The sequence below is a fragment of the Nansenia antarctica genome, assembly GCF_963989245.1.
Source record: "Nansenia antarctica genome assembly, chromosome: 2".
Taxonomy (NCBI): Eukaryota; Metazoa; Chordata; class Actinopteri; order Argentiniformes; family Microstomatidae; genus Nansenia; species Nansenia antarctica.
Window position 1 is genome coordinate 43,886,286 of NC_137675.1, and position 126,956 is coordinate 44,013,241.

Here is a 126,956-nt window from a genome sequence, read left to right on the forward strand (position 1 = left end):
CAGAGTTATGGAGTACAGAGTACAGAGTTAGGTAGTACAGAGTACAGAGTTAGGGAGTACAGAGTACAGAGTTAGGGAGTACAGAGTACAGAGTTAGGGAGTACAGAGTACAGAGTTATGGAGTACAGAGTACAGAGTTATGGAGTACAGAGTTATGGAGTACAGAGTACAGAGTTATGGAGTACAGAGTACAGAGTTAGGGAGTACAGAGTACAGAGTTAGGGAGTACAGAGTACAGAGTTATGGAGTACAGAGTACAGAGTTATGGAATACAGAGTACAGACTTATGGAGTACAGAGTACAGACTTATGGAGTACAGAGTACAGAGTTAGGGAGTACAGAGTTAGGGAGTACAGAGTTATGGAGTATAGAGTACAGAGTTTGAGATTGAGATTGAGATAACGTTTATTGCCACTATGCGTTACACATATAGGAATTTGCTTCGTCACCACAGCAAGTGCGTTTATACTTTTTTCACATATCAAAAAACAGGACAACACAACAACAACACAGGACAGACAACAGTGCATTGGATAGTGCGGTATAAAGTAAAGTGCAGTGCAGAGTTTTTTTTACAGAGTCCAGTTCAGTCCGGGGCAGACTTGGGGGCGGGGGGGGGGGGGAAGCCAGAGTCATTTAACAGCCTGGCGGCTGAGGGGTAGAAGCTGAGCCTGTGGCGGGCCTTAAGTGCCTTAGGCAGCCGCAACCTTCTTCCAGAGGGAAGCAGGGTGAGGAGGCCGTGGCCGGGGTGGAAGGGGTCAGCCATGATCTTCCTTGCCCTCCTCAGAGCCCTGGTGTCATGCAGGGAGTTGAGGGAGGGCAAGGGACAGCCGATCACCCTCTCTGCTGAACGTCGCACCCGCTGCAACTTGGCCTTGTCCTTGGTCGTTGCAGCAGGGAACCAGGTGATGATGGAGTGGGTGAGGATGGATTCTATGATGGCCGTGTAGAACTGGACCATCATGGACCTCGGCAGCCTGAGTTTCCTCAGCTGCCGGAGGAAGAACATCCTCTTCTGGGCCTTCTTTGTGAGGACCTCGGTGTTCTGCTCCCACTTTAGGTCCCGGGAGATGGTCATGCCTAGAAAGCGGCATGACTCCACGGAGGCCACCGGGGTACCTCCCAGCGTGATGGGAGGGGGCAGGGCTGCTTTCCTTCGGAAGTCCACCACCATCTCCACTGTTTTTAGAGCATTTAGCTCCAGATTGTTTAAGCTGCACCATCTCTGCAGCCCCTCGATCTCACCCCTGTAGGCAGATTCGTCCCCCCCGGAGATGAGGCCCACCAGGGTGGTGTCGTCTGCAAACTTCAGGAGCTTGACCGAGGGGTGGCGGGAGACACAGCTGTTGGTGTAGAGGGAGAATAGTGCTGGAGACAGGACGCAGCCCTGCGGGGAGCCCGTGCTGGTGGTCCTGGAGCTGGAAATGCTCTTCCCCAGCTTCACCCGCTGAGACCTGTCAGTCAGGAAGTCCGTGATCCACCTGCAGGTGGAGACCGGCACCTGCAGCAGGGATAGCTGGTGCTCCAGGATGTGTGGGAGGATCGTGTTGAAGGCCGAGCTGAGTTATGGAGTACAGAGTTATGGAGTACAGAGTACAGACTTATGGAATACAGAGTACAGAGTACAGACTTATGGAGTACAGAGTACAGAGTTAGGGAGTACAGAGTTAGGGAGTACAGAGTTAGGGAGTACAGAGTACAGAGTTAGGGAGTACAGAGTACAGAGTTGTGGAGTACAGAGTACAGAGTTAGGGAGTACAGAGTACAGAGTTATGGAGTACAGAGTACAGAGTTAGGGAGTACAGAGTACAGAGTTAGGGAGTACAGAGTACAGAGTTAGGGAGTACAGAGTTATGGAGTACAGAGTACAGAGTACAGAGTACAGAGTTAGGGAGTACAGAGTTAGGGAGTACAGAGTTAGGGAGTACAGAGTTAGGGAGTACAGAGTACAGAGTTAGGGAGTACTGAGTACAGAGTTATGGAGTACAGAGTTATGGAGTACAGAGTACAGAGTTATGGAGTACAGAGTTAGGGAGTACAGAGTACAGACTTATGGAGTACAGAGTACAGAGTTAGGGAGTACAGAGTACAGAGTTAGGGAGTACTGAGTACAGAGTTATGGAGTACAGAGTTATGGAGTACAGAGTACAGAGTTGTGGAGTACAGAGTTAGGGAGTACAGAGTTAGGGAGTACAGAGTTAGGGAGTACAGAGTTAGGGAGTACAGAGTACAGACTTATGGAGTACAGAGTACAGAGTTAGGGAGTACAGAGTTAGGGAGTACAGAGTTAGGGAGTACAGAGTACAGAGTTAGGGAGTACAGAGTACAGAGTTATGGAGTTCAGAGTTATGGAGTACAGAGTACAGAGTTATGGAGTACAGAGTACAGAGTTATCGAGTACAGAGTTATGGAGTACAGAGTACAGAGTTATGGAATACAGAGTACAGACTTATGGAGTACAGAGTACAGAGTTAGGGAGTACAGAGTTAGGGAGTACAGAGTACAGAGTTAGGGAGTACAGAGTTAGGGAGTACAGAGTTAGAGTTAGTACAGAGTCAGGGAGTCATACTGAGGTACAGAGTCAGGAAGTCATACTGAAGCCAATGAGATGTTTTAATTGCCAGGAGTTTGGGCATGTGGCTATGATGTATGGGGCTATGGTGTATGGGGCTATGATGTATGGGGCTATGGTGTATGGGGCTATGATGTATGGGGCTATGGTGTATGGGGCTATGGTGTATGGGGCAATGATGTATGGGGCTATGATGTATGGGGCTATGGTGTATGGGGCTATGATGTATGGGGCTATGGTGTATGGGGCTATGGTGTATGGGGCTATGGTGTATGGGGCTATGATGTATGGGGCTATGATGTATGGGGCTATGGTGTATGGGGCTATGATGTATGGGGCTATGGTGTATGGGGCTATGGTGTATGGGGCTATGGTGTATGGGGCTATGGTGTATGGGGCTATGGTGTATGGGGCTATGGTGTATGGGGCTATGATGTATGGGGCTATGATGTATGGGGCTATGGTGTATGGGGCTATGATGTATGGGGCTATGGTGTATGGGGCTATGGTGTATGGGGCTATGGTGTATGGGGCTATGGTGTGCAAAGGGAAGAGAAGATGTGCTAGATGTAGTGGGGAACATGATTATGGACAGTGTGGAGAGGGAGTGAGATCAAAGTGCTGTAACTGTGGAAGGATTCATAGTGTTGCTTATTGGGGCTGTGAAGTTTGAGAAGAGAGGTAGAGGTGCAACAGATTAGAGTGAAGGAAAAAGTCTCTTATGCAGAGGCAGTTGGCCGGACAGGAAAAACAGGGTAAAGATTATGGCTACAAAAGGCAAATGACAGTGAATATAGAATTACTCAAGACAATTGAATTGAACAAGCTTGAAGAAATAGAAGGGCAAAATAGAGCAAGCATTGTGTGGTGTGGGGACTTAATCCGCATAATACATTGTGGAGGAGTGAGAAAACCGATGTTAATGGCCAGGTAATAGAAGACTTGTTAGATGAGAGGAATTTAGTGTGCTTAAATGATAGAAAAATCTGAGTTATTGGCTAACACTTTTGTTAAGGTACACAGTTCTAATCATTTGTCTGAGGAGGGAAGAAGAGGCAGGGAGAAAATGAAATCTGAAAACATGGAGGCCTTAAGAAGTGAAGTATGGATACGCAAATTAATAAAGAAACAGTAGCGGCAGTTTTATTTGATGTAGAAAAAGTGTATGATATGCTATGGGGCTTCTGATAAAGAATTGGAGGTTTTAACTGGATAATGGACTTTTTGAATAAAATAACCAAATAAAGGTAGGATTGGAAATGTCTAATGGTGCTTTTCCATCAGCAGCCCGGGTTAGTGCAGTTCGGATCGGTTCGAGGTCAGGTCGGGTCACTTTTGATCAGTTCTGGTTTTCCATTATACACAAACCGACCCGGACTAGTAGGAGGAGTAGACGATAGTAGGCGGAGTTACGCGTCACACGCAGCCTGGCAAAAAGCTTCCGGGTGTACACAGCAACAGCCGTGATTTTTTGGGAGAGAAAGAGAAAGAGAGAGAGGAAGCTATGTACACATAATAAAGTCATGTTTTTTGAACCCTTAAAACCACTGCCTTCACTTGTCTGCTTTATGAACTGTAGTATCATCATCGGGAAACGCCGACAAGACGCGAATCTACCGGCATTTGACTCATGAGTGAACGGCGAAAATGGCTGGACAGCACAGCAGCAGCGGCCGGGTGAACTCCCGGTTCATCGAGTTTACGGTTAAAAGCATAACTTCTCGGGGTGTCAGCGCGGTGGTTAAGGGCTCAAAATTACCGTAGACAGATGGTGAAGTTAGCAAAGGAGTATTGTGTTTGTACCACCTCCACAGCCGGTGTTATTCACAGACAAACACGGTGCATAATAGCGATTTTTGTGTTGTGCTTGTTGTAAATAAAAGTTATATGATTCATTGAAATGACATTAAACTAAGATAATACGATGGTCAGCATAATTTTCCGAATCTTTATTAATAAGCTATTACAGAAACTGTAGTGACATTTTCCTAGAGTGAATGTGGTATTTCAAGATGGCGGTTAGTGAAGAAATATATGGGATGGGACATGGGATGACGATTTCCATTGACCAATCAACGGTGTGCAGCGTCACACGTCACACGCAGCCTGGCAAAAAGACCCGGATATGAAATTGTAGACCCTGGGGTCGATGTGGAGCTAAAGAAGCGAGCCGACCTGGGACCGAACCGACCTGGGACGACTAATGGAAAAGGGGAAAAGAAGCAGACCGAAGCGGGCTGACCCGGGTCAGCACCGGGTCAGCACCGTAGTGGTATTTTGATCCCTTTCTCAGCCATGTCATAGCGGAGGTGTATGTGGAACTTAAGAACTGAACAAGCTAATAGATCTTAAGCCGGGTACACACATAAGGATTTTCAAAATCTTAACCGATTTTTTATCTGAGACAGACCCCACACATGAAGATAAAAAATCTTGGATTGAACAGCCTTGATCGTATTGTGTGTGGTGTGTGCCGATTTTCCCATTTCAGACATAAAGATTATCGTTACGACAGACTCCAGACTCTCTAGAGTCTCGTTCCCCAAGCCAGAAAACTCACGTGATCAAACGTGATCTAACGTAGTACCCTGACTGACCTGTAGGCAAGGCAAGGCAAGTTTATTTGTACAGCACATTTCATACAACAGGGGCAATTCAAAGTGCTTTACATACAGCATTTAAAAATACAGCAAGAGGAGCATAAGAAAATAAAAAAAAGAACGAAAAGAAGAAGTCAGCTCGCTTCTTGATTGGCTACATTCCAACATTCCTAATTCCACCAAAAATAAACGAGGCCATCTGGCAACCCTAGTCGGGAGTTGTCGGGAGTCGGGAGTTGCCCCTACACATGGTCGTAAGTATTGAACACATTTGACATTTAGGATTGTCGGCCACGACCATTTTCCGAGCAGATTGTCGGGAGAGATTGACTCTTAACAAACCTCACACCACAGGATAATCTTATAGGATAATCTTTAGAGCCATCCGTTAATCGGGCGTTTTCTGTCTTTGGTCGGAAGGGGGAAAATCGGCCCAAAATCGGCCAGATGTGTGTACCCGGCTTTACTGTAGTATTGCACTGCCCCACCCCACTATCATGTTGACAGAATCACTAGCACGTGAGAACAGTCATCAAATTATATTCACAAACTTTTTTTTTTTTTTCAGATTCAATTATACAACAACGCTACAGCTCGGAGGACTACACGTAAGTTGTAAACTGCTTTTGTAGAATTTTGTACAGATGTGCATTATGTTACTGAGGAACTGGGAAGAAAACCCAATGTTGCATATACAAAACATTTACATTTCAGTTGGCTATACCTTCGCCAATGAATGAATATTTTTCTTAGAACATCAGCATTTTTCATCAATTGAATTTCAGGAACTCAACTCATGGTCAACTTTTGACCACGTATGAGACTCTTTCAGAGGAGCCGCATTTCTGTGTTGACAGACTTGTGATTTCCATCATTGTTCAGAGAAAACCTAAGCTGGTGTAACTTCAACAATCGGCCACCACACAGGGCTACAAGTGTTTATTAGGATCTCTTGTCCAAGAGAGAACATTTATTTTGTGAATTGATTGCGTACAAACATTTTACCAGTGTACGTTGGTGGAAGTCTGGCTTAAGTAATGAATAAGCTAATTTAGAGACTAGAGAGAGCCAATTTCAAGGTGTAAAATGCGGTTTCTCCCCCTTGAAAACATCATTAAATAACTAAGTTGAATTATTACCAATGATGCATTGAGAGTGCCAAGACCCTGCCCTTCTGCCTCAATTAGCTTTTCCACAATGTTCTGGATGTTTCTGGGACTTGCTGTGGGCATGTAACCTGCGACTTGCGTGTTAGCAATCCTGCATAGGGTGCCTTTAAAGACTAATCAAACTGTATTTAATTGGAGAAGAAAACATACAAGAAACTGCAAGCCTATACACTTATATTAGCTATTTCAAATAATCCTCATGGGAAAAATGTATGGGGATTTTCGTCTTGAACAGGAAACAAGCTCAACAAACAACATTGTCACGCCAATGCTTTGGAGCCCTATTTTTTAACAAAATAGCCCAAATAACCATTGCATGATTTTGCTATGTGACTTATCATCCAAATATCTGAGCAATTTAGCCATTGGGCAATGCGATTAAAATAAAATATGAACCAGTTTTATTCGTGGTCATGTTATAACTAGTGGAGAGAATGCCACACCAGCTAGCTGGAGTTAACCTGAGATGTCTGTCTTTCTATCTGAACACAGTCGTAACCTGAGATGTCTGTGGCATGTGCATAGACTACACTGATGAGACAAAACTTTATGACCACCTGCCTAATATGCTGTTGGTCCTCTGTGTGCCACCAAAACAGCCCGGACCTGCCGGATTCTACAAGAGCCCTGAAGGTGTCCTGTGGTGTCTGGCACCAGAACATTAATAGCAGGTCCTGTAAGTTGCGAGGTGGAGTCGCGGTGAATCGGACTTGTCGGTCCAGCACGTCCCACAGATGCTCAGTCGGATAGAGATCAGGAGAATTCGGAGGCCAGGGCAACGCTGTGAACACTTCATCATGGTCCTCAAACCATTCTCACAAGCCTTGTGGTTTCAGAGATGCTCTGGCCCAGTCATCTGGCCATTACACTTTGGCCCTTGTCAAAGTCTCTCAGGTCTTTACACCTGCCCATTTCTCCTGCATCCAACACACCAACTTCAAGAACTGACTGTTCACTTGCTGCCTAATATATCCCACTCCTTGAAGGTGCCATGATAACAAGATAATCAATGTTATCTACTTCACCTGTCTGTCAGTGGTCATAATGTTTTGGCTCATCGGTGTACTGTATTGCATGTGAAAGGAGGTTAGAATCTGCTCTTTAGTCCTCTGTTTTCTGTCTCATTCAGGACTTCTGGATTTCGATTGGTCCCGTCATGTGAGTATGACTGTCATGTAGTGTAAATGTTGATAATGTCATGTTTACTTGTTACATTACTCAAATGATGTTTACTGGCTACAAATAGAACAATGTAAGAGTGTTAGCACCTGCTGAGTTCCTAGAGCTTTGGAGTTAGCTCTGGGACGTCTCATGTGAGATTACTAAAGGAAAATCCAGGCTTGTTTTGATAAGTTGCTTTAATCACCTACAACAAGCTTTGATTGATTGATTGAAAACTTTATTAGAAGATTTGCAGAAGTAGGTACATGACAGTACATATTACATACAAGGTCAACTAACAGGATAAAAACCCAAGAAAGCCACTGGCTTATTTCAATTGGGGTCCTTGATTCTCAATTCATCGTTACATGTAAGACAGACAAAGAAAAAAAAAAACTAGTACTATCTACAAGATAATACAGACAAATAACTATTACTATCTACAAGATAAAAATACATCCATCATGGTAAGAACAATACAACAAAACATCAGGTATGTACAGCGGGTAGGACAGGTGGGGACATACACCACAGGTGGGGGCGGGGGACAAAACACAAAGTATGTACAGTGGGTAGTTCGGGTCTTTTAATCTGATTTTTGATTTAGAGGGTCCAGTTACGGATTGCAGCCTCCTGTAAATGTTTTTTGAGAGTGGTTTTGAAGGTGGGCAGTGTTTTGCACTCCTTTAAGATTATAGGAAGGGCGTTCCACATTTTTACTGCATAGTTTGCAAACGAGTTTAACCCCTTGTTTGTGGTGCAACGCGGTTGAACGTGGTTCGTGGAGCTTCCTCTGGTGTTGTATGTGTGGACGTTGTTCACTTTTTGGAAATATGTTGACAGGTACTTGGGTGTCTTTGTGGTGTAGCGTATCTAGAAGACCAGGCCCAGTGCAAGCTGTCTAAGATCTATTAGCTTGTTCAGTTCTTAAGTTCCTTGTTTACCCAAGCACACGCTCACCACATACACCTCCGCTATGACGTGGCTGAGAAAGTGATCAAAATATGAAATAGTTGATTTGGTACTGTAGCAACACAGCACTGCTCTCCACACTCTTAATGTAAAAGGACTACAAACCTGACTTGTTGTGGAGATCAGGGTTACCGTAGCTACCCTAGCACTGACATCAGCCGCCGTCTAATGATCGCAAGGTCGCCAGATTGGTGGTTCGAGCCCCGGCTGACCACATGTCGAAGTGTCCTTGGGCAAGACACTGAACCCCAAATTGCTCCCAGTGAGCGGGCCGGCACCTTGCATGGTAGCTTGCCACCATTGGTGTGTGAATGGGTGAATGAGAGGCTGTTGTAAAGCGCTTTGGATAAAGGCGCTATATAAGTGCAGTCCATTTACCATTTGCCATTTAGCTGACACAGAGGCATCTAGCTATAATTTGTCTTGTTCCAAAAGATGTTAGTGGCTCCTCCAATGCAATGCAAGCCTTTCTATGATGTCATACCCCATTCATCTGGCATCGATGGTTCTTTATTTTGGGTGCGCTTAACCAAAACACTCACTGCCTGAATACTATATGCTGCTATATACTGTATATAGTTATGCTCATTATCTACCTGGATAAACAGTTCTTAATTAATGATTAATATTCCACCATTATGAGAGTAATCAGATCACTTCAAGGGTTCGAGAAGGAGGGAGATGACAACAGCTGATCGTGGGTATGGCCACGCTAGCTAGCTCCTCTGGCACAGATGAAGACATCAGACTAAAGGCTCACTCTTGTGACCTGTCACGGCTGCAAAGCCTTGTGCCGACCGACGTTGTTCTAGAATGATTTTAGTCCGAAAAGAAAGACCCCTGTGTGTAAGCTCATAGATGCTTACTTTAAATCTGAATGTGTATCACTAATCATTTGTTACATTGACAGTTACGATCTAATGGGGCTTTTCCATCAGCAGCCCAGGTCGGCCCAGTTCGGTTCGCGTCAGGTCGGTTCAGCCCGCTTTAGATCAGTTCTGGTTTTCCATTATACACAAACCGACCCGGACTAGTAGGAGGAGTAGACGATAGTAGGCGGAGTTACGCGTCACACGCAGCCTGGCAAAAAGCTTCCGGGTGTACACAGCAACAACAGCCGTGATTTTTTTGGAGAGAAAGAGAAAGAGAGAGAGGAAGCTATGTACACATAATAAAGTCATGTTTTTTTAACCCTTAAAACCACTGCCTTCACTTGTCTGCTTTATGAACTGTAGTATCATCATCGGGAAACGCCGACAAGACGCGAATCTACCGGCATTTGACTCATGAGTGAACGGCGAAAATGGCTGGACAGCACAGCAGCAGGTTCATCGAGTTTACGGTTAAAAGCATAACTTCTCTGGGTGTCAGCGCGGTGGTTAAGGGCTCAAAATGACCGTATACCGATGGTGAAGTTAGCAAAGGAGTATTGTGTTTGTACCACCTCCACAGCCGGTGTTATTCACGGACAAAGACGGTGCATAATAGCGATTTTTGTGTTGTGCTTGTTGTAAATAAAAGTTCTATGATTCATTGAAATGACATTAAACTAAGATAATACGATGGTCAGCATAATTTTTCGAATCTTTATTAATAAGCTATTACAGAAACTCTAGTGACATTTTCCTAGAGCGAATGTGGTATTTCAAGATGGCGGTTAGTGAAGAAATCTATGGACATGGGATGACGATTTCCATTGACCAATCAACGGTGTGCAGCGTCACACGTCACACGCAGCCTGGCAAAAAGATCCGGATGTTAAAATTTAGTACCTGCTCTCGATGTGGAGCTAAAGAAGCGACCCGAACCGACCTGGGACGACAATGGAAAAGGGGAAAAGAAGCAGGCCGAAGCGGGCTGGCCTGCTTTGGCCTGCTTTGGCGCTGTAATGGAAAAGCCCCATAAGTACCCATAATGTAGGCATAGATGTTTTAGTGATGATGATGATGATGATGCGTCTTCATCCTCAGACCAATCTCCTGCTGCCACCAGCTGGGTCACTCCCTCTAACCATCTTTCACCCATGTGAGTGTCTACTAACACACACACACACACACACACACACAGTGAAAAGGGTCATAGGAAGACAATGACTAGGTGTCAGAATGATATACGGTGCTGTTTGTTTATTTTACAGGTCACAACAGAACGAACAGATCCGTCGGCAACACTCTTTCCCAACTGAAAATGGTAAAATGTCTCTCCTTTTTCTTGTCTGTTACTCCCATTTGTTTCTTTGTATTTCCCTCTTCTCTTCCTCTACACACTTCCTTAATTCACTCAAAATCTAATTGCTGTGGTTAACCACCTACCTTCCCTCCAGTCAATAAGTCCCACTAACGCCCAAGCTCCACTTACAGCGTCGCGTCACCTCGCCATCGGCGTTGCGTCAACTTCCTGTTGTACCTGCTCCACCTAGCGTTGTGTCAACGTCACGTTCTACCTGCTCCACCGTCATTTGTCGCATATAGAAATATATATTTTTCCACCTCAAGTATCAGCCGTTCGTCATCCATTTCTGCAACAAGCGTCAAGGACCTGTGGTGATTATCTCTATTAGGGGATTAACCGCAGTGGTGATTTATCAGCTGATTAAAAATACATCAAGTAGACTACAAACAGAGCAAAACAAGAAAACAACACCAGAAAACATATACTATATACAATTATAACCAACAACCAATATGTGTCCTGGTGAAATGTGCAACCAGAAGGCAAAGTCATTTTTTGTAAGCTTTCAAATGATGTGTCATACATTGAAATCGGAGAAAAATGTAACACGACAGGCGTATTTGAATGTTGGTACACCTCAAACACTGAATGGGAGAAAAGTGAGGAGAAATTGTTCGAAATGGCATACTGCATATATTATATATTATATATATTATATCTTTAGCTAGCTAAAGTAACTAGCTTACTTTATTGTTGTCTCAGCAGTTGGTAAAAGAACAGGATTCAAATAAATAACATTTATCAACAATAACATATCAACCCAACTTTAAGCTACAATACTGGGACCATTCGTGACTGGGCTACAGGCAGTCAAATACTAGGCAAACGTGTGTGTAGGACAAATAAACTTGGATTTCATGCATTTCAAGTGGCATCTTTGTAATCATGACGATGTAGTCATGTCTAAGAATGCATTTCACCATGTTAATTCCCAATATAGTGAAAATACCACCGCTCATCCGTGATCAGACTTAGCTGGGGTGCTGCAGCTGAAGAGTATCAAATAGAGTGCAAAAAAGCAGCATCTGCACACTCAAATCTGTTTTCGGTCTCCAGGCTATCGGACAATGTAAACAACATCTGTATGACGAGTTTGTATGACGCAGTTTGACGAGGCTGAAGAGACACGCAATGCATTTTGGGGATTTAGTACCCCAGTAGTGTCCACTCATATCATACCTAAATAATTGCGAAAATCTAGTATACATTTCTCGCATACTCAAATCTCGCATACTGTACAGTGTGAACGCTCTTGCATACTCAAATCTACGTCTTCTTCTTCGGCGTATGGGTTGTTGTTTCCTCTCCACTCCACCAGGCTCGGGGCCGAGGGGCTACCCTTTTACCACCCCGAGACCTGGTTGAGGGGCTCAACCGGGCTATATTTCTGGACACCCCTCCAGAAGCCACGTCATTGTCTCGTCATCTAATACCGACAGATAGGGATGTCCCAATCCCATTTTTTCACTACCGATACCTGGGCTTCAGGTATCTGCGATACCGATACCGATCCGATATTTGTATTTATTGTTTTACTCCTGAATAATAACAAATACTTCCCCAGTATAGTCCACAACAACAGTTGGCTATTAAAGACTGCCAGCCTTTATTCAAGCAACAAAAACAGTACTCTGCAGTACTCAGTGACCAACTGGTTTACAGTTAAAACTATTTAAACAGCAGCATTCAGCATTGTAGAAAAAATAGAGTTACTGTCTGATTTCCAGTTTTAGTGCCTTCAGGTTTTTATTCTATTTACTGTATCTTCTCTTACAAATGGCAAATCAATTATAGGACCCTTTTTAAAAGTGTAGCCTAGAGACGCCCGCTGGTGAGACCAGAAACCAGTCGCAGAATCGAAGGGGTGTCAACAAAATCTGGTTTTAGTTTTTTTTCATAACAGGCAACTTGAAGTTTTAAAGTACCGAGTCGATATGATAAAAAACATTTTAACGATCACTAAATACTTATAATCTGTGGATTGGATTAACTGTTCTCGTTTGCTGCCAGGCTACCGGTAAGTGATAATGACTTGTAAACATACCTTCGTTTTAGGACGTGTTCAAAAGCAAGGACTGTGTGTTCATCTAATTATGTGTAGTTATGTGTTTTTAGCATGTCCATGTTCTCTCAGCATGCTGTGATGATATAAAAACTCGGTTAGACGTTCCTAGCGATGTACCACTGTTAGCCGCTAGCTGTTAGCAGCGTTTGTTGTTGTTATTTGATCAGTCACTTTTCTCGTGTCGCATTGCCATTCGGTGCACCAACATTCAAATACTCGTGTCGTCTTTAATTTTTCCCCGATTTCAATGTATGACGCATCATTTGAAAGCTTACCATCTGTAGTTTCAGAGCTGCCAAGTCTCACGCAATCGCCGTGAGACTCACGCATTTCAACCAGTTCTCACGCTCTCACGCCGCATCTCTATTTCTCACGGGGAGAAATAACAATTTGTTTTACGGGACTTTTATTTTTGAAATTCCTTGAAAGAAAGCTACCGGACATGAGTTTCGTGGCATCTTTCTGCACGCGCGTTAACTTGAGTCTGCAATCGAAGCGGCAGGCGAGCGCTGATGGAAGAACCTGTGTTCCCGCGAGCTGCAAGAACGTAGCAAGCAGTGTTGCCAGAGTGGGCTACTTTTGGTCACCCTGGACGGGTGGATTTGGCAGCTTTTAGACTGGTTGGGCTGGACATTGTCAATTCCGTCTGGCAACCGTGGTAGCAAAATATGTGCATACATTACAACATCGTATCTGGTAGCCTACTGGACTGGGTTGCACCAATTTGTCGTAAGTCATTACTAAATGCAGGCATTTAGTAGTTACTAAACCCCTAGTTGTTACTAGCTAGTTTCAAACTAATTGTTTACTCATTTCGGTTGCACCACGCCAATCTTTTGCCAATCTTAGCTAGTAAATACTCAGTTTTGGCAAGTGTTTTTTGTTTCTCTACTGTAACATAACCAGGTACAATAATAATAATAAATAGTCATTGCAATTTACAATACAAATACAACAATTGGGGGTCCCTCCCCCCAAAATTGGCCGCGCTACGCGCACACAAGATCAACCACCAAGGCCTCATTCTGACCCAGGAAAAACCCTGGTATGTACTGTATAACATGATAGCCATCTATGAGCAATGCACTGTATATAAGATGATGACCAAGGGTCTTTCTGCTGCTGACCAAGGGGCTGAGTCCTGTTGATGGGGCCCAATTTTCTTTTAGAGTCTGTAGGCTACTGTATATGTTCATTAAGATTTCATAAATATGATATATTGTCTGAATTTTTGTCTTGTTTTATAAAATGTTAATTATTTTCATTTCTTGTGCTGGTTTATTATGAACAACATGTAATATTGCAGGAAACTAGCACAAATAATTGGGTGGGAGAGAGGGGCCGCTGCCGCCAAAACGTGCACAGTTTTGGGTAGCTCCACCGCCAAGAAATCTCACTCCAAACTTTTGGTGAAACTTGGCAGCCCTGTTTCGGACTATGTAAATAACCGAAAAATTACTTAAGCAAATGGTTTATGATTTCACCAGCTGGCATCATGACATTGTCAGACTCATTACACACAGGTAGCTACTAGCCAACTCTCATGCTCGTGACCACTGACTACTACTGTTGTCATCACGTGAGTGACACGCCAGATCGGGCACGCAGATCGCAGCCTATTTTCTTTCTGGTGCGACCTGCGATCCAGCATTCAGGACCAATATCGCAGCGATATGCGATATCAATATCGGATCGGGACATCCCTACCGACAGACCATGCATCCCGTTGGGTGGGTGGTACACCGGGCAATCCAGGATAACATGGTCTGCGGTTTGGTCCTCTGCGCCACACTCGCACGACGCATTTGGGGCCACGCCCCATCTGTGCATTGATGAGCGGAAACGCCTGACGCCGGTCCGGAGACGATTGAGCCTCACCCAGGATAGCCTTGGCAAGTCCATCCCGAGGGGCTCAGGGCTGGCGACTGGGATGTGGTCACGGAGTTTGGAGGTGTTTGCCTCCCACTCCGTGCGCCACATATAATCCGCCCATCCTGCCGCACTGATGTTAAGATCTCTGCATTGCTGCCTGAGATCCTGTGCGGCAGGCACAAATGGGTGTCTCGACTTGAGACGCCGGGAGGGCTCCGCTGTTATAGTGAGCCTATTATGGAGCAGATGGTTATTAAGCTCCACGGCCCGGCAGGCGAGACGTGCTGTGGCTCCCATGCGGTGTAGGCTTGCGGGCTGGATGCCTGCTAGAATGGGAAGGTTGTCCACGGGGGTAGGACGCAGGCATCCTGTCACAATGCGCAAGGCTTCGTTTATAGGTGAGTCGATGAGGCGGGTGTGGGCACTGCGACACCATACTGGGGCACAGTATTCACTTGAATAAACGAGGGCTAGGGCTGCCGTGCGCAAGGTCATTGCGCCGGCGCCCCAGCCCGAGCCAGCCAGTCGCCTCATCAACGCCACACAAGCTGTTAGCTTCTTGCGCAGTGACTCGAGGTGCCGGAGAAACGTGAGCGTCCTGTCCAATGTCACGCCGAGATAGACTGGCTCAGCGGAACATGACATGGGAGTTCCATCTAGGTGTACTCTAAGCTCACGTTTAGCCTCCCTGTTGTTAAGGTGGAAGGCAGCCGACACCGTCTTTGCCTCGCTAAGCTTCAATCTCCATTTCCGGAAATATGCCACTAGTGTCTGCATGTCCTGGCTCAGAATCCCCTCCACAGACTGCCAATTTCCAGCAAAGTACACCACTGCGAGGTCGTTTGCGTAGGCGTACTTCCGCGAGAGTGTGTTGGGCAGGTCATAGGTGTAGATATTATAGAGGAGGGGGGCCAGGACCGTTCCCTGAGGGACACTGTTCTTGAGGCGTCGAAGCCTGCTTAGCTGTCCTCAACCGGTGGTGAGGGTAAAGCTGCGATTACGGATGAGCTCCATGATCATTCTGACCATGTGCCTGTCCGGCAGCAGCCTGACTCTAAACGCAGCCACAGCTACGAATGCTGCTAACAGCTAGCGGCTAACAAAACACATCGCTACAAAGGTCTAAACTGTATTTTAATAACATCACAACATGCTGAGAGAACATTGACATGCTAAAAACACATAACTGCACATAACTTTGAATGCTTTTGAACATGAGCTAAAACTAAAGTATGTTTACAAGTCAAGTCTCCCTTACTGGTAGCATCCGGCAAACGAGAATAGTGAATCCAATCCATAAATTATGCGTATTTAGTGATCGTTAAACTGTTGTTTATTATATCGAGTGGGTACTTTAAAACTTCAAGTTGGTATTATGAAAAAAAACGAAAACTCTATATTGTTGACACAATAAGTTTCACTTCTTCTCCCCTTCGAGTGAGCGTGTTGTTTGCAAGTTCACCAGTCACTGCCACATATACAATTGATCTCATTATGACGCATGCGTTCGCCGTCAAAAATCAAACTTCGCCAAATTTTTACTTTGGACGCAGGCTTCGGACGCAACGCAACGCTGACGCAATGCAGGCAGTGGAGCACTTTTCATTGATTACAAAAGCTTTGTTCCCAATTCCGGAAGCAACACAACGCTGACGCAACGCTCGATGGCCATAGTGGAGCTTGGCCGTAATTCAGCAGACACATGTTCCAGTATAATAGTAAGTAAGTAAGTAATGTTTATTTATATAGCACATTTTACAACGACAAAACAGCCACCCAAAGTGCTTACAGAAAACACCAGTAAAAGTGAAACAACAGATAAAAATACACTAAAAACAAGGTGCAATACAAAATACTAAATACATGTGCAGAAATAAAAGTACAAAAAGTGCAGTGTCGGGAGGCAGGCTCACCTCAGGTTAAAGGCCACAGAGAAAAGGGGTGTTTTTGCACATTTTTAAAAAGCCTCGATGCTCTGGGCGGATCTGACGTGGAGGGGGAGGCTATTCCAGAGCCTAGGGGCTGCTTTAGAGAAGGCTCTATCCCCTCTTGTTTTGAGTCTGGTCCTAGGGACCTCCAGCAGCAGTTAGTCAGCTGACCTAAGGGCTCTGGATGGGGTATGGTGGCGCAATGGTGAATTTGAAGTCACTGTCAAAAATCACTCCAAGATTTCTGACTGAGGAGCAGATGTTTGACCCAAGAGGACCTAGAGCATCGACAGAAGGGCCTAGAGAAGTGTTGGCAAATAGAATTATCTCAGTCCTGCTCTCATTTAAATTGAGGAAGTTTGCACTCAACCCCCTTGTGCCCACAAAGTGGAGCCCATCCACTTTCATTATTGGAAAAAGTGTCTGCAGGATGTAAATCATCGGGAAGGAGGTAAAAAGTGTCTTGGTGTGTCGACTGGAGTGAACTATCCCTTTAAATAGCGCTGCTTTTCCAACTTTTCTCTCTTACTCTATTTCCTGTTACTTTGTTCTTCTATTCTCTTCGCTTCTCTTCTAAAAAAAAATCCTGTACTGTGTCCTTGAGTTTGAGAAAGGCGCTTTTAAATAAAATCTATTATTATTATTATTATTCCTTCAATAATTCCTTTCTTATTAAACATTCCCTTTCACATTTTCTTTCTCTCTCTCTTTATTGTGGACATATAAGATATTTGTTGGTTATTTTTAGGCCGTGGTTATTTGCAAGTCATTTGTTAGTTTCGCAACCACTAACCTCAATTGTACATCAATCTGTAAAACTTAGAATTCTGTAATAATAAACTTAAGAATCTGTAATAATATCAAAAGGTTGCCACCTTCACCATTACATTTAACTCCCTTAATATGTTTACTATTATGTTGTCTTCCAGAGAGTAATGCAAGTTATGACATTCCTGGAGATGGTAATGTATAGTCTACTACTTATGTTCAATAGTTCCAGTGTCTCATGTTTTGGTATTTTGGTATACAGTTTGATCTGTGTCTGAATACTTCATACAGTTAGGTCCGGAAGTATTTGGACAGTGACACAATTTCCATAATTTTGGCTCTGCATGCCACCACAATGGATTTGAAATGAGACAATCGAGATGTAATTGAAGTGCAGACTTTCAGCTTTAATTCAGGGGGTTGAACAAAAATATTGTATGAAACGTTTAGGAATTGCAACCATTTTTATACACAGTCCCCTATTTTCAGGAGCTCAAAAGTAATTGGACAAATTAACATACCGTAATCATAAATAAAATGGTCATTTTTAATACTTTGTCGAGAATCCTTTGCAGTCAATGACTGCCTGAAGTCTGGAACACATGGACATCACCAAATGCTGGGTTTCCTCCTTTGTGATGCTTTGCCAGGCCTTTATTGCAGCAGTCTTCGGTTGTTGTTTGTTCGTGGGTCTTTCTGCCTTTAGTTTTGTCTTCAGCAAGTGAAATGCATAGGGTTGAGATCAGGTGATTGACTCTGGCCATTGCAGAATATTCCACTTCTTTGCCTTAAAAAACTCCTGGGTTGCTTACACAGTATGTTTTGGGTCATTGTCCATCTGTATTGTGAAGCACAATCCAATCAACTTTGCTGAATTTGTCTGAATCTGAGCAGACAGAATATCCCTAAACACTTCAGAATTCATCCGTCTGCTTCTGTCTTCAGTCACATCATCAATAAACACTAGTGACCCAGTGCCATTGGAAGCCATGCATGCCCATGTCATCACACTGCCCCCACGTTTTTTACAGGTGATGTGGTATGCGTCGGATCATGAGCCGTTCCAAGCCTTCTCCATACTTTTTTCTTCCCATCATTCTTCACAGTTTCATCTGTCCAAAGAATGCTGTTCCAGAACAGGGCAGGCTTTTTTAGATGTTTTTTTGGCAAAGTCTAATCTGGCCTTTCTATTCATGAGGCTTATGAATGGCTTGTGCCTTGTGGTGAACCCTCTGTATTTGCTTGTGTGAAGTCTTTCCTTTATGGTACACTTGGATAATGATATGCCTACCTCCTGGAGACTGTTCTTCACTTGGCTGGATGTTGTGACAGGGTTTTTCTTTACCATATAAAGGATCCTGTGATCATCCACCACTCTTATCTTCCATGGACGTCCAGACCGGTGCCGAGCTCACCAGTGCGTTCTTTTTTTCTCAGAATGTACCAAACAGTTAATTTGGCCACTATTAATGTTCCCGCTATCTCTCTGATGGATTTTTGTTTTGTTTTTGAAGCCTAAGGATGGCCTGTTTCACTTGCATTGAGAGCTCTGTTCACTGCATGTTGTGCGTATACAGCAACAGCTTCCAAATGCAAATGCCACACTAGAATCAACTCAGACCTTTTACCTGCTTAATTGAAAAAGAAATAATGAAGGAATAGCCCACACTGGCCCATGAAACAGCTTTTGAGTCAATTGTCCAATTACTTTTGGTCCCTTGAAAAAGAGGGAGCTACATATTAATGAGCTGTAATTCCAAATCCCTTCCTTCAATTTGGATGTGAATACCCTTACCCTAAAGCTGAGAGTCTGCACTTTAAGCCCATATTCATTATATAACTGTAACTTGAAGATGTTTTGGTAAACAGTTAAAATAACACAAATTCTGTCTGTGTCCAAATATATATGGACCTAACTGTATACTGGAGTTGTGTTCAATTGAGCAAGGCTACTTTTTCTGATTGGTACCTCAGTGAAAGTGATACCTCAGTAAAGGTGATACCTCAGTGAAAGTGGTACCTCGGTGAAAGTGGTACCTCAGTGAAAGTGATACCTCAGTGAAAGTGGTACCTCAGTGAAAGTGGTACCTCAGTGAAAGTGATCGGGTGTATGTCTCTGATGTCAGACAGTCTGAATGCATGTAACAGGCTAAATGCTCTTGATGGACGTTTGACGGCTGTTCTCATGTCTCTACAGCTGAGTACATAAATAGCGAGAAGGAGGAGGAAGAAGAACCAGGCTATCTGTGAGTGTCTGTTAAGGATCACTATTGAACAAGACCAAAGCCCCACAGTAGACACAAGATTAAGACATGTTCTAGCCTTGCTGTAAATTCTAGAAATCATACAGTAACAGTCCTACTTACAATAGAAATTATTGACCAAATCATTAACAAGTCATTCTAAGTTCATCCTCAACGTTTTCACAGTCCCAACTGTTCCACAGTGTTCCTTCTGCCCAGCAGTGGCGTCAAAAAAACTCACTTTCTAAATACACTGGAGGTGCAATTTGCAAGCCACTGCACAGCCTAAATCACAATAAAAAGTCCTGGTAAAAAGCTAGTTTTATAGAAGACCTAGTAAAGCTGGTCAAATAATACTCTGACATGTTCAAAGCATCATTAGACCAGAAAATATGGTTTCCTCTAACTCTAATATGTACATTTGTAGATGCTGAAATTAACTTCAGAGAACTGATGCCATCGCACTCAAATGCTTCAAATAATATCATAATAAGATTCTCTCCTTACAGAATAGTGTTGCCATCTGAACCGGTGGCTGAAACTCTCTGTCAGTCCAACCAGAGTATTGCGTCCACACAGAGCTCAGGTACAGTAAAGTGGAGGTGACTCATGACGGACTTAACTGTTGGATCATTCCGGTACACACCCATCAGTCCGGTACATACCCATCTGATACTATTATAAACTGACAGAGGCAATAAAACACCTTCAACAATAGCATAGCAAAGACAGTCGTTCTTCTATTCTAATCTATTTCATTATTTCACAGAGCCCAAATATGTCAATGTTTCGCTGGGTAAGTAACATTAGCAACACCTTTCCTACAGAGTATATCTAAGACTTACCAGCTGACTTCTGAATATTGATATACCGTAATATTGATTGACTCAAAATACAAGGCTGTTTTATTTCCCAATGACATATGTTTACCATTGAGTACTTTAGGGCAGAATGCACACCAGCATACATAGATGTGTCACATTTCACCCCAATAAAAGCAATAGTTCTCCCAAATGACAACATTAGTTTGTTGTCAAGGTAAGTTCCGTACGTCGAAAGTACTGTCAAAGGAGATACAGTTATGCACGGTTTGTATTTCTCTGCTGTATTTCTCACAGTTGTGTTTTCCGTCTTCCATATGTTGCTTTCATTAGTGCTTGTGTTCACAGACTCGGACGCGGAGAACTATGAGAATGTGGACCCTGTACAGACTGCAGGTCAGAACAGGGCTCCTCAGGATTCACCAGGTGAATTCACCACATCTGTGGAATGTAACAGCTACATCGCTGCCTTGTGTGTGTCAGCACTATTGCAATACATGGGACTGTTGATTACCTGAGACAACATTTACCTTGGAACATTTCCAGGTGGGTCGTCTGCCAGGGCTGGTGAGAGTGGAGAGACTGACGACAGTGACGATGAGGAAGGCAGCCCCTACGTCAACGCCCCGAAACCCAAGGTAAGACCCAACTCTGCAGTTAGAAACCCAAGGTAAGACCCAACTCTGCAGTTAGAAACCCAAGGTAAGACCCAACTCTGCAGTTTGAGGGTGGAAACAGAGGGAAACAGTGTCATGTCGTTTCTGAGGGACAGAAGTTGGGAGCATCTTTCTACCTGTGTTACTCTACACCATATTCTCCATCTCCCTTTCAGATAGGTCTCCAGCCCTTGACATGACACCAGAGTGCCATCAGGGAGAGGATCACAGCAAGGGGAAGGTCATCCACATGGGTGTTCTGCCACGAAGTTAAAGTGCAACCTTATTTAAAAACTGTTTGAGCCTTTCTTTTTTGTTGTTGTTTAGTTTTTTAGCTTGTGATATGTCATAAAACACTTTAGGAAACTGATAGTGTTGGATTGCTCAAAGCGCTTAAGGCCTTTCAATAACTGTAATAGTAATGACAACAACCACACAGGGGTCCACGCACTGCAGGTGATCAGCCAAGTGTTTAACATGTCAGTAACATTGATATTGCGATCTGCTGCACTGTGCTCCATAACAGAGATGTAGACATCATTGTTTAATTTGTGATGCTCTGGAAGGTGGTCTTTGTTAAATATTTTATGCACACCAGTCCCACATATGTGACACGGTCTGGTGAAAGGGGTAACCAGTTGGCAGCCGATTTAATGTTCAGACTTTTATTTAGAAAAATGTAAATACATTTCAGCGTTGTTGAAAATCAATGACACATCGCTAGTCAACTAACACAGCTTGTTTTGTGAGCCTGCTAACAATGTAAAGTAGTAGTTAACTAGGTAGCAGTGGGGATTACTCGCCGAATCCATTGCATTGCAGTATCTTGGCTCGACTAGCAAGTTTGTGTTGTGATTTTAAACGTTGAAATGTATTTCCGTTCAAAATAAAAGTCTGGACATTTTGATTGGTTGCCGACTTGTTACCCGTTTCACCACACCGTGTCACAAATGACTCCTGCAACATTTTGAACAAAATGTTTAGGTTCTTGCAGCAGAAACGGCATTTCTGGCTATGCATACCATCAATGAAATGACCTCTAAATGTTTCTAGAGTTGAACCATGTCTGAGAAAAGCAATTTTAGTAGGTTAAAAGAGCAATTTAGTGTAGTTATAGGCTCAATCAGTGACTGGGAAACCGGCCCTGAAATTAAACATGTAAAAGAGAACCAATTAGAGCATTCTGCCTGTTAATTATCATAGTTACTGAATATAATCTGGGAGGAACTTGGGAACTGTATTTATACATTTATGTATGTGATGTTTTAACGTGATGCTTTCTTGTTGTTGCAAAGTTGCTTTGGTTAATGGTGGAATTAAAATGTGCCCAACGCTAGGTGTACCTCCTGTATCTTTTATCTTGTATCCTTTTTAATTGAACTTGCCATGAGGTATGTTTGTTTTAAGAACTGCCCCATCACCTTTCAATCCCAACAAAAGGAGCAAGGAATGAGATCCCTCACCCTAATGCAAATACAAAACATGAGAACCAACCAATTAATAGTCATTGCACTGTAGCCTACACTCTGCAACTTCTGGCAGTGAATAGCATAGCTTCATAATCTAGCTCTTTGTGTGATGGGAATATTCAAATTGTGTTTGCTGATGAATGACACTCCGTTGGGCACCTTAACTGTCCCTCCTGAAACCCCCAACCCGTTTAGTTTCTCTACTGTATAGTACTGCATGGTAGTGTATGGTACTGTATAGTACTGCATGGTACTGCATGGTAGTGTATGGTACTGTATAGTACTGCATGGTAGTGTATGGTACTGTATAGTACTGCATGGTACTGCATGGTAGTGTATGGTACTGTATAGTACTGCATGGTAGTGTATGGTACTGTATAGTACTGCATGGTAGTGTATGCTACTGTATACTGTATGGTACTGTATAGTACTGCATGGTAGTGCATGGTACTGTATGCTACTGTATACTGTATGGTACTGCATACTGTATAGTACTGCATGGTACTGTATGGTACTGCATACTGTATGGTACTGCATGGTAGTGTATGGTACTGTATGGTACTGCATACTGTATGGTACTGCATACTGTATAGTACTGCATGGTACTGTATAGTACTGCATGGTACTGTATGGTAGTGTATGGTACTGTATGGTACTGCATGGTAGTGTATGGTACTGTATAGTACTGCATGGTAGTGTATGGTACTGTATGGTACTGCATGGTAGTGTATGGTACTGTATGGTACTGCATGGTAGTGTATGGTACTGTATAGTACTGCATGGTAGTGTATGGTACTGTATAGTACTGCATGGTAGTGTATGGTACTGTATAGTACTGCATGGTAGTGTATGGTACTGTATAGTACTGCATGGTAGTGTATGCTACTGTATGCTACTGTATACTGTATGGTACTGTATAGTACTGCATGGTAGTGCATGGTACTGTATGCTACTGTATACTGTATGGTACTGCATACTGTATGGTACTGTATAGTACTGCATGGTACTGTATGGTACTGCATACTGTATGGTACTGCATACTGTATGGTACTGCATACTGTATAGTACTGCATGGTACTGTATAGTACTGCATGGTACTGTATGGTAGTGTATGGTACTGCATGGTAGTGTATGGTACTGTATAGTACTGCATGGTAGTGTATGGTACTGTATGGTACTGCATGGTAGTGTATGGTACTGTATGGTACTGCATGGTAGTGTATGGTACTGTATAGTACTGCATGGTAGTGTATGGTACTGCATGGTAGTGTATGGTACTGTATACTGTATAGTACTGTATAGTAGTGCATGGTAGTGTATGGTACTGTATAGTACTGCATGGCAGTGTATGGTACTGTATGGTACTGTATAGTACTGCATGGTACTGTATGGTAGTGCATGGTAGTGTATGGTACTGTATAGTACTGCATGGTAGTGTATGGTAGTGTATAGTACTGCATGGTAGTGTATGGTACTGCATGGTAGTGTATGGTACTGCATGGTACTGTATGGTACTGTATACTGTATGGTACTGTATAGTAGTGCATAGTACTGCATACTGTATGGTACTGTATAGTACTGCATGGTAGTGTATGGTACTGTATAGTAGTGCATGGTACTGCATGGTAGTGTATGGTACTGTATAGTACTGCATGGTAGTGTATGGTACTGTATAGTACTGCATGGTAGTGTATGCTACTGTATGCTACTGTATACTGTATGGTACTGTATAGTACTGCATGGTAGTGCATGGTACTGTATGCTACTGTATACTGTATGGTACTGCATACTGTATGGTACTGTATAGTACTGCATGGTACTGTATGGTACTGCATACTGTATGGTACTGCATGGTAGTGTATGGTACTGTATGGTACTGCATACTGTATGGTACTGCATACTGTATAGTACTGCATGGTACTGTATAGTACTGCATGGTACTGTATGGTAGTGTATGGTACTGCATGGTAGTGTATGGTACTGTATAGTACTGCATGGTAGTGTATGGTAGTGTATGGTACTGCATGGTAGTGTATGGTACTGTATGGTACTGCATGGTAGTGTATGGTACTGTATAGTACTGCATGGTAGTGTATGGTACTGCATGGTAGTGTATGGTACTGTATGGTACTGTATACTGTATAGTACTGTATAGTAGTGCATGGTAGTGTATGGTAGTGTATGGTACTGTATAGTACTGCATGGCAGTGTATGGTACTGTATGGTACTGTATAGTACTGCATGGTACTGTATGGTAGTGCATGGTAGTGTATGGTACTGTATAGTACTGCATGGTAGTGTATGGTAGTGTATAGTACTGCATGGTAGTGTATGGTACTGCATGGTACTGTATGGTACTGTATACTGTATAGTAGTGCATAGTACTGCATACTGTATGGTACTGTATAGTACTGCATGGTAGTGTATGGTACTGTATAGTAGTGTATGGTACTGTATTCATAGCTTTCAGTCACGTGGTTTCTTCCCTAGCAACCACCAACCTGACGGGCAAAAAGTATCATAGCAACATCGCTCAACATGGCTGCCTACTATTTAGACCACCTCACTCATGAAGAACTATCAAGATACACGACGGTGATAGGAGTGGAGGATTGACACCATTCAAATAGTGTTGGATTCCCTGTCTTCTACTCTATCCGGACACGTTGGAATTATTTTCCTAACCCCCGGAGAATCAAAGTTATTGACCTGCAAAGGGTGCCTCCTTGACCGGCTTTTCCCGTGAATAACACCGGTTATGGAGGTGGTACAAACATAAGACTATTATTGCTAAATTCACCATCAGTATACGGTCATTTTGAGCAATTAACCACCGCGCTGACACCCCGAGAAGATATACTTTTAATATGAAACTCGATCAACCGGGCGTTCACCGGCTGCTGGACGAAACTCCCAACTCCCGCTGTCAGCGAGGCGAGGGAATATTTATATCCGGGAATTCGCTCCTTGCTGTGTCCACGGTGATAGGAGTGGTGGATCGACTCCATTCAAATAGTGTTGGATTCCCTGTCTTCTACTCTATCCGGACACGTTGGAATTATTTTCCTAACCCACGGGAAATCAAAGTTATTAACCCGCAAAAAGTGGGTTTTGCCCGTGGGTTTTGCCCGCAAAAAGTGCCTTTTGCCCGTCAGGTGGGCGTTTCCACTATGCTGTGACGTCACATGAAAGCTATGAATAGTACTGCATGGTAGTGTATAGTACTGTATAGTACTGCATGGTAGTGTATGGTACTGCATGGTAGTGTATGGTACTGTATAGTACTGCATGGTAGTATATGGTACTGCATGGTAGTGTATGGTACTGCATGGTAGTGTATGGTACTGTATACTGTATGGTACTGTATAGTAGTGCATAGTACTGCATACTGTATGGTACTGTATAGTACTGCATGGTAGTGTATGGTACTGTATAGTAGTGCATGGTAGTGTATAGTAGTGCATGGTACTGTATGGTACTGTAGTACTGCATGGTACTGTATGGTACTGCATGGTAGTGTATGGTACTGTATAGTACTGCATGGTAGTGTATGGTACTGCATGGTACTGCATACTGTATGGTACTGCATGGTACTGCATGGTAGTGTATGGTACTGTATGGTACTGCATGGTAGTGTATGGTACTGTATAGTACTGCATGGTAGTGTATGGTACTGCATGGTACTGTATGGTACTGTATACTGTATGGTACTGTATAGTAGTGCATGGTAGTGTATGGTACTGCATGGTAGTGTATGGTTCTGTATAGTACTGCATGGTAGTGTATGGTACTGTATAGTACTGCATGGTACTGTATGGTACTGCATACTGTATGGTAGTGCATGGTAGTGTATAGTACTGCATGGTAGTGTATAGTACTGTATAGTACTGCATGGTAGTGTATGGTACTGCATGGTAGTGTATGGTACTGTATGGTACTGTATACTGTATGGTACTGTATAGTAGTGCATAGTACTGCATACTGTATGGTACTGTATAGTACTGTATGGTACTGTATGGTACTGCATGGTAGTGTATGGTACTGTATAGTAGTGCATGGTAGTGTATGGTACTGTATAGTAGTGCATGGTACTGTAGTACTGCATGGTACTGTATAGTACTGCATGGTAGTGTATGGTACTGCATGGTACTGCATACTGTATGGTACTGCATGGTAGTGTATGGTACTGCATGGTACTGCATGGTAGTGTATGGTACTGTATGGTAGTGCATGGTACTGTATAGTACTGCATGGTAGTGTATGGTACTGCATGGTAGTGTATGGTACTGTATACTGTATGGTACTGTATAGTAGTGCATGGTAGTGTATGGTACTGCATGGTAGTGTATGGTACTGTATAGTACTGCATGGTAGTGTATGGTACTGTATAGTACTGCATGGTAGTGTATAGTACTGTATAGTACTGCATGGTAGTGTATGGTACTGCATGGTAGTGTATGGTACTGTATGGTACTGTATACTGTATGGTACTGTATAGTAGTGCATACTGTATGGTACTGTATAGTACTGCATGGTAGTGTATGGTAGTGTATAGTACTGCATGGTAGTGTATAGTACTGTATAGTACTGCATGGTAGTGTATGGTACTGCATGGTAGTGTATGGTACTGTATAGTACTGCATGGTAGTGTATGGTACTGTATAGTACTGCATGGTAGTGTATAGTACTGTATAGTACTGCATGGTAGTGTATGGTACTGTATGGTACTGTATACTGTATGGTACTGTATAGTAGTGCATACTGTATGGTACTGTATAGTACTGCATGGTAGTGTATGGTAGTGTATAGTACTGCATGGTAGTGTATAGTACTGTATAGTACTGCATGGTAGTGTATGGTACTGCATGGTAGTGTATGGTACTGTATAGTACTGCATGGTAGTATATGGTACTGCATGGTAGTGTATGGTACTGCATGGTAGTGTATGGTACTGTATACTGTATGGTACTGTATAGTAGTGCATAGTACTGCATACTGTATGGTACTGTATAGTACTGCATGGTAGTGTATGGTACTGTATAGTAGTGCATGGTAGTGTATAGTAGTGCATGGTACTGTATGGTACTGTAGTACTGCATGGTACTGTATGGTACTGCATGGTAGTGTATGGTACTGTATAGTACTGCATGGTAGTGTATGGTACTGCATGGTACTGCATACTGTATGGTACTGCATGGTACTGCATGGTAGTGTATGGTACTGTATGGTACTGCATGGTAGTGCATGGTAGTGTATGGTACTGTATAGTACTGCATGGTAGTGTATGGTACTGCATGGTACTGTATGGTACTGTATACTGTATGGTACTGTATAGTAGTGCATGGTAGTGTATGGTACTGCATGGTAGTGTATGGTACTGTATAGTACTGCATGGTAGTGTATGGTACTGTATAGTACTGCATGGTACTGTATGGTACTGCATACTGTATGGTAGTGCATGGTAGTGTATAGTACTGCATGGTAGTGTATGGTACTGTATAGTACTGCATGGTAGTGTATGGTACTGCATGGTAGTGTATGGTACTGTATGGTACTGTATACTGTATGGTACTGTATAGTAGTGCATAGTACTGCATACTGTATGGTACTGTATAGTACTGTATGGTACTGTATGGTACTGCATGGTAGTGTATGGTACTGTATAGTAGTGCATGGTAGTGTATGGTACTGTATAGTAGTGCATGGTACTGTAGTAATGCATGGTACTGTATAGTACTGCATGGTAGTGTATGGTACTGCATGGTACTGCATACTGTATGGTACTGCATGGTAGTGTATGGTACTGCATGGTACTGCATGGTAGTGTATGGTACTGTATGGTAGTGCATGGTACTGTATAGTACTGCATGGTAGTGTATGGTACTGCATGGTAGTGTATGGTACTGTATACTGTATGGTACTGTATAGTAGTGCATGGTAGTGTATGGTACTGCATGGTAGTGTATGGTACTGTATAGTACTGCATGGTAGTGTATGGTACTGTATAGTACTGTATAGTACTGCATGGTAGTGTATGGTACTGCATGGTAGTGTATGGTACTGTATGGTACTGTATACTGTATGGTACTGTATAGTAGTGCATACTGTATGGTACTGTATAGTACTGCATGGTAGTGTATGGTAGTGTATAGTACTGCATGGTAGTGTATAGTACTGTATAGTACTGCATGGTAGTGTATGGTACTGCATGGTAGTGTATGGTACTGCATGGTAGTGTATGGTACTGTATAGTACTGCATGGTAGTGTATGGTACTGCATGGTAGTGTATAGTACTGTATAGTACTGCATGGTAGTGTATGGTACTGCATGGTAGTGTATGGTACTGTATGGTACTGTATACTGTATGGTACTGTATAGTAGTGCATACTGTATGGTACTGTATAGTACTGCATGGTAGTGTATGGTAGTGTATAGTACTGCATGGTAGTGTATAGTACTGTATAGTACTGCATGGTAGTGTATGGTACTGCATGGTAGTGTATGGTACTGTATACTGTATGGTACTGTATAGTAGTGCATACTGTATGGTACTGTATAGTACTGCATGGTAGTGTATGGTAGTGTATAGTACTGCATGGTAGTGTATAGTACTGTATAGTACTGCATGGTAGTGTATGGTACTGTATAGTACTGCATGGTAGTGTATGGTACTGCATGGTAGTGTATGGTACTGTATGGTACTGTATACTGTATGGTACTGTATAGTAGTGCATGGTAGTGTATGGTACTGTATAGTACTGCATGGTAGTGTATGGTACTGTATAGTACTGCATGGTAGTGTATGGTAGTGTATGGTACTGCATACTGTATGGTACTGTATAGTACTGCATGGTAGTGTATGGTACTGCATACTGTATGGTACTGCATGGTAGTGTATGGTACTGCATGGTAGTGTATGGTACTGTATAGTAGTGCATGGTACTGTATGGTACTGTATAGTAGTGCATGGTACTGCATGGTAGTGTATGGTACTGTATAGTAGTGCATGGTAGTGTATGGTACTGTATAGTAGTGCATGGTACTGTATGGTAGTGTATGGTACTGTAGTACTGCATGGTACTGTATAGTACTGCATACTGTATAATGTATGGTACTGTATGGTAGAAAGGGAAAAAAGGAAAAATAATTCCTCCTTCTTCTAGCATTGTGACTGCCAATGACCCCTGGCCCGAGCAGAGATTTACTTTTCTTACTTAGATAAATATTTGTTAAGTCGCATTGGATAAAGGAGTCCTAACCTAAACCTAAAATGTAAATGTAACAAACTTACATCGGTCTCCATACAGTGCCCTGGGACATTAACTGATGGGGCACGAAAACCTCATTGTAACCGGTTGTGTAGAAATTCGTAGAAGTCGTCTGACTCGGGAAAAAAAGTTTCATGCAAATGTTTTACGGTACCTGAGAAGCAGTGCAGACAGTCAGGCTATCTGACGTGACACAATGGGGTATAGGGTGATCCAGTACATTGATCCTGATAACCCACCAATAACAGATTCATGTTTGTCGTACACTTAATAAAATAAGAAATAAAAACAAATATTAACTCTGCACAAGAATTCCTCCGTTGCACTCATAAACGTTCTCAAGATTTTTTTTGAGGTTGAGTTTAAAACTTTATTTTTTATTCTTTTTCCATTTTTTTCATATTTTAATGGTTTTATTATTTATTTATTAATGCTTTCACCTGCAAAAGGAGAGGGAGATAGGGAGTTAAAAGGGTGGAAGTATTGTGATATAAGTTTGTCCTATCACTCTCTGTAGTGTCTCTCTGGGGGTCTCCAGTGGAGGGTCACCTCCCCCCTCTCATCCCTGTCAATCCTCTCAACTTAAACTGGAACCAGCGAATGATTCTGTCTTTTCTTGCTGATAAAAACTAAAGAAATCCTTTTCCTCCATCCACGGAGAATGGGAGCCTCAAATAAGACTAGGTCTTTCTCGCTTTCTCTACTAAAAGAACTGAGTAAAAAAAAAAAGTTAGTTAGTTGCTTGTTTTGTTGGTACAGGAAGAGGGGAGTATAGGGGGGGGGCTGGTCAGATACAGTGATGTGCAGATCTCTGGATACTGTCCTTCCATTCCATGGCCAAGACTCTAGGATGGAGGGTCAGCCCCCCCCCCTCCTCACCTCCTCCATCTCTTGTTCCATCTGTGGTCCTCTGGGGTTAGGAGTAGGGGGTCAGTTTCCAGGGGGGTGGAAAAGTTGCTGGGTGGGGTGAGCCTGCACCTGTACAGCTGGAAAACATCATATCTGTGAGTCATATCTGTTTATTCAGATACAGTCACAATTAAAAGATAAAGATAATCACAAATAACACAACTTTATATGCACTTGATCTTAGGTGTGTGTGTGTGTTGAGTGTAGGGATGGACGGTTTCCAATTATTGAAACCGAAAAACCGTCAAAGACTAAAACCGCGGTTTTCCGGTTAACCGAAAAACGACCCAAAAAAAAAAAAAAAAAAAAAGAACGACAATTTCAAATAATTGAGCCCTACTGCTACAATACACTCATGTCGAACACCATTAAAACACCGTAAGCACAGTCGCAACACATTTAGGCTACTTAGTTTCACAAATATAAGTGGAAAGGCAGACTTTTGTAAGCTACACCATACATGAAAACACATGAACACTTAACACACCAGCTCCGCTGATCCAGGGTGCACGCCTGCACGGAAGATCATCTCTTGGAACAGCGTCTTCATTGAATGAACTGCTTTCTCAATATCTTGGTTCTTAGACAAAGTTTCAGCTGCTGCTCAATGTATTTAAATATTTGAATACTGCTCAATAATCACTGAAATATTAGACTTAGAATTATGCAGTGAACATACTTAAAGCTTTTCATAAAAACCACATGCCGCGAGACTGACTCGTCCTGAACTGTCGTAAGTCAATCAACAAAGAATGCCCCATCAAAATAAAAGTGCCCATGGTAGAGCTGTCAAAATAGAGCTTTCAAAATAAATGTACTAATACAGATAGAGATAAATACAGAACTACCTTTGCGTCACTAAGTGACCGCGTATCTTCTGAGACATGCGTTCTGTCATCACTTTCAGTAGCGCCTTCACACACAGTGGTGCTGTGCACAAACACTCTTGATCCGTATAGCTCTTGTTTTATTATATTGTGGTTTAGTAAATACTGCACTTGGAGTTACATTCAATGCATGATTTGTGCTATAGAACATAAATAAAGTTTGATTGATTGATATCAAATCAAATCACATTTTATTTCTATAGCGCATTTCTCACAAAAGTGACCCAATGCGCTTTACAGAGAGCAGCGAAAATGATCTTATTAAATGTAAGCGAGTAATTGTAAAAAACCTTTCCTATCTACCAATAACTGAAGGCAACTATCTTTCCCATAGAGTGATTCGTTACCCTTAAATATAATCCCAATTAGATATTAATCCTCAGTTATTCTTCACAACTGACCAAACCTCTCACTCATTGCGCGGCAGATTCAGACTGTATCATTGTTATTTTCACACACGACAAACATGTGACATGTTCCAGTTTTATTCTTTGAACAACATAGGAAAAAAATAAAAAAAATAAAAAAATAAATAATAAAATCCGGTTTCAGACGGTTTTGATAAAAAACCGTTTCTATTTTTATAAACCCCGGTTTTCGGTTTAACCGAAAAACCGTCCATCCCTAGTTGAGTGTGAGTGTGAGTGTGAGTGTGAGTGTGAGTGTGAGTGTGAGTGTGTGTGTGTGTGTGTGTGTGTGTGTGTGTGTTTTGAGTGTACTCACTCTGGGGATGTCCGATGTAGTAGTGTTGGTGCGCCCCCTGCTGGGGGGGAGGGCCGTGCTGCTGGCCGGAGCCTGGGCCCTGCTGGGGGGGCGGGGCGGCGTAGTGCAGCATCACGGGGGGGGGGCCGTGACCCCCGGAGTGGTGGGGGCCGGACATGCCTCCAGCAACATGAGCCTGAGGACGGGTCACAGAATGGTGGGTTCATGTCATGTGACGTACAGTACAGGCCAAAAGTTTGGACACACCTTCTCATTCAATGTGTTTCCTTTATTTTCATGACTATTTACATTGTAGATTCTCACTGAAGGCATCAAAACTATGAATGAACACATGTGGAATGATGTACTTAACAAAAAAGTGTGAAATAACTCTAAATATGTCTTAGATTTTAGATTCCTCAAAGTAGCCACCCTTTGCTTTTTTGTTGTTAATAAAATATATTATAATAATATTAAATATATATATAATAACATATTATTATTAACACATATTATATTTAATATTATTATTATATATTTTATTAACAACAAAAATGCAAAGGGTGGCTACTTTGAGGAATCTAAAATATAAGACATATTTAGAGTTATTTCACACTTTATTGTTAAATACATAATTCCTATGTGTTCATTCATAGTTTTGATGCCTTCAGTGAGAATCTACAATGTACCAAATAGTCATGAAAATAAAGAAAACGCATTGAATGAGAAGGTGTGTCCAAACTTTTGGCCTGTACTGTATACCACGGCTTCTCGTTCCATAACGCTTATCGGTTGCTAAGCAATGGTAATAATGTTACTTCGATAACAGTAATGTATACAAACATGGAGTAATGTGAAAAGATATGACAACATTCCATTTAGCCGTGCGTATATCATATCATATCAGCACGGCTTGAACGCAAACTGACCAATAGAGACAATTGACCAGATCTATCCATATACTGTGTGTTTAACAGGGCTCCCACACCTTCTGAAACTTTCAAGACTCAGTTCCCTCAAATTCAAGGACCCAACATGGCATAGTTTAAGACAGATCTAGATGAGAATGTATATCATAAAAACTATCCGATCACAGACAACAATTAAATAGAGAGGCTTGAATGTGTGAACACTAGATGGTCTCTTGCCTTCTCTACCACAGCACAGCAAAACAATATATTGTGAAATATGTGTTAAGTTAAGCAATAGAGACTTATTTACTAGTTGATGAGCTAAGTAAAACATTTTTGAATATATATATATATATATATATATATATATATATATTTTTTTTTAGAGAGAGAGATGAATTCAAGCACTTTCAATGACCCAATGTTCAAAAACTTTTAAGACCTTGATTTTCCCCCCTCAAATTCACAAACTTCAAGGATTTCAAGGACCCGTGGGAACCCTGGTTTAAGGACAGTCAGGTGAACACAGCACCATCTTACCTGGGTCAGCTGCCCCAGAGAGGGGTAGCCGTGGGGCATGGGCTGGTGGGTGGGGAGACTGTAGCCCTGCATGGGGTAGGAGGCCTGGGGGGAACTGTGGCCGGGGGGCATGTTAGGGGGGGTGGGCGCAGACAGGGGTCCGGCGTGGTACATGGACTGAGGCTGGGGTCCCCCCTGGCCCGACTGGAGACAGGAAGAGATTCATGACCAGATCAGAAACAGAACATTTACATGCTGCTGGTACACATGGATGAGGAACCCTGTCAGTGACGTGTGTCTGGGACCTTCAGAGGGAAGAGCTGGGGTACTTATACACACATATATATACACACACACACACACACACACACACACACACACACACACACACACACACAGTGGGCGAAATAAGTATTGAACACATCAACATTTTGTCCAAGTAAATGTATTTCCAATGAGCTTATTCAAGTGAAATTTGCACCAGACATTGGTATTAACTCAAACAATCCAGACAAAAAATCTAAACATTAAAGTCCATATGTAAATAAAGTTGTATGTTCTGTTCTTTTACCAACTGCTAAGACAACAATATAGTAAGCTAGTTACTTTAGCTAGCTAAAGATATTAGCCCCCAAAATCATTTCACAACTTGTTTAGCAATTATGTTACGATGTTTCTGTCGAACTCTGCAGTGAAGATATCTAAGCAGCGTAGGGTGCGTTCGTAAATTCGCTCTGAGCGCGCACTGGGTTCAACGTCATAAAGGGACCAGGTAATTTGATTGGACAAGAGGCATTCCATGAGTGGTGATCAGATTTCCAGAGCGAATTTACGAACGCAGCCATAATGTAGCTAGCGAACAGAAGAGGGAAAAAATACCTAATACTGACATCAAAATAGATTGTATGCCTCTACAAATCATATTACACCAGGTAAAATCCGTCGCAACTTGGAATAAATTGACTTTAATCCCTGTATACTGGTATATACTGTGTGTATGTATATATATATATATATATATACAGGGCTTAAAGTGGGAAAAAAATCCTGTGCCTGAAACTTTTTCTTGGGGAGGGGGGGTCACAGTTTGAGATATTGGGAGAGCGGGTACAGAAGACAGCTTCTTGTCTCAATGTTTAAATGCATTAATACTATTTTATAGTCAATACAAAATATATGTCTCAATGTTAAAATGCATTAATACTGTTTTATACGCAATACAAAATAAAATAATATATTTAGATGTCTTTAAAAGAACAAACTGATTAAATCACTTAAGGCCAAACTGATTGCATCACTTATTAAGCCACTATCACTATAACAATAGATCAATAGATCTACATCAAGTAGAATACTGATGACTAGTGACCAGTCAAGACCATCTTTGAGCTCCTGCATGAGGGCTGACGAGATGGCGATGTTTACTTTCCTGCTGACTATACTAGGGCTGTGTTCGGAATGGTATACTAGCATACTGCATACTAGCATACTCAATGAGTATATACTGCATACTGCCTACTAAATTCATAATAAGTATGTGAAAACCAGCCGACCATTTACACACTATGCATACTGCCTCCCAGAATGCATTTCGCTGGGAGCGGCGATTTTAAACCTCCATTTTAAACCTCCATTAGCTAAAATATGTAATTTAAGTGTTAACATGTAATTTTATGAAGTTTTAATATGTTTTCAGGCGAGAAAGTAACCACATATATTCCAAAAATGTGTCCAGTTTACCAAAATAACCTGTTTATATATCTGATCTGACGATTTTTTGCGTCTTCTGTTTGCTAGCTGCGTTCGTAAATTCGCCCTGGAAATATGATCAGCACTCATGGAATGCCTCTTGTCCAATCAAATTACCTGGTCCCTTTATGACGTTGCACCCAGTGTGCGCTCCTGCGCTCTCTGAGCGATTTTAACTTCTCCCTTCATCTGGGACACCTTGTGCATAGTCTACCCACAAATAGAGTGCTTATATAATAAAGTTCCATGAACAAGAGTGCTCCAGGCACAGACATATGGATGCTTAGGGTCATGGACCTCTTGCTCACGGCCATACTAGCCTGAATACGCCCGATCTCGTCCGACCTCGGAAGCTAAGCAGGGTTGGGCCGTGTTAGTACCTGGATGGGAGACCGCCTGGGAATACGCGGTGCTGTAAGCTTTTCGTTCCTCCGCGTTACCGAGGAGAGGCACGTGCAGCGGCCGAGGAGAGTGCACTCTTTCCGGATAGACATTTATGCATGCTCTCGGGGTTCGAAACATAACTTCCAGTGGGTTGGTTGATGGCTCAAAATGACCGTATAGCGATGGTGGAGTTAGCAAAGTAGTATTGTGTTTTTACCACCTTCCTAGCCGGTGTTATTCACGGACAAATACGGTGCCCGGGGCACACTCTTTGCGGGTTAATATCGTCGCTTTACCGGGGCTTACGGTGAAAATTCAAATGTGTCCGGACAGGGGAGAGGGGCGGGATCTTAAATCACTTTGAATGGAGTCGATTGGAGACCCCCATCGATGTCGACACTGCTCGGAGTGAATTTAAGCATTTGACGCATGTTGAACTCCCTGTTCATTGAGTTTACTCCCGGTTCACTTCTCGTTGTGGCACCACGGTGGTTCAGTTCACTCACTCGACAGAAATATCGTAACATAATTACAACACGTTGTAAAATGATTTGGGGGGCCAACATCTTTAGCTAGCTCAAGTAACTAGCTTACTATATTGTTGTCTTAACAGTTGGTAAAATAACATGATTAAAATAAATATATATGAGCAATAACATATCGTGGGCAAGCACTACAACCAACTTGTCCGTCTGAAGCTACAATACTGGGATCATTCGTGATTGGGCTACAAACAGTCAAATACTAGGTGAACATGTGTGTAAGACACAAATAGACTTGGATTTCATGCATTTCAAGTGGCATATTTGTAATCATGACGATGTAGTCATGTCTAAGAATGCATTTCACCATGTTAATGTTAATTATTGTTAATACATGTTAATTCCCAGTATAGTGAAAATACCACCGCTCATCCGTGATCAGACTTAGCTGGGGTGCTGCAGCTGAAGAGTATCAAATAGAGTGCAAAAAAGCAGCATCTGCACACTCAAATATGTGCAAAAAACGATGTTTATTGCAAGCTTTCGGTCCCCAGGCTATCGGACAATGTAAACAAAAGCTGTATGACAAGTTTTTATGACGCAGTTTGACGAGGCTGAAAGCGCACAGGGTTGCCAGATGGGATTGACAATTTACAGCCTAAACTTTCTATAACCTCAAAATCAAGTAGCCCATTCGGCGGTAACCCGCCCCATCTGGCAACCCTGGACGCAAGTCTGCAACTCTGGACGCGAAATGCATTTAGGGAAATAGGAGCTGAGATAGTGTCCATCAAAACCGACTTCAAATTTCCCGGAAATAACTGCTCGCCTACTAAATTTCTCGCATACTCAAATCTCGCATACTGTACGTTCGGAACGTACTACACCTCGTTCCAAATTATTATGCAAATTGCATTTAAGTGTCAAAAATAGAATTTTTAGTTTTCAATTAAACTCATGGATGGTATTGTGTCTCAGGGCTCTTTGGATCATTGAAATCAATCTCAGACACCTGTGATAATTAGTTTGCCAGGTGAGCCCAATCAAAGGAAAACTACTTAAGGAGGACGTTCCACATTATTAAGCAGGCCACAGGATTCAAGCAATATGGGAAAGAAAAAGGATCTCTCTGCTGCCGAAAAGCGTCAAATAGTGCAATACCTTGGACAAGGTATGAAAACATTACATATTTCACGAAAACTTAAGCGTCAGTGTTTCCTCTATATGCATTTATTCGTGGCGGGCCGCCACGAATACATTTTCTCCGCCACTAATTGATTCAGTCCACTTTATGACCGGAGAACAGAAACAAATCAGATTGAAGCTAGTTTAGGCCGCTTTCAGACCTACATTTCGTTCCGATTTAGGATGTAGTAAGTTACAATATGTTACAATGTTGCAATTAACCTCGCGCTTGCAAAACAGCTTTGTGATTGGTCCGAATTTAGCGGGACATTTGGATTTCTGGAAATCCCTTCCCTCTCTCTTCACCTGTCACCCGTCCCTTTAATCCCGTAAGCCAGCGGTTCCCAAACTTTTTCAATCAGGCCCCCCTTGGGTAATTGGAAATATTTTCGAGCCCCCCCTAACCCGGTCCCCACCTAGATTGATATAATTAATTGTATAAAGTTGTACAAACATTACATTTTCTCTTCTAATAATAACAAGACACATATATCCAACTATAGTTTTATATTTTATTATGGGTTGAAAAGGAACATAAGTGCTTGGCAAATGATCCTGTGCCACTGAAATATTCAACATATCAACATTAACTAATTTCTACTGCATCACTATTCTTACTCTACACATTCCTATCACAATTACGATCAATGACTTGTGTGTGCTTGCTTTGCCTTGCAAATCTTCTCAAAGCGGGGTTGTTGTTTTGAGACTGCCACTCTCAGTTCATTCTCAATGTTCAACTTCGACCTGTATTTGCTTTTGATAGCAGCAACAGCAGAAAAGCCTATCTCACACAGGTACGATGTTGCAAAAGGCAGCAGTATTCCCAGTTTTTTTTTTTTTTTTTTTCTGCGCCCCCCCTGCAGTACCCCCGCGCCCCACTAGGGGGGGGGCGCGCCCCACAGTTTGGGAAACGCTGCCGTAAGCGTATCCTAATCGAAAATGCAACATCATCAGCGACGACCTTGGGTTCTTGCATTTACTGCTGTTCTCTGGTTCATGTTCTTATACCAGTGCTCACTATAGAGTATTTTAAATGAACATTCGTAATGTAGTCTAGTCTCTGATGTTCATGGTCAACTAAATCAGGCTATTTTGTGTAACAAATAATGTTCCTGAGCAGCCTCGCATCTAACGCTAGCTTCGAACTATTGATAGCATAAACGTTGGTAAATGTCACAAACGACACAGTATTGGCAGGGGGAAAGAAGGGGAGTCAAATTTTTATTGACAACGGATTAACATGCTGGAAAAACATGCAGCTAAAATTCAGGGAACATTTGGACAATAAGAGACACAACGGAGCTGTGGTCGCGTGGTCTAATTACAGGGCAATATGCGCGGGTCAAAAATAATCTATTGCCTCCCAAATCACCACGAACAGAACGGCGGAGGTACGGGTATTTTTCCTCTATTTTTCGGTGAAATTACGTCTTTGTATTGAGCGCCAGTGCGTGTTGCATACGCTACGCGCGCGAAAAAAGAACACTCCGCCACTAATGTGAAAAATCCTGGAGGAAACACTGAGCGTGATCATCGTACTGTGAAGAGATTTGTGGCTGAATCAGAGCACAGACGGGTTCGTGCAGATAAAGGCATAAAGAGGAAGGTTTCTGCCAGACAAATTCATCGGATTAGGAGAGCAGCCACTAAAATGCCATTACAAAGCAGCAAACAGGTATTTGAAGACGCTGGTGCCTCTGGAGTCCCGCGAACCTCAAGGTGTAGGATCCTCCAGAGCTTTGCAGTTGTGCGTAAACCTACTATTCGGCCACCCCTAAACAATGCTCACAAGCAGAAACGGTTGCAGTGGGCTCAGAAATACATGAAGACTAATTTCCAAACAGTCTTGTTTACTGATGAGTGCCGTGCAACCCTGGATGGTCCAGATGGATGGAGTAGTGGATGGTTGGTGGATGGCCACCATGTCCCAACAAGGCTGCGACGTCAGCAAGGAGGTGGCAGAGTCATGTTTTGGGCCGGAATCATGGGGAGAGCTGGTAGGCCCTTTTAAGGTCCCTGAAGGTGTGAAAATGACCTCGGCAAAGTATGTAGAGTTTCTGACTGACCACTTTCTTCCGTGGTACAAAAAGAAGAACCGTGCCTTCCGTAGCAAAATCATCTTCATGCATGACAATGCACCATGTCATGCTGCAAAGAATACCTCTGTGTCATTGGCTGCTATAGGCATAAAAGGAGAGAAACTCATGGTGTGGCCCCCATCTTCCCCTGACCTCAACCCTATTGAGAACCTTTGGAGCATCCTCAAGCAAAATATATATGAGGGTGGGAGGCAGTTCACATCAAAACAGCAGCTCTGGGAGGCTATTCTGGCATCCTGCAAAGAAATTCAAGCAGAAACTGTCCAAAAACTCACAAGTTCAATGGATGCAAGAATTGTGAAGGTGATATCAAAGAAGGGGTCCTATGTTAACATGTAACTTGACCTGTTAAGATGTTTTTGTTTGAAATAGCTTTTGATTTCAGTAAATATGACCTCCTAATATGACCTCCTAACCCTAAATTCATCAAATTACCATTTTTAGTTCTTTACAACCTATAAAATGTTTTGAAACTCTGTTGTGCATAATAATTTGGAACAGTGCATTTTGAGTTTTTTATTTAAAAAAAAATACTGTTATCATTGGGAGGTTTGTTCAATAAAATTTGAATTATACTCTAACGGTTGATGACTTGAAAATTATACTGATTGTCATTTGCATCGACTATTTAGGAAAATCTGAGAAAAATATAATTTGCATAATAATTTGGAACACGGTGTACATACTCAAAATCTACGTCATATCTAGTATGAGTAGTATGCTAGTACGCTATTCCGAACACAGCCCATGTGTGTTTAAATAGCTGGCGTGCTGATTGGAAACGGACAGCTTTGTCAGTGCATTTTTGTCTTCTGGTAGCTTCTTGCACAAATCGACGAGTGGCTGAGCCATTGTGAAAGACAGATCATGTTAAGCTATAAACGCACACACTCGGATCTTCTGCTCGCAAACACGGTCGGCCATTGAAGATGAAGTGGTAGGCTACCTGTAGCCGTCGCTCCCGGCAAGGTTGTTGTATGAGCAAGGTTTAAGAAACTTGGCTTCCATTTTAATAGACTCTTACTAAAGTTAGCGAGATAGCGGGCTGCTAAAAGCGGACGTCTCTACAAGCTAACATTACACTCATTCAAACTTCTTAAGGCCCGCCCCACTACTCTGCCTCCGATTGGCTAGAAGTCGTTGGTTGGCTTGAGCAATGTGATACCATTGAACTGACTCTTTGCTGAAGATGACTCTTTAAATTACGATGTAACCAAATAGCATGTGATTTTATTTTATTGCTAAAAATTCCCCCGCGCCGGAAATCCGGCACCGTGCCGGAGAACTTTAAGCCCTGTATATATATATATACCGTATTTTCCGCACTATAAGGCGCACTTAAAAGTCCAAAAAAAAAAAAAAAAACGACAGTGCGCCTTATAATCCGGTGCGCCTTATATATGGATCAAAATGTAAAAATTACATGACCAATATTTTTTTTTTTATAATAATAAAATGTTTCAGTACGACTGGTAAACTACAAAGCCGCACCGCTTGCAGCATTACGGTAATCAGTAAACGACGGCCGCCATCTTGGAATCTCCGCGAATGCTATGCTATTGTTATGCTATCATGTGCTCTGAATGGATGCCGTACTCACCCAACTGTTCAATTCGGACACTGAAGAAGAATAATTCAAGGGATTCGTGGACGAGGAATGAACTGAAAAAGTGAGCTTTACGTGTTATACATAACTGAACAATGTTGAGTTATGCACTAACGTTTGATTTAGTGGTATCAGACTGTTTCTTTTACTACGTGTTTACTGAAATAAAGTTTGAATGTTTGACTGAATTGAATTAATGAACATCTCATCCCTCTGTCTCCATGTCATTGTAGAACACCCATGCCTTTGGAATGTGAAGCTTGAGGTCTACAAAGACAAAGAAAAGTTCCCCTCCACGTTTGGGAGAAGAGTGCAGCAAACTATGCAGTAAAGATGTGGAACGCCCTTCCTATAATCTTAAAGGAGTGCAAAACACTGCCCACCTTCAAAACCACTCTCAAAAAACATTTACAGGAGGCTGCAATCCGTAACTGGACCCCCTAAAACAAAAATCAGATTAAAAGACCCGAACTACCCACTGTACATACTTTGTGTTTTGTCCCCCGCCCCCACCTGTGGTGTATGTCCCCACCTGTCCTACCCGCTGTACATACCTGATGTTTTGTTGTATTGTTCTTCCCATGATGGATGTACGTTTATCTGGTAGATAGTAATAGTTATTTGTCTGTATTATCTTGTAGATAGTACTAGTTCTTTTCTTATGTCTGTCTTACATGTAACGATGAATTGAAAATCAAGGACCCCAATTGAAATAAGCCAGTGGCTTTCTTGGGTTTTTATCCTTTTAGTTGACCTTGTATGTAATATGTACTTTCATGTACCTACTTCTGCAAATCTTCTAATAAAGTTTTCAATCAATCAATCAAGTGAACAAGGCTGGGAGATATTGTTAATATTGTTAATATGTTATTGTTAATATTGTTATGTCTCCATGTCATTGTAGAACACCCATGCCTTTGGAATGTGAAGCTTGAGGTCTACAAAGACAAAGAAACGTTCCCCTCCACGTTTGGGAGAAGAGTGAACTTGTTATATTGTTTGGGAGATATTGTTAATATTGTTAATATGTTATTGTTAATATTGTTAATATTGTTAATATGCACATTAACGTTTGAACAACGTTTGAACGTTGAACAACGTTTAAGAACGCTTAATAAAGTTTGACTTTATTTGACTTGTGTTGACATTCCCTTTAGCACAGCTCCATCTAGTGGATGCATAACGCAACCCCAGTCAAAAAAAAAAAAACGACAGTGCGCCTTATAATCCGGTGCGCCTTATAATCCGGTGCGCCTTGTATATGAAAACAATTCTAAAATAGGCCATTCATTGAAGGTGCGCCTTATAATCCGGTGCGCCTTATAGTGCGGAAAATACGGTATATATATATATATATATATATATATATATGCTTTTATCCAAAGCGACTTACATTGCTGTGAGTGCGTACACGTTTCATTATATATGGTCCCAGCAGGAATCGAACCCACAACCTAAGCGCTGCTATCACAACGCTGTACCACCTGAACCACAGAGGAGCAGCTGTACCTGGGTGTGTCCCGGGCTGGGGGCTGTGTGCTGCGGGGGGGGCTGGCTGCCCGTGGGGGTGCTGGAGGGCTGGGGGTGGTGCATGGCCCCAGAGTGGTGGGAGAACGACTGAGGGGCTGAGAAGGAAAGGAAGGGAAGAAGGGAGAAAAAGAGAGAGCAGAAATAAACAAACTGCTGACACCCATACTCTTAACCACTACCTGGGGTTATGTCATCTAAACACAGGGCAGAGCCTGCAGAGGCTAAAGGATGAGGAGAGCCTGTACTAGACCCAGCCAAAGACAACACATCACACCTGCTCAACACAAGGCTGCTGCTGTGGACTGGGCTAGGGTTGACTTCATAAAAGGGTATAGTCGTTTAAAAAAGGGCATGGTCATTTTCATTTTTTCCCCCCGGATAGAGGTTTTGGCACACATCCCAAGTTGTTCCTTGGGGTCATATTAGCCTATAACAGTTGAGTTATCCCCTCTTTTTTTTTTGGGAAATTTTCTTTTTATTGTCAATGGTCATTGGTTACAACAATCGTCATTACATTCAACATATCACAATCAACTCAGTTCCTATGACCAAAGTCTTTTTTTCTTTTTTTATATTAAGTAAAGTAAAGACAAGACAAAACGAAAACAAAAACAAACAAAGAAAAAAGAAAAACAATAGCGAGTGAACTTTGGGAGCTTTCATCTTACATATGATAGATTAGAATAGAAAATGATTCAAGAAAATAAACACAATTACATCACCCTCTCATGTTCTTTTAACAATTCAACAGAAATCTGACCTTACAGGTTTAACATATCCAGTCCATTTCGTCCAGATCCGATAGAATTTTTCTACCTGAATTCTAAGGGAGTATGACATCTTTTCCATTACATATATATCATGAATTATATCTATCCATTCATCCACTGTGGGTACGTCTGGCTTTAACCATTTTCTTGTGATAGCCTTTTTACTTGCTACCAGAAGTATCAATATCAATTTTCTGTCGTTATTGTCCCAATTTTCGAATGAGATGTTTCCCAGGTATAAGGTGTCACATTTGAAGGGGATGTTAATTTCAAAAATAGCTTCCAGATTATTGTGTATCTCCCGCCAAAATGGGACTAGATTTGGGCATTCCCAGAATACATGGTAGTGATTGGCTTCATTCAGTCCACAGGATCTCCAACACGCTACACCCGTCCCCTGATGTCGTTTTTGTAGGGGGGTGATAAAAAACCTTGTAAGGTTTTTCCAACTAAATTCTCGCCACGTATTTGAGCATGTCGTTTCCCATTGTAGTTTACATAATCTGTCCCAATCCTCCCCAGAAATAGTAAAATTACCCTCTTTCTCCCATTTCTCTTTAATATATATTGTATTGACTGTTTTGAGATTGATCTGGCGGAAGCCATTGTATAGTCTAGATACCACCTTGTTGCATATCAATGATTTGCTTGCTGATGTAAATACTTCCATAATTCCTGTTACCCCCTCTTCTGATACTCCCCCTAAATTCTGATTGAAATGGTGTCGGACCTGGAGATACCTATAGAAATCATTTTGTTCCAAACCATGTTTTCTCTGTAGCGATTCAAAGCTATGGAATGCCCCCTTGTGGACAAAAGTTAAATAGTTCGAAAGGCCTTTTCCAACCCAGACTTTAAATCTAGCATCTGTTTTGTTTGGAGGGAAGTCTGTGTCATATGCACACCATCTTAGCATTTTAAGTGAGTCCTTTATACCACACAGTTTTACTGTCTCCTGCCAAATCTTCAAAGCCACGTTAATCCAGGGATTATTTTTATCTGTCATGTTGTTTATTAATTCACTATCTGCAACTATCGCTGCTATTTGAACCCCTTCTGTCATTGCACTCTCAATTTCCTTCCATCTTGCAGAGTATGATGGAGTACACCAACACACTACAGGCCTTAATTGAGCTGCGCAATAGTATTCTCGTAAACAAGGAAGGCCAAATCCCCCGTTTTCTTTTCTTAACTGTAGAGTTTTGTATCTGATTCTGGGTTTTTTCCCTTGCCATAAATATCTAGATATTAATTTGTCCCATTCTATAAATTGCTTAGCAGGTATCTCCACTGGAAGAGTCTGGAATAAATACAGTAACCTTGGTAGGATGTTCATCTTAACAGACTCCACCCTAGAGCTCAAACTCAAGAAGGGAATGAGACTCCACCGTAGTACATCTGATTTTAGTTTTACATTCAAAGGGCCATAATTAAGATCAGATAATTTTGAGACATCTTTTGGCAGGTTAACACCTAGGTATTTGATTGAATCTGCATCCCATTTCAGGTTATATTTCCCTCTAATATCGTTGGGTGGGTCATAGTTAAGTGTTAGTACCTGGGTCTTCTGAATATTTAGTTTGTAACCTGAAAGTGTCCCATATTCCTTTAATAAACCCATCAATTTTGGGATTGTCTGTGTGGGCTGTGTTAGATATACCAGGACGTCATCCGCAAAAAGACCAAGTTTATGCTCACCAGCTGCCATGTCTATTCCCTTAATTTCAACATTTTGCCTTATCCATTGGCTCAAAGGCTCAATAAAAAGGCTGAATAGGAGTGGGGAAGCGGGACATCCGTGCCTGGTTCCACGTTCCAGAGTGAAGGATCCCGATAGGGCACCATTAATTTTGATCCTTGCGGATGGGCTATCATATAATGCTTGGAAAGTTGCAATAATAGACTCATGAAAGCCGAATCTCGATAGTACCTTGTATAAAAAGGTCCAACTAACTGAATCGAAAGCTTTCTCAGCGTCCAAACTTACAAGAGCTGCCTCTATTCCGTGTTGTGTGATATGTCTGATAATGTGCAATGACCTTCTAATGTTGTCTTGTGTTTGCCGTTGTCTAATGAATCCTGTCTGATCTAAATGAATGAGTTTAGGTAGAATCCTATCTATTCTTCTGGATAGTATTGATGTAAACAGTCGATAATCGAGCTGGAGAACACTGATAGGGCGATAGCTATTACAATCTAGTTTGTCTTTCCCTTCCTTCGGTATGACTGAAATTATTGCTTCCCTCCACGAGGGTGGAATTTCCCTTTTCTGTAGTACCCAATTAAATGCCTTCAGTAATGTTGGAGCTAATTGTTCTCTAAATGATCTGTACCATTCAGCAGTGAAACCATCTGAACCCGGGGATTTGTTTGCCTTCAATCTCGAAATTGCTGATTGTAATTCCTCTATTGTTATTTCGGCTACCAAGTCTTTATTTTGTTCATTAGTGACAGAGGGTAAATCAAGAGAGGCTAGGAATGACTCAATCTGTAGGTTGTTGTCCACTTGTGGTTGGGAATATAGTGTTTTATAGAACTTTTCGAAACTCTGTTGAATTTTGTCTAGCTTACATTCTATCGCTCCGGATTCGGGGTTCCTTATTTTATAGATTGCATTATCTGCTTGTTGTTTTCTTAGTCTATATGATAAGAGTTTCAATGATTTCCCACCTACTTCATAGTATCTTTGTTTTGTAAATAATAGTTTTTTTTTGTATGTCCTGATTGCCTATTTCATTTATCTCGTTCCTTATGTCTTTCATTTCTTGTTTTACCCTGTTATCCAAATTGTTACTGTGTTGTCTTTGTAGATGTTTTAATTTAATTTCCAGGTCATGCAGTCTTTGTCCTCTAAGTTTTTTTATAAGTGAAGTAGTGGCGATGATGTTACCCCTCATTACTGCTTTAAGTGCATCCCAGAGCATATTCGGAGCCACTTCCCCGTTATCGTTTATTTCAAGATATGTTCTAATTTCAGTCTTCATGGCCTCCCTTGTCTCTGGGTTATTCAGGATACTTGAATTCAGCCTCCATATTGTAGACCTTGGCTTTCTATTGAGACACACAGACATGTAAATAGGGCTATGATCAGAGAGGGCAATCGGTCCTATGTCACATTGACTTATTCTATGTAGGTCTCTATTGTAAATTAAAAAATAATCTATCCTTGAGTATACGGCATGGGGGGAGGAGTAGTGGGTGTAGTCCCGGCTGGATGGATACAATTCTCTCCAAACATCTATGATTCCCATTTCCTTCATTAATGCTTTTATCTTCCTACTTATAGGTTTTGACTCTGGATTACCGCTAGATGCATCCAATCTTGGGTTTAAACGAACATTAAAGTCCCCCCCACAGATTAAGATTCCCTGAGATTTTGTGGCCATTAAATCAAATATCTGTCTATAAAACGTCCAGTCACTACCAGGAGGAGCATATACATTCAGTAAACTCACTAGGGTTCCCTCTATTTTCCCTATTATCATTATAAACCTACCATCTTTATCTTTAAACTCTGATATGTGTTCATAGGTCACTGTATTTGATAACAGTATGGCTACACCCCTCCTATGACCTGGTTCGTATGAGGATGAATATACATATTTAAAACCCAGTTTATTCAATTTGGCATGCTCTGTATTGGTAAGGTGGGATTCCTGTAGGTATGCTATTTGTATTCTATCTTTCTTTAATTTTGTTAGGATCTTCCTTCTTTTTATCGGGTTAAGTAAACCATTAACGTTAAAAGAAACTATTCTTATATCTTGCATTTAGGTTATAACATGTGATATTTCCATCATGTACATGAAAAGCTTCCCAGTCGCTACAGTAAACAGTTGTAAATGAAATACACAAACATAGTACTGAAAAATGAACAATGAACAATGAAATACACAAAAATAGTACTGAACACTGAACTGGACTTCCGAAGGAAAAGGTGACATATCACCTTTGGTAATGAGGGGTGCTGGCCACTAAGTGGGGCCCCTCTGTTGCAAAAATAAAAAATAAAAAAGATGTGGCTCTTGGTCAATGACCGAATAGGCTGAAGGAAAAAAAAGAGTCTAGTGACTGTCTATGAACTGTCGGTGTCAGCCTATGTTAACATCTTGAAAAAATAATAATAAGAGTCTCTGGGCTGAAGTGAATCACTCACTCATTATCTGCTGTAGAATCCACATCGCCCCGACGAAACTGCTTCAATCTCTCCCGGACTTGCTGCTGATGTTGGTTCTGGGCTCCACCCCTCCGGGGCTCGGTTGTTTCCCACGGTAGAAGTCGAGTCAGCGTTTCCTCCGTTATGCCCTTGTCCTTGGTCCCGCGAACAGCTCCGTCCAAGATGAATCCCCGTCTCCGCAGGTCCTCTGCTGCTTGTGTCGCGCTGTTATACATGACGGTGCCTGTATCAAACAAGACACGCATTCTAGCCAGCGGGGTCTGGAAGCGTATTCCCCTCTCCTTAAGCGCCTTCTTGATGGGTATATATTCCTTCCTTTTGTTCTGCACGTCCGTCGCATAATCATGGTCGAAAAAAACACGTTTGTTTTGGTAAGTGGGTTGCTTTTTCCAGGCGGTATAGAGGACCTTTTCTTTCACTGTAAACTGGAGGAACTTGATGACCATGGATCGCGGTGGAGCTCCTCCGGGTGGTCTGGGCGCCAAGGCACGGTGGGCACGCTCTATCCCCAGGTCACAGTCAAGATCACCTCCCAATTCTGACTTTATCAGTTTTTCAACAAACGCTGCTACGGAGGTACCCTCCGAGTCCTCTGGGATGCCGTAGATCCTGATGTTGTTGCGTCTAGACCTCCCTTCCAAGTCAGACACTTTATCTTGCAACGCCCGCTGATTACCAAGTAACTGGGTGAGGGCATCCTTGACACCAATGTCCCACCGCTCCATTTCAGCCACACCGTCCTCCATCTGCCCCACGCGCTCCTCCGCCCCCTCCACTCGGCCTATCACGTCTTGGATTTGCTGGTTCACTCCTGTCGTGAGTTCATCCATTTGTTTCTTAATGTCCTCTCGGAAATCCGTGAGGAATTCGGAAAAGTCCTTTTTCAATTCAGCTTGCCAAGTTGTCATACCCGCATTCACGACTTCGCTCACCACTTTACGAATCGAGTCCAGCGTTTCATTCTCTCTCAAGCCTCCATCTTGTTCCGTCGGGGTAACGTTAGCTCTGTTGCTAGCTGCTCCGTCTTTCTCAGTTATTCTCTCAGATGGCTTTCGAACCCCAGTACCCTTTCTCTTATATTTGTCCCCCTCCATCATTACGTTGATATATATCAATTCGAGTGCATAAAATATCTTGAATTAGGGGTAATTTAAGGCTGACACCGGAGCTCTGTTATCAGGCTGCCATCTCTGTTCGCGCGCCACCGGAAGTCCGAGTTATCCCCTCTTCAATTAAGTGCATACAATATGTGGTATGTGAATTGTGAATGTGAGATTACACCCCTTACTACCAACAAAAAGCAAACCAAAACTATTTGATTGTTTTCACGAGGTTGACAGGCAGTTTGTGTGGTTCACCAGAGCGGCTCTGTGCTTACCGTACATGGCCTGCTGGGGCCCCGGGGGGCCCTCCCCCTGGCCGGGGTACTGGGGGCCGGGAGGGCCCATGGCCTGGGGGTGGCCCCCTGACGTCAGCATCCGCGCCCCGCCCTGCAGCATCGAGTACATGGGCTACCGTCACAGGAGAGGAGGAGGAGGGAGGGGGAGAGGGAGAGAGAGAGAGAGAGACGCCGTATGAGAACATTCCAAAGACGATGCCAAGTCTGGCATTGCCCAACATCATCATCATCATGGCCTGTTATCTACACCCAAACTGCTCTGAACACACTTGAGTGAAGTTTCCAGAACACCTTGCACACTCTGAATACTGGGTCCAGAGAGGGTCCAGGGAAGAGAGTGAGCGTGGTACTTGTCCAGGGTAGTCATGGTTACCTGTCCAGGGTAGTCATGGTTACCATGGTTACCTGTCCAGGGTAGTCATGGTTACCTGTCCAGGGTAGTAAGGCATGGTTACCTGTCTAGGGTAGTGAGGCATGGTTACCATGGTTACCTGTCCAGGGTAGTGAGGCATGTTTACCATGGTTACCTGTCCAGGGTAGTGGGGCATGGCCTGGATGACCTGGCTGTACTGCAGGTAGGACTGGGGGTAGGGGGCGGCCACCAGGGGAGGGCCTGCTGCAGAGGTGGCTGCCTGGAGCATAGGGGGCGCCGACGCGCTGTGGTGGTCCTGGCGCTGGCCTATCACCGCTCCTGAGAGAGAGAGAGGAGAGGGGGGGGGCTTTGTTAACAAGTCATGTAGACACATCAGAAGCAACATGTGCTTAATGCACTACCTTAACCTACATTTTCTTTTATTTATTTTGAGTTTCTTTATTACTACTCAATCTTTTCAGTTTGTAAAGCTTCTTTGAGTGTCTACAAAAGCACTATAAGTCTAATGTAGTATTATTATTATTATTATTATTATTAACATTGTAGTAATATATCCTTGATCTGAATGTTCTAGATGCTGTTTTGCGGAATTATTGGACTTCAATGGACAAAAGTGACTAAAGGCTGCATCTATAATGACCAAGGCTGAGATACATACCTAACTCTACTGACATGACTGACCACATCACACATCACACACCTAACTCTACTGACATGACTGACCACATCACACACCTACAGTAACACTACTGACATGACTGACCACATCACACACCTAACTCTACTGACATGACTGACCACATCACACACCTAACACTACTGACATGACTGACCACATCACACACCTACAGTAACACTACTGACATGACTGACCACATCACACACCTAACTCTACTGACATGACTGACCACATCACACACCTAACACTACTGACATGACTGACCACATCACACACCTAACTCTACTGACATGACTGACCACATCACACACCTAACTCTACTGACATGACTGACCACATCACACACCTAACACTACTGACATGACTGACCACATCACACACCTAACTCTACTGACATGACTGACCACATCACACACCTAACACTACTGACATGACTGACCACATCACACACCTAACACTACTGACATGACTGACCACATCACACACCTAACACTACTGACATGACTGACCACATCACACACCTAACACTACTGACATGACTGACCACATCACACACCTACAGTAACACTACTGACATGACTGACCACATCACACACCTAACTCTACTGACATGACTGACCACATCACACACCTAACACTACTGACATGACTGACCACATCACACACCTAACACTACTGACATGACTGACCACATCACACACCTACAGTAACACTACTGACATGACTGACCACATCACACACCTAACTCTACTGACATGACTGACCACATCACACACCTAACACTACTGACATGACTGACCACATCACACACCTACAGTAACACTACTGACATGACTGACCACATCACACACCTAACACTACTGACATGACTGACCACATCACACACCTAACACTACTGACATGACTGACCACATCACACACCTAACACTACTGACATGACTGACCACATCACACACCTAACACTACTGACATGACTGACCACATCACATGGTCATGGAAAAGCACCAACAAGTGTCGCAAACGAACCCTCACATTGATTTCATGGTGGCATGTGTGCATGGACATGTACCTTTAGGTCTGGGATACTTCCCCTGGCTGACAGCAGACATGGTGTACTGATACATCTGGGGCGTCTAAGAGAAAAGACAACATTTATTTCCAGTGGCGGCTGGTGATAACATTTTTGGGTGGGGCACAGGTTATGGGGGCATGCTCCACGGGGAAGAATATCAACTTTAAAATCTGGATTTTACAGTCGATTTTAGCATGAGAATATATATATAACTTAATTATTTTTATATATAACTTATTAAAGGGCAAACTGCAAACACAACAAAAATATAATGCACAACAACTGACAAATCAACTGGAATAGTCTTTGTTAGCAGAGTAGACCTAATGTTAACAGAATGGACTTATACCCTTTGTCTATCTGTGCAGCGGTAAGGTGAATAATTCTAGCAGTACTGTCCAGACAGTTGTCTTGTTTAGCCATTCAACGAGGCATTATTTATTCAATGGAGAAAGACATGGAACACAATGCAATTGTGATAATAAATGTGTTCTTTGTTACTTCTTTAATTAAATTAAAGTGTACCTTTCTATTATCATACAATATTTCCGTGAACATGTAAACTCTATAATCATACAGTTGTCTTTCTATTAGTTGTCTCTGTCATACTGAACTGTTTGTTATCATCCTGAACTATCTCTGTTGCTCACCTCACCTCAGTTCTATCTCTGTTGCTCTCCTCTCCTGTTGTCTGTCTCTCTGTTGCTGTCCTGTTGTCTGTCTCTCTGTTGCTGTCCTGTTGTCTGTCTCTCTGTTGCTCTCCTCTCCTGTTGTCTGTCTCTCTGTTGCTCTCCTCTCCTGTTGTCTGTCTCTCTGTTGCTCTCCTCTCCTGTTGTCTGTCTCTCTGTTGCTCTCCTCTCCTGTTGTCTGTCTCTCTGTTGCTCTCCTCTCCTGTTGTCTGTCTCTCTGTTGCTCTCCTCTCCTTGTTGTCTGTCTCTCTGTTGCTCTCCTCTCCTGTTGTCTGTCCGAATATCGGTTGTTAAGTCGCGACGTGTTTCCGGGTCCAAAGTTGGCTGAGGCGCTGTCTTCGAAATGCCGCAATAATAATAATAATAAATTATATTTATATAGCGCTTTTCCGAGGCTCAAATACCCTGACAATATGGGGAAAACGGGAAAGTGCTATGTCCCTTGTTGTATGAATAGATCAGAGTCTAAAAAACGATTAAACTGTCATTCTACCGCTGTAGTACACTGATATTCTGGTGCGGAGAATTTCTGGTTTGTACCCGGAAATTGCAAAACGTCACGTTTGACGTCAGACTTAACAACCGGATATTCAGGGCTCTCAAGTCTCACGCATTTTAAAATTTTTACTACCCCTAGTGGTAGTGGCCCTAGGCTGCAGCCTAGGTAAGCCTATAATCTGCGCATGCTCGGGGCGCATTTTTTGCGCCCCGACCGAGAAATAGGAGACAGCCAATTGGAGCGCTGCTACAAGTCACGTGTAAGCCAAAAGTATTTGGACTGCCATAGACTGCCATTCGGCCGGCGCCCCGACTCCTCCCCTATGTATTTTCACAGTGAATTTTACACACACACACAGATACAAATTTACACACACAGATAAAAAAAAAATAGCACCAGGGGAGCCACTCCTCCCAAATTTCGTTGTTTGGTACCTGTACTATAGCAATCATTCATTCATTCAAAATGTTTATTGTATTGGAGGATTTTTAATGAATGCTGATAGGTGCCGACAGAATATCAGCCGCATTTTATGAATAAACAATGTTTCTTTTTAAAACACTTTTACAAGTAGCAACTAGGTTTGGAAGGTGGGGGCGGCGCCCTAGCGCCCTCTATTGGCCAGCCGCCACTGTTTATTTCACTCAAGGCAAATACACGCACGCGCACATGCACACACACGCACAGTTGTACCTGTACGGAGTGTCCCTGGATCTGGATGGGGGAGACGTAGGACAGGTAGGGGGTGCTGTAGATGGCCCCCTGGCCCGGGGGGGGCTGCAGCACCACAGAGGGGCTGGGGGGGGTGGGCCGCGGGGGGGTGGGGGCGGAGGAGGGCTTCTGCTACAGGGGGGCGGGACAGACGGACGGACATAGAATTAGAATGAGTACGACAAACACATCACCAATGAGGCAAGGAAATCAAAGAAGGCCGACGTGGGAGACTTGATGTAGAATCACTGTAGTAAGAATAAAAATACTAAAACAAATTACCAACTTACCAACAAGTTACCAACAACCTATTGTTCATTGAAAATGGAACGGCTAATTTGTGTGTGTGTGTGTGTCTACAGTAGCACACTCACCAGGGTCATGGGTCCTTTGATGGGGTTAAACTCTTTGGCGTTGGGGTTTAGTGTTGACTTCTTCACTTGACTACAAAACCCCAAAAACAGCGGGAGAGAAAAAGGAAAAAAGTAAGGGATGAGTGTTCTACCTCTTCTCTGAACACACTTATTCATCCATCCATCCATCCATCCATCCATCCATGATCAATCAATTAATCAGCGCACTCTCACTGCCATAAGTACAAATACAACCACCACTTCAGCCATGGCTGGACCCCGTTCTGAAAAGATATAGGATTGGCAGGTTGTCACTCACTTTCAGCCATCGTACCTTCATACAAAATCCATTCAGATCCAGTAGGACAATTTAACATGGCCGACTTACAGCGGGGGAAATTAGTATTCAACACATCAACCATTTTTTAATTCAACATATTTCCATTGCAGCTATTCACGTGAAATTTAGACTAGACATTGGTATTACGTTTAACTCAACAAAACAACACAGCCAAAGAAATTGTAACACTCCAATCCATAAAAAAGGTTATGTGCAATAAAAGGGAATGACCCAGGAAAGAAGTATTGAACACGTTCACTGAAATGTATTTAATACTTGGTGGAGCCTTTATTTCCAATGATGGCTTCAGGACGAGGGGTCCTTGGCTCTTGGGCTACTCTCCTGACGAACTTTCTGACTGCCTACTCTCCTGACTGCCTACTCTCCTGACTAACTTTCTGACTGCCTACTCTCCTGACTGCCTACTCTCCTGCCTGCCTACTCTCCTGACTGCCTACTCTCCTGACTGCCTACTCTCCTGACTGCCTACTCTCCTGACTGCCTACTCTCCTGACTGCCTACTCTCCTGACTGCCTACTCTCCTGACTGCCTACTCTCCTGACTAACTTTCTGACTGCCTACTCTCCTGACTGCCTACTCTCCTGACTGCCTACTCTCCTGCCTGCCTACTCTCCTGCCTGCCTACTCTCCTGACTGCCTACTCTCCTGACTGCCTACTCTCCTGACTGCCTACTCTCCTGACTAACTTTCTGACTGCCTACTCTCCTGACTGCCTACTCTCCTGACTGCCTACTCTCCTGACTGCCTACTCTCCTGCCTGCCTACTCTCCTGACTGCCTACTCTCCTGACTGCCTACTCTCCTGACTGCCTACTCTCCTGACTAACTTTCTGACTGCCTACTCTCCTGACTAACTTTCTGACTGCCTACTCTCCTGACTGCCTACTCTCCTGACTGCCTACTCTCCTGACTGCCTACTCTCCTGACTGCCTACTCTCCTGACTAACTTGCTGACTAACTTTCTGACTGCCTACTCTCCTGACTAACTTGCTGACTAACTTTCTGACTGCCTACTCTCCTGACTAACTTTCTGACTAACTTTCTGACTGCCTACTCTCCTGACTAACTTGCTGACTAACTTTCTGACTGCCTACTCTCCTGACTAACTTTCTGACTAACTTTCTGACTGCCTACTCTCCTGACTAACTTTCTGACTGCCCGGTCAGACATCTTGCGAGGAGCTCCTGTGCGTGGCCTCGAGTGATGTTCCTTCCACTTGCGGATAATGGCCCCAATGGTGTTTATAGGAACATTTAGGAGTTGAGAAATCTGTCGCTAACCAGTGCCATTACCATGCTGCTCAATAATCTTGTTGCAAAGGTTTTGGGAGAGCTCTTTGCCTCTACCCATCATGAGATGTTTCTTGCAGGAAAGCTGGGTGACAAATGTTATGTTAACTTGCATTCAGAGGTGGGAAATAGGGATGCACCGAATTGAATACCGACTGCGTACCGGCAGTTTTTCATTTATTTTCGTACCATTGCATTTCAGAGAAAACATTTGTGAACTTTTATTGATCACTTTTATTCAACATTCCAGCAGACATTAGGCTATACCAACAAAGCAATACAAACAATAACTGAAAACTAGACAGGGACATTCCTGTGGAAATTCCTGTTGCCCCTCACAGCCAGTAGGGGGCAGGTCAGTGGCCAAAACCTATTGTTGACTGTCTGATCAATATAACTTTTCAGCGATTGAAAACCCTGATAGACTAGACAAACCCTAATTGCTTTGCACTTGATTAGTTGAATCAGGTGTGCTGGTGGTGGAACAGATCAAATATGTGGTGCGGCTGGGGCGCCCCGAGGAGAGGGTTGAGAACCAATCCTCTCCTCTGGGACCACCAGCCGTTCCACATATTTGATCTGTTCCACCACCAGCACAACTGATTCAACTAATCAAGTGCAAAGCAATTATGATGTGTACTTGATTAGTTGAATCAGGTGTGCTGGTAGAGAGGGTTGAGAACCACTGGACTAGAGTCTAACCGTTCAACTGGATATTGACCAATGAATTTACAACATAAATGTTGGGAGCAATGAATACTGTTACTCTCTTTTTGGGGATAGAATGTTACACAAATCAGGCAATGAATGATATTTTATGAACAAACACCTCTGTAAAAAAAGGCTTGAACCTGGAACACTGAGCACAAGTGCAAATGTACTGGATATGTTTTGCTTACAGTATGAATGAATGTCTATCTCGCTAATCAATTCATTGAAAACAATATTTACAACAGGGTTTCCGTTAACCGGTAATTACCGGTCTTTGTCCGGTAAAATCTATTGAAGTCCGACAAATTGAAACCTCTTCGGTCATAATGTCCGGTGAAAATAATTCCCTTCCCTCTAAGCACAATTTGAATACAATTCGCTTAAGTTTAATTGTCACATTCTGATTCCTTCTACCGTATTTTCCGGACTATAAGTCGCACCCGAGTATAAGTCGCAGCAGGCCAAAAATGGGGCATGAAGAGGAAAAAACCACATATAAGTCGCACTGGACTATAAGTCGCATGGTTCAAGGGAACGGGCTTGGCAGAATCAGCGGGGAAAGAAGACCCTGTTGAGCTTGACTCTAGTCTGGCACTGTGAAGAGACATGAGGATTTGTAAGCCCAGGAAGGACATAATTCACGTTAAAACTTCTTCTGAAAGGTTAGAAATACTTAAATTATCGAGTGTAAAGCCAGGGCTAGCTAGCGCGTTGCTAACGAAGGTTAGCAAAATGGCATCGCGGGAGCAAGCAAACAGGATGGAACAGCCTCTGAAAGGTAATAAATGACTTTAATATCGTGTATAACGTTCATAATAGCGTGTATAACGTTCATAATATAGTGCTTAATGTCCACATTGTCGAGTGTAACGACTATTTATCGTGTATAAGGCCATGACAAAGATAGCTTGGTGAAAAACGGAAGTAGTTAGGATGAAGGGCGGCCTACAAACAATGCAACATTGAACAGCCTCTGAAAGGTAATAAATGACTTTAATATCGTGTATAACGTTCATAATATCGTGTATAAGGTCCATAATATCATGTTTAATGTCCACATTGTCGTGTGTAATGTCCACATTGTCGAGTATAATGGCTATTCTATCGCGTATGTGGCGCTAGCGGAAGTAGCAAAATAGCCTCGCGGGGGTAACTTAGCAACATAGAACAGTCTCTGGAAGGAATAAATGACTTTAATATCGTTTATAACGTCCATAACATTGTGTATAAGGTCCATAACATCATGTTTAATGTCCACATTGTCGTGTTTAATGTCCACATTGTCAAGTATAATGGCTATTCTATCGTGTATGAGGCGCTAGCGGAAGTTACTCCTTGGTTCATGTCAGTCAGAGATTACCGTATGTCAGTTCATGTCAGCCAGAGATTATGAATTATTGATATATAAGTCGCACCTGACTATAAGTCGCAGGACCAGCCAAAGTATGAAAAAAACCGCGACTTATAGTCCGGAAAATACGGTATATTAAAAAAGACGAATATATAGGCTATATTTATTTTATTATTATATGATTTGATGCCGGCATGATGATGACTCCGCGAAACAGCGGCAGGGTTGCCAGATGGGATTTTACAGCCTAACCAGTCTATTACCGCTAAACCCAGTAGCCCATTCGGCGATAACCCGGCCCATCTGGCAACCCTGCGTAGCGGGCTAGCGCTTTTAACCTGCAAACGTTGCAGCTCAAAGTGCACCATAGCAAGCGAGAGGTAAACATGGCAAGACAAAGTAAGCTTAACAATTACTTCATGAAACCAAGCTACAATGAGTCTGAGGAGAAGTCTGACTCTAAAGAGATGGAGGCGGCTGACGCCGTAGTGGCTCCTCCAGCCAACTGGAGGGTTCCGAGTTGAATGGAAAGAAACTTTCCCCTGGCTGCGTTTAGATGGGGAAGGAAAAATGTTCTGCTCACCGTGCAAAAAATCGGGGAGGAATAACGGATTCACGAGAGGAGCAACGAATGAGAATGTCTCACTGATCACAGGCGGTGCAGTGACCACACATCGGCGGTCAGTTTGAGGCAACAGCAAACCGCTATGAAAGGCCACTGTGAGCAGGCTAATGAAACGGCTAACAATAAGCTGCACTCTCAGCTACAAGTTGCATTTCACATGGCAAAAAATGGCATCGCATGTCATCAGTATGTGGGACTGACTGAGCTACTGAAAAGCAAAGCCTATTTATTTTCAAAGAGTTTTATTCTATTTTATTTTATCTGATAAAAGGCATATGAACGGAAATTAGGCTAGCCTATGTGTCACGCCAGAAGCCTACATGTAACCTCTTGCACTTTTCAATAAAATGTTATAAATCTAGACATTGTGGTATTTCTTTATATACGTATCCCAGCCTGCCTATCAATTGTTTCTCAATAAACAGTTATGTTCTCCTCATTGTCATACTCGCGAGTCCAATTAAGTATGATTTGACAGGCAGCTTAACTAAATGCCTTCCCAACCAGCGAGACCTGGTTATAGAAATAACGTTGTTTTATTGATAAAAAAGGGTAAAACTGGAAAGAGAAAATAGAAAACTCACATTAATCCCAAACAATTTAACAGACTTCAGTTAACGTAATGTGGAGTCCGTTCATTGATCGATGCAGTCTGTTCAGTTCCCAGTGCGCGCGTTCAGCGCTGGACATATGGCATAGCGCGCATGCGAATCATGAAAACCTATTATTATATTTTTTTATATAGTTCGCATCTAATCGTATCGGATGAGAAATAGACATTAAACGGCATATATAGGCTACACAACAGTAATCACCGCGACAAACAGCTATATTATATTTTAATATGATGACCGGAATATCTCACGTTTGTCCGGTAAATTGAAATCTTCCCGGACACGTTGACCGGCACAATTTTTTTCTAACGGAAACCCTGATTTACAACATCTAAAAGCAAGTTTCATTTAATTTTTCATCAAACACCATTGAAAATATCTAGGGCCTACAGTATATCTCAAAAGTGAGTACACCCTTTAGATTTTTGCAAATATTCTGTCATATCCTTTCAGGGGATAACACAGTGTTTCCTCTACATGCATTTATTGGTGGCGGGCCGCCACGATGGAATTTCCTCCGCCACGAATTGATTCAGTCCACAAAAAAAAAAAAAAAAAAGTTCTCCAAAAAAAAAAAAGAAAAAAAAAAAGAAAACATTTTAGCTGATTAAAATATATCTGATCCTAGATCAGCGCTATAATGGATGTTGACTAAAAGTGCACCTAAATCCACGCCCATCTCTCTCTAACCGCTGATCCAAAATCAGATTAATGACATTCAGTTGACGACGTGACACAAGGGCTCCTGATTGGTCTAAATGTGAACTGTGGTATTATTGTTATTGTGTACAGGCCACCGTAGTGACATCCGGGGGGTATTCCATCAACATCGCTAAAGGGAAAATCCAGGTTTAGTCTGATAAATCTCACGAGAGTTCTTACAAATATCCAGGCATATTCTGATAGGTCTCGCGAGAGTTATAAAAAATAAGCCAGGATTTTCCTTTAGCGACGTTGATGGAATACCCCCCAGGTCAGGTGGGCAGGTTACGACGAGACAACAAGAGACCGGTATTGTAGAGCTTACAGAGCGAGTTAAAATAAAGACACTTACATTGAAATACAGAAGGACTCACGTGTATGTTTAATAGAATAACACGACATAGTGTCAGAAGTCCTGTAAGTGAGAGTTAAGAGTTAGATCGGCCGACAAGTGTCATTTGAGCTCGTGACGGTGAGAAGGGAGAAGAAAAGATGGATGCTAATGCTAACGCGGGAGCAGCTGCAGTCCAGAGAACGGCGCCAGTTTCAAGTGCTACGTTAGCAGACATTAGCAAGTCAAAAAACGATTCTTATGTGCCGTCACTTTAGCAACGACACAGTATTGTCAAGGGGAAAAGAAGGGGAGACGATTTTTTTATTGACAACGGAATTACATGCTGGAAAAACATGCAGCTAAAATTCAGGGAACATTTGGACAATAAGAGACACACGGGAGAAGTACGGGAAAACAGGGCTCATGTGGGTCTCATCAAAGGTAAGAGTTTGTTTTCTTTAACTCAGCTGATACTCAGCTGTTTACCGAATGCTCCATCTGACTGTGATTTTACTTCTGTAATGTGGTGGGTTGACATAATTCACGCACGGAACTATAGGTTGAGACTATTGTTCCGTCCGTAGTACCCAAGTTGTTTAGACTGTTCTATTTACTGCTTGAGTGTGTTGTTGACAATCGTTCATGTCCTTCATTAAACGTTTAGCTTTGTCATTTGATACGCCGCCTACGACTACCATCTCTCTGCACTACAGTAAACAGTTAATCAGTAACGTTAGCCGCTTTTGTGCTCATGTAGGCCTACTTCGTATTATATTATAGCTGATGATCTTTGTGTGTGTATGTGACTGTCAGTCACAAGTTTATATTCTGTATATTCATTTTTTTTTTTTTTTGGGCCATCCTCTAGTTTTGGCTGTGATTAGAAAAATAAAATAAAAATAATAATAATCGTTGTTTTGAGCGCGCGTGCGCGTTTCATGCGCGTGCACGCGAAAAAAACTGCGCGCGCGGTCACGGCCACCCGCCACCATTGTAAAAATTCCTGGAGGAAACACTGCACTAGCTTAATGAAACTTTGATATAACTTGATATAACAGTATAGATGTATTGTCCATTGAAAATTACTCAGTACACAGCTGTTAATGTCTAAACAGCTGGCAACAAAAGTGAGTACACCCCATAGTGAACATGTTGTGCCCAAAGTGTCAATATTTTGTGTGACCACCATTGTTATCTACTACTGCTTTAACCCTCCTGGGCATGGAATTCACCAGAGCTGCACAGGTTGCTTCTGGAATCTTCTTCCACTCCTCCATGACGACATCACGGAGCGCACGGATGTTGGACACCTTGCACTCCACCTTCCTCTTGAGGATGCCCCACATGTGCTCAATTGGGTTTAGGTCTGGAGACATACTTGGCCAGTCCATGACCTTAACCTTCAGCTTCTTCAGCAAGGCCGTTGTCATCTTGGAGGTGTGTTTAGGGTCATTATCATGTTGGAAAACTGCCCTACGGCCCAGTTTCCGAAGAGAGGGGATCATGCTCTGCTGCATGCTCTGCATGCTCTGCTGCATACAAGTGAAACTTGTATAATGTATACATTCATTCCACATAGACTGATATATTTCAAGTGTTTATTGCTTTTAATTTTGATGATTATTACTGACAACTAATGAAAACCCCAAATTTAGTATCTCATAAAATTAGAATATTGTGAAAAGGTTCAATATTGAAGACCCCTGGTGCCACACTCTAATCAGCTAATTAACTAAAAACACCTGCAAACACCTTTAAATGGTCCCTCAGTCCAGTTCTGTAGGCTACACAATCATGGGGAAGACTGCTGACCTGACAGTTGTCCAAAAAACGACCATTGACACCTTGCACAAGGAGGGCAAGACACAAAAGGTCATTGCTAAAGAGGCTGGCTGTTCACAGAGCTCTGTGTCCAAGCAAATTAATAGAGAGGCGAAGGGAAGGAAAAGATGTGGTAGAAAACAGTGTACCGTACAAGCAATAGGGATAACCGCACCCTGGAGAGGATTGTGAAACAAAGCCGATTCAAAAATGTGGGGGAGATTCACAAAGAGTGGACTGCAGCTGGAGTCAGTGCTTCAAGAACCACCACACACAGACGTATGCAAGACATGGGTTTCAGCTGTCGCATTCCTTGTGTCAAGCCACTCTTGAACAAGAGACAGCGTCAGAAGCGTCTCGCCTGGGCTAAAGACAAAAAGGACTGGACTGCTGCTGAGTGGTCCAAAGTTATGTTCTCTGATGAAAGTACATTTTGCATTTCCTTTGGAAATCAAGGTCCCAGAGTCTGGAGGTAGAGAGGAGAGGCACAGAATCCACGTTGCTTGAAGTCCAGTGTAAAGTTTCCACCGTCTGTCATGGTTTGGGGTGCCATGTCATCTGCTGGTGTTGGTCCACTGTGTTTTCTGAGGTCCAGGGTCAACGCAGCCGTCTACCAGGAAGTTTTAGAGCACTTCATGCTTCCTGCTGCTGACCAACTTTATGGAGATGCAGATTTCATTTTCCAACAGGACTTGGCACCTGCACACAGTGCCAAAGCTACCAGTACCTGGTTTGAGGACCATGGTATCCCTGTTCTTAATTGGCCAGCAAACTCGCCTGACCTTAGCCCCATAGAAAATTTATGGGGTATTGTGATGAGGAAGATGCGATGCGCCAGACCCAACAATGCAGAAGAGCTGAAGGCCACTATGAGAGCAACCTGGGCTCTCATAACACCAGAGCAGTGCCACAGACTGATGGACTCCATGCCACGCCGCATTGCTGCAGTAATTCAGGCATAAGGAGCCCCAACTAAGTATTGAGTGCTGTACATGCTTATACTTTCCATGTTCATACTTTTCAGTTGGCCAACATTTAAAAAAAACATTGTTTTGTATTGGTCTTAAGTAATATTCTAATTTTCTGAGATACTGAATTTGGGGTTTTCATTAGTTGTCAGTAATAATCATAAAAATTAAAAGCAATAAACACTTGAAATATATCAGTCTGTGTGGAATGAATGTATACATTATACAAGTTTCACTTTTTGAATGGAATTACTGAAATAAATCAACTTTTTTATGATATTCTAATTATATGACCAGCACCTGTATATGGGAATTCATGTGTCCCTCAATGAAATGCAGCTCCCCAGTGCCGGCAGCACTCATGCAGCCCCAGACCATGATGCTGCCACCACCATGCTTGACTGTAGGCAAAACACATTTGTCTTGGTACTCCTCACCAGGGTGCCGCCACACACGCCGGACACCATCTGACCCAAACAGGTTTATTTTGGTCTCATCAGACCACAGGACATGGTTCCAGTAACTCATGTTCTTGGATTCATTGTCTTCAGCAAACTGTTTGCAGGCTTTCTTATGCATCGGTTTCAGAAGAGGCGTCTGTCTGGGGCGACGGCCATACAAACCGATTTGATGCAGTGTGCGGCGTATGCAGGGATTAAAGCAAAAAAAAATCTCCTGACTGCAAAAAAAATTCTGGCCAAATCGGGGCCGGTGGCTTTCCGTGCGCAAAGCGCGCGTGCGATTTTCCGTTCTACGTTCTAATGCTTTGACTTTTCTTTCGAAAAATGTGAATACATTTCTGCGTTGTCGAAAATCAACGACACATCGCTAGTCAACTAACACGGCTTGTTTTGTGAGCCTGCTAACAATGTAAAGTAGTCTTCTAGTTAACTAGGTAACAATGTAAAGTAGTGTTCTAGTTAACTAGGTAGCAGTCCAATCCATTTCGCTGCAGTATTTTGGCTTGACTAGCGAGTTTGTGTTGTGATTCTCAACAACGTTGAAACGTAGTTTCACCCTTTTCCATAGTTTTGAATAATAAATGTGTGGACTGACGATGTAGCGCAGCCTAACGTATTCAAATAATTATTTAACAAAGTTTTATTCTGATAATTATTCCCCCTCCTCCCAGACTTACAAGGTCACACTATTATTGGATTGGTTGTTTGCGTGCCGGGTGAAGTTAGCTAAACATTTAACCTTCTAGCTAGCAAGAGAAACATAATGTCACTCTCCAAAGGTCTAAAGAGGAAAGTTGACGGTGAAAACAGGGCATTTAAAGAGGAATGGACAGCGAACTATGCGTTCATCCTACCTGGTTTCATCAATGCAAAGCCGTTGTGAGACTCACATTTTACGTGCTCACAATGTTCCCTTTCTATACATGCGAGTCGTCCTTTTCGTCAATGAATGTGATAAAGACGCACTAGAGGAATCGATTGGTGCATAAAAACCTTGAGAACTGCCGGATTAAAGTGACTTCCATAATAATAATAAATCATAATAATACATTAGATTTATAGCGCTTTTCTAGACACTCAAAGAGGTCCATATCACCAGATAGCCAACAAATAGTGACCGATGGGAGATGCCAGTTTTCTCGTTAAGTGAGATTTAAATAGCCTAATATTATTTTTTCTATTGGCTCATTGTATTTATTAGTAATTATTATCCCTAGTAATGTAGCGTGTTTGCTCTGTCGTTTCAGGAGCATATAGGCTAAGCGGATTCAGCTTCTTTTTTTTTTTGCGCCGATTTTGTTGTCAATGTTTTTCATAAAATTAAACTGCATTTGCTTTGTTAGTGTTCACATGTGTGGTGCAGTCACATTCACATAGCCTATAAGTAAACATTACGTTTGAATGATTTACTGAGCTGGCGTTACTTTTTTCAAACCACACACCGCATGTCGGCTATTTCAGCACCACGCGCCATGTCCACCTACTTATCACTATGAGGGGTTCAGCGTCAGTGCACCCCGCTCTGTTACTGTCGCATAGTTGTAGCCAATAAAGGCCTATATGTAGGCTATATAGGCTATTATATATCATTTATATACCTAATACCTAGGGGTGTAAATCACCAGCTTCATCACGATACGATATTATATCGATTTGTTTGTATGACGATACAATGTTTGACGATTTCACAATGTCAGTCACGATACGATTTCGATTCGATTCGATTCAAGATCGATATGACGATATGATCGATATGACGCGATATCATATGCCAATCTAACACAATTATCAATTGTAATAAGTGGTAATTAACATACAGCTCATTAACACACACACACACACACACACACACACACACACACACACACAGGTTCAGAGAGACATCCAGTCACACACACACACACACACACACACACACACACGTCCACACACGTCCAGCAGGTCTGATATTGGTCTGACTGGATTCGCCTTGAAGAGTAGATGTTAAAAAATATCTTTGGTGTCCAAAACGGTCAATGTATTCGCCCATTAGACTCCCGTTAGACGCACTCTTATTAGACGCACTCACACAAGCCGAACATTTCCGAAGATCACCGGAGATTGCCGAACGCGAGAGGAGGAGGAGCCGAGAAGTGGAGCCGAGCCAGTAGACAGTCACACACGGTGAATGCGAGTCACACATTGCGAACGCGAGTATGTTAACGTCCCTGGTTCAGAGAGATGTTCCAAAATATATATTAAAAGGGATAGACTTACTGTCTCTCATCAAAAATGAAAAACATTCGTATCTTTTTCAAGTCTCTCTCTCTCTCTGCGCGCATAAGATGACGATATAGATCGATATTTTTACATTGCGTCGATGTAATCAGATCGTTAGTCAATGAATCGATGTATCGTTACACCCCTACTAATACCAACATCAAAATAGATTGTATGCCTCTACAAATCATATTACACCAGGTAAAATCTGTCACAACTTGGAATAAATCCGTCGCAACTTGGAATAAATTGACGGAAATCCGTCGTAGTGACGGAGAACTTTAATCCCTGCGTATGGTCTGGGCACTGACAGGCTGACATCCCACTTCTGCAACCTCTGCAGCAATGCTGGAAGCACTCGCACGTCTATTTTTGGAAACCAACCTCTGGATATGACGCTGAGCACGTGGACTCAACTTCTTTGGTCGACCCTGGCGAGGCCTGTTCCGAGTGGAACCTGTCCTGGAAAACCGCTGTATGATCTTAGCCACTGTGCTGCAACTCATTTTCAGGGTGTTGGCAATCTTCTTATAGCCAAGGCCATCTTTGTGAAGCGCAATAATAATATATTTTTTCAGCCGCCCAGAGAGTTCCTTGCCATGAGGTGCCATGTTGTCCAGCATTCAGAGAGAATTGTGCCCAAAACACCAAATTTAACAGCCCTGCTTATCATTTACACCTGAATCCTTGTAACACTAACGAGTCACATGACACCAGGGCGGGAAAACAACATCATTGGGCACAATTAGGACATGTTCACTATGGGGTGTACTCACTTTTGTTGCCAGCTGTTTAGACATTAACAGCTGTGTACTGAGTAATTTTCAAAGGACAATAAATCTATACTGTTATACTACTTTAAGTTATATCAAAGTTTCAGTAGGATAATGTTATCCCCTGAAAGGATATAACAGAATATTTGCAAAAATCTAAAGGGTGTACTCACTTTTGAGATATACTGTATAAACCTTCATGCATTACAATAAGGCCGTCTTCCCTGGTCGCATCTTGGAGCCGCGGAGATGTATAGACGCTTTTGCGATAAGCATCCCTGGCGCACAAACTGCACTCCAGCAGCAAACTCGTACAGAACCCCCGGTTCTGCGCATCAACATTGATTTTCAGCCCTGTTGCTAAACAACTGGGACAAATCAACTCACCAACCAATTCGTTCAGTTTTCCAACGTGAACAAGCAGCCACTGTTGCGTTGCGCAAGGGACCACTCTGCTCCCCGCCACAGGACCCAGTGACAGCTTTCGCGCTGAAGCACTTTCTCCTGTTATCCTCTCCATTATCCAGTAACTTTTTATTTTCTCCCCGTTTCTTTTCTTGTTCCGATCTCGCAGACGTTGATATTTTCTCTTGTGAGAGGCAATTCGGCTTGTTTTACATGACATTTTGTCATCTACTTTTCAACTTACGCGCGGTAGCAAGTCGGGGTGGCGTCAAAGAGGATATCACGTGATGCGTCTGAACCAATCTCGTTGTCGGAAATCAACATTGACCAATGAGATCTCGCTCTGAGAGTTAAATCCCCCTGGATACTTTCACGATTGGTTGCTGACACACAGGAATATTTACACACTTATCATATTTGGATAAGATAGCATTGTGCTCCACAGCACTAGCTTTCCAATGACACCAAACACAACACTGTAAACGATATGGTTGCGGAGCTTCGGAATGCGTAAGAATGCTAACTTTTGGCGAAGTTAGGAGAAATATACAGACGCAACTACACAAAGCATCATAAAATAAGCACTCATATTTATTTTGGACATTTTCTTTCTATTGGACTGAAAGAATACACGTTAAAGAAGCAAAATATCAAAAAATCTCAAAATTGACCACTACATGAAAAATATATTTTTTGCCTGTATAAACCCAAACCACTTCTTATCCATTGTATTTTTCAGGTTTTCTGCCCGAAATGACATGCCCACAGTGAATATAGAATATCTCCACAATCACAAGGGCCTTCATAATCATCTTGGTATCAAATGATAGCTAACACATGTGGGGTGACAGTAGAAGTGTCAGAATCAAAATATATGTTACTGTGTCAGAGTAAATAGAGCTAGAACATTGTGAAAAATCTCAAATTCACTCTCCGCCTAAAGAAAAAACTGCTTTTAGAGTGAATATCAGCTTGGAAACCTGACTGAATAAGCCCAAATCATCTAGGAATCAGTACTCCAGGGTCTGATTAGTACTTCTGCCAAAGTAGATGATAGTAATGTAAACCAGTGAAACTTTGTACCTGTTTTAGTACAGGTATGTTTAGGCGGAAAACCAAATTGTGCCATTTGGACACATCAGTGTATCAGACTTTCTCATGTATCAAGACTGTAAAATGGATTATATTTCATTGACATAATCACTATAGGGATGAATTGAATCGAAATCCGGCTCTTTTGACTCCATTTCCCAGCAGCAGGGCCTTCCTCCATGCTTGGCTGCGTGCGCGTATGGCGCACCCACCTCTTTTTCACACCAGGTCAGATTACGCAGTGATTTTTCTCCCAGAACCATTGTTCAGAATGTCATGATTGACACCTCATTTGAAGCGTTAGAGCCAATAGAGTCGAGCAGAGGCGAAAAAAATGACTTTCGAGGACCAATGATATCGAAATTCGGCGGTTGAATCCAAGCATGCTCGGTTTTGCTATGTGACGTATCTGTAAACAAGAGCGTGTGACTCGCAGTGTATTTTCCGGCCGAGAAAAAAATCAATATGGTCGCGTAGCAGAGAATTTAATGAATCGTTTGCGACATCGATTAACATTATTGATAAAGGTAAGCTCTTTATATCTGTTATATTGTTATATACCGTATTTTCCGGACTATAAGTCGCTCTTTTTTTCATAGTTTGGCTGGTCCTGCGACTTATAGTCAGGTGCGACTTATATGTCAATATATATATATAATTTCATACTGACTGACATGAACCAAGGAGTAAACATTACCGTCTACAGCCGACAGAGGGCGCTCTGGGCTTGTGACAACTATATGCTGCTCCTATTTCCCCTGAAGAAGTTATCTAAAACATTAGCTTGTTGAAGCTAAGCAAACGGTAGCTTGGTGAACTTGCTTACTGGTAACTTGCTTGTTGGACTCGCTGGCTTGTTATGTTCATTTAGCCTATTCAGCCTCCCAGGTATGATCTTTATGCTATTGTGTTGCTGAATAACTGTTAATGTGTTATGTTAACATGCCTGACTTCTATTCAGCCTGTTGTTCTGTGTCCTATTGTGTAGTTGAATAAACTTGCCTTTCCAGATTACATGTCTGTTCTTGGTCTTAGATTTTGTGAAATATATTTCTAAATAAATGCGACTTAGTCCAGTGCGACTTATATATGGTTTTTCCTCTTAATGTTGCGTTTTTTGACTGATGCGACTTATACTCCGGAGCGACTTATAGTCCGGAAAATACGGTATGTGTTATAAACGGGGGTCTTGATCCACCAGTGTGCCCGTTCGGAAGAACAGGTTTTAAAAGTAGCACTGACTAACGCTAGTATAGGCTCAACTTGTCATTCTGGATAATGGAACAGCAAGCCAACTAATGTGACTTCCAGGATCTTTTAAATGAAATAACGTTTCGACCTAGAAGACTGTTCTGACAGTTGACAAAGCGACGAGTGCCAAGGCCAGGACGCAACATGTTGCTGGCTGGCTCCCTGTTTTGTCTTTACGTGCACAGCTATTTCGCTAGCAAACACGAAAGCTAAGCTAAGCTTGTTTGCAGTACAGCGCCACCAGCGTTAGGGTTAAATAGTGCCCCCGCCACCACGTCAGCGCAGTGCCACAATTACAGTTAGAAATGAAGCTTGTAGAAAATATGACCGTCAGAGTTTTGTAGAGAGCTGGAGGCGGCAAGTAGTATGACGGAGACGGCCGCCTCATAATTCTCTATGCAGGAAAAACCCTGCTACTATTCACCTGTATAACCCTGCTACTAGGGGTGTAACGGATCACGGATAATCCGTGATCCGTTCGGATCGCCCTCCACGGTTCGGAACGCATGTGTACCGCGGATCAATAGCAAAATCGTTTTTTTTTTTTTTTTTCTAACACCAGGGGAGCCACCCCTCCTAAATTTCGTTGTTTGGTACCTGTGCTGTAGCAATGACAATAAAGACCATTCATTCATTCATTCAAATGTAACCGGTAGAAAAACAATCATGTGCGCTTTATTCTCACTCTCTGCATGTGTACTGAGTTGACAACAACATTCATTCACTCATCTCTGTCCCACTTATATCACGTCATATCACCCGCTAAGCAGCCTGGGTGATTGTGTAAACACACAAAAAAAGTACTCTGTTACGTACTCACTCCACGTGAAGCTGGGAATCCACAGCAACAAGTATCATGGCGAGTGCTAGCAACGTTGGCGAACTGGAAAGGCCTCCCTCGTCATTGAAATCACATGTATGGGAGCACTTTGGCTTCCCTGTTACTTATAATAATGATGGAAGGAGGGAAAGTTACGGTGTGTAGGCATTGTGCCACGCGGAAATCTTATGAGGCAGGCAATACGTCAAGCATGGCCACACATTTAACGCGACATCACCCTGGTGTGTTGATGACGGGGGGCAAGAAAAAAGTAGCTCAACAACAACTTCTCCAAACGTCATTTAAACAGACGATTCCTGCAGACTCAGACCGGGCTAAAGCCATTACCAATTCAATTGGGAAGTTTATCGCGGCAGACATGAGGCCATACTCCGTTGTGGAGAACGGAGGGTTTCAAAATATGATCAATGTGCTTGAGCCACGTTACAAAATCCCCTCGCGCCCCCACTTCAGTGAGAAGGTTGTGCCCGACCTCTATGAAAAGGAGAGGATCCTAATTGTCGGCGAATTAGCAAATGCATCCTCTTTTTACAGAATTCAAGGAAAATGTTGTTTTTATTTAAAAAAAAAAATGTTTTGTGTTGATCCGAAAAATGATCCGATCCGTGACTCAAAATCCGTGACACGATCCGATCCGTGAGTTAGGTGATCCGTTACACCCCTACCTGCTACTATTCACCTGTATAACTCTGCTACTATTCACCTGTATAACCCTGCTACTATTCACCTGTATAACCGTGCTACTATTCACCTGTATAACCCTGCTACTATTCACCTGTATAACCCTGCTACTACTCACCTGTATAACTCTGCTACTATTCACCTGTATAACCCTGCTACTATTCACCTGTATAACCCTGCTACTATTCACCTGTATAACCCTGCTACTATTCACCTGTATAACCCTGCTACTATTCACCTGTATAACTCTGCTACTATTCACCTGTAAAACCCTGCTACTATTCACCTGTATAACCCTGCTACTATTCACCTGTAAAACCCTGCTACTATTCACCTGTATAACCCTGCTACTATTCACCTGCATAACCCTGCTACTATTCACCTGTATAACCCTGCTACTATTCACCTGTATAACCCTGCTACTATTCACCTGTATAACCCTGCTACTATTCACCTGTATAACCCTGCTACTATTCACCTGTATAACCCTGCTACTATTCACCTGTATAACTCTGCTACTATTCACCTGTATAACCGTGCTACTATTCACCTGTATAACCCTGCTACTATTCACCTGTATAACCCTGCTACTATTCACCTGTATAACCCTGCTACTATTCACCTGTATAACCCTGCTACTATTCACCTGTATAACCCTGCTACTATTCACCTGTATAACCCTGCTACTATTCACCTGTATAACTCTGCTACTATTCACCTGTATAACCCTGCTACTATTCACCTGTATAACCCTGCTACTATTCACCTGTATAACCCTGCTACTATTCACCTGTATAACTCTGCTACTATTCACCTGTATAACCCTGCTACTATTCACCTGTATAACTCTGCTACTATTCACCTGTATAACCCTGCTACTATTCACCTGTATAACCGTGCTACTATTCACCTGTATAATCCTGCTACTATTCACCTGTATAACCCTGCTACTATTCACCTGTAAAACCCTGCTACTATTCACCTGTATAACCCTGCTACTATTCACCTGTATAACCCTGCTACTATTCACCTGTAAAACCCTGCTACTCGGCGGTAAACATTCTGTCTTTTCACACATTCGGCTGAATATCGAAGGTGCTTTTTTTGCTATTATTCGGCCGAATACATCGGTGGCCAAACCTTCGGTGCATCCCGAGTGGGGAACCCTTTTTCAAAGAGTGGAAGTACTTACCCACCAACATGCACTAACCCAGCTGATTCTAACTAGCACAGGTAGGAGTACTCATTAGTGGAATAAGTTGGTTTAGTGCTTTTTCTTACTGTGTTCAATAGTGTTTTCCTGTGTCATTCAACTTTATTGCATAGACTTAAGCATTATGGATTGCAATGTAACAATTTCATTAGCTGTGTAGTTTTCTTGAGTTAATACCAATGTCTGGTCTACATGTCATGTGAATAGATATATTTATAACCATAAAAAAAGGTTGAGGTGTTGAATATTTATTTCCCCCACTGTAACATTGAAAGGCAGCCCCCCCCCCCCCCATCTCCCTGGGCGTTGGCTGTACTCACTCAGTCACGCCTTCTCCTCTCTCACCGCCCTCCTGGCGGGGGTCCTCGCTGCCGGGGGTCCTGGCTGGCTGGGGCATCCCTGGTGATTGCCTGTCTGGGCCAGCAGACTGGGTGGCGGTGGTGGGAGCCAGGGTGGGGGTAGGAGGGCTGGCGGGGGGGAGGGAAGCCGCAGAGCCCTCTGCAGCTTGGGGATCCTGTGAGGGATTGTGGGCGGGGGCGGGTTTAGGCTCGGCGGCAGTGGGGGCGGAGTCAGCTGGGGAGGGCTGGGCGGGAAGGGACTGGGAGGATTCAGAGGCGGGGCCAGCAGAAGGGGAGGAGCTGGGCTGAAGCTACGGGGGGGGGGGGGGGGGGAGAGACAGAATGGGGATGAACACAAGAGAGAAACAGTAACAACAGTTGAATGATGTGTGTGTGTGTGTGTGTGTGTGTGTGTGTGTGTGTGTGTGTGAGAGTGGGAGTGACACACAGCGCTAGGGGTGCAACGGTTCTCGATTTTATTTTGGATGGTACAGAGTTGTTTAACCCAGTTGCTTCTTCTTCTCAAATGTTTGTTCATGGCGAGCGGAGTTGAGAACATGGCAACAGTTTGAGGAAGCCCCGGATTGCTACAAATCTGCATTGTGGGGTCATTCATTCTGGTTTTGGCATTGAATACAGCGATGAGGGAATGAAAACTGTGAACAGAAACGCGTGTTGCAGAAATGCTTCATGCGTGTCGTATATGCACATAATATGCGCACAATGCACACACAGCTCTCATAGCTAAAGTGCATCTTTACTTTCATTTCTATCTTTCCTATACCAGTCGGCAAGCCTAAGAGGCACATTTGTGACTGCAGTTGGTGAAACCGTAAACCACTTGCATACGTGAAACCACTATAAATAGCTCTCTTAATATGTATACTTTGTGGAATGGATTCATTGTTATTGTTGTCCGGAGGCTATCGGTAATCGGCTATCGGTTTACATACAAAAAACAGTTTGTAAATAAAAAGTAGGATTTTTTTTTCTCCTTACGCACAAAAACACGTACCGAAACCGTGACCCCAAAACGGAGGTTCACACCGAACCGTGGACCAACTGAACCGTTGCACCCCTACACAGCGCAGACACACACACTGACCCTGAACTCTTTGCTAAATTTCCGAAGGTCCTCCAGGTGTGACGACCTCTGCTGGACTGAGGGAGCTGAGAGGAGAGAGGAGGGAAACAAGACAAATAAGACACACACACATAGTGTGAGAGATGGAGAGGGAGGAAGGAGAGATGGAGAGGAAGCTTACCTTTGCTGCTCTTGCCCTCCTGTGGACTGCCCGGGCCCTCTGCCCTCTCTTTAGCTGCTGCACTGAGGATCTCATTCACTGAGAGAGAGAGAGAGAGAGAGAGAGAGAGAGAGAGAGAGAGAGAGAGAGAGAGAGAGAGAGAGAGAGAGAGAGAGAGAGAGAGAGAGAGAAGATGATAATGCAGATGAGACAGAAGAATAAAACACGAATGGGCAGCTCATTTCTAGCGTGATCAACATTCCCCCAGTAGTAGCCCATTTCCGGTCTGTCCATCCTACATCACATATTGATCCTCACCAGAGGCGCACTAGTTGGGGGAAAGTGGACCTGACTACTCGCAGGGAGAGGGATCTTGAAAATCCTGGAATTAAAGTTTTTTTGTATCTCGAATGAAATTAGTGAATGAATGAATTAGTGTCTCTTCAATCTATTCATTAAAAGTCTGTGGCTCGTTTTGGTATGGCAATTTATGACACTCGCCATACCTGGCTTAAAAAACCTGGCTTTTGCCCCTGAAAATTAAATCTGAAACACGTTTTGTCATTTTTATCCACACAATGGTAACTCAAAATCCTCCCGGCTCTAGCCAGGCGCTAGTTGAGCGGGACATCAAGGTTTCTGCTCTAGGTAGTAGCCTGAATAGTTCCTCAATAAACAAGCCATGGAGTAACGTTAATGTTAAAACCTTGCATTAATGTTAAACAAACTGTATAAACGCCATAATACTGTTGGTTCAAATTAATGAACAAGTCCATGTCATGTTGTGTTAATAGAAACATGTTCTAACATGTTATTTTAGTGAAAAACCCGACCTAACATCACCCGCGATTGTGAAGCTAACTCTAACAAGCTAGTTAGCGAACGTTAAAGGGTACAACTGCTAGTTTAAGTATGTCAACCATGTCTCTATTCTCAATCATTTCTAAAACAATTTGGGGCCAGTAACAATAACTTGTGTTGTGATTAAGTTATATGTGTGTACAAGCATGTTTTTGATATTGTCAATCGTCTCACCTTTAATAGGTGAGCTGGTAACAGAAATATGAGATTATTTTTTTAAATGTTTTTGTTTTTAATGAGATTGAACCAGGTCCATCTGCTAGGAAAGATGTAGATTATGACCTGAGATTTGTACCATGAGATTAATACTGTAGACCACCTTTATTCATTACCTTATGTCATGTAAGTCAATTGTATAGAAACAACTCTGTGTATGGAATGGTGCAAACTTGCTGTAAATAGCTCAGCACTTCAGGTTACACCTTCACTGCTCCTATAATATAATTGTTTTTCAGTTTTTCCCTTCTATCACAGAGACTGCCAATGGCCCCGGGCCTGAGCTAGATTACTCTTCCTGCTACGACTGGTGAACTGATGATTCACTTGCTTAGTCAAATGTATTGATTGTAAGTCGCTTTGGAATAAGACGTCTGCTAAATGCCAAAAATGTAAATGTAAATGTAAACTCTTCAGGGGGAAAAAGGCCAGAGAATCGGGACAGAGGAATACAACGTAGTGGTCATTGGCTGAAGTCGTCGTCGTCGTCATCATCATCATCATCATAATGAGCTCTCACCATCAACAGGGAACAGAGGGATGGGGCCAGTGGGCTTAGGGGTCGCCGCGGTGACTGAGGTGTCCAGGTAGGCAGGAGGGTCCTGAGGGGGGGCATCTGGTTTGGGAGAGCGAGAGACTGGGGGGGGGGGGGGATGGGAATGTGACATGTCAATAACATGAATGTTGTCCTATGCCTATGGAGCCTTGTCTGTGCCTATGGAGCCTGTCTGTCTGCACCTATGGAGCCTGTCTGTCTGTCTGTGCCTATGGAGCCTGTCTGTCTGTCTGCGCCTATGGAGCCTGTCTGTCTGTCTGCGCCTATGGAGCCTGTCTGTCTGTCTGCGCCTATGGAGCCTGTCTGTCTGTCTGTGCCTATGGAGCCTGTCTGTGCCTATGGAGCCTGTCTGTCTGTCTGCGCCTATGGAGCCTGTCTGTCTGTCTGTGCCTATGGAGCCTGTCTGTGCCTATGGAGCCTGTCTGTCTGTCTGCGCCTATGGAGCCTGTCTGTCTGTCTGCGCCTATGGAGCCTGTCTGTCTGTCTGTCTGTCTGTCTGTCTGCGCCTATGGAGCCTGTCTGTCTGTCTGCGCCTATGGAGCCTGTCTGTCTGTCTGCGCCTATGGAGCCTGTCTGTCTGTCTGCGCCTATGGAGCCTGTCTGTCTGTCTGCGCCTATGGAGCCTGTCTGTCTGTCTGCGCCTATGGAGCCTGTCTGTCTGTCTGTGCCTATGGAGCCTGTCTGTCTGTCTGTGCCTATGGAGCCTGTCTGTCTGTCTGTCTGCGTCTATGGAGTCTGTCTGTCTGTGCCTATGGAGCCTGTCTGTCTGCGCCTATGGAGCCTGTCTGTCTGTCTGTGTCTATGGAGCCTGTCTGTCTGTGTCTATGGAGCCTGTCTGTCTGTCTGTGTCTATGGAGCCTGTCTGTCTGTGTCTATGGAGCCTGTCTGTCTGTCTGTGTCTATGGAGCCTGTCTGTCTGTGTCTATGGAGCCTGTCTGTGTCTATGGAGCCTGTCTGTCTGTGTGTCTGTCTGCGCCTATGGAGCCTGTCTGTCTGTCTGTCTGTGTCTATGGAGCCTGTCTGTCTGTGTCTATGGAGCCTGTCTGTCTGTCTGTGTCTATGGAGCCTGTCTGTGTCTATGGAGCCTGTCTGTCTGTGTGTCTGTCTGCGCCTATGGAGCCTGTCTGTCTGTCTGTCTGTGCCTATGGAGCCTGTCTGTCTGTCTGTGTCTATGGAGCCTGTCTGTCTGTCTGCGTCTATGGAGTCTGTCTGTCTGTGCCTATGGAGCCTGTCTGTCTGTCTGTGCCTATGGAGCCTGTCTGTCTGTCTGCGTCTATGGAGCCTGTCTGTGTCTATGGAGCCTGTCTGTCTGTCTGTCTGTCTGCGTCTATGGAGTCTGTCTGTCTGTGCCTATGGAGCCTGTCTGTCTGTCTGTGCCTATGGAGCCTGTCTGTCTGTCTGCGTCTATGGAGCCTGTCTGTGTCTATGGAGCCTGTCTGTCTGTCTATCTGTGTCTATGGAGCCTGTCTGTCTGTCTGTGCCTATGGAGCCTGTCTGTCTGTCTGTGCCTATGGAGCCTGTCTGTCTATCTGTGCCTATGGAGCCTGTCTGTCTGTCTGTCTGCGCCTATGGAGCCTGTCTGTCTGTCTGCGCCTATGGAGCCTGTCTGTCTGTCTGTGCCTATGGAGCCTGTCTGTCTGTCTGTCTGCGTCTATGGAGTCTGTCTGTCTGTGCCTATGGAGCCTGTCTGTCTGTGCCTATGGAGCCTGTCTGTCTGTCTATCTGTGTCTATGGAGCCTGTCTGTCTGTCTGTGCCTATGGAGCCTGTCTGTGTCTATGGAGCCTGTCTGTCTGTCTGTCTGTCTGTCTGTGTCTATGGAGCCTGTCTGTCTGTCTGCGTCTATGGAGTCTGTCTGTCTGTGTCTATGGAGCCTGTCTGTCTGTCTGCGTCTATGGAACCTGTCTGTCTGTCTGTCTGTGTCTATGGAGCCTGTCTGTCTGTGTCTATGGAGCCTGTCTGTCTGTCTGCGTCTATGGAACCTGTCTGTCTGTCTGTCTGTGTCTATGGAGTCTGTCTGTCTGTGCCTATGGAGCCTGTCTGTCTGTGTCTATGGAGCCTGTCTGTCTGTCTGTCTGTGTCTATGGAGCCTGCCTGTCTGTGTCTATGGAGTCTGTCTGTCTGTGCCTATGGAGTCTGTCTGTCTGTCTGTCTGTGCCTATGGAGTCTGTCTGTCTGTCTGTGTCTATGGAGTCTGTCTGTGTGTCTATGGAGCCTGTCTGTCTGCCTGTCTGTGTCTATGGAGTCTGTCTGTCTGTCTGTCTGTCTGTCTGTGTCTATGGAGCCTGTCTGTCTGTGCCTATGGAGCCTGTCTGTCTGTCTGTGTCTATGGAGCCTGTCTGTCTGTGCCTATGGAGCCTGTCTGTCTGTCTGTGCCTATGGAGCCTGTCTGTCTGTCTGTCTGCGTCTATGGAGTCTGTCTGTCTGTGCCTATGGAGCCTGTCTGTCTGTGCCTATGGAGCCTGTCTGTCTGTCTGTCTGCGTCTATGGAGTCTGTCTGTCTGTGCCTATGGAGCCTGTCTGTCTGCGCCTATGGAGCCTGTCTGTCTGTCTGTGCCTATGGAGCCTGTCTGTCTGTCTGTGTCTATGGAGCCTGTCTGTCTGTGTCTATGGAGCCTGTCTGTCTGTCTGCGCCTATGGAGCCTGTCTGTCTGTCTGTGTCTATGGAGCCTGTCTGTCTGTCTGTGTCTATGGAGCCTGTCTGTGCCTATGGAGCCTGTCTGTCTGTGTCTATGAAGCCTGTCTGTCTGTGTCTATGAAGCCTGTCTGTCTGTGCGTCCATGCATGAGTTTACCTGCTGGCGTGGACTGGGAGTTTGGGGTGCGGAGAGTTCGGTTGGCCTGTACGGGTCTCTGGGATTTGGGGGAAGTTCTGGACGACACTGAAACACGGAGGAGGGGAGTATACAGTGAACATCCTTAAAAATATATTAAAAAGACACACGCACGCACGGACACGTGCACGCACACAACTTGGGAAAGTGCATTCACGAGTACAAAAGAGGGAAGAGCACAGGTGTCAGAGTCCTCTCCCCCGGTCACCGCGGAGAGGAGCAGTGTGAGTGGAACTAACGAGAGAGAGAGAGACCCGCCCCAGCCGTGAGGGGTCAGAGACAGGGTCCGGCAGCGACTAACCCAGAGTGTCCTGACTGGGCACATCACCGCCTGGGCGTGGCAACCGCACAGCGCTGCAGAGGGTGGCGTAGAGAGCCGAGCGCATGTAAGGGAAAACTATGGGTTTTAATAAGACATTTTGTACATGTCCCCCCCTGTGTCTAGACTTTCCTGAGACGTTTCACTGTTAAAGACTTGTCTTAACATGCTTGTAAACTGTTCTCCTTTTGCAAAAGATAATTAAATACCTTTTCTATACAATCTGAAGAAACCAGGCTACCTTCTGCTATTTTATATTTAGATACTTAAATATTTCCATAACACGCATCACTGGATGTAAAAGCTTCCCTCCGTCCAGGATACATATACGACAAACGGATTGTCGGCATAGCCCGGAGGATCATTAAAGATCCCCAGCCTGTTCGAACCGATGCCGTCCAAAAGGCGAGGCCTCTTCCGGAGCCTCAGGGCTAAATGACATACGCTGCGTCGACCTTACCTTACCGACGCGTGAGTCTCATTTAGGCGTCCATCTTAACAGGTTAGAGCATCCCAAAAGGCTGCATGAGAGGTGCTCTCACGCGCGCCTGACGCTGACGTCTACTGCTCGCTCGCTAGAGAGTCGAGAGGGTCGCCTATTCCTCAGCGTGTGAGGCCGATGTGAAAATGATCTACGAGCAACATAGACTACAGTTTCAATGTGTACATATGTATTTCTTTTTAAATCAACACTTCCGCTATCTGTTTGAAAGCAGCAACCCCACGTAGACTATAATTATATTATGTTAATAAGTTACATCAGATGTTAATAAGAACATCAGGTGAATAGCAGTATTTTTCCAGTGATTTCTCCCTCTCTCTCTCTGTGTTCGGTATTCACTTGCCACGGCAACAGTGTGTCGCGTGAAGCTCTCTCACACACACACACTTAGGGGGCAATGCCAGCGAGGAGATGCAGGTTGCTTGTGTTGGTGGGTTTCAGGCAGCCAGTGATCAGGCGGCAGGTGTTGTTCAATGCCGAGTCAAGTTTCTTGGCATGTGTTGACCTCTCCCAGACAGGACATGCATATTCCGCAGAGGAATAGCACAGGGCCAGAGCAGTGGATCGTAATGTGTGTGCTGTGGCTCCCCATTTGGAGTTGGTCAGTTTCCGTAGGATATTGTTTCGGGAGCCGACTTTGGATTTTGTGGTATTGATGTGCTCCTTCAAGGAGAGTACGATCCAGGGTTACTCCAAGGTAGACAGGCCATGAGTACAGGGCTTAAGTGGTGTTCCAGACCATTTGATGTTGAGTGGTCGGTCGGCTTCACGGTTCCTGAGATGGAAGGAACAGACTTGGGTCTTTGCAGGGTTGGCATGTAGGTGGTTGCACTTGTAGTAGCTCATCTAGGGCTGTGGTGAGGTTTGCTTCTATTGCTTCGAACGAGTTCTCTTGGGATGTTACACATAGATCGTCGGCATAGATGTGTTCTGTGTGTTCTCAGTGTTCTGGTCCATTGGCTGGTTGTTGGTGTAGATGTTATATAGTAGTGGGGCCAGCACACTACCTTGAGGTAGGCCATTCCGTTGTCGTCACCAGCGGCTCTGCTTGTTATTCAGGACAACAAAGAAGCGCCTGTCTTTCAGCAGGGCTCCAATGAGGTCTGTGAGTGCCAGGTCTTTCGTCAACTCCAAGATCTTTTTTAGGAGGAGGCGGTGGTTCACAGTGTCATATGCGGCAGACAGATCAACAAAGACGGCTCCTGTTACCAGTCCTTTCTGAAATCCGTCCTCAATATTTTGAGTGAGGTTCAGGAGTTGGCTTGTTGTAGATTTGCCAGGTCGGAATCCGGCTTGTTGAGGGATGATGGCTGGTTCAGCAAGAGGGACGGGTCTGTTGAGAATCAACAATAAAATCAAGGGCAATAAAATCCTGCTAAAATCCTGCACTTCATTGGCCGTGCGTTCTAAGTCGTGTACAAGTGTGGACATTGAGACAGCAGTGACTAGCCATGACTTACACCATACAGACGTATCATATTTAAATGTACATTTACATTTTTGCTATTTAGTAGATGCTTTTATCCAGTGACTCTACTTGATCGTTTTCAACACATGCTCCCGTATCGCCGACCCCACAATACGGAAACACCCTCACAGAGAAACTCCCTCACAGAGATCCAATCACCGTCATCGTGGAGCCTACGCCTTAATATCATTAGAATGTTGAGAACAGTTCTAAATTCCTGCGCCGGAAAAGCAGCTCACTAGGCTGGCATTCCAACATATCTTAACCTCTATTTCTTCAGCAAAGCACATGGTAGACCCTACACTTGTCAAGATGTTTCCACACAAAGACTCTTCACATTAGCTGATACGACCAACACTAGGGGTATGTCATTATAGCTGCAAACGTATTTGAGAAAACAAATGAAAAGTTGTATGTCTAATTTGTCAAAATATGTAAAAAATAAATAAATAAGGCTTCCACCAGGGCCCGGTTGATCAAAACGTTTCATCTGGATCAGAATGATCCTTGACTCTTTCGAGCTGGCTGATTTCCCCCTATACAATTTTAAAAATCACCCAGATAGATCTGGATCCTGCTTAGCAAAAAAAAGAAAAAAGAACAGGGATCGTTCTGATCCAGATTAAATGTTTTCAACAACTGCGCCCTGGAGATGCGCTCGCAGTGTTCCGTCACAGACATGATGTGACATACACTACTTGGTCAGAAAAGTAGCACCTATCAGAAATGAAAATAACAATCTGACCAGACAGGCCATTTCAGGCCATCTCTTACCACCTAGACCTAGGTCAAATCTACTAAAATCTACTGTAATTTTCAGAGCCATTACAGGATGGAACTCCTTACCCAAGCATGTTAGTAAAACTAATTCTAGAGGCACTTTCAAGAAAACAATAAAAGAGCACTTAATACAATTAACTCTGAATGAACAGTAGATGATAGACAGTAGATTGTTTGCTTATCTGTTGTTTCATTTATTTTCTTTGGTTTTTCTTTCTTTATTTATTTAATTCCTTTCTTTTGTTATCATGATGTAAGTATGTTTTCAATTGTCTGTATGTATATAATGTTGACAATTGTCCAAATATGATTTTTGTGTCGGACCCCAGGAAGACTAGCTAATGTCATGGCGTTAGCTAATGAGGATCCTAATAAACAGACAAACCGAGGCAGGCTTTAGGGTTACGGTTAGCCTTACCTCCGTTGACTGAGGAGCGCGTGGCGTCAGCGAGAGCCTGCGGGTGAGACAGGGAGTGAGGTAGCGGGTGACTGGAGGAGGGAGGGCTGCTGGCTGGGGGGCTGCTCTGGGAGGGGTGGGGGGAGTAGGCTCCTCTGACGGACAACGGGCTGCTCCTGTCAGAGGAGGGCCTGGGGGAGGAGGAGGAGCTCGGGGGGGCGGGTCTGGAGGAGTTCGGCGCGCCACCGGTTCGATTGGGCAGAGGAGCGGAGGAAGGGCCTCCTCTCATGCTGCCTGGGGGCATGGCCATCTCTCTGGCCCTCTGGGGCAGGGGAATGTATCTGCCCTCCCTGAGAGAAACAAGAGAGAAACGTATAAAAACACAACAGGTAAGAATGCACTCTCCTATTTGATCCAAGAAAATCAGGCACAATTGTTTGAAACGACCTGGCAACTGAGCAATGCAACCTGGGTGTGTGTTTGTGGATATAAGTGGGTGTGTGGCTATAAGTGCGTGTGTGTGTGGCTATAAGTGTGTGTGTGTGGCTATAAGTGTGTGTGTGTGTGTGTGTGTGCTAGGGCTGCCACGATTAGTCGACTAGTCGCGACGACGTCGATTACCAAAATCATCGCCGACATATTTGGTAATCGACGTCGTCGCATGTTTTTTTGGAGCTGAAATAAGCGATAAGCATTCGTTTTTCTTCCCTGAAGCTGCCACTGGCTAGCGTCTCCCAGTGTCTTTGATGTACATGCGCAGTGTCGGTCATCCGGGGCACACGTGACGTCCCCGGAAAAACAAACAGAGAAATGTCTTCCCGTCCTCGTACCTCTAAAGTGTGGGAGCATTTCAACCACAATGTTGAAAAAAACTATGTAAAATGTACAATTTGCAAAGCTAAACTCGCTTATCATGGCAGCACGTCTATGATGCTCGAGCATCTAAAAAGGAAGCACGTTTGTGGCAGATGACGAGGAAGACGATGGCTCGTCTCGGTAAGCTAGTTAGCTTGTTATTGGCTAACGTTATCGTTACGTTAAAAGCCTTCTTACATTATTTTACGTTATGTGCTGTAACGTTGTCATCAAAGCGATACTTATCAAATAGCTAAAAATGTTGTCTTAACGTTACAGTGCTAAGAAGGCGCGTTCTACTATGGATAGTTATCTTGTCAAGATGCCCACGTGCATTTCCTCGCTATGAATGAATAGTCCACACAGGAGAGAAACAATTTCTTTGCTCAGTCTCCTGCACTTTTCTTTGTTATGTTATTTGATTGAGACCAAACCTTTTCTCTACAAACATTTCTTTTTGTGGATAATTGCTCTTTTTTAGTTGCCTTAGTGCCTACCTCATTTTATTTTGCAGCACTATTCAATACATTTAAAATGTATGTTTGATGCCAGAGATGAGTGAAGCAAAGCAAAACTTTTGTACTCTGTACAAGTATTTATTTTTGTTTTTGTATTCTTTTGGTTGCCTAGTGCCTAGCCTACCTCATTTTACTCAGCAGTTTGCACTCTCTACTACTCTTTACATTACATTACATGCAAGTGATGCCAGAAATAAATCTGCAAAGTTCATTAAAATATCTATTTTTGAGTGAACAATCATTTTAATTGTCTTTATTTTTAGTTAGCACATGCCTACAACAACAACTAACAACTTCAAGCTAAATTTAGAAGCTGATTTAGAAGATTATAGCTAAATAAGAGCGATTGAGTAATTGTGCGATAAGCTGTAATTTATGATCCGATTAGTCGACTAATCGTTAAAATAATCGGTGACTAGTCGACTATGAAAATAATCGTTTGTGGCAGCCCTACTGTGTGCGTGTGTGGCTATAAGTATGTGTGTGTGTGGGGCTATAAGTGTGTGTGTGTGTGTGGGGCTATAAGTGTGTGTGTGTGCGCGTGCGTGTGGCTATAAGTGTGTGTGGGGCTATAAGTGTGTGTGTGTGTGTGTGTGTGTGTGTGCGGCTATAAGTGTGTGTGTGTGCGTGCGTGTGGCTATAAGTGTGTGTGTGTGGGGGGCTATAAGTGTGTGTGTGTGTGGCTATAAGTGTGTGTGTGTGTGTTTGCGTGCGTGCATGCGTACACTCACCTGCACCCAGGACTCCCCCTGTCCCGGTCCTCTCTCTCCCGGACCACAGCGCTGTACTTGTCCTCCTCGCTCTTGCCCTCCTCGTTCTCCAGCGACACCCGGTGGCGGTACTGGGGACTGCCCTCGATCTCGTTGGCCAGGCGGGCCGCGCGGGCCTCCCGCTGACGGAAGCCCTCGTGACTGCCCTTCTCCAGAGGAACACTGAGGGAGGGGGGGGAGGGAGACACGTTCACTGTTGCTCTAAGTCCCCCTGTCAACGCTTTAACCCCCAGACAGACGGTACGGTTCGGTGGGGGATGACTCACGTGTACATGGAGAGGCTGGAGTCGTAGGTTGACTTGACTCCGTAGGTCTCCTCGTTGTACTTGAACATCTCGCTGGCGTCCCAGCCGTTAGACTGAGAGAGAGAGAGAGAGAGAGAGAGAGAGAGAGAGAGAGAGAGAGAGAGAGAGAGAGAGAGAGAGAGAGAGAGAGAGAGAGAGAGAGAGAGAGAAGGCAGGGAACAGTCAGTATACTACAGTCACGTCGTTGATCCCCGAGCAGGAAATTAAGGTGTTACAGCAGCTCACATCACAAACTACGACAACAAAATAAAGTGACGATAGAAGAATACAATAATCTAATCTTGACATCTGAAACATTCTATACAGTAAGAACAGTGCAGTGTGATTTAACTAGGTTAGCTTTTAAAAGTCCGCTATAGGTTAGCTTTTAAAAGACCGCCATAGCAGACTAGGTTAGCTTTTAAAAGACCTTCATAGTAGACGAGGTTAGCTTTTAAAAGACCTTCATAGTAGACGAGGTTAGCTTTTAAAAGACCTTCATAGTAGACAAGGTTAGCTTTTAAAAGACCTTCATAGTAGACAAGGTTAGCTTTTAAAAGACCTTCATAGTAGACAAGGTTAGCTTTTAAAAGACCTTCATAGTAGACGAGGTTAGCTTTTAAAAGACCTTCATAGTAGACAAGGTTAGCTTTTAAAAGACCTTCATAGTAGACGAGGTTAGCTTTTAAAAGACTGCCATAGTAGACGAGGTTAGCTTTTAAAAGACCTTCATAGTAGACGAGGTTAGCTTTTAAAAGACCTTCATAGTAGACAAGGTTAGCTTTTAAAAGACCTTCATAGTAGACAAGGTTAGCTTTTAAAAGACCTTCATAGTAGACAAGGTTAGCTTTTAAAAGACCTTCATAGTAGACGAGGTTAGCTTTTAAAAGACCTTCATAGTAGACAAGGTTAGCTTTTAAAAGACCTTCATAGTAGACGAGGTTAGCTTTTAAAAGACTGCCATAGTAGACGAGGTTAGCTTTTAAAAGACCTTCATAGTAGACGAGGTTAGCTTTTAAAAGACCTTCATAGTAGACAAGGTTAGCTTTTAAAAGACCTTCATAGTAGACGAGGTTAGCTTTTAAAAGACCTTCATAGTAGACAAGGTTAGCTTTTAAAAGACCTTCATAGTAGACGAGGTTAGCTTTTAAAAGCCAAATCCAGTGGTCGTTTCACTTCCTCATTGGGAGAACATTGGTTCCAGAAGGGAAAGGTGGGACTTGTTCTCGCCAGGGAAACTGGCGTCTTGTTCATCAAACCCATGTTACCGCTATAATAAACATTCAAAAAAGAAACTAATAATACAATTTAAATAAACCTTTCCACTAAAACTGTTATTATCGTATATAATGGGTAAACACAAGGCGTTGTTCTGTAGCTTGAAAAGTATAAATATCACTGGAGTGGCAACATTACGCTGCAGCTAGGGGCTTTTCAATGAACATCCCATACATGTTGTAGGCAAGCGCCAGGAGGTTGTCTAATAACTATTTATGTGGCTTCCTTTCGCCAATATTTGAGCTAAATATAATATCATTATTACTATTGTGTCAGGAGAGACATGTCAGTTTAGACTGCTAACAGAAACCTATGTTCGCTGTGGCCTATCTTTTCAGACCATTGTTGCGTGTTCATAAAGAATAGAAAGATAACAGAAAATGCTAGTGAACATTTACTTTTTTTTTTACATTTAAACCTTGTTTCTGATTTATATCTTCCACCGTAGACTGAAGCCCCATCTCTTCAGGCTACATCTATGTCCCTCCTGAAAATGTCTTCACCCCACTCTATCCCTCTGTACAGTCCATCTACTGTTAATAATAAAATAAATGTAATAATAATACTTCCTTCTTCTAGCATTGCATAGCATACATTTTAGCTTATGATGACTAGATGAAAAAGTGTCTGCTAAATATCAAAGTGTCTGCTAAATATCAAATGTAAACGTATGACACTGAGATCACCTACTGAACTCAATGTTTGTATGTCTCTCTCCCTCTTAGTCTACTAATCACCATACTTTGTGCACTAGAGCGAGTTGTGACCTTATGCTTTCAGTACTAGGTTCATTCTCTGAACCTTTGCTCTGAGATGTGTCCTCTGATGGATGGGTGTGTGTATGTGTGTGTGTGTGTGTGTGTGTGCCTCACCGCGTCATTCTCCAGGTCGTAGCTCTCTCCGTTGCTGTCTCCTCCGTCCCACCTCTGCAGCACCTTCTCCCTGTGCTCGCCGTTCACCCGCAGCGAGCTGATGGCCGTGTCCGTGAACGTGTCTGAACACAAGCAGGGTTACAATGACTATTATCCCCGAGCACACCGCATGTACACGGACTACCTAACCTTAAGCACACAGTCACTTTACTCGATACTACCTCTCACACCCACTGCCGAGTGCAATACTCATGACATTTCTACTTGTACTATTTTATTTTATATGACTATTGTACTGCTAATTGTATTCTGTCTTACTTGGCTCACATAACTTGTCACTTCTCCAACAGTCTCACTTATGTCTTGTACTATTGCCACTTTATTTTATCTTGACTTATCTTGTACTATTGTCACTTTATTTTATCTTGACATATCTTGCCTATTGCCTTATTGTCATGTGCTGCAATGTCAGGAACCGAAGCCTAAGAATTTGACTCTCTTACACTTGTGCAATGTGACGTAACAATAAAACTTGAATGACAAAAACATTTAACTTTCTTCTCAACACGCACGTGCACACACACACACACACACACACACACACAACCTCTGATGGCATAGTTGAGGTCCACATCTCGGCAGGTCATGGTGACCAGGTCGGAGGGGCTGAAGATCATGGTGTCTGTGATCTCCTCAATCCTGGGGAGGGAGCCTCCCCCTCCCCCTCCCCCTTCTCCCCCTCCCCCTTCTCCATCCCCCTCGCTCCGCTTGTGGACCGCATCCACAGCCAGCTCACACTGGAATCAAAGCAAAACGACAAGTTAACCCTAGAGGAACAGGTGATGGCAGTGACAGTCCACAGTAACATACTTAGAGAGTCTAATGATAAGCCAACAGCAGTCTGCATTCAATTTGATCAAGTACTATAAATGTGCATTAACCGGTCCTATAAATACATTTTTCAATGGAAAGGTGGTCCTGGAGATGAATGTTTGTCGACATGGCAACAGTAACTAAGGGTGATAGGACATAATAGAGTTTTGCAATCGGTCAATTGACCACACATTGCCCAAGCTAGAGGAAGAAGCTGCTGAGTGACAGAGTAGAGATGCCTTACCCGTGAGCTGAGAGTCTTGAAGATGCCTTCATATGAGCTACCGCTCTTCACCCGCACATCACAGGTTGAGCCCTAAGGGAGAAAGATCTTGTGAGGTGAGTGAGAGGTACTGGAAAGTAAACAACCTAAACAATTCTCATTTGCAAATGTTTTTGTTTGTTTGTCCGAGTGTGGGTGTGTGTGTGTGTGTGTGTTGCATTAATGGCCTAACAGTGCATGTGTGAGTGTCTCCATGGGGTTGACCAGGTCTGACAGTCCTTACCACTACGGCTGTGAGGAAGTGCAGCATCCGGGCGTTGTTGTAAACACCCTCAAACACCTGAGAGACGGGGAAAATAAATAAATAAAATAAAAAAGAGCTGTCAACAGCTGAAATTTGATCTCAAATACAACAAATGTCCTTTGAACATTTATCAGCGAATAACTACATTAAAATTCGAATAGTATATCATGAAAGTCAAGTGTGGTGGCAAATTACACCAGCAAGCTATTCATGTTGAGTAACATTTCCCCACACTTGCTGGCTAGACATAGGCCTGCATGTCACTTACTGGAGAGGACTGAGACGGTGGCTTCATTGTGGTTCTTGTCCTAAGAGAGGAGAGAACATTAGACACCGGTACGTGTCGGATAAGGCATTCATGCATCACGCTACAACAGAAGGACAGCTAATAAGCTGGTCAGACTACACCCAACGCCCTTAGCTAAACACACTGAGGACAACAGGGCAACGCTCGGTAAACCGAAGACGTAATGAAGAAGTGTGATGGCAGTGATGTGGTGGTGGTGATGTGTGCTACTGCTATCTTGACCTGACTACGTTATGTCCTTGTTGGTCGGGAGAAATATTTTTGGAGAATAATTGCGGGCTAAACCCAAGGAGCTAATGCGCGTTGGCTAACGTGATGTAGCTAGCAAGCTACAGCCACACAGTCGACTAGCTGAAAACACACAGGTGACAATGGCGTGTGTCTCCCTGCATACAACGTAATAACTGGCGAAGATCGCCATGATCTTACTCAACATATACTAACACATGATAGGGTTAGGGTCAGGGTATGTGTGCTGCCTGGATAACAACACGCTAACGTCACTAGCTAGCCTACGTTGTTAGCTATAAGCCCATGGCAAACTGCATTATCACATCAGTTTCTAATAAACGACCCTGAATAAAACTAGAATTAACGACAGCACTCTAGTATTCATACTTTTTAGTCATGTGCATCCCTGTTATGCCGCAATCGTGTTGATTCTGTGTAAAATCGCACGACTTGACAGGCCAAATAATACACGATTCTTCAGCAGAAAGCTTCGATAAACAACAACAAAATACAGATAGTCGCCGTCTCCCTCCCCCTTTGACCTCTACTGGGAAACTGAGTGGATGTGTTTGCCTTCCATCAAATAGATGTTCCATCCCATTGGTTCGGACATGTATCAATCAAACAGATGTTGCCTTGGCAGCATCATGGAGCTCATTGGCCATCTAGCATCACTAGCAGCAGCTAACATCGAGCACTTCGTTTTAATTGGCTTAAATTCTAGACCGGCCAATCCACCATGTTCAGATGTAGCCTGGGGAACACGCCCACTACAGTCCCGTACTGACCGGTAGGCCTCTCGTACATATGCCTGATCCCCGGACTTTCTTAACAAATGCGCCGATGCATATGCCTACCTCCCAGGCATGGCTCTGTTGGTAGATGGTACACAACCTGTGCCGGTTCCATTTGAAGTTTTTCGTCCGCTTGAACTGGGTTGTTGCTGTTACGACAAGAGGCAAAAACATATCAACTAGACAATAGATCCTGAATTAGCTGGTCTTGTTTTAATTTAGCTCGACGGATGATTACCGGTAACAAATGGCTAGCTAGGCTACCGCACATTTTGGCTAATCATGAAATTAATTCATTCCCGGTTTGCAGTAACAGACGAGGCATACGTCGAAACTGCAGAAAACAGTTAGCTGGCAAATCACAAAGTGACTTATAGCACTTTGAACTTGTTGAAAATACAACTCACGCTGTGTCGGCGAAAAGACATCCCCTCCACTCCTAAACCTGGCGAGCAGCTCCACTACCGCTAGCTGCGACCCGGTTAGCTAGCAAGCGCAATCAGTATTTCTTGTAACCGTCTTCTGTGGCTAAAACTTTTATTACTTCTTCGTCGTTCTTCCCTTTCTCTCTTTGCAGATCGAATCGTGCATGTGATTTACTCCGATTGAATGTCATTAGCAACTTCAATGAACTCCGAAAAGCGTGCTTTAACAAATCCGCCGGTTTTGCACAACAGAATGTTCCGTCCACGCGTGTCTGACTGGCCGGGATGAGAGACTGGATGGCCGGGGGCGTTTACTAACCACTACTCTGCACCCTAGCCACATACAACTACTACTCCTACTTAGGGGGGTTCATGGAGGTTGGCGTCCAACGTTACCTAGCAAAATGCCCTTGCTAAAGCACTGTCAATATTATTGCAACATAAATGTTCTTCTTCCCTTTGTATTCAATGACGAAAACACATAATGAATCTAAGGAAGGACAAAGGAGGCCATAATGTTTCAGTATAATTATATTATATCATATTATCATTATCATCATTAAATTCAATGTAGTACCTGAAACTCTAACCACACAGGGTGGACAACACTGCCCACCCTCAACACACGGTCCCAGCAAAGAGAGAAAGAGAGACAGACAGATAGATAGAGAGAAAGGCACAAATAGATTTCAAAATGAGAAAAGGATGAACAGGGAGATTAGGGAAAGGTGCGTAAAAGACAAATACATGGCTCTGAGCAAAGGACAAACTGAGTGAGGAAAAAAAGGGTCTAAATGACGCGGAAGAGGAAGGAGGGAGAAGAGAAAGGGGCAGGCACTGAACTGAACGGCAGACAGACAGACAGACAGACATGGAGACGCAAACTGAGGCACAGGTTGAAGGACGATGACAAGAGGCAACAACACAGAAAGGCACAAGTAGAAAAGTGTTTTTCTTTTTTTCTCTTTCTTTTTTGTCTATTTCTGCACTTTTAAATGAAACTAGGATGAGGTCCAGGAGGAGAGAACAGCATGACAGTGAGAGGGATAGACTTGAGTGAGGCGTAGCGCTATATACAGTGGGGAGAACAAGTATTTGATACACTGCTGATTTTGCACGTTTTCCCACTTAGAAAGAATGTAGAGGTCTGTAATTTTTATCATAGGTACACTTCAACTGTGAGAGACAGAATCTAAAAAAAAAATCCAGAAAATCTAATTGTATGATTAATGAAATTAATTTACATTTTATTGCATGAAATAAGTATTTGATACATCAGAAAAACAGAACTTAATATTTGGTAAAGAAACCTTTGTTTGCAATTACAGAGATCAGACGTTTCCTGTAGTTCTTGACCAGGTTTGCACACACTGCAGCAGGGATTTGGGCCCACTCCATACAGATCTTCTCCAGATCCTTCAGGTTTCGGGGCTGTCGCTGGACAACACGGACTTTCAGCTCCCTCCAAAGATTTTCTATTGGGTTCAGGTCTGGAGACTGGCTAGGCCACTCCAGGACCTTGAGATGCTTCTTACGGAGCCACTCCTTAGTTGCCCTGGCTGTGTGTTTCGGGTCGTTGTCATGCTGGAAGACCCAGCCACGACCCATCTTCAATGCTCTTACTGAGGGAAGGAGGTTATTGGCCAAGATCTCGCGATACTTGGCCCCATCCATCCTCCCCTCAATACGGTGCATTCGTCCTGTCCCCTTTGCAGAAAAGCATCCCCAAAGAATGATGTTTCCACCTCCATGCTTCACGGTTGGGATGGTGTTCTTGGGGTTGTACTCATCCTTCTTCTTCCTCCAAACACGGCGAGTGGAGTTTATGCCAAAAAGCTCTATTTTGGTCTCATCAGACCACATGACCTTCTCCCATTCCTCCTCTGGATCATCCAGATGATCATTGGCAAACCTCAGACGGGCCTGGACATGCGCTGGCTTGAGCAGGGGGACCTTGCGTGCCCTACAGGATTTTAATCCCTGACGGCGTAGTGTGTTACTGATAGTTTTCTTTGAGACTGTGGTCCCAGCTCTCTTCAGGTCATTGACCAGGTCCTGCCGTGTAGTTCTGGGCTGATCCCTCACCTTTCTTATGATCATTGATGCCCCACGAGGTGAGATCTTGCATGGAGCCCCAGACCGAGGGAGATTGACCGTCATCTTAAATTTCTTCCATTTTCTAATAATTGCGCCAACAGTTGTTGCCTTCTCACCAAGCTGCTTCCCTATTGTCCTGTAGCCCATCCCAGCCTTGTGCAGGTCTACAATTTTGTCCCTGATGTCCTTAGAAAGCTCTTTGGTCTTGCCCATTGTGGAGAGGTTGGGGTCTGATTGATTGAGCGTGTGGAGAGGTGTCTTTTATAAAGGTAACGAGTTCAAACAAGTGCAGTTAATACAGGTAATGAGTGGAGAATAGGAGGGCTTCTTAAAGAAAAACTAACAGGTCTGTGAGAGCCGGAATTATTACTGGTTGGTAGGTGATCAAATACTTATTTCATACAATAAAATGCAAATTAATTATTTAAAAGTCATACAATGTGATTTTCTGGATTTTTGTTTTAGATTCCGTCTCTCACAGTTGAAGTGTACCTATGCTAAAAATTACAGACCTCTACATTCTTTCTAAGTGGGAAAACCTGCAAAATCAGCAGTGTATCAAATACTTGTTCTCCCCACTGTATATATATATATATATATATATATATATATATATATATATATATATATATATATATATATATATATATATATATTAAAAAGGCACAAACAAATTTCAACTGAAAACAGGATGGGGGAGGAACAAGTGTCACATATACATGGAATAAACAACATACAAATAAAAGTCATTTTAAAAACAAAAATAAAATTAATACTATTAACTAACATTATTATTTCCATTATTGTTATTCTTATCATCGTCCTCATCATTATTATTATTATTATTTAACACATTTTTCTTCTCTGAAAGAAAGATATTCTCTCTCTCCAGTCTCTACCATTTGAGAAAACCAGAAAGTTAGTGGGGAGAGAGATAGAGAAAGAGTCAAGTTGAGAGAGTGATTGAGGTATATGTATCCTGCCTGTTCTAGCCTACTCACTTTGCCACTGTGAAGGTATATATTTGGCCTCTGTCTCTAGGAAAAACCTGCTGCCGGCCATCAGAACGTCTGTCTGTGCAGGACCATGAGGTATTGTACCGCTGGCTTCTCTCTCTACCTTTATCAACAAATGATAATAAAAAAATAAAATAATTAAAAAGCATACCAAGACATACCGGAAAAAAGCTTATCTCGCTAAAGATTAGTGTACCTTTATTTAGTGTTTCTAAGGTGCTCCTATCCCTCTCTACACTCTTTGTACAGTTCTCTTGTATTCATTCTCTCTCTGTCCCACTCTCAAGCTTGCTGCATCTCCCACAGCGCTCTTTTTTAATATTTTTTTTAAATAATAGTGTTAGTACTCCACCCCCCCCTCCACCCTTCTCCTGTCTCTCCCCTCTCCCCCCTTCTCCTGTCTCTTAATAAAATACAAATACTCGTTATGAATGGCTATGACCTCCGCCTATGAATGGCTGTGACTTCCGCCTCCTCCTCGCTCCCTTTCGCACAAACCCCCTCACCCCCCCCCCTCCCCCCCTTTCAGAAGAAGGAGTACTGGTTGTCAATGGCTCTTGCCCGCCCTCCTTCTCTCTCTTCACCCTCCACCCCTTCCAGTTGCCGGAGAGGGGCATCCCTCTCCTCCCAGTCCTCCACTCCTCCACCAGCACCACCTCCTCCTCCTTCTCCTCCACCTTCAGCTGCTGCTCCTGCTCCTCCTCCCAGCTCTGTCTCGTTCCCTCGCTCCTGGGGCGGGGTAGGGGGGGGTGGCCGGCCGGGCGGGAGGGGTGGAGGTGGGGGCTGAGGGGGGCTACGGGGTCTGCTGGTCAAGTCTGTGATGAGAAGAGAACAGCCAGAGAGAGAGAGAGAGCGAGAGAGAGAGAGAGAGAGAGAGAGAGAGAGAGAGAGAGTGAAAAGGAGGAACGAAAAAAAGAGAAACAATAAGAGACAAAAAGTGACAAAAGATGTAAATAAAGGAGGGCAAGGGAGGAAACCAGGTAAAGGTGTAAGGAGTGTCCAGAGATAGTGGTGAAGAGGAGGAAGAGGGGGAGAGTGAGGGTGAGGAGGAAGAGGGGGAGAGTGAGTAGTGAGGAGGAAGAGGGGGAGAGTGAGTGGTGAGGAGGAAGAGGAAGAGATTGAGTGTCATGGTTTGGCTGCAACGTCCAGTGTGACACGGCCAGCTGAGTCATGGTATCAGTCAGAATACACACACACGCACACACACAATGGTTGTTCATAAAAATATGCCATTTCATTTCCATGCCTTTGCTGAATTGTATGGCTGACACATGATTCAAAGGGGAACAGTTAACAAGGGAATACACCATATGTATATCATGAAATGATGCCTATTTTAGTAAAACACACATCTGGAAATGTGCTGCTAGATCCCATAATACCATAACTTAGAACCTGAGCTACAAGCTTCCTTTTCCTGTATGGGTAAGAGGAAGCATTTAGTCTTCTGTTAGCTCTATAGTCCAACAGTTTTAGAGATTCTCAGCTCTAATACTTTTTATTTATTTTTCAGATTGGTTTCACCGTTTCTAAAGTACATCATTATTTAAACATACTGCCCCTATTTCAGGACTCTAAAAGTATTGGGGGAAAAAATCATATGATGTCCAAATGAGGCACTCATGTTTCAGCCAGGCCTGTACTGCAGACATGTTGTTTGGGTTAGTGTTAAGTTCCATCGTTCAGCAAATTAAATGCAAGTTAAATTGGGTTTACACCCACTTGCTAGTCGAGAACGTCCACTCCCTAGTTGCTATGGCAGTTTTGGGTCATTGTCTTATATGTATGATGATGTGCCATCAAACGGTAATGTCTCTTTTCTTCCCTCATGGGGGTATCCCCCCCTCCTGCATTCTACTCACCGTCTCTGTTTTTCATTGATTAGTGCATTGGAATCAACATAACCTTTTTTGTTGTTGTTTTTACCACAAACAATGAAATTCTCTCTCTCACATACTCTGTCTCACACTCCCTCGGTCGTGGCTGATCTCACTTACACACAGTCAGAGATGGGGGTTGATGGAGAGTCAGGGTGGCGCGTGGTGATGACATCACAGACTGTGGGCCTGCTGCCTGCCCTGTCCCGGCCTGTGACCCAACGAAAACAACAACAACAGAGACAGCCAATCAGAGCTCATGTAGGCTCGGGTGGGGGGGTGGAGCAGCAAGAGAATATGAGTGGGTAGGGTGGGGAGAGAGGAAGTGCTGGAGAGAGAAAGCACGGAAGAAGGGGTGGAAAGAAGGAAGGAAAGAAAGAATGGCAGAATACAGTGGGAGAGGCTGGGTGGGTAGAGGCAGGGAAAGTGGCACAGGAGAAGGCTGAGGTGGAGGTGAAGAGGTCAAAAAAGAGGAGGAGGGGATGTAGACTCTACAGGAGGGAGAAGTGTGGAGGACGAGGGTGGAGCAAGGGAGGGGAGGCTGGTACAGGATATTAAGAGAGAGGTTCAGGGTTTTTCCTGCATTGAAAAGGCTTAGACAGCCCGTCTAAGGCTTTTTGTGCCCAGTCTAGGATAAATCTCACAAGAAAAATAGAAGAAAAAAAACGGTTTAAAAAATCGTCCATACATTTATTGTTGCAATTCGGTCATCCCAGCAGCAGCTATGTTATATACGCTGGAAGATTCATTTGTGCAGAGCTGTTTACCCATTTAAATAGTCTGGCTAGTTAGGGCACGTTTGCATCATTACAAAAGACCATCAAATAACGTTAACATAACATAATAACGTTAACAACATCGGGGCTTTAACCCGGCGTTCGGTTTGTCCCGTAGCGCCAGTTCTGCTTACCAACAGTGGCCCAGTATAGGGCTCGCATTCCACGCCCCCGGCTCCAAGCCAGCGAGCTCGTTTCATACCCATTTATAGTTTGAGAAGAAGGTGAGACCGTTTCGGCCCCAAGACCTCTAGTCATTCGCTTTACCAGATAAAACTGTGAGACTTGGAGCGCCAGCTATCCTTCGGAGGGAACCAGCTACTAGATGGTTAGTTTAGTCTTTCGCCCCTATACCCAGGTCGGACGTCCAACTTGCACGTCAGGACCGCTATGGACCTCCACCAGGTGGAGTTTCCTCTGGCTTCACCCTGCCCAGGCATAGTTCACCATCTTTCAGGTCCTATCACGCGTGCAAAAAAGAATAGGTCCACATATACCGCCTAAGTCTTATTTTTGAGACAGGAAAAACCCTGGAGGTTGGGGGGGTCACTTCTATTTCAAATCAGGATTTGAAAAAAGAAAAAGAAAAAAAATGCAAATGCCACTTGGGGATGAAAGGAGGCAGAGGGCCTTAGGAATCAGAGAATTGGGGAGGTAGAGGGGAAGATAGAGAGGGGAGATGTGGAGGGAGAGGGGAGAGAATGGGGGAGTTAGATGGGAGAGAATGGAGGAGGTAGAGGGAAGAGAATGGGGAGGTAGATGGGAGAGAATGGAGGAGGTAGAGGGGGGAGATGGGGAGGGAGAAGGGAGAGAATGGAGGAGGTAGAGGGGGGAGAATGGAGGAGGTAGAGGGGGGAGAATGGAGGAGGTAGAGGGGGTAGATGGGGAGGGAGAGAGGAGAGAATGGAGGAGGTAGAGGGGGGAGAATGGAGGAGGTAGAGGGGGGAGAATGGGGGAGGTAGAGGGGGGAGAATGGGGGAGGTAGAGGGGGGAGGTGGGGCAGGAGAGGGGGGAGAATGGAGGAGGTTGAAGGGGGAGAATGGAGGAGGTAGAGGAGGTAGATGGGAGAGAATGGGGGAGATAGAGGGGGGAGATGGGGAGGGACAGGTGAGAGAATGGAGTAGGTAGAGGGGGGAGATGGGAGAGAATGGGGAGGTAGAGGGGGGAGATGGGGAGGGACAGGGGAGAGAATGGAGGTAGAGGGGGGGGATGGGAGAGAATGGGGGAGGTAGAAGGGGAGAAGGGGAGGGAGAGGGGAGAGAATGGAGGTAGAGGGGGGAGATGGGGAGGGAGATGGGAGAGAATGGAGGAGGTAGAGGGGGGAAATGGGAGAGAATGGGGGAGGTAGAGGGGGGAAATGGGAGAGAATGGGGGAGGTAGAGGGGGGAGATGGGGAGGGAGAGGGGGAGGTAGAGGGGGAGATGGGGAGGGAGAGGGAAGAGAATGGGGGAGGTAGAGGGGGGATATGGGGAGGTAGAGGGGGGAGATGAGGAGGGAGAGGGGAGATAATGGAGGAGGTAGAGGGGAGAGAATGGGGGAGGTAGAGGGGGGAGATGGGGAGGGAGAGGGAAGAGAATGGGGGAGGTAGAGGGGGGAGATGGGGAGGGAGCAGGTATAGGCGGACCCACACTGCAGACAGACCAAGCCATGCAGAACAGTTCCTGTGTGGGTGTGTTGATTGGGTGCTGTTCACACTTTTGAGTGCATGCAGAATATGTAGGTGCACATGTCTATAAGGTTGTGTGTGTGTGTGTGTGTGTGTGTGTGTGTGTGTGTGTGTATATACACATGAGCATGCATGAGCAGTTGGATAGAAGAATGCATGCGGTAGTGGCCAGGATGAGGAACAAATGAATCCATTATGTTTTAATGACATTTAAGCATAAACATCATGCAGTAGCCATGTTTGCACGCACGCACACACACACACACACACACACACACACACACACACACACACACCTCATCAATAGGATGAGTAGAGTAACCACACATGCAGACAGATGGACGATATACACATTTCCCATGAACGCCCACACATCTCCAGACTTGTAGGCCTCTATCCAGCGTGTCAGTGTCAGATGAGCATGGTGTCATCCTATCAACCCAAGCTCCCAGAACACACCCAGACCATGGCACCAAGCCAACGCACTGGCCCAGTCATCCTTCCCAGTCATCCCCCCTTCATTTGAGACACACACATCGTAGGGGAGGTCATATTATAGAATCACTGGAGCAAACGTTTAACGTGTTAAAGCAGGACTGTACTGGCTCATTTCTCATGTAATAAGAATAAATTGTCAAAATCACAGTCTATTCTGGGACCGAATCGATTTAGACTGAAGATGAACTGGGTTTATGTTCAATTATTTTATTTTTTTGGACACTTTATATAACTAAATAAATAAAGTATGTATACGACTGCTAACGATGCCTAGACCGTTCTCGACAGGAAAAGATGGGTTTCCTTGCTTACCATTTCTCTTTCAACGATTCTTCAGGCCTTTCCCATCTTCAACATGCAAGGAAGGACAACACCTTGTCTCGGTTCAACTCCCGTCCTGCGCTTCCTAAACCTCACGCCCTGACCCTTAACCTTTGCCCCCCCCCCCCCGCCCCGGGCGGTCCTTTACCTGGCTGCCGGACGGCTGTGGCGCCCACGAAGCTGATGAGGGTGACGTCGGAGGCGCCCCCGGACTCCAGGGGGATGGGATGCACGCGGAAATGCTCCAGCATGTCAAAGATGGACTGGAACCACAGGTGCTGCACGCGACACTGGCCGTCCTCGTTCAGGGAGAGGCGCAGGTGCTGGTAGGAGGGGGGGGGGGGGGAGGGGACACACACAGAGTAAGGGTCCAATGCTAGTACCTAGCGTGCTATCTTGTGAAACGCATGCTAAGACACGGTTAGCTTGGCGATAGCATAAGATGCTACTCGGGGGCCTGAGATGATACTTCAAGGACACACACACACACACACACACACACACACACACACAGAGAGTAAAGGTCCGATGCTACCTAGCGTGCTATCTTGTAGGGTGTTCACACATATAATTTTGCTTTCACTTTAGAAAGAAAGAAAGAAAGAAAGAAAGAAATGTATCCATCACATACAGAATTGTATGAGAATAGAGAATTTAATATTAAATTATTGTATAATATAAAGAATTGTATGAGAAAAACAATGGCCTAAACCCCATGGTTCTATCATGTATGGTTCAAAGGTTATCAATGTTTACCTCTTTACATACACATGCCAATTATTGACCTAACAAGTGGTGACTGCTATGCAGAAATGGAATGCAAATTATGAAATTCAACGTTATCTTTTAAACTATACATTTTTATCACACAACCCTATATATCATTCTTTTCAGAATTTTAAGACCGATATTAATAGCAAATGGGAACAGTGATCACGCAATTCATAGTGAGCCAGCTGACATTACAAGTTAGCCAGACCATTCACACAAACAGCGTCTAGCAGGCGAGAGTAGACGGGGCTCCGCTAGAAGTTACAACCGGAGCTTGGGTAGGCTACATTTTCTAATCAAAATCCGCTGAATACAAGACAAACATGTATCTACATGTAGGCCTATATATTTTTAGATAGAAAACAAGTTGAATTTAATAGAAAACCATCCTCAAAGACGATCAGATTTCAATAACGATACATATCTTTCAAGTGTCTCCTTAAAATCGCAGGAAAAAACCCTCTGATGTGAGGGTAGGCCAATATGAAGTCAAGTTGACTTACATACAGGTGACACGTCCATTTTACTATTACGATTACTATTGGTCCAAGCCGCGGAAATTGCAATAAAGAGAGCTTGTAAATAGTGTAAAATCACCGGAGATAGGGATTAGTCTTAAAACAATAAGTACATCGAAAACAAGTACACAGAGCTAAAACTATAATACGGACATGTATGTTGACACAAATCTTCCAAAAATGTATTTTTTTAACAGTGATTAAGTAGCGCAACACTGGCAAAACCCTGTTTTCGCAAGTCCTATGACCAGTGGGTGGACACCCTATATCTTGTGAAACGCATGCTAAGTGAAGGACACGGTTAGCTTAGCGAATAGCATAAGATGCTACTTATGCTACTGAGATGACACTTCGAGCCCCCCCCCCCCCCCCCCCCCGTTCTAAACCAATCCCTCTGATCCATCTCTGCAACACTTGATGACTTTTATCCCTGTAGCACTACAGTTAAAGTAACGTGGGTATTGGAAGTAGTGTAAAAGCCCCAGATGTGCCAAGGCCCAATCGAGTTTAGCCGAGCCAACCAGGTTAAAGGGGGGGGGGGGGTTCGGTTTAGAATCTGGCAGAACATCAATCCATGTGGGTTGAGACACTAAGGCTTGTTCCAGAAACAACCCCTTGCCTCTAGACCCCAGAAGACCCAAGTGGAAAGGTATCGCTTTGGCGCGGCTATCGAGTACCATTGTGGTCGTCTGTGGACCAGAATTCTCACACACACACACACAGACACACACACACACACACACACACACCCTCCCTTCCGTCCTTCCTCCCCCCCTCACCTTGGCTTTGCCCTGGAAGTTGAAGGTGAGCACGTATTCGCCGCGCCGCGTCTCGCTCTGGCGCACCAGGAAGACGCCGTGGCTGGCCGTGCCGCCTGCCAGCACCAGCTGGGCCGCCTTGAGGCGCGACAGCGTCCCGTGGAACCACTGGCACTCGCTCAGCGGGTGCTCCACCGCCTCGGCCGCCGCCACCTCCGAGAACAGGAAGGAGCCTGAGGGGAGGGGAGGAAGAGGACGATGACACCAACCAACCGGTGGGAGGGGAGGGAGCCTGGCTAGAGAGGTGAACGTTGGATTGTTTGATTCACAGCTTTGTGTGTGTGTGTGTGTGCGCCGGCATCGGTCTTCACCTGTAGCGTCTGGCGTTTCAGCAAAGGGTGTGCCGAGACTGGCTCCGCCCCCGCCGAGAACGCGGCTCTCCGATTCGTCAAGAGGAGCGCGGGGTGGCAACTCTGGGGGGAGAGGATCCATCAAGGGGGAGGAGCCGCCCACGCCTCCGTAGCACACTGCAAAACCACACCAGACAGATAAGGAACGTTGCAGTCAAACGGAAACCTACTTCATGTCATGTCGCTTTGACTTAAAGCTGCTACGCATCCACTCTGATCATGCCTCCAGTGAGCCACTTAATCAGTCATGGGTGGGGTCATTTGACCCCTGTGAGTAAAAAAAACATGTTATATCTTTGCAGTCAATCAAATTTCAGGCGTTCTACCACCCAGTATTCTTACATTTTCAAAATCACATCAGGATAAGCTGGTATAAAGCTATTTTGCTGTTTTTCTGCGTAGGAAGCAGGCTAAAAAAGTGGCCACTGACTCACTCACCTTGAGAGAGGCGGTCGCTGAACTCGGGCGTTCCGCTGATGTCCATCTGTCCCCCACACATGCCTTCCATGTCTTCCTGTTCGCTGTGGTGCAGAGGGAAGGCGGTTATGACATTCACAAACAGTTACAACACACACACACACACGTCGGTCTCCGATGACGGGACACAGCCGATCAATCGGATGCTTTCACAACCTTTTAAGGAAGAAAGGCAGATGAGACTTACATTTTTCGCTGTAGCCAGCTTAAAAACTGTCGGGGTGAATCAACTACAGCCGAGGGTAGTGGAGAAATCATGTGCAGTTCAGAGGAATACCCCTACAACCCTAGGGTTGGATGGTTTTACAGTTAAACCGAAAATATGGGTCTCTGAAAATAGTTTTGTCAAAACTGTCATAAAACTGTAATTTGTCAAATGAATAACTTAAAAAATACTATTTAGGAGTAATCATAATTGCGTGTCACGTGACAGCTTCTCCTCAGAACTTAGAAGTAGAAAAAGTTATGGCGAGCGCAAACTTGGTCCCCCCAAAAAAGCAACTGCTGCAATTTGGAAGCATTTCGGGTTTGACCGAATGACAAGAGCAAGCCAGCAAATCTTGACGAGGCTGTGTGTAAGGCTGTGTGTGAGGCTGTGTGTGAGGCTGTGTGTGAGGCTGTGTGTGAGGCTGTGTTTGAGGCTGTGTGTGAGGCTGTGTGTGAGGCTGTGTGTGAGGCTGTGTGTGAGGCTGTGTGTGAGGCTGTGTGTGAGGCTGTGTGTGAGGCTGTGTGTGAGGCTGTGTGTGAGGCTCTGTGTGAGGCTCTGTGTGAGGCTGTGTGTGAGGCTGTGTGTGAGGCTGTGTGTGAGGCTGTGTGTGAGGCTGTGTGTGAGGCTGTGTGTGAGGCTGTGTGTGAGGCTGTGTGTGAGGCTGTGTGTAAGGCATGAAGAAGATGAAAGAGAATCACAGATGAATGCCTATTGTCGCGAGCCTGTAAGTGACGGATCCCCTTCTCTGGTAGAAATGAAATGGCCAAAATCAAAAGCCTGCCGCTTTCCATTGATGTTTAGAAAATAGCATGGTTTTTGTCAATACCGTCATAAATTGTTATATATAATAAACGCCTCAAGAGTGTTTGTGCAGTGCCACTGTCTGTGGTTGAAGAGGCTATTGAAAGTGATGACAGTTTTGTAAAGAAAATTATGTCAAATAAATAACTTTCTACAACACTATTTAGAAGCAATCATAATCGCGTGTCACGTGACTGCCTCTCAGAAGGATACGCGATCACTAAGTGACCGCAAATGTAATGCTGTACTTATCTGTATTACTACATTTATTTCGAAAGCTCTATATTTTGACAGCTCTACCACGGGTACTTTTATTTTGACAGGGTGTTGTTTGTTGACAGACTTACTACAGGGGTAGTGGTGGTCTAGTGGATAGTGAGTTGGACTTGTGATCGGAAGGTTGTGAGTTCAAATCCCGCCTGAAACCACACCACTACTAGTGTGCCCTTGAGTAAGGCACTTAGCCCTCAGTTACTCCAGGGGGAATGTCCCTGTAATTCGTAATTGTAAGTCGCTTTGGATAAAAGCGTCTGCTAAATGGCCAAATTAATTAATTAAATTAAAAATGTAATTACAGTTCAAGACCAGTCAGTCACATTGATTTAATGAGAAAGAGGCATGTGGTTTTTATGAAAAGCTTGAAGTATGTTCACTGCATAGTTCATATAAGTCAAATATTTCAGTGATTATTGAGCAGTATTCTAAAACTGAAATACCTTGAGCAGCAGTTGAAACTTTGTAAGAACCAAGCTAATGAGAAAGAAAATTCAATTAAGACGCTGTTCCAAGATGTCGTTCTTCATAGATCTTCCTTGCACCCTTGATCAGCGGAGCTAGGTGTTAAGTGTTCCATGTATTTTCATGTACAGTGTAGCCTACTAAAGTTTGCCTTTCCACTCATATTTGTGAAACTACAAAGTAGCCTAATTGTGTTGTGACTGTGCTTCCAGTGTTTTCACAGTGTTTGACATGAATGTATTGTAGTATAGTATAGGGCTCCATCATTTGAAGTTGGCCGCTCCGTCAAAGTCATTTTGAATCCCGCGGTTAACCGGAAAACCGTGGTTTTATTCGGGGACCGGTTTAACGGTATCAAAAATTGGAAAACATCCAACCCTATAACCCTATAACCCCAATCCTATAACCCTATAACCCCAACCCTGTAACCCTATAACCTTATAACCCTCCCTTCCTTCAAATCGTTTTTCCTTTCTCTTTCTGTTGGCTCCTTCCCTGCCGCTCACCTCAGACAGATGGCGTTCCTGATGTCGCTGAGCCAGGCTCTCATCTGCACAGCGTCTCGCGTCTCCATCACATATTGCATGGGCCCCTCGCACTGAGAGGAGAAAAGACAAAAAACACTCAGGAGGAGAGAAAGAAAGAGACAGAGAGTGAGAGAAAGAGAGAGAGAGATAGAGAGGGCCATGAGAGGGCCTCTATTAAGCACAGTTTATGTGAACGGGGTGATGGCGTGATGCAGGTGTTGTATTGCTATAGCTACGGCCATTCAAACTATATTTGGATAAGTGCCCTCCAGTCTATTCAAGATGTTATGGTAACGTTGGGCGACTCTGCAAGCTGCGAGGGCGGTTTAGTGGGCAGTTTAGTGGGCAGTTTAGTGGGCAGAACAGAGAAAGAGGGGAGAGAGAGAGAGATCGAGGTAACAATTGGGAGAAGAAGAAAGAGTAGAGAAAAAGAAAAAGAGAAAAACAACCTAGAAGTGCAAGATCAGCAGGAACTGACTGCTACCAGCGAATCCCAGAGCACTGTAGAATAGGGCTGCCACGATTAGTCGACTAGTCGCGACGACGTCGATTACCAAAATCGTCGCCGACATATTTGGTAATCGACGTCGTCGCATGTTTTTTTGTAGCTGAAATAAGCGATATGCATTCGTTTTTCTTCCCTGAAGCTGCCACTGGCTAGCGTCTCCCAGTGTCTTTGATGTACATGCGCAGTGTCGGTCATCCGGGGCACACGTGACGTCCCCGGAAAAACAAACAGAGAAATGTCTTCCCGTCCTCGTACGTCTAAAATGTGGGAGCATTTCAACCACAACGTTGAAAAAAACAATGTAAAATGTAAAATTTGCAAAGCTAAACTCGCTTATCATGGCAGCACGTCTATGATGCGCGAGCATCTCAAAAGGAAGCACGTTTGTGGCAGATGACGAGGAAGACGATGGCTCGTCTCGGTAAGCTAGTTAGCTTGTTATTGGCTAACGATATCGTTACGTTAAAAGCCTTCTTACATTATTTTACGTTATGTGCTGTAACGTTGTCATCAAAGCGATACTTATCAAATAGCTAAAAATGTTGTCTTAACGTTACAGTGCTAAGAAGGCGCGTTCTACGGATAGTTATCTTGTCAAGATGCCAACGTGCACACCCCAGCAAGCCACCGTCCTGACCGGATCAATCCTGAACATGCTGGTTAACAAGGGTCTCATATCCTTAACCAGCATGTTCAGGATTGATTAGGGGCGTTTCCCCACACTATTTAAGCTGGCAAAATCTTTTCTGTGCATCCCTGCAACCTCCACCCCATCCGAGAGGATCTTCTCTGCAGCAGGGAACATCTGCTCTCAAAAGAGAGCAAGCCTCTCTCCAGAACATGTGGAAATGCTGACTTTCCTCGCTATGAATGAATAGTCCACACAGGAGAGAAACAATTTCTTTGCTCAGTCTCCTGCACTTTTCTTTGTTATGTTATTTGATTGAGACCAAACCTTTTCTCTACAAACATTTCTTTTTGTGGATAATTGCTCTTTTTTAGTTGCCTTAGTGCCTACCTCATTTTATTTTGCAGCACTATTCAATACATTAAAATGTATGTTTGATGCCAGAGATGAGTGAAGCAAAGCAAAACTTTTGTACTCTGTACAAGTATTTTGTTTTTGTATTCTTTTGGTTGCCTAGTGCCTAGCCTACCTCATTTTACTCAGCAGTTTGCACTCTCTACTACTCTTTACATTACATTACATGCAAGTGATGCCAGAAATAAATCTGCAAAGTTCATTAAAATATCTATTTTTGAGTGAACAATCATTTTAATTGTCTTTATTTTTAGTTAGCACATGCCTACAACAACAACAACTAACAACTTCAAGCTAAATTTAGAAGCTGATTTAGAAGATGATAGCTAAATAAGAGCGATTGAGTAATTGTGCGATAAGCTGTAATTTATGATCCGATTAGTCGACTAATCGTTAAAATAATCGGTGACTAGTCGACTATGAAAATAATCATTTGTGGCAGCCCTACTGTAGAACTGCGGTCACTTCTAGAATAGGAGAGTTGTTCTTGTGATATGTGACTGTCTCAATAAAATTAAATGCAATGAAGTCCCCTTTTAAAAAGAGCATCTGCTAAAATGACAAACAACTTACAAATGTAAACAAGCAAGAGTGACAGAGAGTTGTAGAAGGAGGAGAGGAGGAGAAGAAAGGGCAGTTGTCAGAACTGCAGAGTCACTACCCATCTTCCGTTGGAGACTGAAGACCCATCTCTTCAGGTTACACCTTAACTGCTCCTCCTGAGACATCTAGTCCCTGACAAAAGTCTTGTCACTTATCCATTTTGTAGAAACAACAGTTTATAACCTGAATTTTAATTAATCCATTGGTTTTAGAAATGGCTCATATGAAAGCAAAAACCCTCCCAAATGATGTTTAATATACCAAAATAAATTTGCTTCACTGAAGAAAGATTGATCATTTAATGAACACAGAAAGGTCCGATTTTGGCAAGACAAAGGTTTTGTCGCCTACAGAGAGTAATGTGAAAATTGAACAAATAATTTACTTCAAATACTAAAATATGTTGCATAACTTCAGTGAATTAAGTAGTGGTGCTGTGAGATCCATATCTAATATATTGTATGACTTCCATGAGCTTGAAGGACTGCATCCATGCGGTTCAGCAATGATTCATACAATTTATTGATGAAGTCATCAGGAATAGCAAAGAAACTCTGCCTCCCAGAGTTCAAACTCTGCCTCCCAGAGTTCATCAAGATTCTTTGGTTTCGTCTTCCATGCTTCCTCTTTCATTCTACCCCAGACATGCTCAATGATGTTCATGTCTGGTGACTGGGCTGGCCAGTCCTGGAGCACCTTGATCTTCTTCGCCTTGAGGAACTTTGATGTAGAGATGGAAGTATGCGATGGAGCACCATCCTGCTGCAAAATTTGACCCCTTTTATGGTTGGGAATGTAAGAGGTAGCTAATACTTCTTGATATTTTAGGCTATTGATATTGCCTTCCACCCTGCAAATCTCTCGCACACCTCTGGGTGAATCTCGGATCCATGCGGGCTCCAGTAGGTCTCCTGCAATATTTGCGGAGGCTGTGATGTAATTCAACCGAAGATTCATCTGAGAAATCCACCTTCTGCCACTTTTCCAGCGTCCATCCTTTTAGCAGGCTGTGGGTCTTGGCAAATGCCACACGTTTTTTTAATTGCCTTTTGTTTCTGGGCACTGATTCGACCATGGAGGCCATTTCGAGACAGAATTCTACAAACTGTTCTGGTTGACACAGGGACTTGAGGTGACCAGGCCTGGTGGAGCTCTGCTGCAGTGGAAAAGGGGCTGGCCTTGGATTTTCGAGCCAACAAACGGTCCTCCCGAGCAGTTGTCTTGCGGGGTCTGCCGGACCTGGGCTTGTCAAAAACATCTCCAGTCTCTTCAAATCTTTTTCTTATTCTTTGTACTTGACGCTGAGACACATTGAAGGTGTCAGCCACCTCAGCAGTCTTCAGCCTCTTGATAATCAACGCTTTGGTCTCAGGGTGAATCTTAGGCATGTTGTCAGAGGTCAAGTTGCAGTTGATGTGAAGGTCTGGTGTGCTGGGATTCTTTTTATACACACCCACTAATTGATTGATCAATTATTGATCATAGGTGAGGCTGTAATCTAGGATTGGGTGCATCATATGACAAGGCGACAAGACTTTTGTCTTTGCAAAAACGGACTCAGTGGGCTTTACCAAGCTGTGAACGTTAGAATGCTTTTCAGCAGTTTCGTTTTGCACCAAAACATTATTTCAAAAGCTGTTGGGATTGAATTTAGACATTTCTTGTAAACATTTTTTGATTAGAAATATATTTGAGGGGCACTTAAGGTCAACTTGTACCCAAGCGACAATACTTTTGTCAGGGACTGTACTACCCCCCCAGCACTGCGTCTCCTGAGACACCCGCTTTTTCCCTATACTATTTCTCCTATGACTTCTACTGCCCCCCCTGTACTGTTTCTCTGTTTCTCCAGTGTCTAAAAAACTAATAATAAATAAAACTAGATTACTCTTCCTGCTGCAACTGGTGAACTGATGATTCACTTGCTTAGTCAAATGTATTGATTGTAAGTCACTTTGGAATAAGGCGTCTGCTAAATGCCAAACATGTAAATGTAAAACTGTGTTACCTGCAGGAGGAAGGTGTTCTCCTTGTCTGGCACCTCCAGGGCCGTGGTGCTCCTCACGTCCACCATGGAGCAGCATGGGATAGTCAGCCTGGGCTTGGAGGACTGAGGAGAGGAGAGGGGAGGGCCACACAATTACAATGAGTACAACAGTCAATTCTAAGATAGTCTTACAGATATCCGAGCAGCAAGCTCACATTTACTTCATGCAATAACCGAGTCCTGATTATGTGTTTTGACGATGTGTTAATCTAGGAAGTAAATCTAAGCTTGCCATTTGATTTACTGAGGCTCTGTTGCAGAAAATGATGATATTTTGGGACCATATGAATGGTGGTGGGAAATAAACACCAAAAAGGATTTAATTTTTCTCAAATTCAGTTGACAAATGAATGTGTAGAAAGATGTACATGGCTAGAATTTCTTTGACAGTGGCAGTGAAAGTAAATGAGATCCATAGCAAACTCAACAATGATCCTGATTCTTTTGAACAGCTTGTTCCTTTGTTTTAATCCTTACTCCAAAGAGACTGGATCTGTGACAACAACCTCAGAGGCACTGGCACCTATCCCAATGAGTGGCTGGGAGGACAGGGTTCCCACCATGCACCCTGCTACATCACCCATCCAGTCCCTTCAAGGGAGTCAGGAGGTTGTTAGGGAAAGGGCGCGTTTCAGGTGGATAACATGGCAGTCGTCTTACAAAATCTCACGACACCTAGATATGTGTTCAACAGATCAGCTTACTGCATCCTACGGTATTTCATCTCATATCATGCAGTCGATGATGTGGAGAGCAACCAGTTGGTTACTTGCGTGCCAAAGAAGAAAAAGAAGGAAACACTTACTTTGGGAGGGATGAAGAACTCGAGGTAGTACTCCTCTCCCCGCTCCCCGCCTTCCTTGTCCCTCTCCCTCAGGACCAGGCGACACTTGTGCCACCGTCCGCCCCTCCAGCCCACAGTGCCCCCGGTGGTGAGTGGCTGCATGGCACCTGTCTGAGTGGCGGCAGCAGCAGCAGCAGCAGAGTTGGAGGCGGCGGTGTTGTTGTCCGTGCCGTGATGCAGCAGGCCGAAGGAGAAGCCGGAGAAGCCGTGGCTCCCGGCAAACTCGTCCGTGGACGAGCTGACGCTCACGCCGCCCTCTCGCACCAGCCGGCCCGTCTTCCTGGGCGGCCCCCCCGCCCCCCCCGCCGAAGAGGCGCTGCTGGGGGGCAGGGAGGAGGAGGAGGAGGGGGAGACCACGGCCGAGGCCGGGGCCGAGGAGAGGAGGACGGGGGGCGGCGGCGGCGAGCGCGACAGCCGCAGCTTCTCCAGCCGGTGGCTCCACTTCTCCTTCTCGCTGCCGTTGCCCCCCCCCTCACCGTTGCTCCGCCGCCGGTGGTGGTCCCCCCCCCGGTCCCCCCGCGCCTCCGACGACAGCGAGAGCGAGGTGGCGCTGCTGGAGGAGGAGGGCGGCAGGGAGGAGGAGGACGAGTGGGGGAGGGAGAGGGGCAGGGACAGGGACACGGGCATGGAGGTGGAGGCGGTGGGCTGGTGGGGGCCGGGGGGCTGGGCGGAGGCCGTGGAGGAGGGGGCCTGCTGCCCCATGGTGTAGCTGTAGCTGGAGGGCAGCTGGGCGGCCGCGGGGCTCTGCGGGGAGTCGCTGGAGGAGCTGCGCCAGTGCAGGATGCCCCGAACGCTGCCGCGCACGCTACGGCCCACGCTGCGCAGGGAGAAGCGCTTCTTCAGTTTGGTTTTGGACGACTGGCCGCCGCCCCCGGAGGCCGGCGCGCCGTTGCCCTTGGAGTCCGAGCCGGGAGGGGGAGTGGCGGAGGAGGAGGAGCGGGTCTGGTGCGTCGTCTGGTAGGGGTCCGACGCATTGTCCGAGCAAACCTCCGTGGGCTCCTCCTCCCCCCCGTCCTCCAGCTCCGCCTCTTCCCCCACTGCCGCTACGCCTGTCCAGCTGTCCTCCTCCTCTTCAGCGGCGGCGGCCGCCTCCCCGTTGCCCGGGACGACCGCCGCGGGAAAGGGTCTATTAACCGTCGCTCCCCTCTCGTCCCGCCTGCCGTTGTTGTTGTTCCCTCCTCCCACTGACGAAGAGCAGGAGGAGGAGGAGGAGGGTGGGAGGATCTGCGTGTGGGCGTACGAGTCCTGGAAGCGGTCGCCGCCGCAGCGGTTCTCCAGCACCAACCGCGCCGGCGCCGGCTTGGGCAGCGGTCGGGCCGGGTCGGGCAGGGGCACGCACGGGTGGACGGCGCCCTCCGAGGTGGCCGGGGGAGGGAGGGGGGGCGAGACGGCCTCGTCTTCCAGGGAAGTGGCGTCCAGTTGGGGAGCCCAGCTCCCTGGCTCCTCCCTCTCCCCGCCGGGCGGCCCCGCCCCCTCCAGCTCGCTCTGGAAGTGGCGCACGAAGCGGTCGGTGAAGCGGCGGCAGAACGCGGCGGCCGAGTCCGGGGAGTAGTGAGGGTTCTCCGTGAGGAACGCCCGGAAGTGGCGGGCAAAGTCTCCAGCCGCCACGCGAGCGTGCAGCTCACAGAACTCCGTCCAGCTCAGGCAGGGAGAGGGGGAGGGCGTGGGCGTGTCGGACAGGGAGGAGGGGTGAGGCAGGAGGGGAGGGGCCAGGGGAGGGGGCAGGGGGGGCGGCCGAGGGGACAGGGGCAGCAGGGAGGGGGACGGGGGGGACGGAGAAGGGGATGGCGACGGCGGCAGGGGGGAGGTGCTAGCAGCCCGTGGGCTGGGCGGGGTTAAAAGAGAGCCGTTCATTCTTCTAGATAGTGATTGACTAGCTAGCTGGCTGATGTTTAGCACTTCAGATTGATTAAAGAAACCGGAAGTGATTGCACAGCTGGGGTAAGGGCAGGGAAGAACAGAGACTGCACATTGGGCTAATTTAGAAGTGGGTGTGAATTAACGTACTGTACTAGGCCACACACAGAGCAACCTCAGCCCCATTTAAAACCTGCAGCCAAGAGAATACTGCACCACGCTTCCATGAGCACCTGGCAAGAGGTAGGATTACACAAGTTCTACGCTACATTATTTCATAGATGTAAGAGGTCTATGATAAAAGAAAGAGGGTATGTGCCAAGCGGTCGTATGGGAGAGGAAAAGGTCGATGAAATTCAGAGGTTGAGCCTCCTCCTCATGGTCCACGACACATCCACAACAGCATGACCACTGCCTGGAAAAAACAATACACGTTTGTGAATGTGATGCATTACCACATTTTAAAAAAAAATGCCTGTTGTACAAACACCCGACATTAATTCACCATTTAATATGAATAACCAACATCCTAAAACTTTGTGTCTAACCAATTGGATACAGGTTGCACCGATACTGCCAGAATAACACTCACTTATTACTGTGGCTTGTGTGTGTACAGTCATCTGGGGGTTATTCCATCAACGTCGCTAAAGGAAAATCCAGGCTTATTCTGAAAAGTCTTATCAAAACTAAGGCTGGATTTTCCTTTTAGCAACGTTGATGGAATACCCCTCTGGTTGACAAACTAACTATTCTTATTATGGTTATAGCTACACTAGGTCGTTTATTAAATGAAAGGTTTCATGATAGCAGTCAATAAATACTTTTGGAATCCATGGGTATGTAACAAAAACTCAGTGGCTATATATATATATATATATTGGACATATACATTCGTCATGCCATGATGAGGAATATTATTATGAGATTGCGCACAGTTAGCTAGCTGGTTGGCTATATTCTTGCAAACAGGTTGACGGCGTTTAATCGCCGGGATAACTTGACTTCGCTATATATACATTGAACGCCGTATATATTGAAGTGATATATATATGCATATATCACTGGAATTAACTTACCATAACTGTCGGCTCTGTTGGAAACGTATGACCGGTAGAGAGACAACAGGCGTTAGGCAACACAACCTGGAGAGAAGAGAGACCGTCACCAGAGATGCATGGGCAGGATCGCTGAATACACATCTAACATATAAATCAGACGGTAGCTAGCTACTTGGCTATAGCCATATAGACAGCGAGACATCATTAGTAACATAATGAATATCGTGTGATAAACAACACATCTTACTGGTTAGATAGCTAGCTATGCTAAAGCCACCATGATCTACAGCTAGCTACATAATGTGTAGCTCCATATTTCGACCACGGCTAGCTAGCTAGAAGCTGATTTCCTAACACACATACTGGTCAGGGTTCTTAGCTATAACCCGCTAGTTTGCTTTATCATTGTTTGCTAATAGCTACATAGCAAGTTAATGAGCTACGGTGACGACAGCCTTTACGTTAGCTAGCAACTATCATTTGAGCTAATAACGTTAGAAGCTTATACGGCTTCAACCCGCATACACAACACACACTCTTCACTTACCCCCAAACCCATACACAATACACACGCTTACCCCCAAACCCATACACAACACACACTCTTACCCCCAAACCCACACACAATACACACGCTTACCCCCAAACCCATACACAACACACACTCTTACCCCCAAACCCCTACATAACACACACTCTTACCCCCAAACCCTCTACACAACACACACTCTTACCCCCAAACCCACACACAATACACACGCTTACCCCCAAACCCATACACAACACACACTCTTACCCCCAAACCCCTACATAACACACACTCTTACCCCCAAACCCACACACACTCTTACCCCCAAACCCCATACACAACACACACACTTACCCCCAAGCCCTCTACACAACACACACTCTTACCCCCAAACCCACACACAATACACACGCTTACCCCCAAACCCATACACAACACACACTCTTACCCCCAAACCCCTACATAACACACACTCTTACCCCCAAACCCACACACACTCTTACCCCCAAACCCCATACACAACACACACACTTACCCCCAAACCCTCTACACAACACACACTCTTCATTTAACCCCAAACCCTCTACACAACACACACTCTTACCCCCAAACACACACACACACACACACTTACCCCCAAACAACACACACACACTTACCCCCAAACAACACACACACTTACCCCCAAACCCATATACAACACACTCTTACCCCTAAACCCTCTACACAACACACACTCTTACCCCTAAACCCATACACAACACACACTCTTACCCCAAACCCATACACAACACACACACTTACCCCTAAACCCTCTACACAACACACACTCTTACCCCTAAACCCATACACAACACACACTCTTACCCCAAACCCATACACAACACACACTCTTACCCCCAAACCCCATACACAACACACACTCTTACCCCCAAACCCCATACACAACACACACTCTTACCCCCAAACCCACACACACTCTTACCCCCAAACCCTCTACACAACACACACTCTTACCCCCAAACCCACACACACTCTTACCCCCAAACCCCATACACAACACACACTCTTACCCCCAAACCCATACACAACACACACTCTTACCCCAAACCCATACAGAACACACACACACTTACCCCCAAACCCCATACACAACACACACTCTTACCCCCAAACCCCATACACAACACACACTCTTACCCCCAAACCCATACACAACACACACTCTTACCCCAAACCCATACAGAACACACACACACTTACCCCCAAACCCTCTACACAACACACTCTTACCCCAAACCCTCTACACAACATACACTCTTACCCCCAAACCCTCTACACAACACACACTCTTACCCCCAAACCCTCTAGACAACACACACTCTTACCCCAAACCCTCTACACAACATACACTCTTACCCCCAAACCCTCTACACAACACACACTCTTACCCCAAACCCATACACAACACACACTCTTACCCCAAACCCATACAGAACACACACACACTTACCCCCAAACCCTCTACACAACACACACTCTTACCCCCAAACCCTCTACACAACACACACTCTTACCCCAAACCCCATACACAACACACACTCTTACCCCCAAACCCTCTACACAACACACACTCTTACCCCAAACCCCATACACAACACACACTCTTACCCCCAAACCCTCTACACAACATACACTCTTACCCCCAAACCCTCTACACAACATACACTCTTACCCCCAAACCCTCTACACAACACACACTCTTACCCCCAAACCCCATACACAACACACACTCTTACCCCCAAACCCTCTACACAACACACACTCTTACCCCCAAACCCATACAGAACACACACACACTTACCCCCAAACCCCATACACAACACACACACTTACCCCCAAACCCCATACACAACACACACTCTTACCCCCAAACCCTCTACACAACACACACTCTTACCCCCAAACCCATACACAACACACACACTTACCCCCAAACCCCATACACAACACACACTCTTACCCCCAAACCCTCTACACAACACACACTCTTACCCCCAAACCCATACAGAACACACACACACTTACCCCCAAACCCTCTACACAACACACACACTTACCCCCAAACCCCATACAGAACACACACACACTTACCCCCAAACCCCATACACAACACACACACTTACCCCCAAACCCCATACACAACACACACTCTTACCCCCAAACCCTCTACACAACACACACTCTTACCCCCAAACCCATACAGAACACACACACTCTTACCCCCAAACCCCATACACAACACACACACTTACCCCCAAACCCCATACAGAACACACACTCTTCACTCGGTCTTCTCAATAACTAGCACTAGCTAACGAGCTACTCGTTCCGCCTAGTGGTATGTTGCTAACTAGCTAGCTAGTTATCAAGCTACCTTTCTGAGATGCTAGCTAGCTAGTTACCACCAGATATACAGCTATATTATATATATTATATTACAGACCGTATACGTATATGTATATATATATATATATGTATGTCTCAGGCTACAACCAACAATAGCTAGCTAGCTGTTATTATTATTAGCTAGCTTATTAGCCAGCTATCAATAAAACAGCTAACAATTTTGCGTGGCCTTATATTATAATTTTGATTTCTATACCTATATTTTAGGCTCCAGAATTTCCATCCGTTAATTGCGTTAAAATTCGTTTACCATTCAGTATTATTATTATCATCGTTTTATAAGAGTTGTTGTTGTTGCTAAAATATGAATATGTCTGTGCCTCCTGTCCCAGTCCCTGTCTAGTCAGTCTCGCGATACAACGGAGAAGCGAGAAAGAGGATGGGCAGGGAGGGGGGAGAGGATGGGCAGGGAGGGGAGAAGGACTGCCAGTCGGGTGTACTGGATGATCAAAGGGTCAATAATTGGAGCTATAACAGAAAGGTTTAAATCGGATTGATGTTTGTCAACTGACCAAGCCTTGAGGTCTAGCCTGGCTAAAGGTATAGCGTCATCATCATCATTCACTTTTAATAAAAGCATCACATTTTCACTAACCCTAACTAAGATAGATGTATGTAGTGATGTAAATGAAACGCTACAATATAGCGGCTGCATTACGACTAATGCACAATAACGGAGAATTCCGCTCTCAATGGAGAATGAATCAGACAAAACAGCAACGAACTTGGTTGAAAGTTTGGAGTATGAAAAGGCTTACATCTCGGGGACATGGACTGAGTAGCAACATTAAATAAGAAATGCTCTCTCTGGCTCATAGCCAACAATTACAATAAGCCCACCAACTGAAACATATGTCACTCAAGCGTAGTATACAGGGGGAAACACTCGTTAGATGAGCAACACAAATTAAATAGCCTATTCCTCATACATTTTCGCCAACAGGTTAAATCCAAAGTCAATCACAGTCACAGTCACAACTATTTACAGTTATGGACTATATACCGTTATATAGTCCACTCCGTGTTCATTTGCGGGTGCTATGCAAGAACAGGATGACATTCACTGTTGATGGCTTCAGCGCTGTTGCAGGGGCGTAGCCAGTTCATTTTCAGGAGGGAGATACAGAAGGGGACAACAGTTGGGGGGGGGGCGGCAGCCAGAAGCGACCCAAAAACATTTTTGGGGTCAAAAATGATGGCCGCCACCCATCTCTCTCTTCAACATTTCGACAAGTGGAAACAATTACTTTTCTTAAATAGTACAGTTAGTCTACACAGTGTATGTGTGTCTTCATAGTGTTTTTGTTGGCTACATTAACTCTATCACCTTCCCTCTGAGCAATAGACGTCTTTTCAACCTCGCGTCTACGCTGGGCCATCATATAAACCAGCTATATTACGGCTATATTTTCTACGTATCTTAAATGCATGAAAACCGTTATTAAACCCCTCTAAACTGTCAGAATACGTCCCAGACGTCATGTAGTATGAGATTCATATAGTCTAGCATAGTTATCCTAGCAGAAGTGGTGGTTTAAATTGCGTCTATACGTCGCTGTCCTTTAACCCAGATAAATGCGGTCTGTGTCTAAACCTGTTTTAGTCTAGCAGCACGTTGAGTTTAAATTAATACCCTAAACGCCTGTAGATTGTCAAAATATGTACCAGACCGTCATTTAGTCTGAGATTCCATGTAGTCTAGCATAGTTATTCATGCAGAAGAGGTGGTTTAAATTGCGTCTATACATCGCTGTCCTTTAACCCAGCTAAATGCGGTCTGTGTCTAAACATATGTTCTACTTATCTTAAATGCATTAAAATTCAGTAGGCTATAACAGGTCAAAACAACTAGACCAATACAAAACTAAAGAACAACCAAAAAAACATATTTCCCCCCAAAATAAAATGTGACTGATTGATTGATTGATTGATTGATTGAAAACTTTATTAGAAGATTTGCAGAAGTAGGTACATGAAAGTACATATTACATACAAGGTCAACTAAAAGGATAAAAAAAACAAGAAAGCCACTGGCTTATTTCAATTGGGGTCCTTGATTCTCAATTCATCGTTACATGTAAGACAGACAAAAAAAACTAGTACTATCTACAAGATAATACAGACAAATAACTATTACTATCTACAAGATAAACATACATCCATCATGGGAAGAACAATACAACAAAACATAAGGTATGTACATCGGGTAGGACAGGTGGGGACATACACCACAGGTGGGGGCGGGGGACAAAACACAAAGTATGTACAGTGGGTAGTTCGGGTCTTTTAATCAGATTTTTGATTTAGAGGGTCCAGTTACGGATTGCAGCCTCCTGTAAATGTTTTTTGAGAGTGGTTTTGAAGGTGGGCAGTGTTTTGCACTCCTTTAAGATTATAGGAAGGGTGTTCCACATTTTTACTGCATAGTTTGCAAACGAGTTTAACCCCTTGTTTGTGGTGCAACGCGGTTGAACGTGGTTCGTGGAGCTTCCTCTGGTGTTGTATGTGTGGACGTTGTTCACTTTTTGGAAGTATGTTGACAGGTACTTGGGTGTCTTTGTGGTGTAGCGTATCTTGAAGACCAGGCCCAGTGCAAGCTGCTGCACTCTGTCAACTACTCGTAGCCAATCAAGGCTCAAAAAATGAGCAGCGGTTAGATGTGTCCTAGGGTTGAGGCCTAGCAGAAGCCTAACCAGTTTATTTTGGGCTGTCTGGAGTCTTGTTTTATGGGCCTTTGTGGTTCTATAGTACCATGATGTTACGGCATAGTCGAAGTGACATTGAATGAGAGCTCCTGATAGGGTCCTCAGTGTGTTTTTACTGACAAGTGAGGATATCCTGTACAAGAATCTAGTTCTATGGTTCACTTTTTTGAACCATAGATTGTTTTGACAACAATCAATTTCATTAATGGGAGACCCTAAAGATAAGAAAAATCATTGTTGTCATTTGTTCTACCTCGGGTAGGGGTATCTCGAAATCTGAGGGCCCTTCCTGCAGACTTGACTATGATGTGGAGAGTTCCGTTCAAGTTGAAGAGGAGTTTGAACTACACAACTGCACATAAACTAACTTTTTACCTAAAGTGACTGGAATACCCCCCAGTAGTAAATCATATCCTCAAATAATATCTTAAGAAAGCCTTCTTATCTTTGTTGGTTTATTATGTTTAGTTGAGTGTCTGTTTCAAATATTTTGTCCAACAATAGCCTACTGACTTTACTGAATAAGGCTGTGCCTGTCATGACACATATTGGTCATGAAGTGTTGCCAATGTAATGAATACAATATTGTTAATTTCAATGTTTGTAATTGGTCACTTTCAATTTATAAGAGTGTCATATATATATATATACCGGTAGATACATTGAAATCGTAAAATTAAATTAAATAAATGTCCCTCCTGTCATATGACGTAGAGTAAACATGACAAGTGCTTTGCAGCTTCACGGTTCACCCAATGAACAACCTGCATCATCTAATCAAATCAAATGCCGCTTGGAGCCATGCGTTATGCAACACGATTGGCTGTTTCATATGGAAGTCCCACCCATTTCAGATGTTCTGTCTATTTCATTGGTTGTTCGGCTAGACGTTTAAATTCAAAAATCGACCGGTCTAGTTGAGCAGAGAGACAAGGGCAGACAGTTTGAAGAAGTGAAGTGCGCGAGGAGTTGGTTACCTGGTTACCGAAAGAGAAATAATTATATAGACTCGACAGTTGAATTTCGGGTAGGTGGTGAAAATGTGATTATCCAGCGCTGACTATCTACCTACGCGGTAGACTAACTGTTTATAGCAAGCGCTCGTTTGTTAGATACGTTTTTGTGCAACTGACTTGTGTTTATGTTCTCCGCACACGCTAGACAAGGCAGAACGGGCCCCAGGCAGAACGGGCGGTGCTGGCTACAGAAAGAATAACCCAACCTAAATGTTGTCTCCCTAACTGTTAATAAATACTATTATGTTGTATGTAATGTTCCTATTTCATTGTTAATATTTAATATTTAATATTCTTATTTCCTTATTTATATTTCGTATTTACTATTTCCCTAAATAAATACATGTTCCTATTCATATTTCCTTGTCATAATTTACTTATTACTCATGAAAATTTTATTTGTCTACTTATACTAAGTGTTTAAACGTCTAGGCTATAACAAAGCTAAATTGATGTGAAATTGGAAATTGAAACGTCTGTTTAAACTGCATTTCAACAGCTATATATAGTCTGCCGTTGAAATGCCTATAGAAACAGTCGTTTCAATTTCACCTCCATTTGGTTTTGTTTTAGCCTAGACGTTTAAACACCTGTGTTTCAATGTCTAGGTTATAATTAAGCTAAATTTAGGCTAACTTGGAAATTGAAACAACGTCTATGTTTAGACGTTGAAATGCCGTTGAAACATAGAAAGGGAAACAACGTCTATGTTTCAACGGCATTTCAACGTCTAAACATAGACGTTTTTTAAATTTCCAATTTGGCCTATATTTAGCCTCGATTTGGCCTAGACGTCTACGGGCCATTTAGACGTTGTTTAGAGTCTAATCAACGTAAAATTGCTCACTGGGTTGTAAGCAGGGTGCATATGACCTTTTCATTTTGCACTGCCAACATTACAATTCTGATTGACATGTCCCCTTGTTTATGATATTCTCATCAACATATGTCATGTGCAATTAGTAAGCTCACCAACAGCAGCCTAAGTAATATTAAGCAGGTGAAATGTATTGTGCAAGAATAACACTATTTACAACGCTGTCAATTTCAGATTCAGATCAGATTCAGATTCAATTTAATTTTCATTGGCATAGAACAAGTACAGTGACAACGAAATGCACTTGGCATCTAGCCAATAGTGCATAGTTTATAGTTTATAAATATTGCAATATGTACGACTATTATTTTGTTATAATGATAATCAATTCGTGAAAATTTTTCAGATCACAGACATATCTGCCAATATTAACTTTCTTTTTGAATGAAAAACGTTTCTGAAACTGATATTTCACTGTTCTGTGCCTGAGGTTTCTTCTTAATTAAGAATTATTCAATATCTCTCCTACCTTGAGAACAATTACAAACAAGTAACTTCAATTTAAGTGGTTGAAAATGATACTTTCCTCGACTTTTTTCTTGCATTAACGTACGTCATACATTGTAATCTGAAAATAATTGAAGAAGATATGCTTATTTGAATGTTGGTACATCTCACACCAATAAAACACATATGCCCCTTGTCGAAAGGGACCATCTGTTTTTTTTTTTGATTGATTGAAAACTTTATTAGAAGATTTGCAGAAGTAGGTACATGAAAGTACATATTACATACAAGGTCAACTAACAGGATAAAAACCCAAGAAAGCCACTGGCTTATTTCAATTGGGGTCCTTGATTCTCAATTCATCGTTACATGTAAGACAGACAAAAAAGCTAGTACTATCTACAAGATAATACAGACAAATAACTATTACTATCTACAAGATAAACACACATCCATCATGGGAAGAACAATACAACAAAACATAAGGTATGTACAGCGGGTAGGACAGGTGGGGACATACACCACAGTTGGGGGCGGGGGACAAAACACAAAGTATGTACAGTGGGTAGTTCGGGTCTTTTAATCTGATTTTTGATTTAGAGGGTCCAGTTACGGATTGCAGCCTCCTGTAAATGTTTTTTGAGAGTGGTTTTGAAGGTGGGCAGTGTTTTGCACTCCTTTAAGATTATAGGAAGGGCGTTCCACATTTTTACTGCATAGTTTGCAAACGAGTTTAACCCCTTGTTTGTGGTGCAACGCGGTTGAACGTGGTTCGTGGAGCTTCCTCTGGTGTTGTATGTGTGGACGTTGTTCACTTTTTGGAAGTATGTTGACAGGTACTTGGGTGTCTTTGTGGTGTAGCGTATCTTGAAGACCAGGCCCAGTGCAAGCTGCTGCACTCTGTCAACTACTCGTAGCCAATCAAGGCTCAAAAAATGAGCAGCGGTTAGATGTGTCCTAGGGTTGAGGCCTAGCAGAAGCCTAACCAGTTTATTTTGGGCTGTCTGGAGTCTTGTTTTATGGGCCTTTGTGGTTCTATAGTACCATGATGTTACGGCATAGTCGAAGTGACATTGAATGAGAGCTCCTGATAGGGTCCTCAGTGTGTTTTTACTGACAAGTGAGGATATCCTGTACAAGAATCTAGTTCTATGGTTAACTTTTTTGATTACTTTTGCTGCCATTTTATCTCCGGAAAGATTTGCCTCTAAGATGGAGCCCAGGTATGTAATATCCTCTTTTCTTGTGATATTAATGTTACCCACTTTTATTTTAAAATTTTCAGCCTTTCTGAGTTTAGATGGGGATCCGTATAGGATGGTTTCAGTTTTACCTAGGTGTATTGATAGTTTATTGTCAGCTAGCCAGATGCAGATTCTACTCAGTTCAGTGCTTAGCGCTTTTTCCACCTGCAATATGTCCCTGTCAGAGACCAGCAGAGCCGAGTCATCCGCGAACAGGAACAAATTGCAATCACATGCTGATGACATGTCATTCACATATATTAGGAACAGTAAAGGTCCCAAAATGCTTCCTTGTGGAACGCCGCAGGTCACTGGGAGGGGGGGGGACAGTGTTCCGTTCACACTAACCACCTGTTCCCTCCCCTCTAAGTAGGATTGCATCCAGCTCACCGATGTTCTATCGAACCCAATTGCTTTCAGTTTATCTAACAATATGTGGTGATCTACTGTGTCGAAGGCCTTCTGGAGGTCCAGCATGACCATGCCGCAGTACTTGCCCGAGTCCACCTCATGGTTGATGTGGTCGTTCAAATAGAGAAGGCATGTGTCAGTGGAATGGGATGTTCTGAATCCTGATTGAAATTCATACATCAGCTTTTTTTCGGTAAGGTACCTATCGACCTGTTCATAAACTATTTTTTCCATATTCTGTCCCACTGCCTGATCGCCGATCACATTCGCAGACCGACACGTACCCCTGTCATTCATACCACCGTCATTGATCCCGGTTACTTTCACTTTTGAATTCAATGACAAAAACATAACATGACAAATAACATGACATGACATGACAACATGACTACTAACTAACTAACTAACAAAAATGACACATCCTATTGTTCCTATTGAAGAGGAGAATCTAGCAGACACATCCCTGTGTTCCTTAGGAAGAGGAGAATCTAGCAGACATATCCCTGTGTTTCTTAGGAAGAGGAGAATCTAGCAGCGTTGCGGGAGAGCTCTGAATCAAAACAATGGTCTTTCTATACCATAGAGCAGGGGTCGGCAACAGGCGGCCCGTGGGCCATTGCTGGCCCATCACCAATAATATTTGGCCCAACAGATTATTTTGAGAATCCACTTATTTTTTTTATTTTTATTTTTATAATATCGGACCAACAGTCCCACATATAGCGCCTATAATGTCCGAATAGAGAATGGACCTCCACCTGAATAATGCTTATTGTACTTTTATCCATGTTGAGAGTGAATGACACAGGGACAGACAATCAGGCAGCCAAGCGCACTAGTATGGCTTTCACACCGGCAGTTCCGAACGCCGGTTCGCGTTCGGAAACCTCCGAACGTTGGCGCTGTCTGGCGAACGATACACTGGTATGAACGCGGGCTTGTTCGCCAGACAGCGCCAACGTTCGGAGGTTTCCGAACGCGAACGCGAACCGGCGTTCGGAACTGCCGGTGTGAAAGCCCTATAGGTGGACAACGCGTGGTGCTGAAATAGCCGACATGCAGTGTGTGGTTTGAAAGAAATAACACGAGCTCAGTAAACCATTCAAACGTAATGTTTACGTATATGTGACTGCAACACACATATGAACAGTAACAAAGCAAATTCTGTTTAATTTTCTGAAAAACATTGACAACAAAATCGGCGCAAACAAAAAGCAGAATCCGCTTGATCTTCGATCTACGCTCCTGGTAGGATGATATGGAGGGTGTATCATGCCATATTTAAATGCAATACACACATCGGAATGCAATACACACATCGGAATGCAATACACGTGTAACACTAAATACAATGCAAAAATACGGCATATTTGTGCCAAAATAAAATCAATGTGTATTACATTTGAGCGCAGCGTATTCCATTCGGTCATGAGTGTATTCCATTGAGCATGTGTATTACATTTGGTCACGAGTGTATTCCATTGAGCATGTGTATTACATTTGAGCGCAGCGTATTCCATTCGGTCATGAGTGTATTCCATTCGAGTGTCGGTGTACTCATTTGCATTGCTTTTCGATATCCGATGTAAATCCGATGTAATTTGCATTGTATTGCATTCCGATGTAGGTATATGGCACCTACATCGGAATGGAATACAACCTTCCGGTTCCGGCCATAGGTTCTGCCCTTTCCGGCCATAGGATTCGTGATGCCAACGATGACGATGAAGACCCATCTTTAAATACCACATTCGCTCTTGGAAAATGTCACTACAGTTTCTGTAATAGCTTATTAATAAAGATTCGAAAAATTATGCTGACCATCGTATTATCTTAGTTTAATGTCATTTCAATGCATCATAGAACTTTTATTTACAACAAGCATAACACAAAAATCGCTATTATGCACCGTCTTTGCCCGTGAATAACACCGGCTGTGAAGCGGCTAAAAATACAAGACTATGCTGGATAACTTCGAACCCCGAGAGCATGCATAAATGTCTATCCGAAAAGAGTACACTCTCATCGGCCTCTGCACGCGCCTCTCCTCGGTAACGTGGAGGTACGAAAACCCTCCATATCAACACTATCAGACCCTAACCCTCCATATCAACACTATCAGACCCTAACCCTCCATATCAACTCTATCAGACCCTAACCCTCCATATGAATGAATGAATGAATGGTCTTTATTGTCATTGCTACAGTACAGGTACCAAACAACGAAATTTAGGAGGAGTGGCTCCCCTGGTGTTAGGAAAGAAAAAAAAAAAACTTTTAAAAAAATCACAAGAAGGGAAGGAGCTGGTTTACATAAATAAAGGCTATGTACACTATCCACTATACTATACTGTACAGATAGACGACTAGGGTTGTCATATTGCACAATAGTGTTATTTCACATTTATTTAAAGTGTCGCAGTTTGCAGGCTTGAAATGTACATATTTGTGCCTCAGCACTACACCTGATTTTTTCAGTCCAGCAGCTGCCATCAATCCGTCCAGACTGTCCAGGGCCCAGAACCTAGGTCTTTGCTGTGTTCAGGGCCTGGACGGCCCTGTGGTAGAAGCTGTTCTTCAGTCTGTTTGTCCTTGCGGCCAAGGTCCTGAACCGCCTTTTCGAGGGCAGCCTGGTAAAGTGTTCGTACCCAGGGTGGGTCGGGTCCCTGGAGATCTTGGAGGCCTTCCTGAGACAGCGTGTGTTGTACAGCTCTTCCAGAGAGGGGAGGGGGGCGCCGGTGATCTTCTGTGCTGTTCTCACGACTCTCTGTAGCGCATTTCTCTCCGCTGTTGTGCAGCTGGAGAACCAGTTGCAGATGCCGTAGGTGAGGATGCTCTCCACTGCGCCGCGGTAGAAGGTCACCAGTATCTCCTGCTTGCTGTGTTCCTTCCTGAGGACTCTCAGGGTGTATAGCCGCTGTTGTGCCTTCTTGATGGTGGCTTTTGTGTTGTCCTTCCAGGTCAGGTCATCCCGCATGTGCATCCCCAGGAATCGGAGGGTTGAGACTCTCTCCACGCTCTCTCCGTCGATGAGCAGGGGCTGGATCTCAGACTTTTTCCTCCTGAAGTCTACGATGATTTCCTGGGTCTTTGACTTGTTCAGCAGCAGGTTGTTAACCTTGCACAGCTTGCTCAGTTGCTCTACCTCATCCCTGTACGCCGCCTCGTCCCCCCACGAGATGCATCCCACCACGGTGGTGTCGTCTGCAAACTTTACGATGGAGTTGCTGGGGTGGGCGGGGGTGAAGTCGTAGGTGTAGAGGTTGTAGAGGATGGGGCTTAGCACGCAGCCCTGGGGGGACCCAGTGCTGAGTCTGAGGGCTGTGGAGGTGTGGGGGCCCACCCGCACCCTCTGGGGGCGGTCGGTCAGGAAGTCCTTGATCCATGCACATATAGAGTGTGATAGACCCAGGTCTAGTAGTTTGGTCACTAGCCTGTCTGGAAGGATGGTGTTGAAGGCGGAGCTGAAGTCCACAAAGAGCAGTCTCGCGTAGCTGTTTCCCCTCTCCAGGTGGGATAGAGTGGCGTGGAGAGTCGTCGCGATGGCGTCCTCTGTGGACCTGTGGGCTCTGTAGGCGAACTGGTATGGATCCAGGTTGGGCGGGAGGCGTGTGAGTATGTGGGCCCGGACTAGTTTCTCGAAGCACTTCATGATGATTGGTGTGAGTGCCACCGGGCGGTAGTCGTTTAGGCAGCTCACCGTGCTTTTCTTCGGGACTGGGATGATAGTTGAGGTTTTCAGGCAGGGTGGGATGGTGGCCTGGGACAGGGACTGGTTGAAGATGTTGGTGAAAACCCCGGCCAGCTGGTCGGCGCAGTCCCTCAGCACCCGTCCCAGGACGCCATCCGGCCCCGAGGCTTTCCTGGGGTCCACCGCCTTCAGCACGCGTCTCACTTCATGCTCTGTGAGGGTGAGGCTGCTGAGAGCTGGAGAGAGTGGTGTTTGTGTTGTGGTTACCTCCGTTCGCCCCTCGTCGAACCGGGCGTAGAAGGTGTTCAGCTTTCCCGCCAGCAGGGGGTCGTCCTCTGCGGCTGTGAGCCTGTTGGCTCTGAAGTTTGTCATCTGCTGAACCCCCTGCCACATCCGCCTGGAGTCGTTGCTCAGGAGGCATTCCTCAATCTTCTCTCTGTGGTCTGCCTTGGCCGCTTTGATTCCGCGCTTTAGGTTAGCCCTGGTGGTGCTGTACAGCGGTGTGCTCTTCCCTGCGAAGAAGGCGTTGTCCCTCTCGTTGATCAGTTTTTGGACCTTCCCAGTCATCCATGGCTTCGTGTTGGGGTAGACCCGGACCCGTTTGTCCACGGTGACTGAGTTGGTGCAGTTCACTATGTGGTTCAGAACCGACGACGTGTACTGTTCCAGGTCCTCATGCTCATATTCCTGCCATGGGGTGTCATTTAGGCAGATCTGCAGTGGAGCGGACCCTTCTGGCCAGGTTCTGACAGTCTTAGTGGTGATGGGAGCACTTTTCCCCATGGTAGTGTATGCTGGGATCAGGAGGATTGACACATGGTCAGACATGCCTAGATGAGCTAGCGGACTAGCCTTGTAAGCACGTTTGATGTTGGTGTATACCTTGTCCAGTGTTTTTTCTCCTCTTGTTGCACATTTCACATGCTGATAGAACTTGGGTAGTACTGCCTTCAGGTCGACATGATTGAAATCTCCTGCTATAATGTGAATTGCCTGTGGATCTGTGCTTTGTTGACCACTGATGACGTCATATAGCCGCGCCAATGCTAGGCTACCATCCGCGCTAGGCGCAATGTAAACAGATGTTATGAACACCGCGTTGAATTCCCTCGGGAGGTATGTGGGTCGGCATTTAACAGTCAAGTATTCCAGGTCTGGGGAACAGTGGCTACTTACAGTTTTCGTGTTTAAGCACCAGCTATCCTTCGTCGATATTATGATCCCACCTCCGCGGGACTTGCCGCTGTGCCCGGTGAAGGGTCCGTCCCTCCAAGCTAATCGCGGAGTCCACGATAGTTTCATTTAGCCAGGTTTCAGTAAGAATAATCACACAGCTATCTCCCACGATGTTATTTTTGGCAACTTGTAGTCTCAGTTCATCCATCTTATTCGTCAGGGACCTGACGTTGGATAGGAACATACTCGGCAAAGCAGGTTTGTCTGGGCTCCTCCTTAGTCTAGCTAGCAGGCCTGCTCTGCAGCCCCGTCGTTGCTTGCGGTCCTTACGCCGGCGTTTGCGCCTCAGGGAAGGGACTGAGTACCAAGGTTCTCCCGGTAAACGGGCGATCTCGTGATAAATCCTTTGTTGCTTCAGGAACTCCGCTGTAACTGTCTTCTCGTTTTGCGTGCCAACTTCTAGTAAGTCGTGCCTGCTGTAGGTACTATTTACACAACCGTTCCCTATAAGTACTAAAATAAAAATGTACATACAAATGCACTTAAAATCACTAAAGAACACCAGTTTTGAAGCCACTCCAGCCGCAGCGACTAAGCGCGCAGCCATCTTGTTTTAACAGCACCTAACAGCATATAAACACTATCACACCCTAACCCTCTATATCAACACTATCAGACCCTCCATATCAACACTATCAGACCCTAACCCTCCATATCAACACTATCAGACCCTAACCCTCCATATCAACACTATCAGACCCTCCATATCAACACTATCAGACCCTAACCCTACATATCAACATTATCAGACCCTAACCCTACATATCGGGAAAAGCGCCACTAGGTACTGTCTGATAGGGTCTAGCTTAGGTACTGTCTGATAGGGTCTAGCTTAGGTACTGTCTGATAGGGTCTAGCTTAGGTACTGTCTGATAGGGTCTAGCTTAGGTACTGTCTGATAGGGTCTAGCTTAGGTACTGTCTGATAGGATCTAGCTTAGGTACTGTCTGATAGGGTCTAGCTTAGGTACTGTCTGATAGGGTTAAGCTTAGGTACTGTCTGATAGCATCTAGCTTAGGTACTGTCTGATAGGGTTAAGCTTAGGTACTGTCTGATAGGGTCTAGCTTAGGTACTGTCTGATAGGATCCAGCTTAGGTACTGGCTGATAGGGTCTAGCTTAGGTACTGTCTGATAGGGTTAAGCTTAGGTACTGTCTGATAGGATCTAGCTTAGGTACTGTCTGATAGGGTCTAGTTTAGGTACTGTCTGATAGGGTCTAGTTTAGGTACTGTCTGATAGGGTCTATCTTAGGTACTGTCTGATAGGGTCTAGTTTAGGTACTGTCTGATAGGGTCTAGCTTAGCCGCTGCTGTTTCTCCCATCATTATAGAACATGTTTCCTTGGCAGCTGGCAGCACTGAGGTTTACCTGCTTTGGCAATGCCTAATGAATGACCCGATATGAAGCCTCAGTGGCCTTGACATTAGCTTTCCTGAATTCTTGTTGTACTTAGTTTCCAGTTGTCAGCGAAGTTTTGCAGGTCTCATGCTATCATTAGCCAGCACCTCTTTGCAAACGAGACATTGCGGTTGTGGGGTGTCGCTTGATCCTATCCATGTAAATCCAAAGTTGATGTACTCTTAATCGTATTTTCTATTTTTGTTTGCTGCCTGCTTTTACTAACTTTTTTACTGCTTTTTTTTGCTGATGATTTTACTAACACTGCTAGCCAGACATCCATTGCTAGCAGACGTTTTGCCGCAATATGAATATGGCATGACTAATTATAAAGCTTTAATTTATAGAACGCAATACACCCTGCAATGTCCTCAAATTTAGCATACATCTCTCCCATTATTTCTTTACATTTTCTTTGTCTTTTAAAAAATCACATTTCATTCAAAAACTATTTTTATTTTACACAGGCAGTTTCTCCGCGCCTCCCTTGAAGCTCTCTGGCGCCCCCCAGGGGAGGCGCGCCTCACACTTTGAAAACCCCTGCTCTATACCAAACCTAAATGAATCTCAGTCACGTGGAATAGGCACCTACAGTATATCATATTCTGCAGAGTCATAGTCAAGCCACTGTTGGTCTTCTTACAATTTGTCAATCAAAAGTTTTGAAATGGATGGTGACGATCAGTTGGAGTAGGCTACTTCTATCAATGAAGTCTATGGTTGCTACTCATGGGTTGGCTGTTGTCGGCCCCTTGTGGTTAAAGAAGAATATCATGAACATACATAACATCACAAAACACATAACAAAGGAGAAATAAAGTATCAACATACATAACAACAAATATAAATAAAATAAGACAGCAATGCTCATGGCCTCAGCTTTTAGTGAGCATCACAAAAACACATAACCAAGAGGAACCATACATACACAAGAATAAGTAACAGAAATAGAATTACAAATACTCATTTAGGAGTATCGGTGGTAACTACACAAATCTATATGATGTGTTGTTTCACTTGTTTTTTTTA

General features: G+C 44.1%; 2 protein-coding genes across 5 annotated transcripts; both read right to left on the reverse strand.

Annotated features, from left to right (window-relative positions):
* Positions 1 to 30,158: 30,158 nt before the first annotated feature.
* atxn2l (ataxin 2-like) lies at positions 30,159 to 88,599 on the reverse strand. 3 transcript variants are annotated; one of them, XM_080522506.1, is made up of 24 exons: positions 88,465 to 88,599; positions 88,121 to 88,206; positions 86,994 to 87,033; positions 86,705 to 86,761; positions 86,443 to 86,514; positions 85,933 to 86,122; positions 85,326 to 85,447; positions 83,158 to 83,249; positions 82,853 to 83,053; positions 80,770 to 81,098; positions 77,244 to 77,330; positions 74,416 to 74,532; positions 72,840 to 72,917; positions 72,680 to 72,744; positions 71,557 to 71,885; positions 53,507 to 53,576; positions 53,115 to 53,261; positions 51,231 to 51,294; positions 49,637 to 49,800; positions 49,089 to 49,221; positions 42,743 to 42,858; positions 33,747 to 33,929; positions 32,317 to 32,491; positions 30,159 to 30,783 (listed from the first exon to the last, which is right to left on the reverse strand). In XM_080522506.1, exons 1-24 carry the CDS (start codon positions 88,483 to 88,485, stop codon positions 30,728 to 30,730), a joined length of 2,994 nt encoding a protein of 997 aa, XP_080378632.1. In that variant the 5' UTR covers positions 88,486 to 88,599; the 3' UTR covers positions 30,159 to 30,727. The 3 variants fall into 3 exon arrangements, with proteins under 3 accessions (XP_080378632.1, XP_080378631.1, XP_080378633.1); XM_080522505.1 differs by having other exon boundaries at positions 53,115 to 53,264; XM_080522507.1 differs by lacking the exons at positions 88,121 to 88,206; positions 88,465 to 88,599 and adding an exon at positions 87,651 to 87,750 and having other exon boundaries at positions 53,115 to 53,264.
* Positions 88,600 to 92,272: 3,673 nt separating this feature from the next.
* sh2b1 (SH2B adaptor protein 1) lies at positions 92,273 to 113,233 on the reverse strand. Of its 2 annotated transcripts, none has more exons than XM_080522576.1 (11): positions 113,152 to 113,233; positions 109,922 to 109,987; positions 106,947 to 109,257; positions 106,103 to 106,204; positions 101,921 to 102,012; positions 99,629 to 99,711; positions 99,152 to 99,307; positions 98,802 to 99,013; positions 96,882 to 97,056; positions 93,593 to 93,683; positions 92,273 to 92,410 (listed from the first exon to the last, which is right to left on the reverse strand). In XM_080522576.1, exons 3-11 carry the CDS (start codon positions 108,837 to 108,839, stop codon positions 92,389 to 92,391), a joined length of 2,826 nt encoding a protein of 941 aa, XP_080378702.1. In that variant the 5' UTR covers positions 108,840 to 109,257; positions 109,922 to 109,987; positions 113,152 to 113,233; the 3' UTR covers positions 92,273 to 92,388. The 2 variants fall into 2 exon arrangements, with proteins under 2 accessions (XP_080378702.1, XP_080378701.1); XM_080522575.1 differs by having other exon boundaries at positions 113,098 to 113,233.
* Between the last annotated feature and the right edge of the window lie 13,723 nt (positions 113,234 to 126,956).

Coding starts and splice junctions, on each gene's coding strand:
- atxn2l (XM_080522505.1), bottom strand. CDS start 88,485: ATGTCTTTTCGCCGACACAGC. Junction 86,515..86,704: donor ACTTCCTCACAGCCGTAGTG/GTAAGGACTGTC, acceptor TTTCTCCCTTAG/GGCTCAACCTGTGATGTGCG. Junction 72,918..74,415: donor CCCTCTGTTCCCTGTTGATG/GTGAGAGCTCAT, acceptor TCTCTCTCTCAG/TGAATGAGATCCTCAGTGCA.
- sh2b1 (XM_080522576.1), bottom strand. CDS start 108,839: ATGAACGGCTCTCTTTTAACCCCGCCCAGCCCACGGGCTGCTAGCACC. Junction 102,013..106,102: donor AGAACACCTTCCTCCTGCAG/GTAACACAGTTT, acceptor TTCTCCTCTCAG/TGCGAGGGGCCCATGCAATA. Junction 99,308..99,628: donor CAGCGACCGCCTCTCTCAAG/GTGAGTGAGTCA, acceptor GTGGTTTTGCAG/TGTGCTACGGAGGCGTGGGC.